Raw genomic sequence first — 144179 nt, 5'->3', positions numbered from 1 at the left:
CATTGGCCAGGGGAGAGCGAAGGCGGGATATGCACCCGCCTTTGGCCAATTGCATGCTGTCTTTCCTAGAAAGACGCATGCAAAGGCAAATAGCGGGTGATGAAAAAAAAAGCACACGCGTGAGCGTGCGTTCAGAGTTTAATGCCCTTACTAAAAGCCTCGCAGGCAGGACCTAAAAATGGCGTACAAACCAATATAAGTATAAAGAAGAGTTTTAATATACAAAACCATGCAGTGATCATATTAATCTTCATATAGAGTGGTGAATTCACTGGTGGTACCTAAAAGAATACATACATAGGAAATATAAGAATGGTTTGAAAAAATCTAGGTCAGACATTTGAACAACTGTGCTAGCGTTACATTGCAAAGCTATTCAGTCCAGGACATACAAAACCGTCCGAACGGGACACAACCATATACTGCATAGTCAATGTCTGTTATTCCGCCGGTCTCCTGCTGCCAATCTACAAGCCCCAGCATTCCAGTTGGCAGGTCGCCCTCACCTCTGCGCGCCAGGAGGCGCATAAAGCTGCACCTGGTCCCTCCTCCCACGAGGACGCGCGCGGGAAGCGCCGGGAGAAGCCCAGGACAAGGGCGGGGCCGTCAAGGGCCGAAAGAGGCAGGGCTGGGCCACCTAATTGACAGTCTTCCATCTGGACTTGCCATAGTTTTAAGGTATTTTAAAAAACAGAAAAACAATATAAAATTGAATTTCGGACATTGTTGTTGAAACCAAAACTTTCTGGCTATAGGATTCATACACCCAATAATCTACTCCCTCTAGTGTTTAGCGCTGCCTAAGTCTGCAGGGAGGAAACATTATAAATAGTGTGAGCTTCCTACCCTGCCTGTAAATATGAAAGGGAATGGTAAAAATAGTAAAAATCCTAAGTCTACTACATCCCGCCCCACGACCAGGCATCAGACAGCAATGACACAACCACTCCCAAGTCTTACAGCCATTGACAAAATGCTTCAGAAAACAATTGGGGTAGTGGCAACAGCTATAGAAAATACGGAGAGGCGATTATCAATCACCCCCGCTAACCCACCTCTCCAATCTGTGGAGGATTATTCAATTGCTATCACTAATCCCCCTGATTTTAATTCCTCTCTTATGTGTTCATTTGCTGAGTTGCCCTGTGCCCAGCCTGTTCTTAATGAAAAGAATGCTTCAGAGGCTGCTAAATCTCCACCACATCCTGTAGCCAAAAAGGTGTTTGTAACTCACCCCGCAAGCAGGAAATTTAGGATTGGGAAAAGAAAAGTAACAAAAAAAACTACGCCTCTAATTGATCCCACATCGGCTGATGGTGGCCCTTCTCCTTCGTCTTCTATGGGGGCACCTCTTTGGGCTACCCATCTGCTACTTGACTTCCAAGCTCATATGGAACAGTTACTTGGCTCACACTTCAAATCTTTGTCATCCAGGTTGGACAGACTAGTTTCTACTATTAACAACGTAGGTCTAGGGAGAGCCCAACTGACTAGCTCATTAGGGAACCCTAGTACTAGTTCTGTTTCCAATCACGAAAATCCCCCTGTTAGTAAAAATATTCCACATGTACCCCCCCAGCAAACCGTCAAGACTATCCCTGACATAACTACATCTTTGCCCAGGGATACAGGCATCGGTAATCCTATACCGCAGAGGGGGGCTACTGAAGTGGGGGTAAAACGTCTGGATAAGCAAATACAAGTGAGCAGAAATACTGTAAGGGAGGGGTCTCAAATTGTGCTGCCCTGCATAGATCTCCCACCAGAGTCCCTACCATACGCTGTGGTGATTGCCGGTGTCCCCCCTTAAACCAAGGAAAAAATAAGGACTATTCTGAACTAAAAAACAAATGTGTACATTGGCTTAACTCCAATAGGCCTCTTCCCTCCAACATCTCTGGTGAAATATTGGGTGTAAGAAGAGTAGACTGGATCGGGACCGCACCCAAAACCATCGCAGGAAATTGTGTTATTATCAACTTTAGGCACACACTTGCTGTAGATTATATCTGCAGCAGGGCACCAATCAGGTCTAATACTCAAATTATTCCACTACTCTTGTCGTACTTCTACCCGGCACCCCAGCTAAGAACAGGGCAGAATAGAGGTGTTTGGTGTGAGGGGGGCAAGAATATTTTGCAGGCCAGAGCACAACAGGGAATGACAACTCGGGAGGACTGCTGGCAAACTACCCCCCTACTCTCACTATTCCCCCAAAAGAACAGGTTTAGTATGTTGGAAGAGGTTGATTGACCATATGTGAGGCCGAGCCCTGTACTACATATTGATAACACTTCGAGTACCCAAATAGCGACAGTGGTGGGTAATGGTGGGAGTAGTACCCCTGAATATGCATTAATACCCCACTCTTTGAGTATGGACGGGGGAGGGATGGAAGCGAGAAAAACTACTGAATATGTGGGGGCTTCTCTTCCATCTGAGGTGCTGAGATGAGGTAAGGGAAATGATATTAGAACCTAATATTCGAATACGAAGAACCAGCCCTAACCAAAATGAGGGTGATCCACCGGCTAGTAATAGGGTAGAAGATGGGAAAATAAACATTTTGTCCTGGAATGTGGCCGGGATGAAGAATACATTTTCTATACTTGAGTGGGGCAATTTTATAGGCAGGCATGATATTTGTCTGATGAAGGAAACATGGGCATTAGAGGAGAATGTAAGGACTGGTTTCGCCACTTTTGACATCTTGGCAACCACAAGGGGCAGGGGGAGACCTTCGGGTGGTCTGACAACATGGGTGGGCACGCATTTGGGCGCCCAGGCAGTTCAAATACCAACTAGCTCGCCTGATGTCCAATGTGTACTCTTAACACTTAAAGATATGTCACAGGTTGCCATAATAAACATCTATTCTAGACCAGTTAAGAGCGGCCAAGAATCTGGCACCATTGATACACTAAAGCACTTTATATCGTCACTCGACCCCTCAGTTGCTCTATTAGTTGGAGGTGATTTTAATTGCCAATTTGAGCCCCTTGAGAGCTCAGATATGGGAGAGTTGGATGATGAGGACCAGTTCTGGCATGTTCTGGACCCTCAAATCCCTCCTGTTAGAGTTTGGACCCCTCTGGTCCTTCAAATTAAGTCCCTCTCCCTCGCAATGTCTTTAAGGGCCTGTAACAGGAGGTTGAATCCAGATCGCCCGGGGTCAGCCACGTTCAATAGACCAGGGCAAACTTCCATCATTGACTATATATTGATGGAAACCAGACACTGGGATAAGTTGTTGGAGTTTACGATATACCCCAGACAAGATAGCGATCACAACGCCCTTGTCTTAACTCTTAAACCGGGACGTTTTGGGTTAACAAACCCTGCCCCTGACCCCAATGGTCTATCGCTTCCCTTGCTGATATCTAACAATAGGCAGAGGGTCAAATGGCCCCATTTTCAGAACTCCCCTGTTAAACTTGCTAAATTATATCAGACAGTTATACCGTTTCTTTCTGATATGGGGGATATAAGCGAAGGTAACTTAGGTGCAGTTCCCCAGGGTACCCCCCTGGAAATAAGCAGCTGGTTGCCAAGCTGGTGGATGTGTTCAATCCCGTGGGAAAGGAAAAATGCCACCAGGATCGGACACATCCCTGGTATGATGCCTCCTGTAGAAAAGCAAAAAAGGATTTGCTTTCTGCAATAAAAGATGAAGATAGAGCCAACATTAAGAAATTCCGCCTAGAGTATAAAAAGGCCATCCTCAGGGGAAAGAAGGACTGGGAGGAATATAGATGGGAGGAACTTAGATCAGCTCTCTCTCGAAGGGATCCCTTGGCGTTTTGGGCTATTGTAAGTTTCGGTGTGAGTAGGGGAGGCTCAACGCCAACTGTAAACATAGCATCCCGAGTGTGGGAAGCGCATTTTGGAGCACTATATGGTGATTCGGGTGAAGATACCACATTCCTTTCTAATCCCGATTTACTTTTGGAGCATAGATCGGTGAGTGGGACTGACTCGGCCTTTGGTGAAACTACGATCCGCCCTTTGTTTCCCGTCTTTGAGCCCCAGCAGGAGTATCGATTGATGGGGTTTTCGGACGGAGTGAGGACTCCCTGGTGGATGGGGGAGAATTTTACTTGGATCAGCCCGAGGTCATTACCCTCAAGGAAGTAGAGTCTGCAATAGCAAGGCTACTACCTAATAAAGCTCCTGGAGTAGATAAGATGCCCGGGGACCTATTTCGGTCCCAACCTAAAATATGGGCACTGTACCTGGTGGTTTTATGTAACTCAATCCTTATGGGGGCTGATCCACCAGATACTTGGCTAGGAGCGGAGATTGTCCCCATTTTCAAGAAAGGCTGCCCGCTAACCCCAGCAAATTATAGGCCCATCAGCCTTATAGATACCTCCCAGAAACTAATGGGTAGAATTATTTTAGACAGAATTCAAGGGTGGATGGAAGAAAATGAAATACTGACCACACTACAGGCTGGGTTCAGGTCGGGCATTTCAACTATAGACCAAATTTTTCGGCTGCAGGTCCTATTTTGGAAAACGGTGAGAGTGGAGGGTGGTAGCCTCTACCTCATCTTTGTTGATCTGCGTGCCGCCTTTGACCTCGTCCCAAGGGAAAAATTGTGGAAAGTCTTAGCAGATTTGGGTCTTCCACCCTATCTACTGAAAATCTTAATTAGACTCCACAACGGTAATTACGCCCAAGTTAGGTGTGGGAGGCATGGCGATCTGTCTGCACGCTTCCCAGTTAGGAAGGGTGTACGTCAAGGGTGTGTTTTGGCCCCAACGTTGTTTAGTCTTTACATCAATGGTCTTGTGGACCATTTAGTCGATGTAATTGACAATGATGCCCCTAGGATGGCCACCGGCCGAGTGCCCGCTCTGATGTGCGGATGACACTTTGTTGTTATCCAAAACATCATCGGGCATTCAGCGTACTCTGGACGGCTTTGCAGCATTCTGCACTGCTCGAGGATTGGAGATAAACTTGGACAAGACCAAGTTTATGATTTTCAATCCCCAGAAGCAGACCCGTCCAAACCCCATTCTCAACGGTTCCGCGCTTGAGAGAGTAAAGACTTTTTTGCTTACCTTGGGATCAACTTGACGGAGAATTTTGACTGGGATTCTCAAATTTCGAAATCAATGCTCAGGTTGTCCCAAATTATGGGGGGGATTAGCAAAGTCCAGCGAACTTCGGACTTTAAACCGGCAGCTCCGGTTTTAGAAATATATCGACTACAAGCCAGAACGGCCTCATTGTATGGAGCTGAACTCTGGGGCCATAAAAACATATCTAAACTCCTCAGGGCTGAGCAGGGCTTTATGAGAAGCCTCTTGGGTTTGCCGCTAAGTACACCACTCATTTCTTTGCGATTTGATCTGGGGCTGGAATCAATCGAAGACTTAGCAGCTGTACGGCCCATGCTCTATTGGAAAAGACTCTGGTCAGTGCCTGAATTGGCACCATACAGAGAGGAATTCCTAGAGGTTTGGGCTCTTATAAAAAATAAGAATGTGGTTACATCACATCAAGAATCTCAGCATAAGGATTGGCCGGATTGAGCTCTGGGAGTCCCCGGAGGTGTCCTGTCCAGGGATACCTAAATTGGAACTCACAAGTCAGCTGAGGCAACAGAAATTACTTGCCCTACATCGATCAAACTCTTTGGGGAGACTTTCCAAAGAGTTCCTCTTAGTAAAAGCTGAATCGCGAGCAGAAGTCTTTTTAGACGTAATTTATCCACCCCTCGCGAGGAAGCTTTATATACAGCTAAGACATGGCAGTTTACCACTCAGGGCATTTACTCACAAATGGGCAAAATCAGAAAACATCGTTTGCCCGGCTTGTAATTATAACAGAGAAGATGTATGCCACGTTATGTTCTTCTGCCCTGCTTATTAATCGATAAGGAAACATTGGTTGATCCCATTATGTAGGAACCTTGGGTTTAGATATTGTACACAGGCATGTAGGGTTTTAACATAGGATACTCATCCCCCCATTGTTTTTGCTGTCTCCCGCTTTTTACTCGGTATGTGGCAAAGAAAGAAAAGTTTTGGCTAAATACTGCTGCCCTTTATTGATCTTACTCTCTGATAACTTCACAGTTTAATTTGTTTTTAATAGTATATTAACTTGCTGTTATTTATTGTTTTAACGATTCGTGCACTCTTGTATGTATTTTATTTGCACTTTTATGGTCTCTGACCGAAATAAAGTTATCTATTGATTGATTGATTATTCTTAGTATAGGTGAAAAATAAAATAATTTTTAGACAACAAGATTCACTACAATAACAATATACTGTAGAAGGGTTAATCCGCTGACGTTGGGAAATGTGCCTCAACTCACCGTGGCATGCGGCTATCCGCCCTATAAAAGAATTATAGGAAGGGGAGCATGGTAAGAAAATAAGTCTTCTGGAAGGTTGTAACAGTTCTAGGCATTTCACAAACAAATGTAAAGAAAAAGAGTGACCATGTAGGGGGAGACACGCCAAGACCGTGGAGGCAGTCGTGTGTCTGCCTTGAAGTTTGTGTATCAAAGCTTTTGATGGCTCGTGCCTCATAACAAGCGTGTGTTAAGTCAGTCAGTCAAGGCTTTATTTCGATAAAAAATATATCATAAAAGCATTACAATAAGAAAATTGTTCATCACAGCTTTAAAAATCATCATTATATTTACATTAAAAAGTGAGAAATGTCATAAATAGGTAAAAACGTATTAAACAGTTATTTTAAGCCTATTAATTCTGATACGCCATGCCCAAGATAAATATTTGGAAAGGACACAGGCGTAGAGTGGCCGAAAGTCAGACCTTAAAATACGTAGGGCCTCAGTGTGCTTCCGGGTGCCTAACAAGCGGCACAAATGTTTGAGCCATCTGTTTCTAGGGAGTACATAAACCTGACATTCAAATAGAAAATGTGCTACAGTTTCAGGTCTATTGATACAGAAAGGGCAAAATTCTGTGGTCTGTGCAGGGAAATTCCAGCCAGATGTAAAGGCATAGAGTGGGAGGGTCCCAGTTCTAAATTTAAAGTAAAGGGTCCTATCAAACGGTCTCTCTATAACATCTAGGTAAGGTTCCCGGAACGGCAGGTCTTTGAAGCTCAGAAAATCCTCCGTAAATCTGCCCAAGGCATGATTAGAATTCTGCTGGGATGCAATCCAGTTCCAGTACAGAGTTTTTAGCATAGCTTTCGGAGGGGAAGACCTGCTTTCCCATGCTGTACTTAGACCAAGATTGCAAAGGAGGGTTTTCATGTCTTTTAACCATTTGATCTTGTACCATCCGGGAAGTGACAAGACTTCAGAGAGGCCATTAGCGTATTTTACTAATTCCGGGACACGCCATAGTCGGGCCCATAGCAATAGGGGGCGAAATTTCGCCAGCTCATCAATTGGGCGGCAGCCCAGATCAAGCATCAGTGGGGTCGTAGGAGTACCCTGGGGGAGAGACATAATGGCCCTACAGAACTTTCTCTCCGATCTTGCCAACTCACTAGAGTTACATGAACCCCAGAGTTCAGACCCATAAAGGGCGGAGCTGACGCCCCTTGCTGCATAGATTTCCATAAGAGGGGCTATAGGTCTAATTGCGCAAGAGCGCTGCTCCTTTAGGAGTGCCCCTGTCACCCTCTTATGTGCTAACAGCATTTTACATAAATGGGGGGCCCAAAGCATGTTGTGTGAGAGGCGAATGCCTAAGTAATCAAACACATCCACCCTCTCTAAAGGTACATTATTCAGCCTTGGAGGACGTACAGGTTTCTTGGGTGGATTCATCACAAGGAATTTTGTCTTGTTCGTATTAATTACTAGACCCCTTTCTCCACAAAAGGACTGGAAGTTGTTTAATAACTTTTGGAGGCCCATAGGGGATTTAGAGAGTAGGAGTGTGTCATCCGCGAAGAGGAGTGTCGGAATACGATCCCCAGCCAGGGAGGGTTCGTCTGCAGGATCTTTCAGCAGATGCTCTACCACACCATTCACATACAAAGAGAACAGGGTGGGAGCCAACACACAACCCTGGCGAACCCCTCTCTCCACCGGAATTCTATCAGTTTTTTCTCCATCTCTGCCCCATCTGATCTGTGCATAGGTGTTTTCATGCATCCTGATGACAATGGATAAAAGGTAATACGGGACCCCTAAATCAGTGAGTACTCTCCACAGGGTCGCTCTCGGTACGAGGTCAAAGGCAGTCTTCAGGTCGATAAATGCGAGATAAAGACTGCCCTTGGCCAGGACCACGACCTTCCAGTACACTAGCAACAATCTAAAGGCCTGTTCGATTGTGCCAGTACCTGATCTGAAGCCTGCCTGGAGGTCGGAAAGGATGCTGTTTTCCTCAATCCAGTGGAGTAATCTTACCAACAGCACCTTACCGACGACCTTTTGCGTTACATCGAGGAGGCTTATAGGTCTGTAATTAGATGGATCATCCCTAGCCCCTTTCTTGAAAATGGGTACGACCTCTGCACCTTTCCATGAGGCGGGAATGGGTGCACCTCTGTTGATGGCATTAAGGAGAGTGTGGATCAATTTCCCCCATTTCTTGATGTCAAAGCGCAGCAGGTCCCCAGGAATGCCATCGGGGCCAGCGGCTTTTTGAGGCCTGATGGAGCTAGTTGCATGTTCAATTTCTTTAATGGAAAAAGCATGAAACACCAGCTCTGGCCCTCGGGCAATACAAGGAGTAGGCGGGGATAAATTGCCGGCGGGATGATCGAATCCCCTAGAAGGGGCAACAGAGTTGATACACTCCAACAACTGGACTTGTTCTCGATGAGACGGAGTTGAGGCAATATCACCATCATGGTTGGAATATAATTTGGCAAAATGAGTAGTCCAAGCCTGGCTAGTGATATTGCAAATTATAAGCTCGTTGTCTGGTCTGTTTCTGGTTCTAATTATTTCCCAAAAGCGTCTAGAATCCTTCCCGGAACTAGCCTCTTTTAACGTAGACCAATACTCTGAGTCCCATTCTTTTTTAGCGTGTGCCAGGAATGCATTATAATTTTTCCTGGCTGCCTGAACCTCTGCTTGAATTTTGCTTTTGACAGCCTGGATTAGAATAGTGTTGGCCTTTCTGCAGGCAGGTGTGAACCATTCCTGCTTACCCCTAGAATTTCGCACTACAGTTTTCTTCCCCACGCAGTTTTTTTAAAAAACGTTTCCAATAGTTTCCAGAGTTCCCTCAAAGATAGATGTTGTCCTCTCTATATGTGAAGGGGCTGGGTCAATAATGTCCAGTTCAATTTGAGAAGCCATAAGCATTGCATTAATAGAATTAAGCTTGGCTTCATCCCCTGCGACCATTTTCCACTTTAAGCGCCTCCCGCACGGCGCGACAGAGATAGTGTCTGACGACCTGGAGGATAATTTAGTCGCTTCATTAGGCCAGGGATTCTTAAGAGAAAGGGAAAGCGAATTATGGTCGCTTTCAATTGTGGGCAAAACTATCATGTCCCGTACAAAGCTCCATAGGGAGAAATCAAGCATAATATAATCAATTCTTGAGGTATGCTTGTCTCTGTTGTATGTGACCGCTCCCATGGAATCGGAGTTTGTGCGGCCATTAGCAGCTCTTAAACCGAACTCCAAAGTAAGAGCATTCAACTGGATTGCTGCTTGTGTCCATTTTCTAATCGGGGGGATAGATAGGGTTGGAATACCCCATCTAGCATCGTCTTCACCGGGGTCAGAAGAATCATCCGTTGTGAGAGGCTCATAAGTACAATTGAAGTCTCCCGCGACCAGGATTTGGGTTGCAGCTATGTTGTTCCTGAGTTCCCCTTCAAGGGAAGCCACTGTCGGGGACAATGCTCCATATTTAGTGCCTCTGGCATAGACATTATACAAATCAAGGCTGGGACCCAGATGGGGGCCTCTTAGAGAAATGCCTAGGATGTCTGATGAATTAATCTTTTTCCTGTCTATTCGACAATTCAGGGTGATGTTTACCCATATAAGCAAGCCACCAGATGGTCGGCCTTTGCCATTCCTGGGGAGATTCGCTGGGACAAAGTATGTAACGTAACCAACCCGATAGGTCGGTTCGAGAGTCCATGTCTCCTGGAACAGGCAGATCATGTGAGACTCCACAAAAGCACTCCAGTCGGGTAAACACAATTTCCTTTGAATGCCCGCTAAGTTCCAACTTAGGATCTTTATCGTATCCAAAGGATAAGAATTAATTTTAGGGAAGCTAGGACAATCATTGGAAAGTATAGGGACAACAGCTGTTGAAGTTGAACATGGACTTATGTGTTGTACCTGCGGAAGATCATAAATGGCGGGCTTCTGGATCGAGGGGATGAGATTAATATCTGTAAAAGTATTTTGAGGGCCATCAGTAGACAGCGAATGGCTGTGGGGGATATGGTCAGAAGCCACCATGCCCTGTCTTATAGATGGTGATGGTCAATCCACCAAATCCAGGCAACTATATCTATTGGTCAAAGGCAAGTCACTCCAGCCTAAGTTGGAGGGTACCATCCTACCCCTTTGATCCTGCCAGCCATCCCACGCCCTACTGCCAACCCTATTGGAGTCCTCAGGGCCATCCCTTCCTGAGTCAAGGTAGCGATTAGAGGGGGGATAAAAGAAGGAAAGCCTTCTTGTCTCAATTCCATCCTGCTTGGCACCTAAGCCACGGCGGCAGATAAATTCCGCCGTGTATGGGTTGTCAAAATTTACAACAACACAATCCCCACAGGTCCGTTTTTTTCCACTACCTACCCAGGACACCCTTCGTACCATTAAGATTTTACTTGCGCAAGAAGGCGGGAGCGGTCTGTTATGGGTAAGCCAGTGTTGGACCTTATTTTTTAGGGAGCCCAGGGGTTCCTCCGTATTAGACCTTAGGCCCGGGACACCTGTCATTATGACAACGTAGGGGTCAGCTTCAGGTGGTAAGTTTAAGTGCTGACCATTCAAATCCCTATCGTTGTCAGGATTATTCATTCCCCCAGGAGATTTAGATGGTAAGGAATTCAAGTGTACAATTGGGGGTTGGGGTTTGGCTGATTCGACAGCCTTCTTGCGTTCACCCACAAGTGGCTCAGATCTTTTATTCGAATTGTTAGGTGGTAGTAAACCCGTCCCAGTGGGTGGATTGATGGGTTCCCTAGATACAGTCATCTCGCCTCCTGACCCTGCATTAAGAGGGATAATCGACGAAGATATGTTCCTAGATGACAACAATTTTTCAATGTTCAGAAGTGACAGTTCTACAGGTCGTAAATAAGATTTAATAAGTTCATCTATTCTGGACAAAAGAAAGTTGTTGGCCTCACAAGTCTTACACCCCTCTCCCAATCTTGTAGATACCCCAGGTATGATTGAATTCAAGGGGGAAACTGGGGCATCCATCGGTCCTCCCTGTGTGAGAATACTATTTCTGTGTTGGCGAGTAGTAGGGGCTTTTTTGACAAGTTTGCGTTTACGCTTGTTTGCCTCCCTAGCCTTCTTGGTTTTAGGGATAGCACCTTCCCCATTGCCCCTTGATACATCGGTAGTCGGGGGCGCCTGGCCAGGGCTCCTAAGGAGGGCTGGCGTCCTCGCGAGGGTCATGCTAGATTGCGAGTCTAAGGATATCAAAGATGCCGAGAGATCGACGGTATTAGGAACTCCATGTGTCTCGGCCTGTACTAACATTAAGGGCCTAGACTCCCTAGGGTTTACAGGAGACTTGGATAGAGCTAATGCACCTAAAGAAGAGCGTCTTGCCATGGCCAGATCTTGGGACACCCTACGTTCTAGAAGTGATATGCCTTGGTTGATAGCCTCATTCGCTCTGGTGATATATTGGTCAATTGGACCTGTTACGTGTGTTAGACCATTTTTGCTACCCCTCGTCATCATTGTGCTGCTTTACTTGGATAAGCTGAGACAGATCTGACTCAGAGAAGGGATAACTAAACACCAAATAAGAAGTGGCAATCAGTAGAACAACAGTTGGAGGAATAGTACTTCCAAGTTAGAAGATTCAAAAAGGATTATCAAAAAGGAGTGTCCGAAAACAGTCTTACCCGAACTTCTGACGGGTTTAGGCAAGTCCACTAGAAGACAATACTTGATGGTTGATACGTCTGCAGGGCGCTCTCTTGCGTCGAGAGTCGTTGGCGCTTTTTGTAAGACAAGCTCCCTTAAGGAACCTGACTCAACCTCTGTGCCCACAGTGATGGCGTCGCTCAAGTCCCCTTTTGTGCACAAAAATCGTTGAGCCAACGTTAGAGGGATGGCCCAGCCCAGTCTGGTCCGGTCAGGGACGGGCAAGGACGGCCTAAGTAGTGATCCGGCACTGCCAGGTGTCGTCACCGCAAGCGCCGCTCGCAAGGGATGCCGGGATGGTTAGTTCCGAAGTGCCGTTCCCCTCACGGCGTCTCTGAAGGCGTCCGCCAGCACAGCGGAGGAAAGAGGCAAGGAGACACCTCGCTGGAGCAGCCGTTCCCCTCACGGCAGGTAAGTAACAATGGCAGCAGGCAGGTCCCACAAGGAAAAGCAACACAGGGTGAACAAAGGCAGAACCTAGTGCAGTAACTTCCATAGCAAACATGTGGTGTTATAGGGGGGAAAAAAGACTCTTAGAGCTAGTTGGCCTAACTTAGAAGTACAGCGTGCTTAGATTTCAGAAGCAACTGCCCCATCAAAATATGCAGCGATATGGCACATGATACCACTGCCTAGTTTAAACATAAATGCAGCATTCTTCAACTTGAAAACAGCGGACGTGTTTGATGTGCACTGCAATAACAAAGCTGCGATGCAATGGAGGAAATGTGCTTAAAATAGTTGACCTCAGCATGGGTGCAGCATGCTTTGTTTTCAAGACACAACACCTGACACATGTGCACTGAGAACTTTCCTATGGCATGAGAGAGTGTGCTTTGAAACTTCCATATTTTTAACACGAATGCAACATTCTTTACGTTTTCAAAACAAAACAAAAAAGAAAAGACGCGCTTAATGCACAAAAGATTCAAGTCAAACAAAAAGGTAGGTTCAGGGACCCATTCCTGTATACAAGGAACATGCTGCCTCGAAAAAATTTGAGATATAACAAACGTAGGGTCGGAGACCCATACCTGTATATGGGGAGCCAGCAATCCGTTATACTGCAGCAGATGGAGGACGGTGTCCAGAGCAATTGCTGTTGCTTGTATAGAGGACCCGGGGCTCTCTAAAGCCGAATTTGGTGTGTGTCTACTCACTCAGGTTGTATAATCGCATCACTCTGATGCAGTCACATGACCACGAGTACTTGGGAAATGTAGTCCCATGCCGGCAGCATGAACCTGAATGAACGCGCACTAAATGCTGAAGGCTTTCGTGCCTCTCTCACACACAGTCGCTTCTTCATGTGGAATAGAATCACTAAAGGCGGGCCTCCATCGAAGTTAAATGCAAATACCACGATGTATTGGCATGTGTTTTTAAAGGGTCAGAGGCGTATACCCAAGGGCAGAAGACCCATTAGGAAAATAGGCACACACCAGAAAACCAGATTGTAAACCATGTCCCTTGTACTACACATGTATCAAGTTGCAGGCGGTCAGCACCATATGTCTAAGGGTATAGATGTCAGTGCACCCAAATCAGAGTGCCCAATCTTGTATGGATAAGTGCAGGATGTTTGGACCATGTCCAACGGACAGTCTGTTACAGGTATCTGGTGGTGCTAATCTTCTTATGAGCTTATGATAGGACAATAAAAAAGAGATATATATTAAAATATAGAGAAGAACAGGCAGTGTAACTCGCACATATTCTAAGGCACCTGGTTATCAGGAGCCATAGTTCTATATGGTTAGCCATATGTATTCTCTTGTATGTTAGGTGACAGGTGGCACTTCACCACACACCCTGAAAAATCGCTCACGTGGAAAAGGTCAAGTCTAATGGGACCCCCTCCATCAGAGAAAGGACAACTCCCTTGTTCCTATTGCAACCAATGGAGATTTGGGACCATCCTACATGGACAAGGGAAAATGGTGTTCGGGCCCCGTCCTATCCCAATCACTGCTTTTGTTCCCATGGTTTGTCTGTGCCAATTGGGATTTTAGTTATATGTGTGTATCAACGACATTTTGGTCATCTGGCGAGGTGAAGATCAATCTATCACTACCTGCGATAAATCGATTTGCAAGTACTAAGAGTGTGGCATGCCAATGGCTGCTTCCACAACAACTTCAAGAAAATATTGTCCTACCTTATAGACCCTATTAATGGCCACAAACGTAATTCTCCTAAAGTAAACAATTGGTTTAATAAGAAACTCAGACTTTCATATAGATATCTAGGTAAGGCACTTTGCAAAAAGGACATCACATAAATCAGTTTGGGTGAAGAGAGGTACAAAAGGGCCCAGGCTTGGGCTAAGAAAGAATGGGAGGAAGAAAGATGGCAGGAACTCAAATTGGCTTGCTCTCTTAAGAACTTCACCAGGTTTTGGGCACTTGTAAAGTGTAGGGGAGAGAGGTCTCTGCTTCACCTCTGCAAAATAACATTTCTCCCCAGACCTGGGTTGATAATTTCTCCAATCTTTATTCGGTAACTCCTTTTAACCCCTTCAGCTTGGCGCGGATTACCGCGCCGTGCTGAAGGTTCCGTGCGCGGGCGGGGATTTGACGGAGCGGTTCCGTCATGCGCACAGCGCCCGCTCCGTCACTCGCATCGAAGGGGTTAATGAGCCGGACACTGTGCTGGGGACTGTGTAAACTGACAACTTTATAGCTGTACCTGGCCCTTTCCTTGACCTGGCCAACATCCTCAGCTCTGGATGCAATAACCAGAGGTAGAGCTTCAGGATTAGACAGCATTCCAGCTTATATCCTTCTGCTAGAAAGAGATAAATTGTCTTGGTATAACCTTATCTTAACTAATGCCATTATCAGTGGTGCCGCAGTACCCGGCTCTTGGAAGTGAGCGGAGGTCATCCCGATATATAAGAAGGGGGATAGATTCATTCCAGCCAATTACAGGCTGATCAGGTTGATCAACAGAGCGAAGAAAAATTCTGCCCAACTGGTCTTGATCAAGATTAAGGAATGGACTGCTGCTAAAGCCATCGTATCCCCCTTTCAGACAAGCTTTCGGAAGAAGATATCCACATTTTATCAGGTTTTCCGCTTTCTTTTTTTCTATTGCAAGATCTTTGTGGTCTTGTATGTTGCCTTCATCGATCCTAAATCTGCTTTTGACATGGTTCCACGAAGCAGGCTACGGCAGGTTTTGGGTGATATGGGCCATCCCAGGAGGCTCTTGAGCCTATTGATCCGTCTACATGAGGGTAATTATACCCAGGTTCGCAAGAGAACCCAGGGCCAGGTGACTGAACGATTTCCTATCAATTAAGGTGTTCGCCAAGTCTGTGCACTGGCACCCACCCAGTTTTCTTTATATCTTAATGTTGTTCATTATCTGCCCTCTTTCTCAATTGATGCACCAGCCCTGGCTGGCACAAAACAAACAAATTACTTATCTTCGGTAAGAGACATATATTAGTTATAGATTTCTTACCTTAGAATTACCACCAGGCGTCAGACTGGATCCCAAGAAATTTCGACTCTGCGTCTGTCATCGGCCTTGTGGTCGCCGGGATGACGCCGCTGTGTTTACTTAAACTCTGACCCTGCGCGCTAACGTCAGTTCTGACACGACGTTCCATGCCAGAAGCGCAGAGCCATGTAAGACACTGACCACTGGTGCACAAAACTAGGGCCCTGTAAGGGAGTCCCTATCCCTAGAAGTCAGCGTGCAGAATGGGGGGGATGTGTGGGGCGGTAAGGAATCTATAACTAATATATGTCTTTTACAGATACATCGTTACCGAAGGTTAGTAATTTGTTCATCTGAAAGAGACTATTAGTTATAGATTCCTTACCTTAGAATAGATACCCCAGCAATACCAACCCCGGAGGAGGGTCTGCGAACTAAGTTCACACCAGGAAGTCCCGAAGAACAGAACAGCCAAAAAAGCCATCTCTCCGGACTTGGCTGTCCAGGCAATAATGCTTAGTAAACATGTGCAGGGATGCCTATGTGGCTGTGTGACAGATGTCAACCAGCGGAACTCCACATCCCAAAGCAGTAGTGGCTGCAGTCGCCCTGGTAGAGTGGGTGTGCAGTCCTACTGGAGGTTCCTTTTTAGCCAAAGAATAACAGATCTTAATGCATAGGACAACCCATAGACAGATGGTACCTTTGTGCACTGCCCGACCTTTCTTGGTGCCCACATAATCCGCAAAGAGTTGATCGTCCACCCAGAAGTCTTTAGTGCGGTCAAGGTAGAAAGACAGCGCGCATTTTGGCTCCAGACAGTGGAATCTCCCCTCCTCTTTGGAAGGGTGCAGAGGCGGGAAGAAGGTGGGCAATGTGATGGCCTGACCGATGTGGAAAGAGGAACTCACTTTGGACACAAAAGAGGGCTTAGTACGGAGGAATTCTTTGTCCGGATGGACCGCAAGAAAGGGAGGTCTGGAAGATAAGCCTGAAGCTCACTCACCCTGCGAGCAAAGGTGATGGTAAGCAAAAAGCAGTCTTCAAAGGAGGCGAAGAGGACAATCATGTAGGGGCTCAAAGGGAGCACACATAAGATAGACAAGATTTAAGTCCCACTGGGGCATTACAAAAGGAGAAGGAGGAAAGAGAGGAGTAATGCACTTTAGAAATCTGTTAACAATAGGATCGATGGCCATGCTCAAGAGCTCGGGGAACCAGACTCTGTGTGCCCAGTCCGGAGCCACAAGAATGACTTGGGACCGGTCGCATTTGATCTTCTTCAGCAATCTTGGCAGAAGTGGTACAGGCGGAAAGGCGTACAGGAGGCCGCAACTCCACTCGTGACGAAACGCGCCGCCGAGCGAGAGGCGCCTTGGAAACTCTAACATGCAGAACTGCTTACATTGCGCGTTCTCTTCAAGGGTGAATAGATCTAACAAAGGCTCTTCCCACTGTTGAAAGAGACCTTGCACCACCTTCGAGTGAAGACGCCATTCGTGATCCATCATGCACCTGCGGCTGAGTTTGTCCGCCCTGGCGTTCAGGAAACCTGCTAGGTGTTGAACCACCAGAGATATGCCCTGATTTTCCAGCCATGTCCAAAGGAGAAGAGCCTCGTGACATAGCGGCAGTACCGTCTGGACTGTTCCCATGAGGCACAGTGTCAAGACTGATTTGCATATGGTGGGTCTGAACTGGGGTGGTGAAGAACGATGATGGACTCAACCCAGATCTGTGACTGGGGGTGAGTGTCTGAAAAGTTTCAGAGCTCCGTCCATCATCTCCTTGTGTTTGCTGGTAAAACTTATTTCAAAGAGCAACCAAGTCTGCTCTAAAGTAAGTGCAACGAAAAAAAATAAAAAGCAACAGAAATGAAATCACAATGGCAAACTTTACATTTTTTCAAATGAGGTTGCATAAACACAGATAAATGAAAAAAAGGGCAAGATCAACCACCTGCAAAGAAAGGGAAACCAAAAATGTTTAAAGCAAATTTGTACAAACCAAGTTTAAATATAGGTGCATAAACCATTGCAGACAGGAAAAAAACAGAAGATCAGGTGACAAGGGGAAGATGAATTTCAAATACAAAGTCTGCTGTACGGTAATCCAACGTGATTAGGAAAAAGTCAGAGTAAAAGTGTGCAAGGAAAGTCCGAATTCATACCAAAATCACCCTCAGAAAAAAAGGGAAATAAATACTGAAACCTATGCACTATGCAACACTGTTGGTGCCAAAGAATGAAAAAAAATTAACAGTTTGCAAAAAATCCACAAAGGAGGGTGAAAACATATCGACAGAGAAAAAAAATGAAACCTTGACAATTCACGTTCTTAGAAAAGGTTTTTAAAAACACCAAAAAAAGGAATACAGTGTAAACAGGAATACAGTGGACGCATAAGAATTCAAGATGTAAAAAGGATGAAACATGAATGTATAAATCACAACAGACCCCTCCCCCCAAAACAATAAAAACTTAAATATTTGGAATGGCGTTTGGCTGAATTTTATAAAATGTAAAGCAGGTGTCTCCAACCAGTCGATCCGAGCTACCAGTAGTTCCCAGACACAACTGGATTAACTCACAGCTTTGAGTTAATTTTTAAATAAGAACAAGGTCATGTTTTCCTTTTAATGTTAAGGGAAGGTTTTGTTTATTTTATATTATCATCATCAGGCTGCAGCTAGCAGAGTCTGTTAATGTTAATGTTTTTTTACCAAGCGCACGATTACCAAACAGGCATCTTGGAACTAGTTTCATTTTAAACCTGACAGTACGGGATATAAAATACCTAAAGATTTGCTAAGCAGTTAGATGAGAACATTAAACTATGGGCTGAAAAGAAAAGTCTTAAGTTCCTTCCTGAACTTCAATAGTTTAGGCTGACCTCAAATGATTGGATAGAGTTCCACCATCTGGAGGTGGAGTAGGAGAAACGTCTTCCTCCCCAATGGACGCTTTCTATTCTGGGTTCACATACCTGCCTAGTATTGCTGGACCATAGAGTACAAGAAGGGGCACATCATTTGAACATCTTGCAGGAAGCGAGGGCCAACCTGATGCAGTGCCTTATGGGCACAGCATAAGGCTTTGAATTTAATTCTTTCCCTAATAGGCAGCCGATGGAGGTCTTAAATGGCTTCAAAGGCTGAGCAGAATTTGGGGAGGTTCTTCAGCACTCTTGCTGCCACATTTTGGACTGTTTGCAACTTTTTGAGAAGACAACTGGGAGCCCATATAAAGATCAATAAAATAATCCATTTTAGATACGACAAGAGCCAGGATAACACTTTTCCTAAGCTCTATGGGAAGGAAGGGCAAGATTTTCTTTTAATGTTTTAACATAAGGAAACAGGAAGAGGTTAGCTGATTGGAGTGGTCAATAAAAGTGATTTTTGAGTCAAAGACGACTACCCAGCTCGAGGAGCCAAGATGGCGACCGGAGCAGACGCTTGAGCGCCCGGCTCCGCCGGCCCTTGGCCTCGGACTATCATCCTGATTCCTATCCTCGCCGATTTTCGAGGTGCAACGTGCGCGACGACGCGCTGACCGCGCCGCCGCTTCCCCGGAGTCTGAGCCCGCCCGGATGCCGGAGCTCTTGGTGCCTTGGTTCTCCGCGCTGGACCCCTGCTCCATTGTGGCCTTGGTCGGCCCCCTGGAAGCTCCGCAGTCACTGGACCCCCGGCGCAAATCAGAGCCCCGCGGCCCCGATCCCGCCTCACACCACGGACTGTCGCCAGACGAGCCGGGGGAGAGACGCCCGGACACCTCCTTCACCTTTCACCTGACGGGCTGGAGCTATAGGGTAAGCCCCGGTGTGGCGGGTCTCCTGCCCCGCTCTGTGGCCCGCGCTGTGGAAGGCTGCGGACCCCCTTCTTCTATTGCCTAGTCGGCTGCAAAGAGAGTCCGAGGGAGGGGAAGCGATTGTTGGCTTTCACCTGTTGCGGCGCAGACCTGCGTGGAATTGCCTCCTTGTTACGACCCCCCCCCTGGCCACTGTACCGTTCAGCGGTAAAACATGGCGTTGATTGCCTGCCCGCTGCTGGGGGGTGATGCTCCGGTCTCGCCCGCTGCCTGCTTCGCCCTCCCTCTACCAGACTCCAGCTCCACAGTGCCGTCCCGGATTGCTGCCGATGTGGGGGCGCAGCTTCCGCTGACATGCGGCTCCGTTCTGGCTGCCCTGCGGGACTTTCGTCTGCAATTGTGTGTTGGCTTGCAAACGCTGAGTGAGCGGTTCGACTCCATACTGTCGGCTGCGGGTCGTGAGCGCCCCGTTTGTTCTCAACAAGACGTGGGTCTGCCAGTGCTTCTGTCCTCTCGCGGGGACGCAACGACTGGGTATAACCGTGCTGCACTGGTGTCTGCATCTGGCTTTCCCGGCACCCAGGATCAATCGATCTCCTGCTCAATTGTGGACACTTTGTTTCCCCGTTCATTGCTGCCTGCTTTGTTGTTGCCTGCCTCACCGCGCCCGCAAGAGTATCCAGCTGAGCGACACCTGACGTCCTCGAGGAACTGTTCACGGTGGCCTACGGCTTCTTTTATGTGGAACTCCTGTACTTTACAGGCCAGGTCTGGATTTTATATGGTGCACAAGGGGACCTCAATAGATGATCGGCGGCCATTTTGTGACTCTACTTCTCCATCTTCTCCCAAGCGGCCATATTGTCTTTGTTTGCACGGGCTGCGGGGCCTTCATGTGGGGGCTAGTCTAATCTTACGCCCGCGATCGGGCCAGGGCTAGATTGCTTTCTATCACCATGGTTTCACGGATGGGCTGGACTGGGACTGGAACTGTCTGCATAGGTTGTGCGCACTCGTCGCGATTTGTCTGCCTTCCTTATATTGTTGTGACACGTTATCTTCACACGACCGCCTTTGGGTGTAGTGGGTTCTCAGTGTGTGGTGACGTAGTTGGCCGGTGGTTTCGGGCGCTCAGAGGTTACGTGGGCTCCTCCCCGCTTTCTTCTTTGTTTTCTTATTTTCTTTCCTTTATTCCTACTTTCTCTCTTGTCTATATTTCGGGTTCATTGGGCGACAGGCACTATGCTGGGGGGGGGGGCAGGCCGTAGCCTCCGCATTGGTGTAGGGTGGGGGGGTAATTAACTGTTTCTTTTTAGTTCTATGGGCCTTTTTCTTCTATGTCTCTGCGCTATCCTTGTTTCCGATTCGGGGTCCGGGTGTGGGGTGGATTGAGTGGGGGCGGCTTTGGAGGGGTGCGTATTTACTCATGTGACTATCCTGTTATATAACTGCAACGCCTCACTGTCTGAGATTTTCTGTGGCCGTTTCTAATGATGCTGCTGCTCTCCTGTGTGACGAAGCCATCTTGCGGACTCGAATCTCCTTGGTTCTATCCTCTACTGACTTTTTTACTCGATAAAATTTTTTTGAAAACCTTAAAATTAACCTTTACTTCTCCTTCCCCTGGTGTCAAGGATCTCTCCAGTGTATAACTCCTGAATCGTTGCTAATCTTGACCATTGATGCGCAGGGGATGTAATGTTTGTCTCAGTGCTTAACCGTTTTGTGGCCGGCCTGATGGTTGTAGGCCCGTATTTGTTCTTTTAATATGCACAAATAAAGGTTTTTAAAAAAAAAAAAAAAAGACGACTACCCAAATTTCTAGCCTTCTGGACTGGGAGTGGAAGGGGCTTGAGACTGTGTGGCCACCAAAAGGTGTTCCAGAAGGAGGAATCCTTGCGAAATAGCACTAACTCTGTTTTTTCTGCATCCAATTTTAAGAAATTCTTCTGCATCCAATTAGCGATGCTAGTCATACTCGTTCTAAAATCTTTTGCCTCTTTTTCAGGTTCTGCAGTAACCGATACCACTATTTGGGTATCATTGGCATAAAAGAATGCAGAGAAACAGCAGGATCGAGCTAGTTCAATTAACAGAGTGATGTATGCATTAGGCAAAGTCAGAGTTATTGAAGATCCCCAAAACCCCACAAGGAAGTGAAAATGGGGCAGATGTAAAATCTTCCAAAGACACTCTCTGTTTGACAAAAACAACCTGGTCAGTTTGAGAGCAGTACCGTTGATGCTTATACTTACTAAACGGCTTACCAAAGAGAAATGGTTAACCATATCAAATGTGGCCAAAAGATCCAATAGCATCAAGGCTGCATTAACCTCCTCTATCCACAATGGATCTGATCTCTTCAGTTACTGCAGATAAGGTCGACTCTGTACAGTAGTAAGGTCTAAATCTATGTTGATCAGGATCCAGACAGTCCGTATTTTCAAAGAAGGTGGTGATCTCCTGATTCATGGCCTTTTCTAAAATTTTAGCAGGAAGATGAAGGACCAATTTGGATCTGTAGTTCTTTACATCTGAGGGATCGAGGGAAGAAGTCTTTAGAAATTGCAAAGTAGATACCTTTTTCCAAGCATCTGGAAAAAAGCCGGACTTGAGCACCATTGTTATAACAAAGTGAGATGAGCAGAAATGGTAGCTGAAACCGGATGGAGGGCAAGAATCTGCAGGGCTCCACATTTCACAGTGTTGATAAGATTAGAGACTTTCTCTACAGAAAGTGGGGTGAATGTACTCATTACCAGGAAATGGTAAGTTAGTTTATTCACCGTTCGTTCCTCCACTGTATCTGTCCCTAAAGATTATCTGGTGTTATCTTAAAATACAGGAATATTTTATTTACTTTGGAATAAAGAATTCGGCTAGTTCATCACAGCTTTTTGGCTGGGAGTTGCTAAATTTTTATTACCAAAGAATGAAAGTGATTTAACTGTGTTGAACAATAGGCTGTAACTCTTCTTCCAAAATGATTATTTAAGCCTACATTTTCTTTGAGATTTCTTGAGTTCATAGGAGTATGATGGCGTGGAAGGCGCAGACAGATGGTTAGCCTTCAATCTAAAAGGCACTACTTGACAAACTGTCTGGTTACAATGTGCAAGATGATTAGCCTTAAGTAGCTCAAGACTTTCACTGATCAGAAGTAGCTCTCACTACAGAAAAGGTTGAAGACCCCTGTTGTAAACACTTAATGTCCCCAAAATCATATAATTTAAAAAATGCAACAAAAAAAAACAGAAATGTGCTACAAAACAAAGAGTCTCTATTGGGCCAGTTGTGAAAGGGGGCCTGTTTTGACACTTGAAACGATTGTCTAGAATAGGCATGATGCAAATTGTGAAAGGGAGATGGGCACACGTTACTTCCACCCTTTTCAAGTGGGAGTTCAGAAATATGGATCCAGCCCACAAGGTTCTGAGTTTCCCAGAAGTGAATCCCAGACCGACGGAGCCTTGAAGCAGCAAGAGTACATTGCAGTTACCAGACAGCCCAAGAGCTCTAGAACAAGCAGAATCTACCCTCCACGACTCTACACAAGAACAAAAAGGAGTTAGAATAGCCTAGCCCTTTTCCATGCCACCCTACCCCACAGCACTGCCACCAACCCCACCACACTAACCTTGAAAACCATAGGCCCTTTCCCAAAACACTGCCATCATCCGTTCCCACAAAACACTGGCCCTTTCTGCTTGCCCTAAAGCTACACCCCACACTGACACCTACCCTCAAAACACTACATGGCCACACTGTCTGCTTCTGCCATACACTGCCCTCTATCCTGCCACCCCCACCCAAACTGACCACTACACTACCATTGTACCTATTGCCAAACACTACCCTCTACACTCACCATTGTATCCTAAAACACTGGACCCCCACCACGAAAACACTAGTGAGGGAAAGCTGGATGAGAAGTGGTGAGTGGGAGCCACCAAAGAAAGGCCAGAGGGCTCAACCATTTTTTTTATTTTTTAAAGCAGTGGATGGGGCACTGGCGCGTTTGTTGGGCCTCTTTAGAAAAATATTGGTCCACTGGGCCCGGTGTTCCCCTGCATTAAAATCTTGCCGTGTCCCCGGTCCCACGACATCCCCCATGGGGGGTGGAACCCTGCATTAATATACTGCCCCCTCTCAGGGGCCACCACGCTGGTTTGCCCATGCCCCCTTCCATTTCCTTCCCAGGGCACCCACAGCCCTGGGCGAGGATAAGGAAGAACGGGCAAGCTGTAGGAGTGGAGGAGACAGTTGCACACTTGTCACGGGACAAGTGAACGCACGAGGCAGGGTTTATGCTGCAGGGGGTTTTATTCAGGTACTTTGCATACAAAAGGAAAATACGCCACAGTTCACAGGTTCTCCACTGGGGATTAGGCTCTTCGTCCCTCTGGGGGTCGCATTGATTCTCACGGACTCTCCCAAGCGGTATGAAACGACAAAAACAAAAGGAGAAGACAGCCTTAATATCAGGCGGTTTTGTGGCTACAGGGGAAGGGATAGTGAGGGAGCACCAGTACGACGGGCTGTGAAAGGGGGTGGGAGGGTAAACCACCCCTGAAATGTGGGCACGCGATGACATCCACAAGGCTATGGCTCCCGCCCGTTAACTGCCCTCCAGGAATGAAACATCCACCCGTCTCCCAGGCCCCCGGAATCGGTCACGCACCTGTTGGAGCCACGAACCTCCAGGTCCATGGCTGGGCGCTTGGCGGGAAGTGCCTCCTGGCTCCTTGCTGTCCTGTTCGGCGTCTAGGTCTTGCTCCGCAACAGTCGTCTTTCCCTCTCCGCGTTCTGCTCTTCCGGGCTACTCCTGCGCGTCCTCTCCGCTTCCTTTCTCCTCTGCTTCCTGGTTGAAAATCCCGCCTCTAAGAAGGGGCGAATCCTGTTCGTCGTTTCCCTTGGGGGCGGGGCCTTGCCGCTGATCGGCTCCGGTGTTAAAGGGCCAACAACCCAGGATATCCGGAATTCCAGGGTCGCCAATGGCAACTTCCGCACCCGGAAGCTGCAAACAAGAAGAGGGGCGTGTGACAGGTGAGTCCCTGGACTGTTTCCCGGGGGCGGGAAGGGGCGAGCCCTGACACATCCTCCCCCCAGAGGAGTCCCGGTCGGGGACACTCTGCACCTGGGAGAGAAAGTCCGCATTAGAGTTGGCCGTACCCTTCCTATGGCGTACATCAAAAGCAAAGGGCTGCAAGGAAAGGAACCAGCGCATAACGCGCAGGTTATTGCATTTGTACCGACTCATCCACACCAGGGGGGCATGGTCCGTATATAACAGAAACGTCTACCCTCCAGATAGTACCGTAGCTTCTCTCAGGCCCATTTCACTGCCAGACACTCCTTCTCGATAGTTGGATAATTCCGTTCTTGGGGGAGCAGTTTTCGACTAACGAAAAGGATGGGTTTCTCGACGCCATCAGGTGTCAGTTGGGATAGGACGGCACCGATACCGAGATTAGAGGCATCTGTTTGGAGTATGAAGGGTAGGTTTAAGTTAGGAGATGCAAGGACAGGCTCGCTGGTGATCGCCCCTTTCAGTTTTTCCACGGCAGTCAGGACACTAGGAGAGGGGTGCAGCAGGGCGTCCTTTGGGGTGGTCTGTTTTAGAAGATCTGTTAAGGGGACCGCTATCTCGGAGTATTGGGGAATGAAGCGTCTATAATATCCGAGGAGGCCCAAGAAAGCACGGACTTCTTTCTTACTGGTGGGAACCGGTGTTTCGGTAATGGCCTTGACCTTTTCTATTTCTGGTTCAATGCAACCATTCCCTAGCAGGTACCCAAGGTATCTTACACGGTGAAACCCCACACGTAACTTCCATGCGTTGATGTGTAGACCAGCGGCCTGTAACTCCTGCACCACCAGTCGACAGTGTTCAAGGTGGGCTTCCCAGGTGGGACTGAAGATCACTATGTCGTCTAGGTAGGCAGAGGAGTACGCCTGATGGGAACGCAAGACCTTGTTCATCAAACGCTGAAAGGTTGCTGGGGCACCGTGTAAGCCGAAGGGCAATACAGTAAACTCAAATAGGCCGTCAGGGGTGGAAAAGGCGGTTTTCTTGATCACTACCTCGCAAGTGTACCTGCCAGTATCCCTTGGTTAGATCCAGAGTGGTGATGTATCAGGCAGTCCCTAATTTCTCAATCAACTCGTCCACTTGGGGTAAGGGATACGCATAGAGTTTGAAGATGGCGTTAACTCTTCTAAAATCAATACAAAAACGGATGGAACCATCTGGTTTGGGCACCAGGACGATGGGGGATGTCCATTCACTCTGTGAGGGCTTAATCACGCCCATTTGTAACATTTTATACACTTCGTCTGAGACGGCCGCCCGACGGGCAGCTGGGATCCTATAGGGTTTTTGTTCTATCACTTCGCCGGGTTTTGTTTCTATATGGTGTTCCACTAGACTGGTTCTTCCTGGATTGTCTGAAAAAAGGTTTTTATGGGGTATGAAAAGGTCTAATAAGTCAGCAAGTTTCTCTTTGGAAAGGTCCTCATTCACCACTAGGTTTTCCAGAGTGCAGGGCGGTTCTTTCTTGGGGAGAGATACCTGGATGTTTTGTGGAGGGGGCCCTAACCACTTTTTAAGGAGGTTAATATGGTAAGACTGGGTCTTATGCTGGTTCACTTGCAGACGATAGGTGGTCCGCCCTATGGTCCCCACCACTTTATAGGGGCCATTCCACCCGTGTTTCACTTTGGGCAAAGAGGATGGTAAGAGAACCAAGGCCCAGTCACCCACCTGTAAGGAACGCCATCTTTTCCCTTTGTCGTATTGGTATTTCTGCTTTGCCTGGCTTTTTTCCAGGTTTTTGTGAGCCAGTTCTCGTAGCTTGCCGATTCTAGATTTTAAATGGAGGGAGAATTCCAGGAGGCTCCAGGAGTTGTTTTCCTCCTTTTCCCAGGTCTCCTTCGTCATTTCCAGCAGAGTCCGTGGTTGCCGCCCATAGAGGAGTTCAAATGAAGAACACCCCAGACTGCTCTGCGTCTGCCCTCGGATGACGAAGAGAGCCAAGGGAAGGAGGCGGTCCCAGTCCTTCCCTTCGCTCACCAACATTTTCTTGAGGGTCAATTTTAGGGTGCCATTGTACCTTTCGACTAGGCCGTCTGTCTGCGGATGATGATGTGTTTGACATCCAATAATTTGCATACTTGGGACATCAATTTGGAGACAAACGGGGTGCCTTGGTCTGTTAGGATTTGTTGGGGAAAACCGACTCTGGAGAAATATTCCAGCAGTTTGTCTGCAATGACGGAGGTCGTAGGGGTCCCGAGAGGAAATGCCTCGGGGAAGCGGGTACAATAATCCACTAACACCAAAACGTATTGGTGTCCTTTTGAGGACAGGGGTAGGGGGCCTATGAGGTCCATGCCTATACGCTCAAAAGGTTGTCCTATGACGGGTAGTGGTTGTAAAGGAACCGGTGGGGGTCGATAGGGGTTTTTCAATTGGCAGACAGAACACTCGTGGCAATACTTGCTTATCTGGGCATATATACCGGGCCAATAGAAGTACCTCAGGATGTTCTCTGTTGTTTTCTGGGAGCCCACATGACCGGCTAACAGGTGGGAATGGGCAAAGAATAGGACCTGTTCCCTAAACTCTCTGGGCACTAGGAGTTGAGGGGATGCGGTAGGGCTGGCGGTTCTATAGAGGAGACCGTTCTGCACCGTGAAGGCGGGATAGGTCAGGATGTGGTCTGGGAGGGTGTTCCGGGCCTCTTGCCAGGCATGAGAAAGGGTGGCATCGTTTACTTGGGCCCAGTGGAAGTTTTTGTCTATTCTCCAGGGTTCCAAAAGGGCAGGAACACTATCCCTATTGGTTGAGGTACGCACGGTGTGTAGGAAAAGGGAAAGAAAATTGGGATTGTCGGTCCCCAGTATGACATCCTCAGGAAGATCAGACATGAGCCCCACAGTAACTTCGGATGGACACCCTTTTTCCTGGCACTGAATGGGCACCCTAGCTGTGGGATAGGTACGAACGTCTCCGTGGACGCAACGTATTGCTACCTGTTCCGCGGGAATCCTTTGTTCTGGTCTGACAAAGTGGCCCCTGATCATCGACTGTCGACATCCTGAGTCTAACAGGGCGGTGACAGAGTAGGTGTTGATGGTGACACTTACGTAGAAGCAGGTCCCCGTTTCAGCGGTGTACATGAGGTTGCGTGGTACGTAGCTAACGTCCATGGGTTCCTCCGTTTTTCTTTGGGGACAGACCCGGGCGATGTGGCCCCAGTCGCCACACTCGAAGCATTGGGGTTGTCGCGGGATGAGCGGCTCTGGTTTGGTAGCTCGGACCTTCTCTGGTTCTCTAATAGGTCTGAGTGGTCTCCTGGGTAGGGGGGTTGGCCCTTGTCCCCTTCTCTGGCTCCCAGGGAGTGGTGCGGGGTTGGGCCCTGACAAAGGATGTCGCCATCTCGACCGCCTTTTCCATGGTCAGTCCGGCGTGTTGTCTAAGCCATCTCTGTGTGGCATACGGGAGGGCTTCCAGAAACTGTTCCAAGATAATGGAACTCATGATGTCCTCTCTTGTTTGTTCTCCAGGCTTCAACCATTTTTCGGCGGCTACCTTTAATTTGAAGTACAGGGTCTTGGGACTGTCGCTGGGAGCCCCCTTTTCCCGGCGGAATCTCAGTCGATAGGCTTCCGCATCCATGCCCAGGTGATCAAGAATTACTGCCTTTACTTCTTTGTAGGGAGTCACCCCGTTCGCGTTGGCCACCTGATAGGCAGCTTGGGCTTCCCCGCTTAAGAGAGGGGCTAAGAAGAAAGGCCATTTCGATACCGGCCAACCCGAGGCGCGGGCACGTCACTCAAAGTTTAGTAGGAAGGCATCCGGGTCTTCACCCGGGAGATACTTCTGTAGGGACACGGTAGGAATGGACCCAGAGGATCTTGTTAGCCTAGGCATAACCCCGGATGCCGTTCATTCTTCGGCCACACGTAGGAGGGTGTCCAGCTGGGCCTTCATTTGGTCCTTGAAGGTGTCCCTGTCTGCTTGGGCGCTGGTGAGCTGGCATTCTACGGACCATTCCAGCTTCTTTTGTCCTTCCACCAAATGCTTTAGTATATGTATTAGTGCCTCCATTAGTGTGCCTTAATGGAGCCCAGTGCCCGCATTCTCCACCACGTGTCGTGGGACAAGTGAACGCACGAGGCAGGGTTTATGCTGCAGGGGGTTTTATTCAGGTACTTTGCACACAAAAGGAAAATACGCCACAGTTCACAGGTTCTCCACTGGGGATTGGGCTCTTCGTCACGGACTCTCCCAAGCAGTATGAAACGACAAAAACAAAAGGAGAAGACCGCCTTAATATCAGGCGGTTTTGTGGCTACGGGGAGGGGATAGTGAGGGAGCACCAGTACGACGGGTTGTGAAGGGGGTTGGGGGAGACAGGACACCACCACCGAAATGCGGGCACCCCATGACACCCACAAGGCTATGGCTCCCGCCCGTTACCTGCCCTCCAGGAATGAAACACCCGCCCGTCTCCCAGGCCCCCGGAATCGGTCACGCACCTGTTGGAGCCACGAACCTCCAGGTCCATGGCTGGGCGCTTGGCGGGAAGTGCCTCCTGGCTCCTTGCTGTCCTGTTCGGCGTCGAGGTCTTGCTCCGAAACAGTCGTCTTTTGCTCTCCGCGTTCTGCTCCTACGGGCTTCTCCTGCGCGTCCTCTCTGCTTCCTTTCTCCTCTGCTTCCTGGTTGAAAATCCCGCCTCTAAGAAGGGGCGAATCCTGTTCGTCGTTTCCCTTGGGGGCGGGGCCTTGCCGCAGATCGGCTCCGGCGTTAAAGGGCCAATAGCCTGGGATATCCGGAATTCCAGGGTCGCCAATGGCAACCTCCGCTCCCGGAAGCTGCAAACAAGAAGAGGGGCGTGTGACAGGTGAGTCCCTGGACTGTTCCCCGGGGGCGGGAAGGGGCGAGTCCTGACAATACTGCTGCAGCATGCCAGTATAACCTACCTGATCTTCTTTTTGGTGCCCCGTTCTCCGACGTACAGTCTGTTCTCTCCTCTGGCTGCAGAAGAGTCCAGGCTGCAGCCAGGAAGGTCCTCCGGTCCGGCGGCAGGTGGTGGAGTCCGAAGCCCTTCAGATGAATGCAAAACAGCAGGCAGGCCAGTGAGGAGTAAATAAACAAAGAACACATCACTTGCCTGCTGCTGAGACTCCTCCTTTTATTGGCCCATTGGCGAGCGCTGGATCAATGCAAGGACGAGGTAGCATTCACTGGCATTTTTATGAGAAAGTGCAGGTTTGTTATAAAACTGGCGATTTTTTTGCACATCGCAAAATCCTGTAGGGTCTGAATGACACAATGCTCCCAAATATAATCATGCCCTGTGGGAAACAGTGGCCCAAACTCTGCAGGCGAACACAAGCTATTCAGGATAGATGTGTTGCAGCAAAGTTTGTAATATGTTGTGACTTGGACACAGCCAATTGCTTGGGGCAGGTGATTGCCACGAGTGTGGACCTTCGGTGCATTGCCTGGATTAGGTCTATACGCTTCTCTAAAGATACCCAAGCATCGTTAATGGACAAGCTATTCGATGGCTCTCACCTTTTAAGCAAGAAAGTGGACTAGGCCCCAGACAGATTCCTTGGGTCTGTCTGCCACCGCCACGCAATTTCATCACAAATCTCGTCCCCTTTTGGCTACAGTAGGGTTTTTCAACACTGCCAGCGCCAGACCCTGCTGCAAACCCAGCAGGTCTCCCAGTTCTTTCATGGCCATGGCACACAAAGGCAACGTCCAGGACATTATGCCACTGAGTGACCTGCTGCTACAGCTGGCACAGCCGCAAAACCTCTTTGTGTCCTTCCAGACACTGACTCACCCTATTGTAGGCAGTACCCAACATTTTCTCCAGTGAATTAGATCATGCCAGTAGCAGAGCCCTCTCCCTATTCCACCCAGACGTAACAGTTGCAACGGATGTACCACTTCTGGGATGAGAAGGCCATATGGGAGACAGAGACCAGGAAACCCTCGTCACCGGCAGAGACCCAACTCCACATCAAGCTGTTGGAGTTGCGAGCATTTCACTTGGCGGTGAAGGTCTTCCTGCCCACCATCACAGGAGGGCTGGTGCAGCTTCTCACAAACAAGACAGTCAATGACGATGATCTCATCAGGAAGTGTCACACTTGAACTTGTTTGACAGCGAGCCGAGGATTCACTGGCTGCAGCTGTTTGGGCCGACGAACGAGCGCTGGAACCGCTTAGTTGAATTTGACTTCCTCCCAGGTACGCTGCCACGAGATACAGAAGAATCCTTACTGGGTTGTATTGAATATAGTGTGAGAAGCATACAAGAGAGGCGGCGATCTACCGTCCTGATGAGACCATGGTAATTAACTGGAACGGTTGAAACATTGACTATACAGGGACTTTTTCATATAAATTATGTCTTCTAAGAATCGCCTTTGCTTAACTTGTATTGTACGAAAGTAATTTACAGCCCTGTTTCTGTGTACAACATGTGGATCGGACTGTTTTATCATCGTATCACTTACATCTTGAGCACTGCGCAGTCATCACTCAACAATTTATATATACACTTGCTGCTGAGAATACAATTAGAAATTTTGGAAATGAAAAGGCCTCATCTGAATTCTAATCATGATAAAAATGGTGAATTAATATCTTCCTAGGGCCTGCATATGTGATACAAACCTGTGAGATAATGAACTCATAGACTCCTATATTTGTTCACAGTGCACATGGGAAGTGCTTCTATGCGTCTCCGCTTGTCACTTCTGGGGCAGAATGACGTCGACACTGAGGTGCATGATGTCTCCTACTCTGCTTTAAAGTTGGAGGCCCCAGTCTGGCGTGTGGGGAATATTCACAAGGTGAGGAATCTGCAGGTAAAGGAGTATCCACCAGAAAGAGCGTTACCGAAGGCAAGTAATTGGTTTGTTATGTTTTCCTGCTGTTGTATATTATCTAATTCTGGATGGTGAACTCCGCTCGCTGAGTTTTCCGTACTCCGCGGAGCTTGCTGAGTTCCTAAAAACTACACCCTGTGGAGCGTGGCAAGGTTTTTTTCAACGCTCGCGCTCTTCAACATCATGTGCTGGAGTGAGGAAAATCCACATCCTGATGAGATTTTTCCTTGCTCGCGCTCGCCAAGGTCTAGTTGGCGAGCAAAATCAACCTCCTGGCGGGATTTCTCAAAGCGGGTCGTCGGATTTCTCAATGCAAGTGGTCACGGCAGATCACAACCACTCGCGTTGAGAAACCTTCCTTTGTATTGACAAAGCTGCCGCTCGAGTAGAAGCAGCTGCACCCTCTTGCGCTGCACATGGTGTCTTTCGCGATTATTTTTACAGGGCGGGACAAACACCCCTGGATCAAAATCACCATGAACGGCATGACCCTAACGCACTCCGCTGCTCACGGAACTCTGAGTAGAGCGCCGGAGTTTTTTGGTCACTTCTCGGAGTTCTTCATTGAGGAACTCCAATTAGGCTTAATCTTATCATGAAAATATAGATATCCGTCATATGTTAAGAAACAAGGGTGAGTAGAAACCTTTTGGGTGGAGTAAAATTTAAGACATTAATATTGTGAATTTTTGGGTAATTAGTTGATTTTTGCAAGCACTAACACTTCTCTGTGTAAAGTAAAGACCTTGAGAGATTTGTAACTTTCTCTCAAATTGTGGATTTTGTTGCAATACATTTTTTTTCAAGGCCTGAAATTTCTTTGGAGGTTGCATGCGGGCAGCCTAAGTTATCCGTCAAGAGTTTCGTGATGAATCCCATTGCAACTACAATATGTGCTCTCTCATGTAAAGTCAGGTTGTTAGAAGCTTTTCTGCAACTCAAGATACGCCTTACTTTTCACCTGGTGTGGATGCATTTCTCATGTTTAGTGAGATCTCCTTTCTGAGCAAAACGTTCCTGGCTTTCCCCTCCTGTATTAGGCTTTAGTCCAGTGTGAATTCTCTCATGTGAAGTGACATTGTATTCAAGACTAAACCTTATCTGACATTCAGAACACATAAGGCTTTTTTCCCCTGTGTGAGTTCGCTCATGTCAAGTGAGAAGTAATTTGTAACCAAATCTTTGCTTGAATTTCGAGCACTCATAAGGCTTTTATGGCATAAGGATTTTCTCCAGTGTGGAGTTTCTCATGGTGAGATAGCGTTTTTCGGTGCAGCTTTTCTGGCATTCAGAACACTCATAAGGTTTTTCATCAGTATGGAGTCGCTTATGGTTAGTGAGGCTGTGCCTATCAAACAGGAACTTCTGGCATTCACAGCATTGGTGATGTTTTTTCCCTGTGTGCTTCTGCTCATGTAGAGCGAGATTGCGTTTACAATTGATGCTTTTCTGGTATTCGGAGCACTGAATTATTTTGATGGTGTATTTTCTTATGGCGCTTGTAACCATCTCTACCTCTGAATCTTTTCTGACATTTAGAGCACTGATAATTTTTTTCTCCAGTGTGAATTTTCACATGTTCAGTGAGAGAAGATTTACGGCTGAAACATTTTTGGCATTCGGAGCACTGAAAAGGTTTTTCCCCAGTGTGGGTTCTTATATGATGAGTGAGACTGTTTTTTCCACTGAAACATTTGTGGCATTCAGAGCACTGAAAAGGTTTTTCCCCAGTGTGGGTTCTTACATGCTGAGCGAGACTGCTTTTTTCACTGAAACATTTGTAGCATTCAGAGCACTGATAAGGTTTTTCCCCAGTGTGGGTTCTTATATGCTGAGTGAGATGGCTTTTTTCACTGAAACATTTGTGGCATTCAGAGCATTGATAACGTTTTACCCCAGTGTGGGTCCTTGTATGTTTAGTGAGTCTTATTTTGTCACTGAAACATTTCTGGCATTCAGAGCACTGATACGGTTTTTCCCCAGTGTGGAATCTCACATGTGCAGTTAGAAGTGATTTAAGTTTGAAATCTTTTGGGCATTCAGAGCACTGATAAGGTTTTTCCCCAGTGTGGGTTCTTATATGCTGAGTGAGACTGAGTTTGTTTCTGAAACATCTCTGACATTCAGAGCATGGATAAGGTTTTTCCCCAGTGTGGGTTATTGTATGTTGAGAAAGACTTCCTTTGTCTCGGAAATTTTTCTGGCATTCAGAGCACTGAAAAGGTTTTTCCCCAGTGTGGGTTTTTATATGCAGCGTGAGATGGCTTTTTTCACTGAAACATTTCTGGCATTCAGAGCACTGATAAGGTTTTTCCCCAGTGTGGGTTCTTGTATGCCGATTGAGACAGCTTTTTTCACTGAAACATTTGTGGCATTCAGTGCACTGATAACGTTTTTCCCCTGCGTGGATCTTTGTATGCCGTGTGAGACTACTTTTTACACTGAAACATATCTGGCATTCAGAGCACTGATAAGGTTGTTCCACAGAATGGGTTATTGCATGTCGAGAAAGACTTTGTTTGTTACAAAACCTTTCCTGGCATTCAGAGCACTGATAAGGTTTTTCCCCAGTGTGGAATCTCAAATGTGCAGTTAGAAGTGATTTAATTTTGAAATGTTTTGGGCATTCAGAGCACTGATAAGGGTTTTCCCCAGAGTGGATTCTTGCATGTTCAGTGAGTCTGCTTTTGTAACTGAAACATTTCTGGCATTCAGAGCACTGAAAAGGTTTATCCCCAGTGTGGGTTCTTGTATGCCGAGTGAGACTGTTTTTGTCAATGAAACATTTCTGGCAATCCGTGCACTGATGAGGTTTTTCCCCTGTGTGGGTTCTTGTATGCCGAGTGAGAGTGCTTTGGTCACAGAAACATTTCTGGCATTCAGAGCACTGATAAGGTTTTTCCACAGAGTGGGTTATTACATGTCGAGAAAGACTTTGATTGTTAAAAAACCTTTCCTGGCATTCAGAGCACTGATAAGGTTTTTCCCCAGAGTGGATTCTCATATGTTCAGTGAAATAAGATTTACGGCTGAAACTTTTTGGGCATTCAGCGCACTGGTAAGGTTTTTCCACAGAGTGGGTTAATGCATGTCGATATAGACTCGGTTTGATACTAAACCTTTTCTGGCATTCAGAGCACTGATAAGGTTTTTCCCCAGTGTGGATTCTCATATGCTCAGTGAGATAAGATTTACGGCGGAAACTTTTATGGCATACTAAGCACTGAGAGAGGTTTTTCCCAGAGTGCATTCTGTCAAATTCTGTGAGATGAGATTTATGGCTCTATCTTTTTTTGCACAGGTAACTTTTTTCCCTAACTCGAGTTATTTTGCCTTGATTGAGGCGAGCTTGAACACAATTTGTTCTCACAGCCCGTGTTTTTATAAGGTGTATTCCTAGAGTTAATATCGCTACGTTTAGTTTTCTCTTGCTTATATGCCACGGTAAGAGTGAACCCGATTTTAGAGTCGGGCTTGTTTAGATAATGTTCAGCATTTATCTCTAAAAGAAATTGTGTGTAATCTTCTTAACACTTGAATTGAGCAAAATATGTCTGGAAGCAGCCCTGTAACCCCTGTCGAAATGTTTCCAGCAGATAATAGTCTTTAGGTTATAGCCTCTCCGGCAGCAACTTATTTTCTGACTGAAGTTTTTCTCAAATCTGTTTGTATAGGTTCTTAGCAATGCAGTGATAAGGTGCTAGTCTGATTTTTAATGATTAAACTGATAAGTTCCTTTTTGCACTGACGTAATGGCAGTAACTGAGGACATTAGAACGTGCGCAGTACTATTGTGGATTATTAGTCGCAGAGCATCAGTTCCTTTTACCCTTTCTATGTTTGGTGTAAGGTTAAGGTTTGTAGTTCTGAAGACGAGGATTTATTTACATTCGCTATAGCGCAATGGTGCTCATTTAATCAGTTTTTGTATTGAACAGTTTTACATATCACTCCTGCACAACAGATAATGTTGAGGCGATTTACATAGAATTACAGAACAGTACACAATAAAAAGGAAACAATCTGAGATGGTCATGAACACAATAAAGTGGTGAATTTTTAAGGTTTTCGCAAGAGTGAGCAGAGTGGGTCGTGCTGTTCTATCCAGAGGCAGATAGTCTCAAACTTGTGTAACTGGTTAAAAACGGTTGTTGAACAAAGGTGATTTTGCAATCTTTTGGTTGTTAACGTGTCAGCTTCGGAGTCTTCTTTCAGCGTCTTTTCTTTGATGGTATGCAGAAGAAACCTGTTGCTATAACTTTCTTTAATGCAGTGTGTGCTTCCTCTCTGGAATTACATGATGCTTTAGATGAACGTTATTCTGTGCACAGATATGGCTTTGCTCTGGGTTAATGAAATGCAAAATTAGAGACTTCACTTACAGGTATAGTACTTTCCTCAGCTCCCACTTCCTCGCCACACCTAGATTTTGGAAATTGTTTAAACTTAGAATGCTGGATGTCCTTCAGTTTTTCAGAATAATCCTTCTTATGGAACTGACATTCAGTTGCCTGGTGCTAAATCTTGCTTTCTTCGTCCGTAATTTCAATCACCTATAGTATTAAAATTAAATAGTTAATACATGTAAATTTCCAAAAATATAATTTACAAGCCAAATCAATGCAGAATTCTGAAAATGTTGAGCTGTTCTTCAGACAGAGCAGAGTGTAGAATGGTAGCCTGAGAGTACTTGGATATAGGAGTGAGGATTTGTAGAATTTTCAACATTTTATTAAGCTCACAAAAGATACATGTACCCTATGAAGTTGTAACATAGAATCCCAAAGGCAGAAATTAAAGTCACATGGACTGGCACCAAACAAACAGATATTTAAAAAAGAATACTATTAATTAATTTTTAATGTAGATTTGTGGGATGGGAATTTCTCCTCCACGGACAACAGGCGTTTTCCCCTGCCCTGAGTTAGCACCTACTTGTATCTGGTATCCTGACTTTGGAGTTCTGGCCTCTGCATCATGCAAATCTATTGTGTGCTGCGAGGACTATGCCTAGACCTATCCCTCAACTATGGTCCAGAGTATGAATCAAGGGCAATGAAATTAAGGCATACTTTCATGTGTTCATTTTATTCCACCTGATTATCAGTTGTTAGGTTTTTCTGCACCTGGATTTACCGGGTGAAGAAAAACAGGACACAATTTTTTTCCAGACAGGAAAATTAGACTGAAAAGACGCACAAGACTCTGGGTGCAGCAGAAGCAGCCAAGACTTATGCTGTTTGGTTTTTTTACTACCTGGGGGAAACACACAATTCTTCCCTCTGTTAGAAAATTATTTCCCCTTTCCTCCCCTGCTTCACCCATCTCCCCCCAACCAACCACATGTATATATCTACCACCTGCTTAAAACAAGTGGTAAATAAAAGCAGAAACACAGTATGAAATAGTGAAGGGAATGTGGTTTGACAGGCAGAAGAATCTGTTCCTCATGGCAACTCCCCAGTCCATGGCGTCAAACTTGTGACTGCACGTTACTGGGGTAAATGTACCACAAAGTTAAAAAAAAAACAATTACATGAGATTTTTCTGCCACCCCAGTACTGTGCAACTTCTAACAAGGGACTATGAGAGGTCTTGGACCGCTCCTGTGACCTGGAGGGTCACACCAAGTGTGCCCTTATTTAAGACAGAGGACTGTTATCGGTTTAACAGATAGAGCAGTGGTGGCAATGCACCCTGTTGTAAGGATCAATAGTCTGATGAGATCTTTGCATCATGGTCAGTGGAGTGCTGCATTCTTGAGGCCCAGTTGGACGATTGTGTGCTGCCAACCGGCCCTTTCAAGGTTGCAGTTGCCAAATTCCTAACACAACAGGGTCTGAATCTGCTGGCTTCCTGGAAAGCCTGTGTTGGGCTTTTAGCTGCTGAATTTCTGATTACTCTGTGTCAGAGGCCCATGAGGGACTACAACTACTCCAGTGTCGAACACCCTGTCTGAGCTTACGCCTGTTGTCTAGCCGGCCACAGTGTGGGCTCAATTGCTGACGGTCAGGCCTCCAGATGGGCTGCACTTACCGCCAGGCCAGGTGTGACTGCTACCTTGGGACTGCTGATCTTCAGGCAACTGCTAAGAAAAGACAGAGTGGTTGCCCTACTGAATGCAGCATTACATCCAGGCCAAAAACGCTCCACAAAAGCCTGCTGGTGGGTCACTGCTCGCTCGAGTGTTCAGGCGTGCCATTCAAGTGCCGGGAAACAGGAAAGAGACCCAGACAAGACTGACTCATCCTGTGAAAGGGTAAGACGCTTACGACAGAGCATATACGCATTGGGGTGACTGGAGTGACAGAACTGCACCTATACTATATTCATGATACTCCTAAATGCCCCTAGAGGGGAAGAGGGGATCAGAACCTGACGCACCTGTCTGCAGCACATGATAGTCTGGTATGCCTGCACTATCTTTTCACCCAGACTGTCCATAAAGTTGATTTTAGAGCCGCTACGCACATAGCAGGGGGAATCTCAGACCATTCGCTGGTGGAGGTGCAACTCGATGGTCCGGTTGTGGACTTCATGCTACCCCCCAAGGGTTGATCCATGATATTTAAAAGACAAGACATTCAAAGCTCGTATGAGAGATGGAGCAGACTTCTATTTTAAGGAGAATGGACGGCCTGTTGAATCAGCTTGCGTGTTATAGGATGAATTCGAGGCCAGACACAAGCCTTGATTGGGGGAATGCCGAAGGAACGTAAATTGAAGTGCGAGGCTCAGGACAGCAAATGTGCTTTCCTGGAGGCTCACTTGGCAAGTGGGGAATCAGTTTTTCTCCCATCACACCATCAACTGAAGCAGCACACATTTAGAGCACGAATGGAAAATAGCGGGCACTCATGCGCTGGCTACCCAGAATTGTCTCTATGATGTCGGTGATAAAGCCAATGGGTTGCTTGCATGGGTAGAGAGACAAGAAAAAGGACGGGACTGGATCCTTGAGGACACTGACAACAAGGGGACGGAAAAACGGGGAGAGACTTCCTGAAAGACCTGACCCTGCCAATGCTAACGAATGAGGACCGAGACGCACTAGACCAAGACCTGACAGTAGACTAAATAAATAAGACAATAGGAACCTTGCAAACAGGGCATGCGACGGGGCCTAATGATCCTTTGAATTATATAAAAGCATGATGGATAAAATCAGGGAGTACCTCCAGAGTAGGTTTCAGACTGCCTTAAAATAAGGGTGTCTCCCAGAGGACCAAAGAACGTCTGAGGTGGTGGTCATCCCAAAAAAGGACCTGAGTGTGGATCTTATAGACCTATCTCCCTACTTAATTTTGAGACGAAGGTCTTGCGTACGCCGTGGCGATCTGCCAGCGGACAGTAATTGCAAAAGTGCTTCATCCTGATCAATCGGGCTTCATGCCACACCAGGGAACGCGCTTAAATCTCCAACACCTTAATGGAGTACCACATGCAACAGGGGATTCCTTTGCTGAACCAGTGGAGTTGCTGTCAAGCTCTTGTATTTGGCCCCTCTAGCGCGCATGCGCGTCAATAATACAGTCTCCCGAATCTTTTCTCTCCGACAGGGATGTTCCTTGTCTCCTATGCTCTTCTCACGTGCGTGGGTTCGCCAGGACCTCTCATATGGGGTAATCCAGTTGATTAAGGGTGGGATGAGAAAATCTCCCTCTACGCTGACGTTTTGCTATATGACACGTAACCAGCCTTCTCGAGTGAACGAATCCTACAAATTTTTCACATATTTGGAGATCATTCAGGATATAAGATCAATTGGAAGAAGTCCTTAATTTTCCGGCTGGTGGCAGGGACCCTGCTGCTGCACTCTAGGTGCACAGTTCGGGCGGCACTACATGGCTTTAAATATGTGGGCGTGTTCATTACAAGAGAGCCACAGGCAGGAACATACTCCCGAAATTAGACCGGCTTCGCAGGGATGCCCGACACTTGCGGGCGCTCCCGCTCTACTTACTGGTGGCCCTATTTAAAGTGATGACCCTCCAGGGCCTCCTATACATCGTACAAAAAACGTCCTTTAAGATCCCACCAGACATTTTTTTTCAAAAGCTAGACTGAGAACTTTGGCTCCTGTTGTGGGATGGTGGCACTTCACGCTGAGTAAGTTGCAGAGGGGAGTTTATTAAGGTGGACTGGCGGTCCGGAGCATTCTCAAGTATTACTGGGCCACGCAGCTGGTGGCAGTCAACAACTGGGTTTTTGCGGACCGTGAGTATCCTACTTACCGGGTAGATGGATTGGCCATGGGCAAGGGAGGTTACCCCACCCTAGTGCTGTATCGAAGAAAGTATGAGTGCACCCTACCTACTCATACCCAGACATTGGTAAGGGTGTGGAGAGAGGCTACCAAGTATTGAGGCTGAGAAGGTAAGCCGACTGAAATTACTCTGTATGATGGTGATCTCTGAAGTGCAGCGGGAGGATTGCAGGGCTTCACAAAATGGGGATTGATTAGCTTAGAACGGCCGGGCGATGTGTGGAGGGGACAGGCGCTTGTGTCCTTCAATTTCCTACAACAAAAGTATGAAATAGGTGACTAAAAACGGTTCTGACATTTGCAGGTGGGTCACGCTCTGCAAAGTCACATGTGGGAAGGGGGGCAGTTGCCTGATGCATCCCCACTGGAGGACCAGCTGCTAACTGATCCCCTGACCGAAAAGGCAATCTCAACCATCTAAAGGAAGTTGATCTACAATTCCCTGGATCCCTTGGGGATGCGGAGGGCTGTGTGGGAGAGGGATCTAGGCACGCTTGGCGATGGCGATTGGGTTGAGGCCATTCAGGGTGCCAGGGAGGTGGCAATTAGAACTCGTTTTGGTCTAATTTAACTACAGATCTTACTTAGGACCTACTACTCCAGAACTTTGTTGCACCGAATAGGGTGAGCTGCCACCTCTCTGCGTAAGGGAATGTGAGGAGGGGGGGGCTTTTTTTAATGTGGTGTGTTTTTTTCCGGTAATTCAATGCTAATGGGTAGAGATCATGAGAATAATGTCCCAGGTCATGGGACTAGCGATCCCCATGGGGGCCAAATGGCACCTCCTGAATATCACGAGTGAGGTAACATGGCATAGTTTTCACAGAATATGACTGGCCCAGGCTTCAGCGGTGGTTGGCAAGCGTAATATTGCACGGGATAGGGGAGCCAGCTCACCCCCAGGGTGGAGGATTGGGAAGCAGATCGTGATTGGTGTCAACGGGTGGAGCACAGGGTGTATCGCAGCAGGGGCTGCCCTTGTAAATGGGAAAAGATATGGGAGGGATGGTAGAGCTACCAGGCCATGTGACAGGCCATGAAGTAGAGAGAGTTAAATATGTACCATCCTTGCGTTCGAGTTTTATGTAGTGGGATTTGGCCAGGGAATGTCAGGACAAGCCAAGGTATGTTACTCAGTCTATATTTGCTGACTTTGTGTTTCTGGTCTAATTAGTCTCACTAATGTGCAACCTATTTTCGGTGTCAACACTATCGATTGAGCACTAGTTTTAAAAAGTACCTGTGTCTTGGCAAGATAAGCAGTGTGCTGGTCATTTATTCAATCGAGTCTGTTGATCTATTGTTAAGCTCTGAGTTCAAGCAGTCGACATTACAAAGCTGAGAATATTGTGACTGCTAGCCCTCGCTAACTTGAGAGTCAAGTACAAAAAAGGGTTTACTTGGTCAGTTTGCACAGCCTTACTAGGACAGGTCTTGTGACATCAAAGGAAAATGACCTCAACCCAGTAGCCCCTGCCTGTCCCGTGGCCCCGGAACTGGATTGAACACAGAGGCGGGACTGAAAGTCTCTTGCTTTGTCAAGCTGAAGCGTTTGGTCCTTGTATGTTTTCTAGACAACAAATTGTTTATTAAGCATTATATATCTTTTTCCAGTATGACATAATTTAACATAACCAGTAACTTGTTCAGCTGACATTGCAGAGATAAACCAATGCAACATATATAGCAGTTTTTTTTATTTTTAAAGGCAGCGTTAAGGTAAGGAATACAGCAGAGTCTTGTCATTTACTTATTCACATACAAGAAACCACATATAGGCAGCATTCTAATTAACTCTCTCTTTTCTCCACTTCTCTATTTGTCAATTATCAAGACTATGGGTTTGATTTAAAGTCCAACGGTCACCCGACTTGTTAGAGATCTCCACTGGCCCTGTGGCGCTCTGTCCCTTTCAGAGGAGCATTAACCATGGTGGCCCTCTGAAAGCACTGCAGGGGTGGTGAGCGGCTGCCATGTTTCAGGCGCCCATTCACCAACGTTTGTGTTTTTCAAAAACAAGCTTCCAAAGCTGGAGTTTGTTTTTAAAAACCAATAACTAATCACCCTCACACCCTTGGAACTTTCTCCCTGATTCTCTCCCAGGAAGTGGGGTTGATTTAAAAAAAAACATTCAAATCACAATTGCCAGGTATTACCTGGTGGTCCTGAATAAGAGAAAAATACATCAGACTGCCTGATCTAAAAAGGATGGCACTCAAGTAAGGCTGGACATGTAACAATCCACCTGACTTGCACTAGGTCAGGCAGACCATCCGTTTGTCGGACAGAATACTCCACCACGCTTGTGAAGGAGTACCCTGCTCACCAAACTCTAAATCAAGACCGTTATCTTTTCTGTGCTATGCATGTATCTCTAGGTCCGCTTTATTATGTCCATCAGTCTTTGTATTATCTACCTGTTATTAAGGCTTGTGTGTTCAGTACAGGTTTAATCTTACGGTGTGTGTGTGTGGGTTTATTTGAACCCTGTGGTTTAATCTGCACTTGTTGTTTATGTGGTGTTATGCGGTAATGTCACACCCTTGTAATTATAAAAAGTATGTTACAGGCGACCAGGTGTCTCTTGCCCGTGACTTCTGAGGAAGTAATGGTGCTCAGTTAACAGCAGCAACATTGCAAAGTGTCAAGAGCCTGATTTAGAGTTCGCTGGCCGGGTTACTCAGACACAAACGTGACGGATATCCTGGCCGCCGTACAAGCACCACTGAATATAATATGGGAGCCTCGTTTCTTTCTTTCGTACTTTCTATTTCTCTTGTTTTTATTATCTTTATTTTACTCTTTTTTTTCTCTTTCTTGTTGCTTTTTCTGTTGCTTTCTATGCTTAGCTTGGCCTCCTAAAGCATTTTATTCATTCATTTGTATTTCCTTTTTCCGTCATGGGGATGACTGCAAAGATATCCTTACGAGTAGGATCTTTTGAATTCTGCATGAACCTATTTACTAATGGTCCTAGTTGAAGGTGTCAATTTGAAGTTAAACATATGTTTCTGATGTGAGGTAGGGTGGGTATGTGTGAGAATGTGTGTGAGAGAGACAGAGAGAGAGTGTGTGTGTCTGTGTCTGTCTGTCTGTGTCTGAGTGTGTGTAAGTACTTGAGCGTAGGAGGCCGGCTCTCACTATACTATACCATAGTGTGCAGAGTCCAGTGGATCCCCAGAGGTTTTAGAGAGGCTAAAGTAGATAATACTAATGCTCTTTTGTGGTAGTGTGGGGGAGCAGTTAGACGTATCCAAGGGTAGTGTTAAGCATTTGTTGTACACACAGTGGCAATAAATGACATATACTGTTGTACACACAGGGGCAATAAATGACACACATTCAATGAATAAATATGAGACCAATTTATAAAATGACACTTGGTTAGATTTACTTTGTGGAACCACAGAATTTCATCTTGAGTAAATACCTCTTGCAATAGAAATACTGTCCAATATAAAAAGTGGACAATTAGTGCAATTTTCAGACTTTGCAATGTTAACCTATGGGATGAAGAAAACATTCAACATACGTATAGGCAATATCTACTTACAAGACCATTCTTCGGAAGTTAAGGTCAGTATTGGACAAGGTTCAGTTCAGAACCAACAGTGCACCACCAGAGGCACAGGGGCGCCCAGGTGCAGGTGCAAGTTCAAGGTTGGAAACCCAAAACAAATTAAGGGGGACTGGGGCAATCAGACAGAGGTTGCTTACAGGTAAGTAACAGCGGCTTGGGGGAATTAGTCTCTGGAGGTTGAGGCCAACACTGGACATGGCCCAAGGCAGCACCATAACTACACCACAACACCAGCAGCACAGGGACGCCCAGGTGCAGGATGCCAACACAGCATCAAAGACAGACCAAATTGGAAAAGGTCTGCAGACTCAGGCCAGGAGGCCGGTCGAAGCAAATCAAAAGCTATCATGGTAAGTTTCGATTCTCGGGGATGTAGCAACACCTTTTGTCCTCTTCACCAAAGCCCAGACGGATGGTTGCAGGGGGTGCATTTTGGTGTCAGAAAAGGCATACCACAGCAGGTCACGGTTGAGGGGGTCTCCTTGCAGAGGCTTCAGGTAACGTCGAGGAGTCCAAAAGAGGTCAGCTCATGGTGGACTCTCGCTCTAGACTGACTGGGAGTGATCCTCTAGAAAGCAGCTAATCCAGCTAAGGACTGAGCCCTGAATGCCGGCCTCCTTGACACGGTCCACCAAGATACCATGGTCGACCGTGTCAAAGGCGGCCGAGAAATCCAACAGCACCAGAGTCTGAGGAGTACCCCTGTCAGCCTTCTCTCTCAGGGAGTCCAATATGCCAGTATTACCGTCTCCGTTGAGTGGGCAGCAGAAACCCAGCTTGGTGCGAGTCGAGATAGTTGGATTGTTCAATAAAATTGGACAGGCACTTCACCACATGAGCCTCCCGTACCTTTGCCAGGTACAGGAGCAAGGAGATTGGGCGGTAATTCAACAGGATCTGGGGGTCTGCCCCTGATTTCTTCAGAAGGGGAACCACAATTGCCTCTTTAAAGGCCTTAGGGACACTAGCCTGGAATAGGGACTCATTCAGAAGAGAGAGGGCTGGACCCGGGAGGCCGGTGAAGGCTTCTTTTAGGACGTGTGGTGGGCAGCAGTGTGTAGAGGATCCAGATTTTACTTTAGACAAAAGGTACTGGAACACCTGTGTACAGTAGTTCTCTGAAATCTTCTCTGCTGGTGCAGATCGGTAGTGCCCGGCTCTTCTTAGGCCGTCAGGAACTGAAGTTCAGGGACTGGGGATGCCACCTAAAAACTAGATTTAAGGGCGTTACGAGGGAGTGACAGGTAGCGTCCAATGGGCGCTTTGCCTGAGGTGTCTACGCCCTCCAACATGCCCACCTTCTGTGAGAGGAGGACACAGTCCTAGCCGGATAAGTCCCATCATCTTCAAGATGGTGGGCACTGAAAAGTGTACTTGACCTAGCCTTCAGCACCCGAGGGGTGGAGTTGGCAGAGGGGGGCACATCTCCTCTTCTATCAAAAGTTTCCCACCTGTCCTGCCGCCAAAAAGGGGGTGAGGACAGGATGGAGGCCAGCTCCTTCGAACAGGAGAGGCTGGGGTTGCATTACAAAGGAGGCAAGACCTTTGAAGCTCCCCACCACGGATGGCTCTTCCTGTCCAGGGGGGAGACGTGAGCACCTCCACCCAGGAAAGGCATTGTTCTCAGCTTCAGAGTGCGCAGGCACTCTCCCCTGAGGTCAGAACACACTCTGGTGGTAGCAGGCTGGCTCAGGCCAGTCAATGACCACACTAAGGATTGGTAGGTTTCAGGGGACCCCACTAAGGCAATTTTTAATAAAATCTACACTGGAATCAGTGCAGGTTTATTATGTTGAGATGCTTGGTGCCAAACATCACATATTTCAGGGAAGCCATCTTGGAGCTGGCGAACTCATAATGACGAGTGTCCAGCCTATGTACTTACAATGACTTTCCTGGTCACTTACAATATCCAGGAATCGACTAGGATATTGCAGAGTTATCAGGGGCATTTCATGCAGATATGCCCTCACAGGGGGGAGAGGATGTGGTGCAGCAGCCAGAGCTGCCGACTCGGGAACTGGGGATCCGGGTTCAAGTCTCTGCTTCAGCGCAACATCCTGTGATTCTGGGCAAATCACTGTATCTTCCCGTGCCCAGAGACAGCGTCTGGAAACCCTCACAGGTGATAAGCCGCACTATATATATCTGCAAACCTTAACTTTAACTCACTGCCTGAGATATGTGTAAGACACGCCTCTAGCAGTGTTCATGGGTTTGGTACACAGGGATGTGTGCCAGGTCGGCTCTTCAGTTTTTTTCTGCACCAAGACACTCAGGCTGCTGTGGCAGTGTGCATGTGCTAGGTGAGGGGTCCCTTAGGGTGGCATAATGTGTGCCTCAGCCCTTAGGGACCCTCTTTAACCACAAGGCACTTGGTACCAGGGTTACCTTTTACTAGGAACTTATATGTGAGCTACAGGGGTGCCAATTGTAGAAATGACGGGTACAGTTTAGGGAAGGAGATCTGGCACAGGGGGCCTGGTTGGTAGGGACTCTGTGCACTTCCAGTCGAAACCACAATATTTTCCAGGTAAAAAGTGGGGGCTAACTATGTCCAAAAGAGGCACGTGTATTCATGACGCCCTCCCCACACAAATGAAAGAGGATGAGACTAACCTTCCTCTACAGAGTCGTCATCGTTCTCTTGGTGGACCTGGCCCTTAAGTTGCTTACGTCTTTCCAAGAGGATCGCACTCAAGCTGTGCGCTTTGCCCAATTCTCTACCTCTAAAGTAAATTGACTTGTGGGGTGCCGCAGGGCTCCTCCCTGTCACCGCACCTTTTTAATCTGTACCTGTATTCTCTAATTCAATCCTTAAGCAAAAGGAAGGTATGCACTTTCAACTACGCTGACGATCATCAACTGACCTTGGAAATCGACAAGTCTGCAGCCTCTGTTAGTAACTTTCAAACTCTCATGTGACATATTGGTAGCTGGATGAACAGTAACCACCTGAATTTAAACCCAGACTAAACTGAAATGATCCTAATTGGTGGGTCCTGGAACTATAATTTTTGGCCGGCTGAGTTGGTAAACCCACCCCTACCATCTAGATCAACTAAAAGCCTTGGCATCACAACTGACTGCGATCGGTCTATGAAAACCCAGATTGGGACGGTGGTCTCTACCTGCTTTTCTCAGCTCCGGAAGATCAGGAAGATGAACATAAGTTACTTACCTGAAAACTGTGGGTCTCCAGCATTGGTATCTTTCATAGATTCACATGCTTGAACCATTCCCCGTCGTCGAGGTGGGAGTCCCACGGTACATAGAATAGCAATAGCATGGCGAAAGCATAGCTTAAAGAGCTATAGGAAGTATTGTAACAGAGAAGTTCATAGGAAAAAACTTGTCACTTTAATAACTTGTCCAAGTCATTACATATGGTCCAAACTCCAGCCAATCAGGCGACAGTACCCTCTGGAACCTTCTACTCCGAGGCTCAGGCTCTCAGATTTTCGAGCACAAGTGTGGCATAAGAGCCAAGGAGAAGAGGGGAGCCTCTGAGGGGAGGTGGGTGGGTCGCATGTCAATCTGTGAAAGATACCAATACTGGAGAACCACAGTTTTCTAAGTAACTCATGTTCTTCTCCAGTATTGGGGTATCTTTCATAGATTCAGATGCTTGAATCAGAGTAGATAGAAGTAATTCGAGAATTGTGCATGGTAAACCATAAGTAAATCGCAAACAGAGTACGAGAGAATACATATACATATATTACAGTATAGCATTAAACATGGGCACATTTGCAAAAGCAGAAATATATACATTGTGTGCAGGAGGCGGTAAGAAACAGAGGCTCACCTTACTTAAAAAGATTACGTAGCACTGCTTGCCCCACAGCTGTGTCAGCATTGTTGGCACCTTCCAGACAGTAGTGCTTGGTAAAGGTGTGCCTGCTGGACCATGTCGCAGCTCTGCAAATCGGATGAAGAGGCACACCAGCAAAGAGAGCAGTAGAAGAGGAGACTGCTCTAGTAGAGTGCGCTTTAATCGTTGCATGAAGTGTCTTGAACTGCTTGCTGATGGCAAAAGGAAATTGCTCTAGATATCCAACGTGCAATAGTCTGTTTAGCAACTGGATGTCCTTTACGCATCCTGCCGTAGGCTATGAAGAGCTGATCAGTTTTACGGATACTGGTTGTTCTTTGAGGGATAATTTGCCCTTCGGGCAATTCTTACGCATTAGACGCAATTGCACTAGGGTATCTGATTACAACACAGAGGCTAGGATACTATCAACTAACCTGATGGCCAGGGGCTATCCCACTAGATGTGTCCACAACTCTATGAAAAGGGCTAAGAATAACCCACGTGAGGCACTCCTAGAGACACACACCAAACCTGAAACCGACATCTTGACCTGTGTCACTTCCTTCACATCTGATTCCACTAGGATTAGAAAGATCATCTTGAGTAACTGGGGGATCCTAGACACGGGCAATCTCAACATACCCAAACCTAGATTTGCCTACAAACGCACACAGAATATCAAGGACCTACTGGTTCACACTAGACCTAGATTGAATACCATCGGTTCACAAAGGACAATGTGGGAGTTACCCCCAGTCAGAGGCCACTTCCCTTGTGGCTCCTGTGTAGTGTGCAAATTGACTATCACCTGTAAGGACATCACTTTCAAGAATGATTTCCACTGGACACTGACCAGACATACCAATTGCAACACTAAAAACTGCATCTATATGATCAGATGTCCCTGTGAGTTGGTTTACATAGGCATGACTACCCGCATGGTCAAGACTAGGATAACGGAACACAAGAGCAGCATACGTTGTCAGAGAGTGACTACTAAACTCTACACTCACTTCAAAGAAATGCAACATCATACTGACGCTATCAGCTGGGTGGTTTTAGAAGCACACCCTCAGATCTCTCAGAATGCATTGTTCAAACTAGAACAAAGATGGGTCCTCAGGTTATCTTCACATTTGACTGGCTTGAATGATGATATCCCATGGTCTGCACTAATTGGATGAGATCCTCCCTGATACTGCTTGAGCCTTCTCTATAACTGTATGTGATTGATATCCCACACAATCGTCCAGCTAGGTCATGTGACCTTTGCCCCTGACCACTCCCCCTTGGTTCTCGTGACATTGGTGCACCTCTTAGAAGCAGACCAGATCCTATATAGATTCTTCTGGTGCTTCTATCCGCCTGTATTGCACAGGTATGTTCACTTGCACCCCCTGCTGTAACAACTGAATTTTTTTATTTTAATTTGTTCTTTTTATTCTTCGTTTTTTGGTTGTTTCCCCCAAGCGGATCATTACCGTTTTGGTTTCTCACTTCCATTCACGGGTGATATCCCCTTAGGTTACACTTTACCTTCACACTGCATCATGGCCCCCGTGACTGCTCCTTTTACCCCAGTCTCCATCTCGATCCCACCCGGGTTGTTGGTTGTAATTCACCACTTCCCTGATACTTTCACTCCTATTCCCCGTTCTATCATGGCTACCCGTTCCGTTAACACCTCCACCTATGGGGAACTGCTCCCGCGGTCACGGGTTGGACCCGGATATTGATAGTTGGATTCCCTGCCTGTTCCAAAATGGCCACACGGAGGACAATTCCTCCGCCAATGGGGATGGGCACCCGTGGTCACGTGACGCTACCCTCGACTTCCGGGGTCCTTATCTGGCCCACATTTGTTCACTCCGTTACCCATCCCAGGTCCGGCGGCAGGGGTAGGTCTTTGAGCACAAGCGTCAACCGACGCAGGTGAGTGGAGCATGTTCTTTACTTTCCCGACATCCGGATACCTCCCGAGGTGAGTCTCCTTCTACGGAGGGGTCTTTTGGCGCCTCTCTAACTTCTATGACACCATGGGCGCCACCGTCCTTGCACTGACCCATCCACTGCCAGGGGCTACGGCAGTCCCCGCGATGTCTATGAGGATTCCATTATGTTATGGAAATTTTTCCCTCTAACCATTTGGGCGATGACACGCCTGAGCCCCTGGGCATGAGGGCCACCATGGCTGCACACCAGACCGCCCATGGGAGTACATTACGAGGTATTAGGCTGCCTTTACCTTCCGGAACTTTACTCACCCCTTTGGGGTCATGGGATGACTACGTCACGCACGGGTTTTGAGTTTCATGACTTTTAAATATCCCCCTCCCCGGTTTTTACCTCAGGACCCACGTTGGAGTCCTTTTATCCGCCGGTCTCTGCTGCAAGATTGCCTAGTCAGTACAATAGGTGAGTTCTTCACCTTTTTTTCTCCCTATCTCTACCCACAGTCTTGTTTCTGGTTTTGCCTCCTCACAAGTGACTATTCACTACCCATTTGGGAGTATGTCCCCACCAGTCTCTTGATGATCTTAGCTTACTTTGTCTTGTGTGTACAATTTATTATGTGCTATATTGTCATGTGTTCTTCTTTTTTCCATTCTTTTTATCTTAGGTTACTTCTGAGCACCTATTAGGTATGTAGAATCCACACACCTTTGCTGTAGATAGTTCTTATATTTTTTTTGATCCTGATGAATTGCCGTGACCATTTGTTGGCTATTTAGGCATGAAACATGTTGATCTTCTTGAGCGTAGGGCATACATAACTAGCAACATAACCACTAGTGGCTATACCCACCTCATTTTTCACTTATTTTAATTAGGCTGTTTACCACTTTAATAAATATTTTTCCATGGACAAACAGTACCTATTTTAATTCTTTCACCACATCTACACATTCTAGGGCCCCTTACCCCCACAGCACCCTTCGGCAGGAACAGAAGATCCCCGCTAAAGAGCCCCATTATTGGGAGCCCGTCAGGAATTGCAGCGCCGACCTGACGAGGGGCAGGCTCAAATGATGAAGCATGACACCTAGCTTGCTGGGTGTGTGAGAGCCCTAGTTCCAACAAAGGGTTTCCCCCCCTCCGTAACACATGACAATCCTATTGACAATATAACCTTCCCCACCTTTATATTTTTCTCCGGCCAGAGGAACTTTGTACTCTTTTTGTATTACTGTTCTTTGCAAATAAAATTTCAAACATCTCTTAACATCTAGAGAATGTAAAGTCTTTTCCGTTGGCGACTGTGGATTAGGGAAAAAAGTCTTGAAGATGACCGGCTCATTCAGGTGGATATCAGGTGGAACTTTAGGAATAAAGGCCGGATTAGTGCATCTTTGGTGAATTGAAGAAAGGGTGGTTTGATAGTAAAAGCCTGTATCTCGCTGACTCGCCGAGCCGAAGTAAGAGGTAAAAGCAGCGATGTCTTCCAGGAGATGAATTTAATTGGGGACTTCATGAGTTTTGCCCACACAATGTTCAGATGCCAAGGAGGAGGCGGGCGTCGAATTGGGGGCAACATTCGAAATAAGCCTTTGAAAAATTGTTGAATAATTCTTGAAGAATGAAGAGAATTGGAGCCATTCTGCCGGAATCTGAAAATTGCGGCCAGAAAAACCTTCAGGGTAGAGTAAGAGGCTGGATTTAGCGAATTGTAAGAAAAAAGGCAGAAGCTGCTCTGGCGTAGAGTGAGCAGGGTGAACATTTGAAGCTTCACACCAAAGACGGAACCGTTTCCACTTGAGTTAGTAGGTTATGATAGTGGAGGGTGCTCCAGCGTTAGTGTGGACCTCCCTGCAGTCCGGATGAATAATCAAATTGGCAAACTCATAGTGTTCAGGTGCCAGGCTGCCAATCTCAGAGAAGTTGGATCCGGATGGCAAATCAGGCCGTGGTTCATAGTAAGAAGATTCGAAATTGGGCGCAGCCAAATTGGATTGCACTCCGACAGAAGCAGGAGCTCCGTAAACCTGAACTGTCAAGGCCATCTGGGGGCTATGAGAAGAATGTGGCAGGGTTCTTTCTGCATTTTCCAAAGTACCCTTGAGACTAGAGGAATCGGTGGAAAAGCGTAAGCATACATTTTTGACCAGTTCATCAAACACGCATTCCCACACGATTCTGGGTGGGGAAGCCAACTTGCATAGAATGTGCATTTGCGGTTCAGGTTGGTCGCAAATAAATCCAGATTGGGGCATCCGCAAAGCTGAAAGATGCGGTCCAGCGTCAGCTGATGAAGTTCCCACTCGTGGTTTGACGAGACCGACCTGCTCAGGGAGTCCGCTAGAAGGTTAGACACTCCCAGAATATGGACTGTTGTTAAACTGATCTGATGTTGAATCGCCCAATCCCAAATTTGCTGAGCGTGTAGGCATAGCAAAGTGGATCTCGTGCCCCCTTGTTTGTTCACATAATGCATGCGTGTTGTGTTGTCCGTTCGGATCAACACTGAAGCTCCCTGAATAAGGGTGCGAAAGGACTTCAGAGCCAGGAATATCGCCAGTAACTCCAAAAGGTTCATGTGCCATGTTCGATGGTGGGGGTCCCATTTCCCCTTGACTGTGAGGGCTAGAAGATGCACTCCCCACCCTTCGAGGGAGGCGTCTGTCTTGAGGATGAAACTTGGAGAGTCCACTACAAACAAACGTGAATTGATGACATCGTCGAAGGACCCTGCGACTTGTTGCCACTGGTTGTCGAGTTCCTCCTGTAAGGGTCTCATTTTGAGGTGACAGTTGGGAATTAGGGAAATAAAGGAAGACAGCATCCCCAGAAGCGATTTAAACTGTCGAACAGAAACTGACTTTTTTGTGCACAGAAGAGTTGCCAGTTTGGAAATCTGCTATTGTCTTTCGTTTGAGACAAAAGCCCTTGTTTGCCGTGTGTATATGATGGCACCCAAGAAGGTCCTCACTTGAGAGGGGGTGAACTGAGACTTCTCCAGATTGATGGAAAGACCCAGAGACTGGAACAGAGACAGGCATGATTGAGTGTGTCTGGTTGCGACTGCAAACGACTGAGCCTTTATACGGCAGTCGTCGAGTTAGGGAAATATTTGGACACCAGCTTGACCAAGATGTGCTGCCACCGGTGCCAAGACTTTGGTGAAAACTCGGGGTGCAGAGCGAAGGCCAAATGGAAGGACTTTGAATTGGAAATCTCTGCCAGCCACTCTGAAGCGCAGGAATTTTCGGTGTCTGGGTAGGATAGGGACATGAAAATAGGCATCTAGAAGGTCCAGTGTTGTCATGTAATCCCCTTGAGACAGTAATTAAAGCACTTCTAGGAGTGACAATATCCGGAAAGTTTGCTTCTTGAGGAACTTGTTGAGGGAACGAAGGTCCAGAATGGGGCACCACTCCCCCGATTTTTTCTTGATTAGGAAGAATCTTGAATAGAAGCCTGCACCCCTTTAAAGATTCTGTACACTTCGATCGCTCCTTTCTTTAACATGAGATTGATTTGGCCTAAAAGTTCCTTCAGATGGGCAGGAGGAGGACCTCTGGGGGGAGAATTTGTAGGGAATTTCACAAATTCCAGAGTGTGGCCTCTGGACACCATGTCCAAAACCCATCGATCTGTAGTTATTGCGGACCAATTGGAGAAGAAATGGGAGATCTGCCCTCCAACTTTGGTCGGATTGATGGGAAGAGCGGTTGGCAGTGGTCACAGTTTTTTTGAGGAATCTCAACTTCTGCAGGAGGATTTCCCTCTGTACTGCTTGTAAGAGGCAGCCTGCGGTTGTCGAAACGACTGCTGTTGCAGGGAGGAGGAGTAACGCAGTTGGCCCGGATAGGGTTGGTACTGCTGGTATTGGCTGTAACCTCCCCAAAAGGAAGAGGAGGAGCCATGACCCCTCGCAACACCTAAGGGCTGCTTTTTAATGTGTAGAGGGCCGAGAGCACGTGCTGTGTCAGTGTCTTTCTTTATGGCCTGGAGGGCGTCATCAATGTGCTGGCCAAAAAGTGATCTGCCGTCATAAGGCATGTTGATAATCTTTGTTTATACTTTGTTGTGTGTAGATTTAGATTCCGTATATAGGTTTCCCAATTTATGCCCTTATATAGGTACAATTAATATTGCCCTTATTTAGGCATAGAAAATCCAGCCCTTATTTAGGCATTGTCTATGCAAACCAAATACAGGCATGGTCTCCTACATACGTTCATCCACGTCACAACGAGTTCTTGGAAAACCAGACTCTTAAGCCTTTAGGAATTTCCCTTGCTTGGATATTGATTTCTCCAAGAACTCATTTATTATGCGTGAACATCTATTCCTCAGGGGTTCATTCATGATGTTCCGATGCCCGACTTTTATGTTAATACAGGCATTCCTAAACACCTTCAAGGTATAAATATACCTGCACTTGCCCTGGCAAACCACGGTTCAGGTACGGTCCAGTTTGACTCCCTACTTGCGGTTCGCCATGCCAAGTTCGGAAGGAGATAGAGTTCTCGCCTGATGCACTGACCAGACGCCGTCATCATCCTCGCAGAGAATCCAGCTCCAGTGTTTCTGACTCCCCTTGTGGGGTGTTAGATATCGAGTCCCGGAAAGAGATTCCAACCTCGCACATTCTAAGGTATGGAGCAGACTAGAACTTAGAGAAACCTTTGGCAACTCTTGGCAAAACTAAACTATAGCTAGCTATACTTTAGAAAACAGCACCTACTTCTTACCTCGTACTACACTTAGGTTAGGTACACTGGGTTAGAACTATTTAGAAGCATCAGATGAGTATTCACATTTCAGCCTGTGTTATGTATGTATTCTATGAATATATGCCATAGCTACAAACCATGCTATTGCAGTATTATTTTATCTTACTGCTAACCCTGTATGTATTGTACTTCGCATCCTGTCTTACGATTGTAGCAGTTCATATCTCTTGCATGAGAAAGAAGACTGTTCAATAAACCCTTTTTATTGAAACGCCCGTCTCTCTATTTCTGTGCAACTCTGTAGAAACAAAGCATGCACGATTGACTGAGTGAAACTGTTATCTATTGTTTCCAAGGTTCTGCGATTGTTCCGATTCTAAGGGAAACAAAGTTGTCATGTTTATGCGGTTGTCAGAAACTAATCCCTTCTTGTATATTTGAGAAGTTTCTAGTGACCTATGAGTTAGCTGGCACACACAAGTAATTAAGTTTAATGTATTCGATAGAGACATACTGACCTCAGTCCTATGTCAAAACTATAGTGTATATTATTCCAATGTGCAAAGCCTATCAGGGATATAGGAACTACACTACAACTTCTTGCCGAAAAGAAGTACCTTTAACCAGCCTTGATGCAAGAGGACTGCTGACCCCACTAGTTGGCGAAAGCCCGTGGAGGACACTGCACAATCCATAATCTCTGCGGTGATCCGTTCTCCCTCCTGAAGGATCTTCAATGCCTCCGCTTTAGAGGCCTCGGGCAACATATCAATAAAGGGGGAAATGTCAGACCACATTTGCCTGCCATATCGGCCTAGAATAGCAAGAGAATTGGCCACCCGGAAAGTAGTTGCCGCCATGGTGGAAAACTTCTTTCCAATGGAATCAAGGCGTCTGCCATCTTGATCAGGAGGAGCCGATAACAGAGACGAGGGATTCCTGGCACGACATTGTACCGCCTGGGCGATAACCGAATCCGGCTTTGGTTGACCAATAAGACAGGCTAGTGAATCATCCAGGGCCTTGTACTTCATATCCAGGCGTGGCAGGACTGCAGGAATGGAAGCAGGGGTTTTCATGACCTTCAAACCGTTCTGCCAGATGAAGTCAATGATCGGGATAGCCCGGACCTGTTTCCGTGGCTGGTCTTTGAATTCATACTAGAAACAGTCGTCGTCCTTGGTGACTATAGGAAGTTGGAATCTCTTGGCCGCCCTGTCCATGAGAACATGAAACCCACCTATGTTAGCTGGCAGAGAGTCAACAGGAATTGGAGTGGTAGCCTACTCCGAGGGAGGAAATAGGCAGTAGTAGTCATCAAGCATATGTTGCAAATTAGAGAGGAGAGACATGGGCATCTGCACAGTTGAATTCTCAAGTGGTGGTTGAGTATTAGGCTCAGGGTAATAATCATATCCTTGGTCATCATCAATATCTTGGCATTTGATGAGAAGCTCGGAAGGAGTACGAGCAACACAGAACCTGTCATCCTCTTCCGAATCCTCCTCATCAGCCCCATAGTCAAAACGCTCCACAGGAAGATTTGGAGATGGTCGAATTGGCAATAGATCCAAAGAAGAGTTCCTACGTTGAAGTAGAGAAACATCCATTGTTCCTGAAGGCGGCAAAGGTGTTGCTGAAGATTTCAAGGGGACTAGCGACATCAAAGCTGAAGGTTGAACCAAGGATGCCGCAGACGACTCCGCGATCGACGACGGAGAGCGTGGTTGAAGTTCCGTAAGGGAAGGCTTCTGTGCTGTCCACGAGGCAACCGTCGACGAGGCAACTGTCAACGAAGCACCCGTCGATGACGAGGCAACCTTCGACGACGAGGCATCCATCGACGAAACAGGTAGAGCCTTGAGAGCCATCAACCGTCTCGTCGGCGAGGAGGCATCCGTCGACGACCGACCGGAGACGGTCCTCTTTTTCATCAGCGACGAAGTAAGGGAGGTGGCAGACGAGCGAGGCTTCACCGACACCATGACAAACATCGACGGAGAGGACGCCGATGACATTATCATTGTAGGTTGAGGAGAAGAGAAGGTGGAAGTCGTCGTCGTAGCAGTGGCGACGGAAGTCTTCGTCGACGAGGGACCCATTTTTTTAGGCAAATTTGTCTCAGGAAGAGACTTAGACGCCTGCGACTTAGAGGCAGATCTCGGAGGCGTAGAGGACATAGGTAGTCTCTTAGAAGGAGCAGGAGCCCTTTTTGAGGAAGAAGTCTGGCCTTCATGAGTAGAGGTGTGGTCTTTCTTGAGCACCTTAGCCTTAGCAGATACCATCTCCGCCTCACTAGCCCTCTTCTTAGAGATGACTGAGAGGAATCACTCTCAACATCTGATAAGGGATTATCCTTGGTCTTGAGTTTCTGTAACCACAGATGTAGATGTCCCTCTCTGTCTCAAAGTCTTTTGAGGAAAAGTCCTGCAGATTTTACAATCTCTCACCTGATGTTCAGGGTGGAGGCAGTAGATACACTTTTTGTGGGGGTCTTCGGAATGAAGCCAGAGTTTCCCACAAGACTCACAGTGTCTGATGAGTGACCTCTTTGTAGGAGAAAAAGCAGTGAAGATATTCTGAAGAGTTTCTGAAGAGAAAAGGTAGAGGTACTGAGCAGAGCTCAGGGAGACTCCCTTCACACGACGTGCGGTAGAAAATCTGAGAGCCTGAGCTCGGAGGAGAAGGATCCAGAGGGTGCTGTTGCCTGATTGGCTGGCGTTTGGACCATATCTAATGACTTGGACAAGTTATTAAAGTGACAAGTTTTTTCCTATTAACGTCTATGTTACAATACTTCCTATTGCTCTTTTAGCTATGCTTTCGCTATGCTATTGCTATTCTATGTACCGTGGGACTCCCACTTCGACACCGGGGAATGATTCAATCATGTGAATCTATGAAAGATACCCCATTACTGGAGAACAGCAGATTTCTCCCTACTGAAGCTCTTACCCAAGTTGCTTTAGCCTTAGTCATCTCTCACATTGACTACGCTAACTCTCTTTACTTTGGCATTCCGGGATATCAATCTAAAAGACTGCAAGTAGTGCTAAACCAGGCTGCTAGATTAATCTGTTGCCAGCCAAGAATGCAGTATCTCACCCCTCTTATGAAAAAGTTACATTGGCTTCAGGTAGTCTAACGCCGTGCATTCAAGTTGGGATGCCTCCTCTTTAAAGCGCTCCATGGCAACTACCCAGTGTCTGTATCTACTCGGTACTAGAGATATATCCACATTCGGGATCTTAGGTCTTCCCATTTGAATCCCCTAGCTACTCTGTCCTTTCAATGCTAGAAATTGGGAGGGGACACTAAGATTTATGTTCCTGGGCCCTCACTTTTGGAATTCTCTCCCTCAGGACTTTGTAATGTAATGTAATGTAATGTAAATTGGAACTTATAAAGTGCTAAACTGTCACTCCGCAAGGAGTATCCTGGCGCTAAGGGACTTTAGATCGATGATATCATATCCTCAATTTTGGAAACTCTTAAAGACCTGGCTCTTTCGCCAGGCTTATGAATTAATCCCTTAGCGGCAGGACCCCCTTGTCCGCAGCGCCATGAAACCTTGTGGTGTACGCGCGCTTTATAAGTATTTTTAACATAACATTTAACATCGTCTAAATGGGACAACCTGGAAAGTCCATCTGCATAGGCAGTCCCAGATATGTGTTGTACTTCAAAGCCTATTCCCTGTAGGGAGATGGACTACTTTAGCCGTTTGGGATTTTCACCTTTCATTTGCATTAACCATTGGAGAAGCCTGTGGTCGGTTTGAAATAGGAAGTGAGAACCAAACAGGTTTGACCTAAACTTCTCAAAGGACCAAACCACAGCAAAGGCATCCATCTAAATGGCACTTCAACACTGTTCTCTGGGGATTAGCCTTCTGCTGATGAAAGCCAGTGGCTGATCTTGACCTTCGTCATGTTTTTGGGATAGCACTGCTCCTATACCACGTTCAGAGGCATCAGTCTGCACAATGAATTGCTTGACATAATCTGCAGCTTTCAGAACAGGTGCAGAGCACATTGCTTCCTTCAGCGTGTCAAAAGCCTTTAGACAGCTCACAGTCCAGTTAATTATTTTTGGGCATTCTTTTGGAAGTCAGTTCTGTGAGGGGTGCCACAATGGTGCCATAATCCCTCACCAACCTCCTATAGTTCCAAGGAAGCCAAGGAAGGCCCTGACTTGAGTCCGGGTAGTTGGAGCCACCCAATCCAGAATGGTCTAGATCTTGGGTTGTAAGGGTTGAACATGGCTTCCACCAACAAGGCGACCCAAGTATGCAACCTTTCCCTGCCCTATCTGGCACTTGCATGCCTTAATATTGAGGCCTGCACTTCTCAGAGCCTCCAGTACTTTCCTAAGGTGGATCAGGCGATCCTGCCAAGTGGAGTTAAAGACAGCAATATTGTGTAGATATGCTGCACTCAAGGATTCCAATCCAGCAAGGGCTTAGTTCACCAACCTTTGAAAAGTGGCAGGTGCATGTTTCAAACCAAAGGGCATTACAGTGAACTGATAATACCCATCTGGGGTTGAAAATGCAGATATTTCTTTTGCTCCTGGAGCCAGACTTATCTGCCAGTACTCTGATGGGGATTAAGACAACTGGGCAGGTCCAGGGGCTCTCAGAAGGCTTTAGAACTCCCAATTCCAGCATCATGCTTACTTCAGCTTTGATGCTCTCTTTCACATGTTCAGTCGGCCTGTATATTTTATTCTCAACAGGTAGGCTGTCATCAGCGTCTACATCATGGATACACCAGCTAGTCTGGCGAGAGGTCAAAAAGAAGAGCGAATATGCTACTTACCAGTATGCATCTGTTCTTGGCATGTAGGGCTGCTGACATTCATATCTGTGCATAGATTGCCGCCTAGTGTTGGGTCCGGATGATTGCACATTGTTGTCCTGGAAGAGTCTTCGAAGTATCACGAGATAGGTGGCTCCTCCCCTGGACTACAGTGCGCATGGGCATCCTCTCCATCCTCAGATTGTTTTTCGCCATTGTGGCAGTGATGGAGTAGATACAGTAAGTGATGACCATGCTATACAGTAATTCTGAGTGCTGCAGCCGCTACAGGCGCCGGGGAGGAGGGTGGGCGATATGAATGTCAGCAGCCCTACATGCCAAGAACAGATGCATACTGGTAAGTAGCATATTCGGTTCGAGGCATGTGGGCTGCTGAATTCATATCTGTGCATAGAATATATAGCAGTCCCTCCATTAGCGGCGGCCGCCCGTGCCAGCTGCAGCAGTCTGAAAAAGAGTTTTGAGAACAACCTGTCCTACAGCTGCCTGCTGTTTTGAGTGTACATCTACACAGTAGTGTTTGGTAAATGTATGTATAGTGGACCATGAGGCTGCTCTACATATTGCTTCTAAAGGAATGTTCCCCAGGAAAGCCATGGACGCCCCTAACTTTCGTGTTGAGTGGGCTCTAGGAGGAATAGTTAATTTGCGTTTAGCTTTCTCATAGCAGATTTGTATACATTTAACTATCCATCTGGCTATCCCTGCTTTGGAAATTGCGTTGCCCTTGTGTTGTGGAGAAAATGCAACGAACAGTTGTTTTGTTTTCCTAAAATCCTTTGTCCTGTCTATATAGTACATGAGAGCCCTCTTCACGTCTAGTGTATGGAGCATTCTCTCTGCGACATTTTGTGGATTAGGAAAAAAAACTGGCAGTTCAATAGTTTGATTCATGTGGAACTGTGATATGACTTTAGGCATGAACGTGGGGTTGGTACGTAGTTTGCGTGAACCTGTATGAATGGCTCTTGAATGGTTAGTGCCTGGAGTTCACTAACTCTTCTCAACGAAGTGATCGCTACTAGGAAAGCTACCTTCCAGGTGAGGAATTGAATCTCACATGAATGTAGAGGTTCAAAAGGTGGACCCATTAATCTGGTGAGGACCACATTTAGGTTCCACACTGGAGCCGGTGGGTGCCTTGGAGGAATCACTCTTTTGAGTCCCTCTAAAAAGGCTTTGGTGGCGGGCACTCTGAATAAAGAGAGGTGCTGCCTGTTTTGAAGATAGGCGGCTAACGCGGTGAGGTGTATACGAATGGAGCTATACGCCAGATTGCATCTGTATAAGTGTAACAGATAACAGATGATGTTCTGAATGGATGCATCCAGCGGATTAATGTCATTGTGAGTACAGTAAATGACAAACCTTTTCCATTTAGCCGCATAGCAAGCCCTGGTTGTGGGTCTCCTGGCCTCCTTGATGATATCCATACATTCAGGTGGCAGGTTGAGGTAGCCAAACTCTAAGACTTCAGGAGCCAGATCGCCAGGTTTAGCTGCTGCGGATCTGGGTGCTGAATTGCGCCAAGGTTCTGTGTTAAAAGTTGGGGTGTTAGCCGCAGTCTTTGGTGCGGTACCACTGAAAGTTCTAGAAACGTGGTGTACCATGGCTGGCGTGCCCACGTGGGAGCAACTAGGATGAGTGTTAGGGAGTGTTTCCGCAGTTTGTGTGCTACCAGCGGTATTAGGGGCGCTGGGGGAAAAGCGTACGCAAATCTGCCGGACCAGTTCATCCATATCGCATTGCCCTGTGACTGCGGATGTGGGAACCTGGCGGCAAAGCTTCGGCATTTTGCGTTTTCGTTTGTGGCGAATAGGTCTATCTCTGGATGACCCCACTGTTGGAAGTACGGTTGGAGTACTGACGGATGCAGCTCCCACTCATGCATTTGGTGGCTGTGTCTGCTGAGCAGATCCGCCATCTGGTTGTCCTTGCCCGGGAGGTGTTCCGCCATGAGGAATATGTTCCTCTGAATGGCCCACTTCCACATGCTCTGAGCCAGATGAGACAACTGTGGAGAGTGTGTTCCTCCCTGTTTCTGTATGTAGTACACGGCAGTCATGTTGTCCGTCCGGATCAATACGACTTTGTTGCACAGGTGTACCTTGAATGCCTTCATTGATAGGAAGATTGCCATCAGTTCCAGAAGGTTGATGTGCATCTTCTTTTGCTGTGTCGTCCATAGTCCCTGCACTGTGTAATTGAGTACATGAGCTCCCCATCCCTGGAGAGACGCGTCCGCCGTCAGTGTTATTTGTGGAACAGGCTCTTGGAACGGTCGGCCCTTGCAAAGGTTTTGTGGATTCCACCAATGCAGAGAGTTGTATGCCCGACTGCTCACCAACACTAGGTCTTTCAACTGTCCTTGAGTCTGATTCCATTGACGTGCTAAGCACTCCCGGAGCGGACGCATATGTAATCTCGCGTGCGGGACTATGAATATGCAGGAGGCCATCATGCCTATTAACTGCATGAACACTCGAGCTGGAAGGGAGTGATGAGGTCTGAACTTCTTCATCAGCAGTTGCATGCTGTTGATCCTCACTAAATTTGGCTGAGCTGTGGCTGCCAAAGTGTCTATGGTTGCGCCAAGATACTGTCGTACGTGGGCGGGTTGAAGATGTGACTTTGGATAATTTAGTGAGAATCCCAGACTGTGAAGAGGGTGAATGGTGTGGGATACGTGGCTGGCACACTGCTGGGCTGACTTTGCCTGAATAAGCCAGTCGTCTAGGTAAGGGAAGACGTGAACGTGCTGTCTCCTTAAGTATGCGGCCACTGTTGCCAGGCACTTGGTAAAGACCCTGGGCGCTGTTGTTACTCCGAAAGGGAGGACTTTGAACTGATAATGTTGATCCTGAATAGTGAACCTGAGATATTTCTTGTGTGATGGGTGTATGGGTATGTGGAAATACGCATCTTTTAAATCTAGTGTTGCCAGGAAGTCTCCCTGACTGAGTAATGGCAGAACCTGCTGTAGGGTGAGCATATGAAAATGCTCCGACAGAATGTATTGGTTGAGAGGTCTTAGGTCCAGTATAGGCCTCAGAGATCCGTCCTTTTTTGGGATTAAGAAGTACAGAGAGTACACCCCTGTCCCTCGTTGTTCTACAGGTACGAGCTCTATGGCTCCTTTTTGCAGCATTTTTAGTATTTCTTGCTGCAATAATGTCAAGTGCTCTGCGGACATAGGACGGTGTCTTGCTGGTATGTTGGGTGGATTGGATGTTAATTCGAGACAGTAACCGTACTGGATAAGTTCCCTGACCCACCTGTCTGTGGTGATGGACTTCCAGACTGACAGGAACTGTTGGAGTCTCCCCCCGACTGGTGTTATGTGGTCGGGGGGCAGGGAGAAGGCGTCACTGTTTGTTTTTGGGGGAGGACCTGGTGTTGCCATACCCACGTCCTCTGCCTTTGGTGCTGGATCCACGGTATCCACCTCTATTGTTTTTATCATAGGTACTTTGTGTACCCGCCTTATTGTACTGCTGCTGGGACCCCTGACCTCTAGCTGCTCCTCTATTCCCGGGGCGACGAAAGGAGCCACTTCGAAACTGCTGCGACTGCAGAGCCCCCATAGATTTTGCAGTTTCTGTGTCTTTTTTAATTTTCTCGAGGGTAGTGTCAACCTCGGGGCCAAATAAAAAGTCTGGGTTGACTGGTTGATTTAAGATATTGTTCTGAATTTCAGGTTTGAAGCCTGAGATTCTCAACCATGCGTGCCTCCTCAACATTACACTAGTGTTGATCGCCCTCGCTGCAGTGTCGGCTGCATCTATTGCGCATTTGATGGACGCATTTGTGAGGAGTTGGCCCTCTCTGATAAGGAGCTCTGCTGCCTCTTTGTATTCATCTGGCAAGTGTTGTAGCAGCGTTTCAAGTGTGTCATAGTGTGACCTATCATATCGGGCTAGGAGTGCCTATGTGTTGGCAATGCGCCAGATGTTTGCTGCTTGCGCTGCTATCCTTTTGCCTGATGTCTCCAGCACTTTGGACTCCTTGTCGGGGGGAGGAGCATCACCTGTTGTTTGTGAATGTGCTAGTTTGCGAGCATTAGAAACAACCATGGAGTCTAATGGTAACTGACCCTTAATGTACATAGGGTCTCCAGGTGCTGGCCTGTATTTTTTCTCGATCCTCGGGTTCAACACCCGTGCCCTGGTTGTTTCTTTAAAAATGTCTTTTGCAGGTTTTAGAACCCCCTTTAACATTGGCAGAGTTTTGATGGTTTTCTCAGAGGAAGCGAACGTGTCCAGTAAGAAATCCTCCTCTACAGTGTCAGAATGGAGGTCCACTCCATGATTGGCAGCAGCCCGTTCAATGAGGGCATTGAAGGCAGCAGTATCCTCTGTGGGAGATGTCTTTATATTATAAAGTTGTGTGTCAGGAGCATCTGGTGCGTTACCCTGGTCGGTGGGGTCTCCCCATGCTTGATCTGGGTCTTGCAGGTGCTCATCGGGATCGATATCCACCTGATAAGTGGTATCATCCCCTATATAGTCTTCTCCGGGATCCGCCTCCGAATGCGTAGGAGAAAAAGACGATTGGTCCTGAGGACAGGGTTGAAAGGTTTCTTGAAGCACTGGTGTGGAACCGGATGGCAGTTTTTGTTTTAAATGAATCTTATATGAGTCCAAACCCTTCTCTGGTGTGATTTTCCGCTTGCGAATGAGAAGCCTACCAGTGTTGGTGTCGATAAAGCGTTCCTGTGAAGGCTCGATATCGATTTGTTCAACGGATAGTGTCTGCGTTTGGTGGACACGTGTCCGAATTTCGAACATCTTCGGTGCCCTGGGCGGCGGCAATCCAAATGTGATGTTTGCCGGCGTCGAGTGTGGTTTTGCGACCTTGTGCTTTTCGGGACCCGTGTTCGGTCCGAGGGTTGCTTTGTCCCTGATGCGTTGCAACGAAGCCGCGACCTGTTGCTATGTGAACGCAGATGGCTCTTTGGAACCGATAGGCACTTTAGGGGTAGGCGTCGACGCGGTGTCCTTGTTTTTCCCAATCTTTGGTTGGCCGAGCCGAAGGTTGGTATCGACGCTCTTTGGAGCCGATAATTTGGTGGGCGCCGCACTCTTTGATGTCGACGCCGAAGGATCAACCACCATGACCTTGGTGGGTTGGGCCGCAATCTTCGGTGCCATAGGCGGAGGCGCTTTGTGGGGACCGAGGGCCTTCTTTCTTGACTCGGTGTCGGAACCCCTCTTGGTGAGCTCGGCACCGAAGTCCTTTTTGGTATGTTCGGTGCCGATGACCTGCGCCGGCGCCGAAGGAGTGGAGGGCTTCGAGGTCTTCGATCCGACCTGCACCAGTTGCACTTTCGGTTTCGATGGAACCTGTGCGACGGATGGTTTCGGTTTCACTGAATGAAATCCAGCCGTTTTCGAGATTAATGGCTCCTGTGAGATGTTCGAGGCCGGGCCTTGAGGCGGGGCCGAAGAACTTAGTGACTGGTCTTGGGTAAGGCCCGCAGGCGATCCCTCGACCTGAGCCTTCTGAGGACTTTGTCTCTCGGCCTCCGTATCGACGGATTGGCCTAGCTCTTCGCTGGAGCTATCTTCCTCGGCCCCAAGGGCCTCATCGAGGTCTCCTACCTCGTCGACGACGTCTTCGTCCTCGAAGATCATCTCATCATCGTCTTCCGATCGGGATTCACGTTCGGAAGCATGGCTGGAGTCTATGTCTTCTACACTCTCGACTTCCTCATCCTCGGTGCTGAAGATGTTGACCGGTGCAGGCGGCGATTGCTGTGCCTCCAATCTCGCCACCCGTCGATTCCGCAGAGTCTTCTTCGAGCGGAACCGGGCGCAGGCCATACATTTCGACTCATCATGATCCGGTGAGAGACATTTGTTGCACACCGGATGGACATCGACGTGTGGGTATTTCGCATGGCATAAAGGACATCTTTTGAAAGGGATCCTCGATTCCATCGTCGAGCGTTGATCGATGTTCGGACCGAATCGGATCCGAAGAGCGTAAAGAAGTTACTAAGAAAACTGGTCGATACCGAACGTGAACAATACCGACGAAACCTAAAGGCCTTTTGGCCTTAAACTAAAGTTTCCGAACTTGAGCTAAGATAAGCACATCCGAACCCAATGGCGGAAAAAAACAATCTGAGGATGGAGAGGATGCCCATGTGCACTGTAGTCCAGGGGAGGAGCCACCTATCTCGTGATACTTCGAAGACTCTTCCAGGACAACAATGTGCAATCATCCGGACCCAACACTAGGCGGCGATCTATGCACAGATATGAATTCAGCAGCCCACATGCCTCGAACCTCAGCAAACTGATTTAGGACTTGCATGCAATCAGTCTCCTGATGGGCAGGTAGGGTGTCTTTCAAGACCACACCTTCCACTGACCCATATTTTGGATTGTTGGACAGGTCAGGGACAGGTTCACTCTTTGCTTCCTGATCTTCATCTGTAACCATGAGCATGATCACATCTGCCATGTCATAGTAGGGTGTAAGGCGGTTGACATGGACGACCCTCTTGGGATTCCTGTCAGAGCCATGGTCTACCAGGTAGGTGACCGCCCCTTTTCTTTCTAGGATAGGGTAGGGTCCACTCCACTTACCTTGGAGAGCCCTAGGAGCCACAGGCCCCAAAACCCACACCACCTGCCCTGGCTGGAACTCAACCATAGCAGCCTTTTGGCATTACCAGAGCTTCTGGCGCTCTAGGCTGGCCTCAACGTTTTTGCTTGCTTTTTCCATGTACTCATACTTCCTGGAGCAAAAGCCAAGCACATAGTCCACTATATCTTGCTACGGTTCAACAAGAGGTTTCTCCAATCCTCCCTCACAAGGCACAGTGGTCCCGACAGGAACCCCAAACAGAAGCTAAAATAAGGAGGACCCCACTACCTTCTGTGACCCTTCCCAATAGGCAAAAAGCAGGCATGGAAGTAAGACATCCCATCTTCTTTTGAGTTTTTCAGGAAGTCCACCAATCATGCCCTTCATGGTCTTGTTAAATCTTTCAACAAGGCCATTACACATAGCAAAGTGGCTTTGGCCACACTGACCAGGACTTATGCAGAGGGGGTTGGAGGTCCCACATCTGGACCCCTAATATTATGCCGTTCAATTGCAACACGCAGCTCGATGGCTCAACACAGTCCCTAGTTGGGAAATGCATCTCTTGGCGGGAATGGTGGACGCTGGTTGTCTTCCAGAGCTGTTAATGGAGGAATCAGGTACACCAAGAGATACTCCATATATTGTGCGACAGACGGCCAGAGTAAGGCAATGGTTTGTAGTGAAAGTACTTAAGCATGCACCATTCCATAGGGAGCTCCCAATCTGGATATTAAAACCAATCAGGCAGATGGTACTCAGTATGTCCTTCCAGGCATGGAGTGAGGGGGATGTGAGCAATAGGGTGAATTGTACCCAGATGAGACTTATCGACTTTAAACATGCCCGCAAAGCGTTTGGTCTAAGCCAGGGGCAATTTTTACAACATGAGGGCTTGGCAGACACAACTAAGCATACCTGGCCATGCTATCCGACAGCTTCGCCGCATACTCATTCTCATTCTCAAAAAAAAACTTTATTCGATTCAAAAAATGAATCATAAAAGTATACATTCTTATATTGAAAGGAACATGCATTTAGGGAAATAAAAAACACATAATTTAATACATTCGACAAATCATTTGTCATTATAATAGGACATACTTGGCATCCTAAACCAGAGAGTATAAATAAAAGCACAAGGCAATTTAGTGGCCATCATGCAACAACAATTTCTAATACGGTTTCCCACAACAATGTAGAGGCCTAACACCAGACTAACTATACCGTTTCCTAATCTGGAGTGAAAGTCGTATGAAATTTATCATGGCACAACATACTCCAGGAGATGATAGTGATAATAAGTAGTCATAACCTTCTTTATAATTACAAGGTTGCCGCCCTTTAAGGATAGGCTTAATAAACCTAATCCTAGGCTCCTGGTATAAAGAGCAAAAGAGGACAACATGAATGGTACTCTGACTAACTTTGTTATTACAAGGGCAAGGGGGCAGCCTCTCACACCAACCCCCTTGTTTTAGAAAGGCAAAAAGAAAATGAAGAATGTTTAATCTAAACCTGGTAAGATAAAACCGCCATTGTACATGGGTTGTAAAAGTTAAATAAAACTGATGCTGCAGTTTATCCATACAGCTTGTTGACCTAACCGGACACAATGTATTTGAGTATTTCCGGTAACTCGTTTTAATTAAAATTTTAATATCTCCCCGGATATTTTCAGGATTATCATAAAGATGACCCAAACCTATTTTATATAACGTATCACTGACATATGACAACCAAGGGATCTGCATTGCGTGATCAAGACTTTTACAATCTTGAAGAATTTCTTTGGAAAACTTAAGATCTTCAGATAACCATATTTTACCCCAAAGTAATAAAGGAGAGATGCGAATGGCATCAGTCACATAGTCCATTCCCATCTCAACATGGCAAAAACTGTTTGACGAACCCGAAGGGATTGATAATAAGCGTTTTAAAAATTTATTTTTCATGACCTGTATCGCTGCCGGGTTTTCAATTCCCCATACCCTCGCCCCATAAGTGGCCACAGATAAGCATTTTGATCTGTACAAAGTTTTTAGGTGTGCGGCCGGTTTTTGACCCAGCTTACTGCAAAAACGGAACAGGCCCTCTATGGATCGACTAGCACTCTGCACTCGGGCTTTCATCAAAGGGGCCCAGCTCAGTTTATTATTAAAGAGATTTCCCAGGTAATTAAAATTATCCACCTTTTCAATGGTGAAGTTTTTTACCATAAGCTTCCTAGATTTTGACCCTTTTGGGCCACAGACCATCGCAAAGGATTTTGCAAAATTTACCTTCAGGTCCAGGTCCAGCATGAAGGTATTAAAAGCATCAAGACAAATCTGCATGCTATTTCCTGTAAGGGTCATTAATACCGTGTCGTCGGCGTAAGAAAGCATGGGGATACTTCTACCATTTACCTTTGGGAAATCACAGCAGTGATCCAGCAAATACTTCTCCAGGCCATTTGTATATACTAAGAACAAAAAAGGCGCTAAAATGCAACCTTGTCGCACACCCTCAGTTCAGGGAATAGATTTTGTTTTTCCCCCCCTGGTCCAAATCTTATAACCACGGTTGTTGCTGCATGCAATCTGCGCAGCAACGTAACCAAGGGTTCCTCGAAACCCATGTCATCCATCATTTGCCACAACTTGTCTCTACAAACAGTGTCAAAAGCACTTGACAAGTCCATGAAGGCAAGGTGAATAGAGGAATTCCTTGCCCTCATATACTTGCCTATAATTAATGCCAAGTTCAGACACTGTTCGATCGTTCCCTTTCCTCTTCTAAAACCATATTGGGAATTTATAATAAGACCCACAGAGTCTGCCCATGTTTCCAACCTGGCGAGAATTATTCTACCCAGTAATTTGCATGATGCATCGATTAATGATATAGGGCGATAGCATCGAGGATCACCCCTATCACCCTTCTTAAAAATCGGCACCACCACTGCCTCCTTCCATGATGCAGGGATACGGCCAGTAATAACCGCCTTGAATACATTCAAAAGCAAAGGTGCCCATACATTGATGTTATGCCGAAAAAAGTCCAATGGCACAGCGTCAGGAGCCTTTAGTGGTATACCTTTCCTCAAAGCTTCTTCCACCTCTTGCAACGTGATCGAGGAACTAAGAGACGAGGCTGTAAGTGAAGCCTCCAGATTCATAGTGTCATCCAGCAGACCCGAGAGTATTTTTGCTTTTGGGTTAAAAATTTTCCCAAAATGGGCTTCCCATGATTCACCAGTAATCTGCATTACTATGTTATCTCTACCATCATTCGTAAAAAGGGGGCGATTCACTACTTCCCAAAAAAGCCTACTGTCTTTTAACTCTGAGGCCTTCTCTAGATCTTCCCAAGCAAGGTTTTTTAGATCCTGCTTCCTTTTTCTAGTGGCCTCCTTATAGGCAATTCTGGCAGTTTTTACCAGCTCCTTATTCCTTGGTTTTTGTTGCAAAGCCACTTTTAGAGTTTTGTGGGATGCAGAACACACAGAATCAAACCATCTAAAACCCTTGGATTTATTTTTCCCAAATGTTTTTTTAAGATGCTCAGCCACATGCCCACACAAGATTGCAAAGTTCCTAATGACCTTTTCAGGATCGGATGTTGGCAATAAACATAACTCAACTTCAGAGCTATGAGCGCTTCAAATCTCTGCCTCTAAACCGGCAGCATCTATTTTGCCCCACTTCAAGATAACACCTTGATTCCTGGTATACTTTATGGGTTGCTCCCAAATTGGGTGTTTTATACTAGCAGGAGGACACAAAGTTAACATTAAGGGGTTGTGATCACTTGCCGCATTTGCGAGTATTTCAAGCTTATCTACATAATGGGAGTAGCTACTAGACACAATGGCAAAATCAATGACACTCATCGAGCCTCTAGTTCCCTGAAAGGTTGGTACTGGTAATATATTTGGGGCTACCCAAGGCTCCACTATGCATAAATCATTTAAAACAATGATATTATTTAATGCGTCCCCCTTGAGTGTGTGCTTAAAGTGTGTCAAAGGTTGTTTGTTTACATCCTCCAAACCACACACATTTGAGTCACCAAATTTACATAGTGAACAGTTAAAATCACCAACCCAAATGATAAATAATAGAGGCCGGTTACTACGTGCCTTACAAATTGCTTCCTGCAAACTCATAATTACAGATGTCTCATTATCAGAAAAAACATTATGGTACCAGTTAATCAATAACAGTGGCACAGGAAACAAATATTCCAGCAAAAGCAGTTGGTACCATGAGGTATCCACTATCTTGGAGGTTACTAAATTCTTCAATTTAAGGGAGATTGCAGTCATTATCCCACCCTTTGCCCTTCCTGCTAATGATGGCACAGCTGGAACATTAAACGGCTAAAAGCCATCAATCTCCTTATCAGTTCGACTCCATGTCTCCTGAAAGCACAGGATATCTTGGCCACCCACAAAATCCAACCATATTTCGTCTTCTAATCTAGTGGAAAGTCCTGCAATGTTCCATGAGATTAGGCGGAGCTTTGATTCCCCTAAATTATCACCTACAGGGTCCAATCGGATTGGCAAGTCTAACCGAGGGGCAGACAAATTCAATTCACAGCCTGTGTTAACATGAGACTCTAGATTTAAAGGATTAACAATATATACATCACTAGCTGTAACATCCTCCACAGAGGTAACCTTTAATCTTTTACCCTTATTCTCACGCAAATTTGACTGTACTGTAGAAAATACATTTTCCAATCCGCTAGATGATGGTCAATCTAACCCCTCCATTCCCACTAATGGATCAAAGCGGTTTCTTAGCGGAATATTATTGTTATTATTCGGTATCCACCCTAAATATTCCTCTCCTTGAAATCTCATTCTTGGGTAATTATAGGGTGGTCGCATAGGATTGTTACTCAAAGGCCCCCTAAAGAAACCATCACCCCGGTGGTTCATACCAGGGTTATTATAGGGCGGTCGTACAGCAGCATTACTCATTGTCCACCTGGGATGTGTTTCACTCTGTAATTTTACCCTGGAATAATTATGGCATAGATTAGGGGAAGCATATTTCAAGTTTGGGTAAAAGTATTCCAAACCTATGCATTGAATATCCCCCGATCTGACGGAGGAGCCTAGCGCGCAACCAAGATGGCCGCGTAGGTGCGAGGCTCCCGAGGACCTCCGCGACCTCCTGAATTAATCCTGGCTATATCCTGTCCTTTTTGAGGGGACTGTGTCGGTGAACCCGAGCTGAGGCGCCACCCGTTTTCCGTGTTCGAATCGGACCCCGAACACCGGCGGGAGCGCCGATCGAAGGTTGCGGCCTTCCCCGCGCCGGCCCCCCGGATTGGAGTAGTGGGGCGATCCGGGGACAAAGTGAACAACAGCGGCGGGCACGGCTGGGCGACTCGCGTACCCCGCGCTTTCACTTTCACTTTTGCGCCCTCCCCGCCTCCAGCGAGGTAGGGTCGCGAAGCGGGGTGCGGCGGTGTGGTCTTGTCCAGGTGCCCGGCTGACCCGCCAGCTGTGGATCGTCCTGCGGTGCGGTGGCCGCCCTCCCCCCCCCGGACCCAGTGAACGGGTCTATCGGCCCTTTTGAGGAGATTGGCACGACGGTGGGAGAGCAAGCATGTCCACCAAACAAGATGGCGACCGGGCGAAGGTGAAGTCAACCCGCCGTGGCCCGGCGCACCAATCCAACAGTATGGACCGCTACACTCTCCAGAAGGGATCTCCGGAGACATCGCGCACGTCCCCGGCGGGCCTGACGGAGACGCCCGCCCAGCCGGTGGACGTGACCCTCCGGGACGTCATGGGCGCCATCGCGGAGATGAAGGCCTCGGTGGACCAGCGCTTCGACACCCTAGCGCAAAAAATAGACTCGGTCCTTGTGGATGTGAGCCTGGTGCGGGCAGACCTGTCTAAGACGAATGACCGGGTCGATTCCCTGACCCACACCACAACGGGCCTCGAGACAGATGTGGCGGCCCTCCAAAAGGAGGTGCGCCGGCTTGGCCAGGCGAGCGCCCTGATGGACCGGCGACTGGAGGATTCCGAGGGTCGGGCCAGGAGGAATAATGTTCGGATTGTGGGGGTGCCGGAGGGACGAGAGGCGGAGGCCGCCGACCTTTTTGTGGAAGATCTAATCCTCACCCGTCTGCAGCCCCGGGGCCTGAGTAAGCTTTTTGCGGTGGAGCGTGCTCACCGGGTCCCTGGGGGCAGGCCGAAGACCGGTGCCCCGCCGCGGCCTATCATTGCCCGGGTTTTTAACTTTCGGGACAGGGACGCTATCCTGCAGACCTCCAGGCAACAGGGACCGGTCAAGCTCGACAACATGGATGTGCGTTTCTACCCAGACTTTACTCCGGCGGTCCAAAAGCAGAGACTGAGTTTTCTCGGTGTTAAACGTCGCCTGCGGGACCTGAACCTAAAGTACTCAATGCTCTTTCCAGCTAAGCTAAGGGTGGAGGTGGAAGGTCACACGCACTTCTTTGATCGCCCCGAGGCGGCTGGGGACTGGTTGGACACTCTGCCTGATGATCGGGGCCGGGGGGGTGGGGGGGGTGCGGGCGGTGGAGAGGGCCTGCCGGATCAGAATTAAGGGGTGAATAATAGGCCCTGCTCGGGACAATATTCTTTACCATTTCTCGATCGTGTATGTTCCCCTCCTATGGAGGTCGTACGGGGTCTGTTGGGGGCTTCCCTCCTCCTCTGGGGTACTAGTTAGTCTTTCTCTATGGGGCGACAGGCACACTGCACTTTGGGGGGGCTGACTGGGCTCATGCAGGGGTGCAGGGAGGGGGGAGTTCTGTTGGGATGGGGGGGTGGGGGGGGTGTGTTGTTTGTTCACACCGCAAGGCAAACCCTTTACTGTATAGCTGTACTCGAAATGCTCTGTGGGGGACGACTGATTGCTACTAGGTATGATGGGGGGTAGGGACTTGGCTGTGTTGTCCTGGAATGTTAACGGCCTGGGGGATCGGATTAAGCGTGGTGTGGTCCTGCAGTTCCTGAAACGCATATCGCCAGATGTTGTCTTTTTGCAGGAGACACACCTTATAGGTAACTCCTTCCATGCCATGAATCGGCGAGGCTATCGTTTGGTGGCCCACTCGGGCTTCACTTCGGGGTCGCGGGGGGTGGGTATCATGATCAAGAACTCGCTCCCGCTGGAGATTGATGAGGTGCGCCATGACGAGAGGGGACGCTACACTGTCCTGGTGGGTAGAATGGAGGGTAGAGTGATTGTTTTCATGTCAGTGTACGTCCCGCCTGGGTTACAAGCTACTACATTTGCGGACCTGGGGCGCCTCCTCTTGGACCTCCCGGGTGGCCTGCTGGTGGTTGGGGGGGACTTCAATGCGGTAGTTTCTGGGTCTATGGATCGTCACCCCCCTAGGGACCTCCCCCGGGCACAGGCGTGGCTGTCCGGCCTCTTAGACACACTGGGCCTGGTGGATTGCTGGCGACTAAAGCACCCTACGCAGCTGCAATACACTTTCCACTCGGGTGCCCATGGTAGCCTCTCGCGACTTGACTACATCCTGGTCCCGGCGGCCCACGCTGGGAGGGTAGGAGAGGTGTGCCATCTGGCGCGGGGTATTTCGGATCACTCCCCATTACTGTTACATTTTGATGTCTTCCCGAGGGGGGAGGGCAGGGTGGCCCCAATCAATGCATGGTACTTGCGAGACCCCACTATTCGTGCCGACTTGATCAAATCCTTACAGCGATATTTTGACGAGAATGTGGGGTCTGTCTCTTCGGCCATCTCCCTGTGGGAGGCCTTTAAGGTAGTCCTCAGAGGGGAGGCCCTCTCCTCTATCTCCCATGCCCGGAGGCGTGAGCGGGAGGAGGTGACCCGGGTGGAGGCCGAGATTGTGGAACTGGAGGGTGACCTGGGGAGCGGGGTAACGGATGCCAAGTTGCATGTTTTGCACCTCAAGCAGGCGGCCTATAGGGCCCTCATCACGGAGGCGGCCAGGGGCCTCAGTAGAGAGCAACAGGGACGATTGTATGATGTGGGCGATAAGGCGGGTAAACTGATTGCGTGGTTGGATAAGAGGGAGAGAGCGAGTCGTGTGGTTCCTTTGATTGAGAGGATGGATGGTACGCGTGTCACCGAGCCGGAAGCCATCGTCTCCTGCTTCGCGGATTACTTCCGCGAAGTGTACTCCCCGGTTTCCCCCTGCTCGGAGGAGGATTCCCATTCCCTGCTTCGGGACATAGCGCTGCCCTCCCTTTCGGTGGAGGACAGGGATTCGCTGGACGCTCCTCCCACCTCGGACGAAATTGCCCTGGCTATTCGCTCGGTCGCGTCCGGCAAGGCCATGGGCCCTAATGGTCTCCCCATCGAGCTTTACAAGCTGCGCCCGGACGTACTAGCGCCCCACCTGCGCGCGATGTTCCTGGCGGCCCACTCGCAGGGTTCCCTCCCGCCGGACCAGCGCCTGGCCACGATCGTGGTGATACACAAGGAGGGGAGGCCCCGTGAGCGGGTCACATCCTACAGGCCAATTTCGCTCTTGAACGCGGAACCCAAAATCCTCGCCAAGGTGTTGGCCAACCGGTTGGTCGGTGTGGTGGGCGATTTGGTCCACCAAGACCAATCGGGATTTATACCCCATCGCAACACGGCTCTTAATCTGCGACGCTTGCACGGGGTGCTCGCGCGTGTCCCGTTTGTGCGGGAGCCGGCCATCTTGGCATCCTTAGACGCCACCATGGCGTTTGACACGCTTGAATGGCCATACATCTGGGCGATGCTGGCGAAATTCGGATTTGGCCCGGGGTTCATTAGCTGGGTCAAATTGTTGTATTCGGGCCCATTGGCGCAGGTGGTGGTGAATGGGCGAGTCTCGGCCCCATTCGAGCTGGGGCGGGGCACGCGCCAGGGTTGCCCCTTGTCGCCGCTCCTGTTTGCACTGGCCTTGGAGCCCTTGGCGGAGTGGCTACAGTGGCACCCTTCTATCCGTGGTCTCCGCTGGACCCCTGAGTATGAGGACCGCGTGTCCCTCTACGCCGATGATATCCTTTTGTATCTGGCCTCCCCGCGCAAATCGCTGATTGTCCTGGTTGATGTTTTGCGCTCCTTCGGGCGTAACTCAGGCCTTGTCATCAACTGGGCGAAATCCTGCGTATATGTGCTTTCCGGGGAGGCTCCGGCCCTACCGCGTGACTGCCCGATCCAGATTGCCTCCCAGGGGTTCCGGTACCTGGGTATATATATCACTCTAGACCCGGAGGCCCGCTATGAGCGGAACTTGTTGCCCCCCCTCCAGCGCTTGCGAGAGGATGTGGCACGTTGGCGGCGTCTTCCGCTCTCGCCACTCGGCCGAGCGGCCTTGTTTAAGATGATGTCCTTGCCGCGCTTTCTGTACGCCCTCCAGAACACTATGGACTTGGTACCAGCGCGCTACTTCCGCGAGGTGGAGGGCCTGCAGCGGCGCCTGTTCTGGGACGGGAGGCCGCGTATTGCTCTGGCCAAATTGACGCTCCCGTGGTACGATGGGGGGGTCGCCCTCCCGGACATTAAACGGTATTACTGGGCCTCCCAGCTAGCTGCAATCAATCATGGCCTTTACGGGCCCGCCTTGAACCCGGCATTTGAAATGGACAGGGTGCTCCTGCCCGGTGGCGATTATAATCGAGCGCTCTACTCTGGCACGCCCGACTCCCGTCTGACGGGACCGACGCGTGTCATGGTGCGTGTCTGGCACGCGGCTAATGCAGCTATGGGGTGGAAGGACCGTTTGACCCGGGCGTCACCGCTATATGCGTCCGAGAGGTTGGGCTCCCTGTGGACATCGAAGGGCTTCGAGAAGTGGGACACGATCGGAATCAGCACGGTGGGAGATCTCTGGACGAGGGGGGGTTTCAAGACTTTTGAGACGCTGCAGACGGAGTTTCAGCTGCGAGGCAGTGAGTACTTTCAATACTTGCAGGTCCGCCACGCGCTGGCCTCCGTCTTCCCGGATGTTGCGTCCATTCCGGAGTCTTCCCCCCTGGAGGACAGGGTGCTAGATGGCCATGTACCAGACAGCACGATCTCCCTTATATATAAAAAACTGATCAATGACAGATCGTGCCTGCTGAATGGCCTCCGCGAGGCCTGGGTTGCCGATGGGCTGGAGCTGGACGACGAGGACTGGATCTCCGCGGTGGCCTCTCCGAAGGAGGTGGCCATCCCGGCTCGCCTTCGTTTCGTCCAGCTTAAGATCCTTCACCGGGTTTACGTCACGGGGCCGAGGCTTCTACGTATGGGCTTTGCTGGTGACGGATTGTGTAAGCGCGGCTGTGGTGCTTTGGCAACTTTCATGCATATACTGTGGGAATGCCCGAAGGTGGAGCGATTCTGGCGTGATGTGCATGAGGTTTTGCGTGTGGTTACGCGTGTCGCATTGCTGCCTGAAGCGAGGAGATGCTTGCTGAATGTGTGGGAACCAAATGATTATTCGGTCCCGCAGACGCGGTGGGTGACTCTGGGATACATGATAGCGAAGCGTGACATTGCCCAATTGTGGGGATCCCAGAGGCCCCCGGCGGTGTTGGCCTGTAAAGAACATATGGATTGGTGTATGTTTCGTGAAAAAGTAGTGTATGTGGCGAGGGGTAAGCCTGGGGCGTGGGTGAAAATCTGGAGCCCCTGGAACGCCTACCGTGGGGGTATTTGTGAGCCGCCACTGCTACCGGTAGCCTCGCCGGCCCCATCTCCTTAGCCGACCCCCTCCCTCAGCCGTGGGCACGTGGCTCCCCAGTCCCTGCTATACTCCCATTCCCCTCTTCAGAGTTTTGCTGCTGGTTAGGATCCCCCATTTGCGGAGCACGTGCTGTCACTTGGTTCGCGGGTTGCCTTGCGGGTGTGTTTTTTTTTTGTGTTGTTCTGTTTGACAAAAGGAAACCGTATTGTGGGCTAGGAGTTATGCGGCCTACGCCATTGATTTTACCTGCTTTGCCAATCTGCTCCGCCGAGAGACTCTCACTGTATGTATGCTATATGCCTTTTGCTACTCTAGTGGCCGGCCAGATGGTTGTAGGCCCATGCCTGTAACTTTTTCATCGTGCAATAAACGGTTTAAAAAAAAAAAAAAAAGAATATCCCCCGATCTGCCAAACCTTGGTTCACGGCAGATCAAGTCTTTAACCCAACTATCCATAAAATTTATAAGGATACAATCCCCCTCTAGATCTTTCACACTTGGCCCCACCCAGGGGATCCTTCGCACACTTAATATTTTTGTTTTAGCAGCTGGGGGGAGTGGCCTGTTTTTATTAAGCCAAAAAGTTACTTTATTTTCAAGATCCTGATTTGATTCCAAACGATTTGGCGCTAGTACTGGGACACCTGTCAAAATTGCCATGAATGGGGCAGAATCAGGGGGTAGGTTTACACGAATCTGTTTGTTTAGAGGAACTTTTTCTCTAGGGGTAAATGACTTAGATGTTGATGCTATAGCTGCTACAGTCTTCAACTGAGAACCCACAGTAACCACCAATGTAGGCTCAGTTAGAGCTGTTTGTGAGGGGGCTTCCTGGGGGTCCGCAACTACAGGTGTTTGTGGCGCTTTAGTTTGATTTTTCTGACCCACCTTCTTAGTTGTAAAGTGGGTATTAGCTGATATGAGATATTCTAATTGATCCAATTTTAAATTGACGATTTGCGTTCTCTCTAGGAGGGGCATCAAAAGGCTTTTTACCCGCTTTTCAATAGTTACCAAAAGTTCGTCATTATTATGTAAACAGCAAAAAGTTGTATCACCAACATCCCCAAGAGGAATACCCCTTTGTTTAACTGGGTTCACTGCAACTTTTACGGCATTTGTCATTGCTGATTTAACTCTACTTCCCTTTTTTTGACCTCCTCCTCTTTTCCGTTTGCTAGTAATTACTACTACTGGGTCAGAATCCAGGACCTGGAGTTGCATTGGAGTGGGCCCTGTATTAATCGGGTTACAAAGTTGGATACTATCCCCAGTAGTATTTGACGGAATGCGGCCTTCATTTGGGCAGACCACCATATCATTCATCGAAATTGGTTGGGGATCAGAAATTACTACAAGAATTGGGCTAGCTTCCAAGTTATTGGTCACACTTTTATCAGGAGTAGTTACAGAACCAATCCGTCCCATAGAGGAGCGTTTCCCAGTTACTAAATCTAATGACAAGCGCTTTTCTGTAAGGGCAATTTCTTATTCCAATATCCCTGTTGCCCGTATAATGAAATCATCTAAAGGTCCAGTTGCTTTAACACGACTCGATTTTACTGTTACCTGCCTACCCTTCCCAGAACGTAGAGCCATCATACAAACAATTAGATAAAGTTAAAAATAAAATAATAAGGCCAAAACCTAAACAAAACTACCTGTAAAAGTAAACCTAATAACAATAATGAATATAATTTAAAAAGTACTTTGAGTCCTTAAGGCAAGATAATGAGCCCGGCCCGTCCTTATACGTCCTTGGACGGCCTTAGACGGCCCGCCCTTTGCCCGGGCTTTGCCCCGGGCGCTCCCGCGCAGCGGAGGCAAGTGCCACACGTATATAGTCAGTGTGACGCACAGGGGGGCGGGGCTAGCAGGGAGAGCGGGCCAGGTGATACAAGTTGGCCAGGCAGGGACTCCTGGGCAATGGAGTCCCTGCGATTACGCTTGCAGCCCTGCAGGTATGCCCCAGGCTCCCCAGTCGATACAGGCACCAACCACCAGTCCTCCACAAGCTATTGCCACGAAGCGGGACCCGCAAAGCGGGTCCGGCGAGCAGGGAGCAGCAGTCAGGAACAGCCCACACAGGAGATCAAAAGAGAGAGGGCCGTAGGTCCAAGCAACAAGAATCCCGCTGAAACAAGGTGAGGAAGGGTTTTTAAGTCCGACCTGTGCGCAGGGGGCGGGGCTAGCAGGGAGAGCGGGCCAGGTGATACAAGTTGGCCAGGCAGGGACTCCTGGGCAACGGGTAGAGTCCTCTTGGACCGAAACGACTTGCAAGCGTCGCAATCTTCCTCCGTGTGCTCCAGAGAGAGGCACAAGTTACAAATTTGAAGTAGGTCGGTGCGAGGGTATTTGGCGTGGCACCCATGACAGAAATGGAATGGAGTCCGTTCCATTTGTAGATGGCTGGCCCTACGCAGCAAAGCCCGACGGTTGCCCATGAGGTTTTCTATCAAAAATGGAGAGTTTGTCGATCGATTTGAAACGCAGAGAGCAGGGAAACGCGTACCGAAACAATACCGTTGAGGGTAGAGTGGACTACGCACTGAGGGGAACCCGAAGAACGGTTTCGGAGCGCAGCAATACACGTCCTAACCCGTTTGGGATAAAAAAACAATCTAACAATGGAGTCGATGCCCATGCGCACTATCACCGGAAGGAGGAGTCACCTTACCTCGTGACTGAAAAGACTTCTTCGAAGAAAAACAACTTGCAAACATCCGGACCCAACAGAAGATGGCAGGAGTATGCAAAGCATGTGCATCTACAGCACACATGCCTCGAACAGAGGATTAATCGCCCCGAATCCCTGCCGTGGTATCTTGTCATGTTGTGGCTGAGTGTGCCATGTGATGTGGCAGGCTGTAGTGCTTGGTGTGATTTGGTCATTTTTAAGAAGGTGGAGTGCTGAATGGTTAGGCAATTTTTGATTTTCTATGTTTTTGGGATCGTGTGATATAGTGTGGTACCTACCGTATGATGTAAGTAAATAAATTACATTGCTAATATACCATAAGGATGTGGGGGTGAGTGTTATTAGGGCTGAAGCCTTGCTGATTATATGCAGAATAACAGGTCTGGGAGGTAACTACTGACTAGAGAAGGTTAGCAGCTACACAGGCCTTGGGCATTGAGCCTATTGAGTATAATATGTAACGGGCCACTGGTGACTGGAGCTGGCTAGCAACAACGCTTGCCTCTGGTATTCATTACAAGCAGGGTAACAGTACATGTCAATATTGACTGCAACTGGTTGGCAGTAGAGTTGACCTCTGGTTTTGAATATTTGCAGGATTTAAGGTAAAGGGGTCACTACTGACTGGAGTTACTTAGCAGGATAATAGGTCTCAGGGGGCCAATACTGACTGAAGCTGGTTAGTATGATCACTAGTCCCAAGGTGCTAGTAATGGCTCAAGTTGGCTAGAATGATAACAGGTCCCAGGGGCCAGTACTAACAGGAGCTGGCGAGTAGGCTTACATACAGGTCCAAGGGGCCACCACCGACTGGAGCTGGCTAATAGAATAACAGGCCCAAGGGTGGTGGGGGTGCGAGTGGCACCAGTGACCGGAGTCGGCTAGGAGCATTGACGACCTTTGGTACTGATTAAATGCTTTCAGGTCACAAGAAGCACTGCTGAAAACAGCTGGATAGCAGCAGTGGTGGCCTCTAGGAAGAAGGAATTGAGAAAGCATAACTGGATACACTGGTTTCTTTAATACCGATAATTGGTTACACATGAATGCCATAACGTGCACCGATATATTACATTACCAAATTACAATATTCTTATATTAATTTGATGTGTCGGTTCGCCTTAATATGCCTGCAAAGTTACATGATTCTATTAGGGCTCAGAACCATTTTATTTAGTGATGTTCATCTGAAATGAAATGAAATGAAAACCAATTTGTAATGCGCAACTAAGCACAATGGGCGTCAAGGCGCCTAACCAAAGAATGCTAGTTAGATCAAATAAACTTGCTTACTGGTAGGCCTTGATGAAACACCACGTTTTGAGCGCTTTTTTAAAAAGGGCTAGTGAGGGTTGGGCCTTAATCTCCGAGGGGAGGGCATTCCATAATCGAGGGGCCACGTTGGAAAAGGCCCTGCTGCCCCATCTGACTTTCTTGGAACGGGGAACTACAAGAAGATTCATCTCGGAGGAGCGAAGACACCTGATTGGGATATAGCAGGTTAGCAGGGAACCTAAGGCATCAGAGGATCCGGCCAATAGGGCTCCATACACCAAGCACAGAAGTTTGAACGAGATCCTATGCTGGATTGGAAGCCAGTGCAAGCTCTTCCTGGCTAATGTAGCCGAGGAAGCATTAGGTACAGCCAGAACAAATCTTGCTGCAGCGTTCTGCACAGCCTGAAGGCATTGAATGAGACCCTTGTTGATATCTGCATATAGTGCATTGCATTAGTCCAACCTTGAACCCACTAGCGCAACCACAATCTGCTGACGGGCCGGGGGGGGGGGGAAAGATAGTGAACGATGCTCCTAAGAATCTTGAAAACCGCCCAGCAGGTGGCCACCGTTCTATTGACCTGGAGAGTCATAGTCAGCGAGGTGTCAAATATAACGCCAAGGTTCCTGGCAGAGTGGGATGGAATAGGGCAGGTTCCCAAAGATGGGGGCCACCACTCACTGGACCAAATATCCTGATTCTTAACAAAGATCAGGACCTCGGTTTTGATCGCCGTTCAACTTTAGGGAGTTTTGAATCATCCATTCGGAGACTGCTTGCATGCAGTTCCTAAAGTTGAATGCGGATGTACTAACCGAGTGAGCCAGGGACACCATAATTTGGGTGTCATCGGCGTATGACACCACCTTCACCCCCTGCGATTTCACAAGCCTAGCAAGTGGGGCCACGTAAATGTTAAACAGGGTCGGGCTCAAGGCCGACCCCTGTGGAACCCCACATTGCAAGGATTTGGCAGGGGAGAGGAACTCTCCAAGCTTGACCCTCTGCTCTCTTAGATCTAAAAAAGAGGACAAAAGGCTCAGGGCCGGACCCGCCACTCCTACGTCCCTCAGACGTGATGTTAAAGTCGAGGGAGACAGGGGATCAAATGCTGCCGTTTGATCAAGTAGGACCAAAAGAGTGGTCTGACCTTGATCCACCTTCGTTCGAATATTATTCACCACCATAGTGTAACGCCCTGAACGTCTCAGGATCGTTTAACAGACACGATAATGAGGACGCAACCACTTGTGAAGGGTTAGTTATTTTAATGAAGGCAAAAACAATACAACGAATAAACAAAAGTTATAGTCACTGGAATCCTCCAGGCTAAGTACGTTACCAGCCCACAGCACGGATGGTCCTAACCGTCCTCTGCATATACGCCGATCCCGGCGTATGCCAACAGAGGGCAGAAATGAAATGGCCGACAATGCCAATCGGTAGGCTGTGAGGGGCACGACGAGTGTTGGGGAGAATCGAGGAGTCAGGGAAACACCCAGCCGGGGTCTCTACCTGAAGGGAGCAGCCGCTCAACCTCTTCCTCAGACTGCACCGGGACGCGGAGTCACCTCCTGGTGATGCGTCACCGATACCCCAATCAAAAGCAAGAAGACTGAACCGAGAGCAGCCGCTCGATCGATCCTGTGGACTTCCGAGTCTGTAGCGCGGCAAACACCTCCTGGTGTGCGTTACAGCTGGCAGTCCCTGTATCTCTGGTCGGGCTGGGAGTTACGACTCCAACCAGCAAAAGCGCCACTGCGCTTTGACTCAGCCGAGTCAAAAAGCGAAGCTCAATGGTTGACCGGTAGAGCTTCCGGGTCCTTCACAGGTGACGATGGGGCAAGACACGGCCCAGGGAGTAACGACTCGACCTACCTCCGTTCTTGCCTTACTGGAGCACCACTCCGGAACACTGCTCTTCACGAAGCAGGTACGTCGGTGTAAACACAATATCCGACAGCCTTGTACCTCCCGGTTCCTCCCTTTATAGGGCGTGTTTTCCTTGAGTTATGTAACAGCTCTCCTGTTTACATAAGGGCGTGTTTTCCCTTGAGTTATGTAACAGCTCTCCTGTTTACATAAGGGCGTGTTTTCCCTTGAGTTATGTAACAGCTCTCCTGTTTACATAAGGGCGTGTTTTCCTTGAGTTATGTAACAGCTCTCCTGTTTACATAACCTCTCAACCGCTAAGCATCCTGGGAGATGTAGTCCGTTTACGCTGGTTACCGTTTTCCTCCCCTCGCATGACAGGAATTCTTGACAGTACATCCTCCCTCTCAGCGGCTCCCCACGGGTCCAGCGCTGGCAGGAAAACGCCGATGGAACAAGGAGACCAAGCGCGGAGCATGAACCCCTTCAGCCGGTTCCCATGATTGCTCCTCCGGGCCATAGCCTTTCCACGCAACCAGGTACCACAGCTTCCCCCTGCGCCATTTGGACGCCCGTATGCCCGACACTTCATACTCCACCTCCGACTCCACGCATACCGGCCTAGGTGTCCCAGACGGCTTGGAGGGTGCTGGTTTGAGCAATGATACATGAAAGACAGGGTGTATCCGCAATGACTGGGGCAAGCACACCTTCACGTTCACGGGACCCATACACTTGGTAATGCGATAGGGGCCCATGTACTTGGGATGGAACACACTGTTCTTTCGAAACCTCATGTTTCTTGTGGATATCCAGACGTAGTCTCCAGTGCGGTACAGTGGCCCGGGCCTTCTCTTCCTGTCAGCCGCAGCCTTGTATCGTCTCTTGGCCTCTATTAGGACAGCCCTTGAGCGCATCAACGTGTCTTTTATGTGTGCCACCCTGTCCGCTGTGGCGGGAATCCTGTCCTCTCTGAACGGATGTAGAAATGGCAAGAACCTGGGATGTTGGCCATAGTTGCTATAGAACGGAGATGACTGTGTGGAGCTGTGAGTGGCGTTGTTATAGGCTATCTCTGCAACCCATAGCAAGTCGACCCATTCTTCCCTGCCCTGGTCCACAAAACATCGCAGATACTGTTTGAGCGTTTGGTTCAGGCGCTCGGTTTGGCCGTCCGTTTGAGGGTGGTAGCTGGTGGACAGGGCGGTCTTAACATGCAGCGCAGTGCACCAAGTCTTCCAGAATTGCGCAGTAAACTGCGACCCCCGGTCCGACACGATCACCCCAGGTAATCCATGCAGTCGTACCACATTCTTTAGGAGTAGTGACGCCAATTCCCCGGCCGTAGGGACTCTCTTGCAGGGGATGAAGTGCCCCATTTTCGTCAAGTAATCCACCACCACCAGAATTGCCGTCATCCCCTGGTCTACCGGTAGGCCCACCACGAAGTCCAGTGATATGCTATCCCATGGTCTATCCGGGGTCGGAAGTGGATGTAAGAGCCCTTGGGTTCGGCCATGGTCGGCCTTCATGGTAGCACACGTAGGACACTCCTGTCCCCACCTCCTAACATCCACTCTCATGGTTGGCCACCAGAAATGCCGTCCCATGCTAGCCACCGTTTTTTCAAAGCCCAAATGACCTGCGCATGGAGAGTCATGGCACCAGATGAATGCTTGTTTCCTTAGCCTAGGCGTGGGTATCAACAGGCACCTGCCCTTCAGGGGTATCCCGTCCTTCAGCTGCCATTCTCTGTGACTGAGGAGCCACCTCCGCCATGCGAATGACCTGATCCCTCTCTTTATTCCCCTCAGGAAAGTATCCGGTTGGATAACCCCCAATACCATCCTCGGGGAAATGATGGAATGCTCGGTCGCAGGCAATGGTTCCTTAACTGCAGATTGACGGGACAGGGCGTCCGCCTTCCGGTTTTCCGTCCCCGGCCGATATGTGATGCGGAAGTTGAACCCCGCAAAGAAGATCATCCACCGCAGCTGCCTGGGAGAAAGGTGTCTTGTGGCCGTCATGAACTGTAGATTCCGATGGTCCGTGTACACCGATACCACATGTCTTGCCCCCATCAACCAATGCCTCCATTCGGTGAAGGCGTCCTTGATTGCGAGAAGCTCCTTCTCCGCAATATGGTAGTTGCGTTCGGCGTCGTTGAGTTTGCGGGACATGTACGCAACGGGATGAAGCACCCCTGTGTCGTGGTTGCGTTGGGACAAGATAGCCCCCAGCGCCACATCCGAAGCGTCCGCTTCCACCACGTAGGGGAGATCCGGATCGGGGTGAGCCAACACCGGCGCCTTACCAAAGGCGCTTTTCAGGGCCTCAAAGGCTGTGTTCGCTTCAGGGGACCAGACAAACTCCTTGGACTTCCTCAGTAGCTGTGTGATTGGGGCCACCAATCCTGAAAATCCATCTATAAACCGCCTGTAAAAGTTGGCGAAGCCAATGAAACTTTGGACGTCCTTCACGCTTTGGGGCACCGGCCATTCTTTCACCGCCTTGATCTTTCGTTCTGCCATCTCCTGTCCCTCTGGACTCAGCATCACTCCGAGGAATTCCACGGACGTGACGTGGAAGTCACACTTGCTGAGTTTACAAAACAGCTTGTTTTCCCTCAGCTTTTGGAGCACAGCTTTGACGTGGTGTACGTGCTCCTCCACACTGGACGAGTAGATGAGGATGTCGTCGATATATACGACCACGTAGATATCCAACTCCTCTCTGAATACCTCATTCAAAAAGTACTGAAAGGCTGCCGGGGCGTTGCACAGACCGAACGGCATGACGAGGTACTCTTAAAGGCCGAACCTGGTCTTAAAGGCGGTCTTCCACTCGTCTCCGTCCCTCATGCGCACCAGATGGTATGCCCCTTTCAAATCCAACTTAGTGTAGATACGAGCTTTCTTGACCTGTTCCAGCAGTACACTGATGAGAGGCAAGGGGTACCGATTCTTTATGGTTATCGCATTCAATGCCCTAAAGTCCACACAGGCTCTCAGCTCCCCATTAGCTTTCGGGATGAAGAAGAGTGGCGAGGCGGCCGGAGACTTGGACGGGCGGATGAATCCTAGCTTGAGGAGTTTATCCAGGTACCCCCGGAGATGCACGTTTTCAGGCTCCGTCAGGGCATACAGCCTGCCGCTGGGAACGCTGGCCCCTGGCACCAGGTCGATCTGGCAGTCAAACTGTCTATGTGGTGGTAGCACTTCCGCCTTCACCTCATCAAATACATCCTCAAAACTGTGATAAGCCTGGGGGAGAGCCACATCTTTTTCTGCCGCTGTAGCCACCGTCTGACTCCCGCTCTCATCTGCGTCAAGGGATTCCGTTCTTTTTCCACAATGCAGGATGCAATACGGTGACGTCATTTCGACGCGATGTGTTGGCCAATCCACAGAGGGGTTGTGTTTCTGTAGCCACGGCAATCCCAATATGACGCCATATTGGGGCGCTCGGATGATGTTAAAATCGATTTGTTCCAAATGGTTCCTCCCATATCTCATCGGAAGGACCCCCGTGTGCTGCCCGATGGGCCCCGTCACCAGTCGCCTTCCGTCTACAGCATAGACGTCTTCGGGTACAGCTTTGGGAAGAAGCATTAGCCCTAGCCTGCATGCCTCGTTGTGGTCCATAAACATGCCAGTGGCCCCTGAATCCACCATGGCCACAACGGGTATCCACTGGTCATGCACTCCCACGTGCACCGTGAGAAACAGGTGTCGGTGTCCCTTAGTGACCGAGTTGGAGAGTGAAGGGATGGATGAGTGACTCCGAGATGCCCCTTCTTTGGTCTGGGAGTCCTCTAGTTTTCCGCCGGTATGTCCACCACGGCTGTTACCGACCGGTTGGCCCGATAACGTGACGTCTTCGGTTTGGCAGGGCATTCACGTACGTAGTGGCCTTTTTTGCCACAATATAGGCACAATCCTTGTTTACGGCGTGACTCTTTCTCCGTGGCTGTGAGGCTCGCTCGTATTGCGCCGATGTCCATGGGTTCTCCCTTGGATGCGGTGGAAGTTTCAGGACTTCCCACCGTCACATAGGATGGAAGGGATTTTCCTTTTCTCCCATGATCCCCCTTTCTTTCACTTAGCCTATGTTCCAGCCGTAATACCAGGTTGATAAGGCCCTCACATGTCTTGGGTTGAGGGTCAATATGAGCCACGGCGTCTTTGAGCTCATCGCACAGCCCGTGATGGAAGAGCGCCGTCTGTTTAGCAACAGGCCACTTGGTTTCTGCAACTAGCCGTCGGAACGCGTTGAGATACTGCACCAGGTCGTTGGATCCCTGTCTCAACTCAAGCATTTCACGGTCCGCCGTGTACGAGTCAGCCCTTCTGTCAAAGACCTTCAGGAATTCCTCGCGAAAAGCACCCCAATCACATAAGATGGGGTCGTCCCTGCTCACCAGAGGTACGGCCCATTGTGCCGCGTTTCCAGCCAAATAGGAAATAAGGAAAGCCACACGAGCCTGACTCGTGGGGAACGCCTTTGGTTTGCACGATAAATGTAGCGCCACTTGTGTGAGGAATACCTGCACTGTGTTAGGATCCCCACTGTACCTCTCTGGTGTTGCCAAGGGGATGGCTACCGGCATTTCCACTACTACCGCAGGGGTCTGGTTCGTGAGGGAGGTGCTGGGCGTGAGCGGGTCCACTTGGATAGCATCCAGTCTGGCTTTTACATCGGCTGTTTCTTGCCTAGAGGCAGCCACTTCAACTTGCACGGTCGCTAAAGCAGCCAGCACATCATCAAGTGTTGCCATGTCTGTTATCGACCGGGAGACAGTTAGTGTTATTACGGTCGGATATTTTGTAACGCCCTGAACGTCTCAGGATCGTTTAACAGACACGATAATGAGGACGCAACCACTTGTGAAGGGTTAGTTATTTTAATGAAGGCAAAAACAATACAACGAATAAACAAAAGTTATAGTCACTGGAATCCTCCAGGCTAAGTACGTTACCAGCCCACAGCACGGATGGTCCTAACCGTCCTCTGCATATACGCCGATCCCGGCGTATGCCAACAGAGGGCAGAAATGAAATGGCCGACAATGCCAATCGGTAGGCTGTGAGGGGCACGACGAGTGTTGGGGAGAATCGAGGAGTCAGGGAAACACCCAGCCAGGGTCTCTACCTGAAGGGAGCAGCCGCTCAACCTCTTCCTCAGACTGCACCGGGACGCGGAGTCACCTCCTGGTGATGCGTCACCGATACCCCAATCAAAAGCAAGAAGACTGAACCGAGAGCAGCCGCTCGATCGATCCTGTGGACTTCCGAGTCTGTAGCGCGGCAAACACCTCCTGGTGTGCGTTACAGCTGGCAGTCCCTGTATCTCTGGTCGGGCTGGGAGTTACGACTCCAACCAGCAAAAGCGCCACTGCGTTTTGACTCAGCCGAGTCAAAAAGCGAAGCTCAATGGTTGACCGGTAGAGCTTCCGGGTCCTTCACAGGTGACGATGGGGCAAGATACGGCCCAGGGAGTAACGACTCGACCTACCTCCGTTCTTGCCTTACTGGAGCACCACTCCGGAACACTGCTCTTCACGAAGCAGGTACGTCGGTGTAAACACAATATCCGACAGCCTTGTACCTCCCGGTTCCTCCCTTTATAGGGCGTGTTTTCCTTGAGTTATGTAACAGCTCTCCTGTTTACATAAGGGCGTGTTTTCCCTTGAGTTATGTAACAGCTCTCCTGTTTACATAAGGGCGTGTTTTCCCTTGAGCTATGTAACAGCTCTCCTGTTTACATAAGGGCGTGTTTTCCTTGAGTTATGTAACAGCTCTCCTGTTTACATAACCTCTCAACCGCTAAGCATCCTGGGAGATGTAGTCCGTTTACGCTGGTTACCGTTTTCCTCCCCTCGCATGACAGGAATTCTTGACACATAGTGAGTACAGATTCCGTACTATGAGATTTCCTGAATCCATACTGGGAGTTGTCCAGAAACCCAGAGGAATCCAGGAAAGCAGACAGATGAAAATTAAGGTGGGATTCAAGCATTTTGGCTGGGGCAGGAAGCAGAGATATGGGTCTGAAGTTTTTAAGCATTTCTGGGTCCAGGGTAGGCTTTTTAAGCAGGGGCTTCACTATCGCCTTTTTCCAGGCTGCCGGGAAAGTACCCTGTGCCATAGCACCATTCATCACCTCCATCAGAGGCAGTTGTAGGGTGTCCCTAAATGCTTTCAGCACTTTCAGGGGACAAGGGTCCGAAGGAGAGTCCGACTTTGTCCTGTCAAACAGAAGATCAAGCTCCTCCAGGGAAAGCGTCGGGAAATGGGTGAGGGTCTTAGTGGGATCTCTGGTCCAGGACTCCAATTTTGCGAAGGCCAAGGGAGAGTGAGCCCCCAGGGTACTCCTCTGTGTTTCCAGAGCAAGATAGATATCCTCAATTTTCTAATGGAAAAACTCTGAGATTTTATTACACAACTCCTGTGAGCCCACACTGGATCAGGCACTTGTAGGGAACATAGGGAGTCCACAATCTTAAAAAGTTCCTTAGATGATGTGAGGGATGTGGTAAGGTTGGAGAAAAACTCCTGCTTTTCCTTTATCACCCTGACCTTGTATTCTCACAGCAGACGTTTGTGTGCCTCTCCTTCAATGGGGTTCCAGGATTTTCGCCATCTTCTCTCCTGTCTGCACACTTTCCTGCATCTTGTAGTAAATTGAATATTGACAAACAGAAGTGTTATTTCCAGAAACAGTGAATTCTGCAGCTTGTCTGTGTATCTTTTATCTGCACCTCAAGGACTCCTCACATTCCTCTCCAGAGAAGATCCTGCCTCCTACTCAGTAGTGTTATTTCAGTAACTGTTTCTATCACGTGTTCATGTTTCGTTGACTTGTATTAGGAGAAGAGTGTATAAAAATACATTAGCATTATATACTCCAAATTGCTTGAGGGTGGATGGTCTCGTCCATTGCAAAGACAATTGTCACTTGTTAGTTTGTTTGGCCTTTTGCTATTTTTGCATTAAATGTATGATAGATTTGTTGGTTTCCCGGTGTGTTGTGTTTTATTTTACATATCACAAGAGATAACGAGGAAAATGACAGTCCAGTATACACATTCTTCATATAAATCAACTCACAGTATACTGTTCTGGAGGTTCAGTCTCACAGACATTATCTCTAACTGAATGCAGGCACCCTAGGAAGCATGTGCTTTTCAAACCAGTTGCCCTCTGATGCGGCGTCCTCGCTATTGGATAAGTCAAAATGTCCTGATATTTAGGAGGGTTACCGTCTCTAGTGCACTCTGTTAGGCAGTGCTCACCTGTGGTAGTAAGATGTTAATAGGCACCTTATCACCTATGCACGGTGCAGGGATTTGAGTTACAGAGCTCCTCACGCTGTGGAGAAGATTAGGTCACATTTACCAGTTTTGCCATATTTGGTCCTGATGAAATGCCAACAGATTGCTCCATTACTACACAAGGCATGGAAAAAGTTGACCTGAGGTATAGACCCCAGCTTACCAGCAGGTCCATAGGTGACTGACACTTTCACACAGTGATAGGGGCCATTAGTTCCTCAATTTCTCTGCCACTGTTTTTAATCTCAACATGGACCAGGAAGATCACATTAACTATATTGCGTCAACTGGTCGATAGTTGATCTTATATTCAGACTTTCACCATTCTCACATCTTATGACACAACATCCTCTGTCCTACTATGCTCATCCGGCGTATTTATTAAAAGATCTCCGACAACGTGCCCTCTTGTTGTGCCCACCAGGCATTGTAGTGACGGCCTGATGAGGAGTATAGCCCAATGATGAATCATGTCACCTTCAGGTGAGTGAACGCAACTTGTCTTAAAAGCACATGCTTCCTAGGGTGACTGTGTTCAGTTACAGATAATGTCTCTGGGACTGAACCTCCGGAACAGAATACTGTGATTTGATTGTGTTTTATTTTAACAAATGTACATAGCAGATATTGGCGCTTGCTTGTTTCACAAAAAGGATCGGATACCTACCTCAGAGCGCACTTCTTACAGATGAGTATCGGGTTATCATGTTGCTGCTACAAGGTCCTTACCTGTGCGAGTTATCGGGATCGATGCAGGGGGCAGACCCAAACCAGCCACACGTGGAGATCAATGACAAATACTGAAGAATTAACAGAGCTTCCAAGCTGGTGACCATTACTTAATTGACCTTGAAAATAAAAGACACGTTTTTAGTATTCTGGTGACTCGCGACCATAAAAACCAAAGGTTATAAATTCAATATTGTGCCAAATACTTAAAAAATGGAACTGGATGTGCCGAATCGGGTATTGTCCCAGGTCATGCGTGACACCTTCCACCACTATTGCTTATGGGACTTGTAGTTTTGTTTTTCTCATTAAAAGGATGGGCTCTAAAGTCAAAGTGTTCTGAACGATGTTGGTCAAAATCAGAGGCCTGACTGAGGGTGAAGCATGACACTGCTCTGCTTAGCAGTGAGATGACTGACAGTTCCCCAGCCCTTCCATTCTTTGACAGATAGAGGCTCGTCGGCCATTCATATTTTTTTGCAATGACAAAGAAACCTTTATTGCAGCTTGTGTCATCTAAAGAGATAAAACGCCTGGGCATGTTTAATCAACTATAGACAAACATGAACAATCAATTACATGAGTTTCTGGTAAACCATCAAGCACCCAATCAGAATCAGCCAACCTTCCCACCCAGGAATTCTTGAGGCTTTGGAGAGGATGAATTGCACGTGGTATAAGAGGAACACTACAGGACTCAAAGCTCACTTCTCAGCGATGGACTGAAATGCCAGCCTCATGGCACACTTAGCCAGCTCTTCACCTCCTCCTCCTCAAACTGTTGACCAGCTATCAGGGCAAAAGAGCCAGCAGCAAAGCATCGCTGGCTTGGTTCCACAACTAACCTGGCAAGGCGGTCAACTCCATACTCCTCCAAGTCAGCAAGCACTCTGGTCGAGCCAGTCCTAGCCCCACATGAATGTTCCCCATCACAACTATTTTAATGGTCCAAAGTTATGTTTGTGCAAAATGTATGAGTCAAAAGGTGAAAGGGTTTACTTTGAAGTGCTGAAAGAGAAATCATGACGTTTTTCAATATTTCTGAGTCTGCCACAGTACACAGGAGCATTATTTCTCTACAGCAGCAAATCATGTATGTGCCCTGTAGAAAGCATGTTTGAATGAAACATGGAATGCATTGCAGCCAACAATCTATGCAACATCATAGCAGAGTGCAAGATAACTTGTGTTATTATTCCAGCAGAACAAAAGGCCATTCCTAATTTGTACGTCATTTTAAAGACAGTGCCAGGAAAACGTATGGTCAGTGTTGTTCTTCTGCCACTTAAAAGACTATCACCATTAATGTGTCAGGAAATTAATACTATGAGAAATCCTACTTGTTGGCAGGGTGCTGCCTGCCACTATATTGCAGATTACTTCCAACATAATCTGATGTATACATACATACTCCAGTGTGCTGCCAGCTACGGGGTCTGCACACAGCAGTCTTGAGCCACTCAGGAAGGAGGTAAGCTCTTCCTTTCATCTTAAGCCCTTAGGTTACAGTCACAGCCTGATAGATCCGGAGACCTGTATCCTCGCTCTAACTGCGCCGAGCAGACAGACGTAGCCATCATAGACTGTGTTGTGTGCTGGGTGATGCCTGGCATCTTATTATCGTTGGCGGGAGGATGAAGCTCCGATAGGAGCTACTACAAGAAGAGCAGAGAAACAAGCCCACAGATCGCCACAGAGCGACAACTGCCCAGAAGCTGAAGAAAGAATTTTGGAACAGCAAACCTCCTACACCCTGGAGATTCTCCAGGATAAGCAAATGATGGTAATGAAATGCAAACTGTAGCATTAAGGTCACACACTACAACATCTTTCCCTTTAAACCAAAGGTAAAAGCCTACAAGAAAAAACTAAAGAAAAAGCAACAAAACTAGAAAATGCATTTCCAAATTCTGCAAAAGAGGAATAGTTAATACAAATGAAAAATATTAAACTTTGTTGGTACCTTAGTAATGTGCTTACTTCTTGGCTTCATTCCATCTGCAGCAATAACGCTCTGAAAGGAGAAATTACTGCTGTGAGTCTCAGGGTCTTCAGTGTTACTAGTCTCAGTCACGAAGTCTGCGGTGTCGGAAGATAACTTTTTCATGTTTGGCTTTACAGTTCCACCAGTCGCGCCATCGCTTTTAGCAGACACGCCACTGTCAGCAGCATCATAACTTCAGGCAGACCAGCAATGCGGATATCAACACTCACAATGGGCGAATACTTAACAAGCACGGTCTCGGCTTACCAAGTAGAGCAAAATAATCAGGTCTCATAACCATACCCAGAGCCACAGTTAGCTCTGCCGCCACTTGAGCACACACAAACATCTCCGCACTTAAGCACCAGTCCCAGGGGAGACCATCTGTGATGTCCTTGTTAACTTGCACCACTACTGGGTCAGCACAAGCAGCATCATGGACACCGTCTAACACCGCTACCACAAACATTCATGAACATCCAAATCCTCGTCACCCAAACTACCCAAAAATGGGTTTCTAGATAAGCAACCAGCCCTGTAGTTTCTGTCTCTGTGTACTAATTTGATATCAAAGTTGTAATTTAAAAAACAGCCTTAGCAACATTACAGGGGCCTTTCTGACACCATTAGCATTAAGGTTTCAAAGCAAAGGGCTGTGGTATGTGAACTTTAAAAGATGAATGCCCCATATCTTTTCTGGACAATAAAAACTGGTGAAACCATTCAGAGGAATTGGTGACATCATCAATCATGTAAGAGGGTAGTAAGCTCATTCCGTACCCTCAGAAAAACAGAGCGCACTCTATGAATGAGAGGTATTGCCTGAGCTTTAAGTTTGATACAATGCTCAAACCATTCACTGCTCCCACTCGGTAAATATCAGGAGAATGTAGTAAAGTTGTCTTAATGTCATTGGCCTCAAAATCTACATTAGATACAGGCATGTCACTCAACATCGCTGGATTATCAGGACCAGACCTCATAGCGAAGCCCAACTTAGTCGGATTCTGCCATCCCATCCCTTCCATTGATAGTTACATAAATTTTTGAGGTAATCATTTTACCCACGCATTCCAGTGGACTCAAAGTAATCCAGTCTATATCAATATCCTGCTCACCTAAGGCTTTGGGATTTATATTGGAGCTGGTCAGCTATTTCTCACATCTCTACTTTTCTCAAAGTCTACATCACACAAACTCTTGATGGGTAGTCCTGAATCCGCCATTCCATTTAACGACACCATACCAGCATGAACCATACACAAGGGACACATTACCTGTCGCATGAAGGTGGAACGAACTATGGAATCAATTGCTAAAGCTAAGTTATTCCCTCTGGGGACATTCTTCCTCATTAACATCAATTATGCCCACTTTTACAGTAGTGCATACACTCACACTGCTTGAAAATGCCCCAATACTGCAACATTTTCCTTGATCCGGGCATTTCCCATTACTTCTCAAGTGTGCCTTAAACCCACACCTGTAGCAACTGCCATGATGAGCTTTCTGAGCCCAATTCCCATTTGTTCTGTCTCTGGAGTTCACATAACGACCCAGAGCAGTCCCAAGAATGCGACTCACTGGTGATGCGACCCCCTCAGAGGTCAGTGTCTTAGATGAAAGCGTGGAGAGCTCTATGCTTTTAGGAATATTCACCTCTTGGGGAGAGTTGGGTTCCTGCAGCTCAGTAATCTCTCCTGCAACTTCTTAGAGAAACAGTTAAACACAGGCTCGTCTCTGCTATATACATCCACTCTGTTCTCAAATTTGCTTGGGGCTGTCAAAATGCAAAGAGCTGCAATATATTCCACCACACTTTCCTGACTATCTTGTTTTAAAAAGTTGTGACATTCAAGCGTGATGCTTGGTTCATCTCCAAACTGAATTTCTTAGAGGTTCTGTTGCCGCACGATACACGTCCCATATTCCACTTTGTCCACAGGGTGCTTCAACCCTGGTAGGTTATCAACTGCCTATTTGCAGATAATTTCTAAAAACTCTCCGCTAGTTTCTGTAAGAAATTGAATTATTATTTGTGGTGAAAGAGGAAAAATCACAACCCCTGTCAGAGTGAATTTTCAACGCCATTAAAAGTAACCTGGAGTCAACCCCCTGGTACCTAAGGTACGGAACAGGCAGGCTTAACTTAGGGTAATATGTAAAATATTTATGTAGAAACAAAAACAGTAAAAGTCAAAATGCAAAACAATAAAAAACCCAAACCGAAATAGAAAAATAAAGTAAAATGTAATGAAAAAAAAGACACTAAAATGACAAAACCCATGTAACGCTTTAAGTAGCGATAGTGCCAAGAATCACAAGGTGCCAATGATACTCCATTGTTGCGGAAGACCTAGGGGTAAATTGATGGGGACTGCGATGGAAGTCAGGTCGGATACACCAACCAGGTTTGTGCTGGTCAAAGATTTTACCTTTTGACTTTAGTCCTTTAAGTCTTCTTCCATAATAGGAATGCACTTCTATAGCCACCCAGGACCTCCGGGGAAGCACTTGGAGCCTCATATGGTGTCAGTCAAGGACCAACAGTCGGGAACAGTCACGTACATGCCACTGGTCAGCTGGACAGTTGCAGCAAAGGCCTTTTTAGTGTTCTGTATCCTTTTAGGTTGAACAAGAGGTCAGCCTTATGACCCTACGAGTCTACTACTTTGTCCAGAGTACAAGAGGGAGCAAATCCAGTCCTTCAGGGCTTTTTTCAGATCACAGACAGGAGGTCCTGTCCTCTTCTGCTCTTCCTCAGGTCTAGGAGTGTTCTGAAGTGGGTGCCTGCACATGCCACATTTATGCCGGCACAGGCTATTATGTGGGAATGACTCTAAACCTGGCCTTTGAGAGATAAGGGTGTCCATGGGGCATGTACTATGGCAGTGCTGTGCTAGTGTCCTTCCACATCTAACCCTAAAATACTGTTTGAGGCAGACACTGTACCCCCAATAAATCCGGACACAGATGTCCGATAGGACAAAAGCAGGTGCCTTTTGAGGTTAGGAGGTTGGGGGATGGCTGAACAGCTCCAACCTCCATTTTCAACAATTTCGGCCGCTCGGGTGGGCTTTCCGGGGCCTCTGATGGTTCGGAGGGTCGGCCGCACATACGCCTTCCCTTTATGAACACTGCTCCGGGGGAGGGATCCCCAGGGCTTATAGTAAATAAATGCGACCCAGCTACCATTTGTTTTTAAAAACTCTTTTTATTAAACAAAAGCTCAGAACAAGTCTTGCACACATAGGACAACGATTATACATGTTCCAATACTGAAATCTCTTACTTCTCAAGTAGATTTCCTTCTCATGCATCCTGGAGATCCCAGAGCTGCCGGGATCCAAGGCTACTCATAATCCACTATCCTACCACGCCTTCCCACACCCCTTTCAGTAACACCTATATGTCTTCCAGAAACCCCAGATTTTCCCCCATTTATGTGGACACCCTCTGGCATTATTTATCACCTTCTCAGCACCAGTCCAAGTCATTTTCCCATTCCAATAAATCTGGTGTTCGTCTCACTCCCCACTTCCTGGCTATATTCTGTTTTACCACCATCACAGCTACTTCCAACCATATAGCCGCATATTTGGGACATTTTTCCTCCACAGAAACACAAAATAGCAGCCATCTTGGCTCGGTTGGAATTTCAATCACAGTGACCTCAGACATAACTCTCATCACCGCCTTCCAAAAGTCATTGATGCATTTACATTCCCAAATGATATAAAAGAAGGAGCCAATTTCACCACATTCCCTAGCACAATATTTGGACAAACCCTGCCCCAGTCGATGCAGTAGTGTTCTAGAGGCATATGACCTGTGGAGTATACGTAGTTGAATCAAACAGAATCTGGCCCTTATGGCTACCTCCCGTGGGCTCTGTGCTGCCTCTTCCCAGTCGTCATCTCTAATAGGCCTGCTTTTCCTTCCCAGGCCGCCCTCAAGGGGTCTACCGGGTTAGGAGAGATGCACATTATTTTCTTGTATGTCAATGAGGTGGTCTTTACCACCATTGGGTCCATCAATTGTCTATCTGTAATCAGGTAGGGTCTCCCCCACTCTAAGATATTGGCGTAGGGCGTGACTTAGTTGCATATGTTTATATCCTTTAGTGTCAACCATTTCATATTCACTTTTTAGCTCTTCGAAAGTGAGCGGTTTCTGTCCTCTCCATTTGTCTTCCGACCTTTCGTTTCCCAGCAATTCCCATTTTTTGAAGGTCTCGCTCAGGGCCCTCACCTCTGCCAACTGATCGCTATCCCACAGTGGAGATCTTTCTGTCAATTTCCATTCCCAACCAGTGTGTTTTGACGCTTCCCTCCAAACTCGAACCACCGTCTATGTTTGTGGGGGAAGCGGTTTTTCCCTACTTCTGCAGTACAGCACCGCTAGATATCCCCTTTCCCCCACAGCCCAGTGGTCTGCCCTGAAGGCCGGGTCTCCATGATCAGTAAATGCCCAGTCATTCACCACCGTCAACTGTGAGGCCCAGTAGTATTTGCCTCCTTCATAAACTCCCCTTTGGATCTTACAGAGAGCTATTCCAGAACTGCCTCCATCCCAGAGGAGTTTTTGCAGCTCACTATTTATATCTTGCAACAACTTCTTGGGTATCTTGTATGGGGTATTCTGTAAAACATATAGTAACCTGGGCAGTGACATCATTTTGAAAATGACCGCCCTACCCATCAGGGACACCGGTAATTTCCTCCAGCATTCCACGCCGTTGCACAGCCGCTGTTATTTGGGGATATAAATTGTCTGATAGGAAATCTTCCTCTGTGGATATCTGAATACCCAAGTATGTGAACCTTGTTTTAACTATTAGTGGGGTAGTGTCTACCAATCGCTGAGGGACCGTACCCGCCAATTTGAAGATGAGGGACTTAGTCCAATTTATTGTGTATCCCGAATAACTACCGAATAATTAGAATATATGGAGCACCCTATGCACTGACCTATATGGGTGGACCAGGTAGACAAGGTGGACAAGGCCAGGCCCCGGGGGATGGGGTCCCCGGGGCCAATATTGGCCCAGGAAAGGGGGCCAACCGGCCCCCTTCCTGTGTTTTTTTTTTTTAAATGCTCAGGCCCTGGGGGATGGGGTCCCCAGGGCCCCAAAAATGTTAAGAGAAGGGGGGCCACACAGCTCCCCTCCTAAAAAACAAAAAAGAAAACCGAAGCTGGCATCTCGTCGAAGGCCCTGCCCGCTCCCTGCACCACTCTGAAAACTCGCCTCCTGGCACGTTTTGGGTTGGGGGATGAAGTCCACTAGGATCTTATGGGTACTTAGGGGCCAACTAGCCCACCAGGTTCCTCCAGTAAGCCCCACACAGTGGGATTGCTGAGAGTGTTCAAAGGCCACACCACCACCGAGTGGCGTGGGCTGTGTCCACCTCTCAGCAATCCCACTATGTGGGGCTTACTGGAGGTAAGAGGTAGGTTAGTTGCCCCCTAAGGAACCCCAGCAGCAAAGGGGACTTCAATCCCCATCCAAGAGCGCGCCAGGGAGCGCGTTTGCAGAGTAGTGGGCAAAGGGGGCATGGCCTGCTATGAGAACTTAGCAATCCTGCTGTATGGGACTTACTGGCGGTAATAGGAGGGGGGTAGTTGGCCCCCAAGGTTGTACTTGGGGGGCAACTGCCCCTCCTGTTACCTCCAGTAAGTCACACACAGTGGGATTGTTAAAATGTCTTTGGAGGCTACGACCCCCTTTCTCCACCACTCTGCATATGCGTCTCCTAGCAGACTACGGGATGGGGGATGAAGTCCACTTTACTCCTGAGGGACTTTGGGGGCCAAGAACCCCTCCTGGTACCTCCTGTAAGTCACACGCAGCGGGATTCCTGAGCGCTGGTCGGAGGCCCAGCACCCTTTCTCCACTACTCTACAAACGCATCTACTAGTTAAAGAAGTGAAAAACCAAACCACAATGCTAGCGGTAGCCCTCTAGAGCAGCACCAGATTTAAGGTAACTCAGTGTAATCGTTGGTGATACAGTCTATTCACCTTAAGTGTGCAATTGTGGTTGACACCCGCCAGCACAATGCTGTTGCCGCTCGACAGGACAGGTGTATTTTGACCTCATCCCTGAGATACGGACTCGGGTATCTCTGACCATGTTATAGCTGCCCTCACAATTTGAATGAATTTTGATACTGACCACCACTATTTCTGTCAAGCCTCATTTGGGCCAATCAACAGACAACTTCGTTACTCCGACTATCCAGTTCTTTATTCGACAATAAAAACATTGACTTCTAACTCCTACAATTTTGATAACTGAAGCTATGAGGGAACTGAAACAAGAAACTTAGAACCCGAAGACGTCATTAATCCCTCTCAAGTTTCCTTGCCCTGAAGAAGTCCAGAGGTGGACGAAACGCGTCGGCTGCTTTGGCTGTGTTGGAAAATTGTTTTTTAATTGCAATATTCACTGCATAATAAAGAAGAGCTTTTTTGAAAAACGAAAAATACCTTAAGAACTTGGACTCTATTTGAATTACATTGTTTAAGTGGTGCATTTGGTGTTGTTTTTGTACTAGTTAAAGAAGTGTTTGCAATGTAATAGGTTTCGCATTTGCGAGAGTTAGAGCTACTGTCAAAATGTTAAAGTTTTTTACTAATGTTTTTTGGAGTGGAGTGGATGTACTTAGTGTGTAGTGGAATTAAGTGGATAAGTTGTGCAGTGAAATTTTGTGGATAGAAAGTATGTTGTATTTAGTGTGTAGGAATTATATAGAGTGAGATTATGTGTTATGGAGAGTAATTATGTGGTATGGTAGTCTTTGTTGTGGAGTGGTACCCTCAGGTTTAGTCTTCCTCGTTTCCATAGAAGTTCAACTAGGAACTCAGTGAGACAAAAAAAGAAGGAATCACTGAGGAGCGCTTGAGGACCTAGTCAGAGGTATGAGCAGGGAAGTGCAATTATGCGACTGTTTGGCTGCACCAACTTTCGCACAATTATACATTTTCCGCATTAGCCACATAATCCATCATCTGCTCCCTAATCTGCAGATTTGAACAAAAAAAGCCTTGTTTCCTAGCTTAAACGTTACCAAAAATGCAGCGACAAGTGTTACAGCGCCCTTTGCAAACCTAGAACAAATTGCTAAATGTGGGTGTTAAATTGGTACTAATGGTGTGCATTCCACTCTTGCTTCCTTCTGCACCTGTCTTGGATCTTTCTGTATTTCTGTTGCCTCTTTCTGCACATTTCTTTCGTTTTCTGCACTTCTCTTGCCTCTATCTGCAAATCTCTTCTACTTTCTGTATCTCTGATGCTTCTTTCAGCATGTCTGTTGCTTCTTTCTGCACTTCTCTTACTTCTTTCTGCACCCCTCTTGCCTCTTTCTGTACCCCTCTTGCCTCTTTGTGCACCTCTCCTACCTCTTTGTGCACCCGCTTGCCTCTTTCTGCACCTCTGATGGTTCTTTCTGCACTACTCTTGCTTCGTTCTGCACCTCTTTTGCAAATTTCTGTATCCCTCTTGCCTCTTTCTGAATCTTTCCTACCTGTTTCTGCACCTCTCTTGCCTCTTTCTGCACATCTGTTGCTTCTTTCTACACTTCTCTTGCCTCTTTCTGTACCCCTCTTGCCTCTTTCAGCACCTGTTGCTTCTTTCTGCACTTCTCTTGCCTCTTTCTGCACCTCGTTACTTCTTTCAGCAATTCTCTTGCCTCTTTCTGCACTTCTCTTGGTTGTTTCTGCACCTCTTGCGTGTTTCTGCACCTCAAGTGCCTCTTTCTGCACTTCTCTTGCCTCGTTCTGCACTGCTCTTGCCTGTTTGTGCACCTCTCTTGGTACCTCTGTTGCTTCTTTCTGCACTTCTCTTGCCTCTTTTTATACCCCTATTGCCTCTTTAAGCACCTTTGTTGCTTCTTTCTGTACTTCTCTTGCTTCTTTCTGCACCCCTCCAGCCCCTTTGTGCAGCTCCCCTGACTCTTTCTGCACCGCTCTTGCCTCTTTCTGCACCTCTTTTGCTTCCTTCTGTTGGTTCTTTCTGCACTGCTCCTGCTTCTTTTTGCACCTGTTGCAAATTTCTGTACCCCTCTTGCCTCCTTCTGTACCCCTCTTCCCTCTCTCTGCACCTCTCTAGCCTCTGTCTGCAAACCGGTTTCTTCCTTCTGCACCCCTTTTGCCCGTATCTGCATCTCTTGCCTCTTTCTGTTGGTCTCTTGCCTCCTTCTGCACCTCACTTGCCTCTTTCTGTACCTCTTTTGCTTCTTTCTGTACTTCTCTCTCCTCTTTCTGCACCCCTCTTGCCTCTTTCTGCATCTCTGTTGCTTCTTTCTGCACTTCTACTGCCTCTTTCTACACCTCTCTTGCTTCTTTCTGCACCCCTGTTGTCTCTTTCTGCACTCGTCTTCCCTCTTTCTGCACCTCTCTTGCTTCTTTCTACACCCTTCTTCCCTTTTTGCATCCCTCTTGCCTCTTTCTGCTGTTCTCTTGCCTCTTTCTGCACCTCCCTTGCCCCTTTCTGTATTTCTCTTGCTTCTTTTCACACCTCTGTTGCTTTTTTCTGCACTTCTCTTTCTTTCTGCAACCCTCCTGCCTCTTTCTGTACCTCTCGCCTCTTTGTGCACCTCTGCTTCCTTTTTCTGCACCCCTCTTGCCTCTTTTCGTACCTCGGTTGGTTCTTTCTGCACTGATCTTGCTTCTCTCTGTACCCCACTTGCCTCTTTCTGCACTTCTCTTGCTTCTTTCTCCACCCTTGTTGCTTCTTTCAGCAATTCTCTTGCCTCTTTCTACACTTCCCTTCCTTCTTTCTGCACCCCTCCTGACTCTTTCTGTAACTCTCTTGCCTCTTTGTGCACCTCTCCTACCTCTTTCTGCACCCCTCTTGCTTCTTTCAGCACCTCACTTGCTTCTTTCTGCACTTCTTTGCAAATGCTCTTGTAAAGTTGTGTTTTTTTTAATGGTGCTGTTTCCTCCGAGTGGGGCGGATGCGCTCACTGCGGCGGGAGAAGATGCACCAAGCAGGGGTGCACAGAGGGAGCTCGAAGGGACCCGCCAGCAGCTGGAGCACTCAGACGGGCTGTCACTGCTCGGTGTGACTCCGCCCCCAACAACGCTCGGAAGTGAGAGGGGCCTGAAGCCCCCGGGGTACTGGCTTTCCTTAATAATAGTGCTTATAGAGCCAATCGGGTAACCAAGGTCTCCAAGTCGGCCGGATTCCTCGAAATGAGTAGCAATGACGCAAGTTTCAAGCAAGCTGGAGGGTAATTCGAGATGACAGGATCCGCCACCTACTTCCCAAGGGGAGGCAGACAGCAGGAGTGTACCATTCCAACTCAATGACAGGGCTGCAGGGAGGCTGCAACTCTCCCAGGGAGAAATCAAATCCAGACAGGCGAGGGGAGCCATTAGCAACAAGCGCAGTCCCGAAAGTGAAAGGAGAACCGCGCTGCAGACCAATGAGACAGCTGACTGGCACATGCTCCAGGCGTGAAGACAGCATGGCTGCAGGACACCTGGTGCATGCTCCTTCACGGCTCTCGTGAAAACATTTCTTCAGAAGTAATGTTAGATTAGTTTCTCTGAAGCTACTTTGTTTGCACATTCAGCTTCACAACATTATCATGATGCCTTGATCATCAAGTACTAGTCCTTTCTAGGCACTAGGTACAAAAGTCGTCCTATCTTCATTAATGGGGTGACAGCGCTATCTACATATCCATAACCACTAATCTAACGCGCACATCGCAAAGGATGCTTTTATTATAAATAATAGGCATCCAGATAGATTGGTAGAAATCTGCTGACACTGAATGAGTGTCAGCAGAAGTGTGATTGGTAGAAGAGGTACTTCTGCTGACACGCAACGGTCTGACATTCCATGAGGGGTGTCCAACTCGAGACCAAGACAGGGTCCTTCCCACTATTCGATCAGGTAATGGGGCTGGATCGTTCCATGGGGGAATTCTTAGCTTTACACCCATACACACTCTAGGTACACATCATAGTATGTTAGATTACCATATTTTGCATACATGCCTGCAAATATTCATTGCTTCAGCACCAGGGTAGAAATGTATCTAATGTTCATTCTTTCAGTGGTTGTAATCTACTTTATTTGCTTCTGTCTCCTAATCATTGCAGTACATGTATTTCAACGGTTGTTGGAAATGGCCCTTTTTGCAGGGTTGTCCCCAAACATTTTGCTTCTTCCGCCTTTGTTTTTCCTGACCTGTGGTTGTTGGCTATAGGACTCTGGGCACTTTACCACTGCTGATCAGTACTAACGTGCATATGCTCTCTGTGTAAATTGCTATTGTGATTGGTTATCCATGATTGGCATATTTGTTTTACCAGTAGGTCCCTAGTAAAGTGCACTGAGTGTGCCAGGGCTGGTAATTCAAATGCTACTAGTGGGCTTGCAGCACTGATGGTGCCACCCACATGAGTAGCCCTAAAAGGGGTCTCAGGCCTGCCAACACAGTGCCTGTGCACAGTTTGTTAACTGCCATGTTGACCTGGCGAGTGTACCCACTTGCCAGGCCTTACCCTTCCCTTTCCTTACACATAGGACACCCCTATGGTAGGCCCGAGGTAACCCCCTGGGCAGGGTGCAGTGTATGTGAAAGGTAGGACATGTACTGGTGTGTGTGTAACATGTTTTGATAATGAAATACTGCCAATTTCGTTTTTCACTATTGAAAAGCTATCTTGCCCATAGGACAGAATGGGGAATGCTGTGTAACATGTGTACCTGCATATCTTCCCATAGGAGTGAGATAGAAACTTAGAGTCTGGTATCCCTGAACTCAGAATTTAATAACATCTTTTAGGAAGGATGGTTTTTAAATTCTGTGTTTGAAGATAGCACTTTTAGAAAGTGGCTATTTTCGACCTTTCTGTGTGCCTCTGCCTGTTTGTGGATTGACTGTCTGGTTTGAGAGTGACAGGGGCTGCGGTGGCTCCAGGAGTCTGGGTGAGTCAGCACTAGGTTGAATAGGCCGATCTGCATTTGGAGTGGTGGGAGGAGGAGCACCTGGGCCTGAATAGGGCTGGGCGTGCCTTCCTCAATGCTGACTCCACCTCCTGCGGTGTGTCTGATGACCCTGGCCCACACTAACAAAGGAAGAAGTTGTGCACTGGCAGAGTGCACCCAGAACTGGTCCAGCACCCCTCACACATAGAGAACAAAGACTTTTGGGGTATAAATACTAGAGCTGAAACCCTCGAAAGTTAGACTACTTCGTGATCAAGAGGAACCTGTTGCCAAAGAGGACAGCTGAAGAGACTGAGGAGAAGTACTGCCCATGCTGTGTGCCTGGGGTTGGCCTACATTTTGCGGTTTCTGCTGAGGAAAGGACCAAGGGACTTTGCTGTGTGCTGTGCCCCCCTGCTTGAGGAAGGACACTGCTGTGTCCATCTGAAGGAAAGTATCCAAGGGCCTGAGAAGAGCTGGCCTCCTGTTTTTTAAGTCCCAGGAACAAAAGGACTTCACCCCCCAACTTCCCTGAACTTCCTTGCTGGGAGTTCTGACCTGCCAGAAGGGGCCTGTAACTGTGTGTGAGGCCTTTGATGTTGGGAGCTGGAAGAGCGACGCAACGAGGGAAAAGCGCGTCGCCGCTGCAGCAGCCGCTGTCGCATCACCGAGGAAGCGTGTCACTGCTGCTGCATCACCGGAGAAGCATGTCGCAGGGCCCGTCGCATCGCTGAGGAAGCGTGCCGCCGCTGATCGCCATCGCATCACCGGAGAAGCGTGCCGCTGCCACCGAGGGTGCCGTCGCATCACCGGAGAAGCGTGTCGCAGGGCCTATCGCGGCTCAGGAAACCACCGATTTCGCCACACGACCGTCGCACCAGATCGTCGCAACGCATCGAGGCACCATCTTGTCACATCGGAACCGGAGTGCAGGAAGAATCGACGCATCGCCTTCTCTGCGACCCTTTTGTTTGTTTTGTGTTACGCATCCCAGGTAGTTTGAGACTAAGTGTCGCATTTATCATCTACAAGTTTATTTTTGCAACAAGCTTTTGAAAGACATTCTACTAAGTAACTGTATGTTGGATTTTTTTCGTTTTTGTCTTGTTTAGTTTAGATAAAGATATTTTATTCTTCTAAACTGGTGTGGTGTCCATTTGTGGTGTTTTCACTGCGTTACTGTGAGTGTTGGTACAAATACACATTGCCTTTGGGATAAGCCTGTCTGCTCGTGCCAAGCTACCAAGGGGGTGAGCACTGAGCAGGGGCTATCTAAAGTGTCTATCCCCCTTACCCTGACTAGAGGCAAGGGTCCCTATTTGATCAAAGGTACCTACCTCTGCCAACTAGAGACCCCCAGTTCTAACAACGTTGGTTCAATAAATATACTGAAAACGTCTCACTGTGTATTCTGTATACTGCTCAGAGAGAAAATAAGCACAAGTGAATGAGCGAAAGATTCTGTACTGTTTCTATGATCCCCGAGTGATCAGGGTTCTCATGTTCAGTGGTTGTCAGACTCAGTTCGCTCCCTGGTATGGTTAGGGGGGCTTATGGTGGCACTGTGAGCTAGCTAGTCTATAGGCCAACATATCCTGTGGGGGTGTACGGAACCAGTCTTGACACCAAGTCCTTAGTTTATGGTGTCCAAACAATGCGCAGATCCTACCGAATAGTAGGAACTACAAGACAATATTTGAAGCAACTCGGTAATTGCAGGTTCCATAAGATAAAGCAGCCAATTACCTAACATACAATGTGCATGGAGCAACACAGGATATCTGGACACAAGGTGAGGAGATTTGTTGGTGTTTGAAGCAAAGCTGTGTATGAGTTCCGGAAGGCCTTAAAATCCTGCCTCATGATCATACATAAATGTGACTTTCAACACTTACCTATAAGAAAACCATCAATGCAAGAAAGTAGGAGAGTAGCATGTGTCAAGCAGAACGTTCCCTGCCGTGCTGAAAATTCTATGAAAGTTTGGTGTTTAGTGGCTAGCAATGCACATGTAATACTTTTGAGTCACAACTTGACATAGTTATATCTCTGGAGAGAATACATTTCAAAAGTATAAGGTTCTACAAGCCTGACACAGAAGTAACAGTGACAATGAACACTGACAGAAGAAAGTCCTCTTTTTTCAGGAAACATTAATCACTATAAAGAACAGCACAGCAAATACGAGTTTAGTATAAGTCCTGGATGGTGTCCAACTGCACATTAAAATACAATTTAGACCAATGGGGTCTCCTCCGGGAAGTGTATTACACACCATTTGAAGTTCATTGAAGTTTCCCCAGTAATAGGGCCTGTCCTACATCTTTCCAATTTTTAAAACAAGCAGTTAGGATGCTCCACATCGCTGAAGTCCAATTTAACAGCTGGATTATACAGTTAAATTGGTAGGCTGATTCCTACTGGAGATGTTGCAAGAATGGGCTACGAAACAGTTAATAATTGATGTCCAGCTAGGCGTTTGGGCCCTTGCCTGTCGTGGGTACTTGGGCCTCCCACACGAGTGAGGCACTATTTTTATCGGAAGACCTGGGAGAACGCTGGGTGGTAGGAAATTTGTGCCTGCCCTGTGATGCCACAACATTCCCACACAAAAATGTGTGAAAAAAGTGATTTTTTCAGCTACAATTGTGGTTTACAGGGGATTCTGGGTAAGGAAACGTTGGGGGAGCCACGCAAGCCATACCTCCCTGGAATCCCCTGGGTGTCTAGTTTTCAGAAATGTGTGGGTTCGGTAGGTTTCCCTAGATGGCCACCGAGCACGGGACCAAAAACCCAGGTGACCCCCTTGCAAAACCAAGTTGTTTTGTGATAGGCAATTTTGATGTCACCTCAATGCATTTTGGGCCCTTGCCTGTCGCGGGTACTTGACCCACCCATGCGAGTGAGGTACCATTTTTATCGGAAGACCAGGGGGAATGCTGTGTAGAAGGAAATTTGTGGATCCAAGCAGATTCCAGAACTTTCCCACAACAGAATTGTGAGCCCCCACCCTAACAAAAATTGTGCAAAAAAAATGCCTGGCATTTAGTGCTACTGCCATCTGCCCCCCGGGTGCAGAAAGGCTGTAATGATTGTGCGGGCAGCACCCACCCATATTTTTATATGGTAAAAAAAATCCCTGATGTCTAGTGGGCTTTTTGCCCCGGGGTGGGGGGGGGGGGGGGGAGGGGGAACAAGACTAAATTGTGTCAAATTTAATTGGGGGGAGCAGAGGCCCTTGCAGGGATCCACTGGGGAGGGGTACCATTGGAAAGGGAAGATTCATCCCTTTCCAGCGATACCTCTCCCGTCTTTCTACGTGCTCAGGGGGCTATCTCAGCCCCCTGAGCACGTAGAAAGAACAACTGTAATGAGCCTCTTGGCTCATTTCACTTTCGGTTTCACTGAAATGACGTCAGCACGACATGCGCACCAATTGTCATTTCGGGGAAACCATGGAGGGGCCTTGGGAGCCGGGGAAGCTCTTCCCCAGCTCCCGAGGCTCTTAGGGTGTAAAGGGAATCCATCTGGTGTCACTTCATAACCTTTGTATCTCCTTTGCTGTTTCTCATTGTTTTTCTACAACATTCACTCTTTTTTATACCTCCTTTTTAGGTCTCGCTGAGACAGCGAAAGCTGTCTCTTTGAGACATTTTGTAAGTGGGTTTTTAAAGTGCTTCCCCTGGCATAGAGCTACAGTGCACGAGGCGTGCACGCGCGCAAAGCAGCCATGTCTTTACCTCGCTCTCCCTCGTAGCCCCTCTCCGCCCCCTTCCCTGCTGCTATTTCACACCATTTTCATTAGAACTCCCGCTTCTCTCCCCCACCCCCACGTCTCGCGCGTCCAATGCTTGTCTTTCCTATGTCCTTTCGTTTCTTACATGCAGTACCAACTTTGCTTTCACGCTCCTCCGCCCCTCCCCGTCAGTCGCGCTGCTTTCACTTTCGCGCGTGGCCAATGCTTGTTTTAAACCCCTTCAGCCCCGTCGCCAGTTGCATAAATCTAAAAACCGGAAAGATATGGTGAGCCAGTGGTGATGTTATCAGCTGCAGGGTGTTTCATCCGGTTTGTGAAACGGGCTCTCCATGAGTCCACACTTGTTACACCGTGGCCAATGCTTGTTTTAAACCCCTTCGGCCCCGTCGCCAGTTGCGTAAATCTAAAAACCGGAAGGATATGGTGAATCAGTGGTGATGTTATCAGCTGCAGGGTGTTTCATCCGGATTGTGAAACGGGCTCTCCATGAGTCCACACTTGTTACATTGAAGCTCCCATCCTGCTTATCACAGCAGAGGGATGTAAAGTGAAATACAGACTCGGGTGCTATTTCAAAACAGAGGCCCTACTAATGCGGTCACGCAATAATGGCGCACTCCGCAGTTGGTGCAGGCGTGGGGAGTTGATCGTGCACCCAATTACTTGAAACACACCAACAAATTCCGCTGTTCTCCGTAAGCCTTTTCAAATTCCAAGGTGTATTTTAAAGCCTCAGAATCGCACTGCCGCTTTTCGACCTCAAAAAGGTATTTGTCACGGTAAGTGAGGCCTTTCTCTCTCACTTCTTATATACATTGTTACAATCAACTCTTCCTGCCAATAACGAGGCATTCTGGGCTATCTAGCAAAATTTAAACAGTATAAAAACAATGTAACGCGTGGCCAATGCTTGTTTTAAACCCCTTCAACCCCGTCGCCAGTTGCGTAAATCTAAAAACCGGAAGGATATGGTGAGTCAGTGGTGATGTTATCAGCTGCAGGGTGTTTCATCCGGATTGTGAAACGGGCTCTCCATGAGTCCACACTTGTTACACTGAAGCTCCCATCCTGCTTATCACAGCAGAGGGATGTAAAGTGAAATACAGACTCGGGTGCTATTTCAAAACAGAGGCCCTACTAATGCGGTCACGCAATAATGGCGCACTCCGCAGTTGGTGCAGGCGTGGGGAGTTGATCGTGCACCCAATTACTTGAAACACACCAACAAATTCCGCTGTTGGGGGAGGAGCCAAGATGGCGACCGGAGCAGTCGCTTGAGCGCCCGGCTCCGTCGGCCCTTGGCCTCGGACTATCATCCTGATTCCTATCCTTGCCGATTTTCGAGGTGCAACGCGTGCGACGACGTGCTGACTGCGCCGCCGCTTTCCCGAAGTCTTAGCCCGCCCGGATGCCGGAGTTTTTGGTGCCTTTGTTCCCCGCCCTGGACCCTTGCTCTACTGTGGCCTCGGCCGGCCCCCTGGAATCGTTGCAGTCACCGGACCCGCTGGTGCAAATCTGAGCCCGAGGTCCCGATCCCGCCTCACGCCACGTACGGTCGCCAGAAGAGCCGGGAGAGAGACGCCCGGACACCTCCTGTACCCTGCATCTGATGGGCTGGAGCCTGAGGGTAAGCCCCGGTGTGGCGGGTCTCCTACCCCGCTCTGTGGACCACGCTGTGGAAGGCTGCAGACCCCCTTCTTCTATGGTCTAGTCGGCTGCAAAGAGAGCCTGAGGGAGGGGAAGAGACTGCTGGCTTTCACCTGTTGCGGCGCAGACCTGTTGGGAATTGCCTCCTTGTCACGATCCCCCCCCTGGCCACGGTACCGTTCAACGGTAAAACATGGCGCTGATTGCCTGCTCGCTGCTGGGGGGTGATGCTCCGGTCTCGCCCGCTGCCCGCTTCGCCCTCCCTCTACCAGACTCCAGCTCCCCAGTGCCGTCCCGGATTGCTGCCGTTGGGGGGACGCAGTTTCCGCTGACATACGGCTCCGTTCTGGCTGCCCTGCGGGACTTTCGTCTGCAATTGTGTGTCGGCTTGCAAACGCTGAGTGAGCGGTTCGACTCTACACTGTCTGCTGCGGGCCGTGAGCGCCCCGTTTGTGATCAACAAGACGTGAGTCTGCCAGTGCTGTGGTCCTCCTGCGGGGAAGCAACGACTGGGTATAACGGTGCTACACTGGTGTCTGCATTTGGCTTTCCCGGCGCTCAGGATCAATCGCTCTCCTGCTCAATGGCAGATACTTTGTTTCCCCGGTCATTGCTGCCTGCTTTGTTGTTGCCTGCCTCACCGTGCCCGCAGGAGTTTCCAGCTGAACTACACCTGGCGACCTCGAGGAACTGTTCACGGTGGCCTACGACTCCTTTTATGTGGAACTCATGTACTTTACAAGCCAGGTCTGGATTTTATATGGTGTGCAAGGGGACCTCAATAGATGATCGGCGGCCATTTTGTGACTCTACTTCTCCATCTTCTCCCAAGTGGCCATATTGTCTTTGTCTGTTCGGGATGCGGGGCATTCACGAGGGGGCGGGTCTAATCGTACGCCCGCGATCGGGCCAGGGCTAGATTACTTTCTAACATCATGACTTCACGGCCGGGCTGGACTGGGACTGGAATTGTCTACTTATGTTGTGCGCACTCGTCGCGATCTGTCTGCCTTCATTTCCGTGGTGTTACATGCTATCTTCCCACGACCGCCTTCGGGTGTAGTGGGGTTTCAGTGTGTGGAGGCTTGGTTGGCCGGTGGTGTCGGGCGCTCCTGAGGATACGTGGGCTCCTCCCCGCCTCCTTTCTTCTTTCTTCTCTTAGTTTCTTTACTCTATTCCTACTTTCTCTCTCGTCTATATTTCGGGTTCATTGGGCGACAGGCACTATGCTGGGGGGGGGGTAGGCCATAGCCTCCGCATTGGTGTAGGATGGGGGGGTAATTTACTGTTTCTTTTTTAGTTCTATGGGCCTCTTTCTTTCATGTCTCTGCGCTATACTTGTTTCGATTCGGGGTCCGGGTGTGGGGTGGATTGAGTGGGGGCGGCTTTTAGGGGGTGCGTATTTACTACTGTGATGATCCTGTTATCTAATTGCATCGCCTTACTGTATGAGATTTTCTATGGCTGTTTTAATGATGCTGCTGCTCTCCAGTGTCTGAAGCCGACTTGCGGACTCGAATCTCCTTGTTTCTATCCTTTACTGACTTTTTTCTCGATAAAATTTTTTTGAAAACCTTAAAATTAACCTTCACTTCTCCTTCCCCCGGTGTCAAGGATCCCTCCAGTGTATGAATCCTGAATCGTTGCTAATCTTGACCTTGACGCACAGGGGATGTATTGTTTGTCTCTGTGCTCAACCGTATTGTGGCCGGCCTGATGGTTGTAGGCCCGTATTTGTTCTTTTACTATGCACAAATAAAGGTTTTTAAAAAAAAAAAAAAAAAAAAACCAAATTCCGCTGTTCTGCGTAAGCCTTTTCAAATTCCAAGGAGTATTTTAAAGCCTCATAATCTTTCGACCTCAAAAAGGTATTTGTCACAGTAAGTGAGGCCTTTCTCTCTCACTTCTTATATACATTGTTACAATCAACTCGTCCTGCCAATAACGAGGCATTCTGGGCTATCTAGCAAAATTTAAACAGTATAAAAACAATGTAAAATTGTGACTATTTTTTAAACATGTATGAGCTATTCACACAGACATCCTAACATTTTGATATGTCATATCAGAATGGGAGATGATACCTCCTTCGCATAGAATCACAATTACCATTGCCCCCTGCATTCTGTAGAGAGAACTGACAGGCACATGCATCAACCATTTTTGAGAGCGCAAAAGGTGCAATTCGCAAAATTCGGCCATTTGCGCCCGCAAAAGGGCTTCTGCGATGCATCAACCTGTCACCCCCTCGCAATTTAAGAAATCGCAAATTATTGAGATTTCCTAGATTGCAATTGCATTTAAGTAATTGCAATGCAATAGGGAGCGTAAATTACCATCAATTTATACTTGATGGTAATTTGCAAAAACTTTGTAAAAATGCACTAAAGTGCATTTTTTCAAGTTGTAGGTTACACACACATGCCCCTGGGGCATGTGTGTGCGAACATGTGCACACAGATCAATTTCAGGGGTGCAACAGGGTGTCCTTTTGACACCCTTGCACCCTTGAAATTGCATGAGCAATTTGCGAGTACCTATTGGTACTCGCAAATTGCGCATGCAATCTCCCATTCATTCCTATGGGTCTGTAAGCCTATAGGAATGAATGGGAAGGCATTCCTTAATTGCAACTTGCAATTCGCGAGTCGCAATTAAGGAATGTTTGGGAATCGCTAATTAGATATCGATTCCTACATGCATAGGCTTTTGCAATTCCTTAATTGCGATTCCTTAATAATCGCAATTAAGGAATTGCAAAAGCCTACATTGATGCATGTACCAGTGAATGAACAAGTATTCTGAAAATGTGTTAATTAGCAAAACAGAAAAATAAAAGGCATTGTCATTTACAAGATCAATAGCTTAAACTCTCGCAAATGCGAGACCTATTGCATTGCAAATGCTTGTTCTCTCTTGCTTTGTTTTCTTATATCTATTCTCTGCATATCAGGTTTCAGAAAGGCCCTTTTGGATCGCAGAGTTGAAAGGGTATTATCTAATGCAGGGGTACTCACAAACTTTCTCTCGGGCCAAATTGACAGTGTGGTTTGTGGCCGAGGGCCGCACCGGTAGGGGCGGGCTCAGTGGGGGAGGGGGGCGGGGCTAAATAAAAAAAAAACTGTGTCCATGAGGTTGAACACAGGCGCCTGCAGTGGACGCCTTCGTCCACTGAGCCACCAGACCCGGCATACACACATCTCTCTCTCTCTGTCTGTCTGCTGTCTGTCTCTCCCTGCCTGTCTTCCTCTCTCCCTCCCTCTCCCTCCGTCTCCCTCCATCTCTCCTTCCCTCCCTCCCTCTGTCTGTCTCCCCGTCTCCCTCCCTCTTCCTGCCTCTCCCTCCCTGTCTCCCTCCCTGTCTCCCTCCCTACGTCTCCCTCCCTCCCTCCGTCCCCCTCCCTCTGTCTGTCCCCCTCTGTCCCCCTCTCTCCCTCCCTCAGTCTCTCTCCGTCTCTCTCCCTCCCTCCCCCTCCCTCCCTCTCTGTCTCTCTCTCTCCCTCCCTCCATCTCTCTCCCTCTCTCCCTGCCTTCCTCTCTTCCTCCCTCTCCCTCCGTCTCCCTCTGTCTCCCCGTCTTCCTCCCTCCATCTCCCTCCCTCCGTCTCCCTCTCCCTCCCTCCGTCTCCCTCTCTCCCTCCCTCCGTTTCCCTCTCTTCCTCCCTCCCTCCGTCTCCCGCCCTCCGTCTCCCTCTCCCTCCGTCTCCCTCTCCCTCCGTCTCCCTCCCTCTGCTTCCCTCCCTCTCTCCGTCCGTCTCCCTCCCTCTGTCCCCCTCTCTCCATCCCTCTCCCTCTCCCTCTCCCCGTCGCCCTCCCTCCCTCCGTCTCCCTCCCTCTCTTCCACCCTCCCTCCGTCTCCCCGCATCCCTCCCTCTGCCTCCGTCTTCCTCCCTCTGTCTTCCTCCCTCCCTGTTTTCCCCCTCCCTCCCCCTCCCCCTGTCTAACTCCCTCTGTCTCCCTCCCTCCCATCTCCCTCCCTCCTGACGTCTCCCTCGACGTCTCCCTCTCCCTCTCTCCCTCCCTCCCTGTCCCTCTCCCTCCCTCTCCGTCTCTCCCTCCCTCGCCGTCTTCCTCCCTCCCTCTCGCTCCCTCTCTTCGTCTGTCTCCCTCTCTCCAACTGCCTCTCTCCGTGCCGGTCTCTGCCTCTACCTGCCTCAAGCCTCTGCCTGTCTCTGCCTCTATCTGTCAGTCTGTCCCTGTCTATCTCTCTCTGTGTCTATCTCTCTCTGTCTCTGTGCCTAGGGCAGTGCACACTACTGTGTCTACACGTCCCCGACACCAGCCCATAAACAGCCCCCCACTCCCTCCTCTCCCTGTGTAATGTAAAAGCCAGCTCTTAGTCCCTGCTGCCCTCCGTCACCACACCTGGCTCTCACTCCCTGCTGCCCCCTGTCACCCTCTGCCATTTCACCGGGCTCTCACTCCCTGCTGCCCTCTGTCACCTCACCCCGCATGTGTCGCAGCCCGGGCTGAGAAAGCCTCCCGGGCTGTGACACACAGCCTCACCGGAGTACTTCCCAGGTCTTTAAAAGAACATTTACTTGCTAATGATGCTTTGTTGTATTTCACCTCTTCCTGGCGCCCCTGCATCTCCACTCTATCCTGGAATCTCCCGGCCCCCATAGAGCAGTCTCTCTCCGAGTCCGGCGGTGTTTGCTGTCACACTTTAAACAAAAAAAGACCCAGGTATGATGTCTGCATGGTCCAAAGGCCACCAAGTAAGGCTTGCCGGGCCGCTGGCGGCCCCCGGGCTGTACTATGAGTACTCGTGATCTAATGTATGGTTCATATGAGGGGTGCAGTCCAGCAGATGGAGTCACATCAGGGCACATGAATGTACACAGCCCAGTGCAACCAACTCCCAGGGCACCGAAGGTTAAGGATCAAAGTGCAAAATGCTCCTAGGACAGAGCACATGGGCACATTTATTGTTAGATCAGCAGACACAGTGGCACCAGGGCTGAAGAAGGGGTAAGAGCTCACTGAAGCCTACCCTATGCCCACACATACATGAGCAGCTATCATTAGTGAAGCAGGTGCAGGGAAGCTCACCAAGGTGCTATTTCTGTAATCAGATGTAGGATAGATATGTAGGTAATCGCCGTAGCATGCAAGGCCGTCTGTCTATCCGATCGGATAGACGGCTTTGCATACCCGTCGGGACTACACGCTAGTACTTATCAAAGGCAATAATCCTTTCAAGATTTTAACTGAGTGGATGCAACGGTGATTACCAGTTTATTGATATTGCATCTCTTAATAAGAATAAGCGACTTGGTGTTCTTCAATAAGACTATTTCAATATGGATCGAAGGCATTAAATTCATTATAAATGTACCGAACTGATGCTACGGTGATTGCCTATATATCTATACTACATCTGATTACAGAAATAGCACCTTCTTGAGCTTCTATAAAAGACTATTCCAACCCTGATGAAGTCCATGTTGGACGAAAGACGTTGGCTGGCCGATGCACTTGACTACAAATTAAGAATACATAGAAAACAAGAAATCTCAAGACTCTGCGCAGTATTTTCTGATTTGGTGGATCTTATAATATTTTGTATAGTTTACAAATGAAATGAGGTTTAATTACATGCTTGAGCATAATTGATGAAGGAATCTAGTTATAACTGTATGCTCCTTTTCAGAATTTGACAATCCTAGTCAGGATAAGGCACAAGCAAACCCCAAATTAAACTGTGGTCAACCCCCTGGTTGTCAGGAGTTGACGAGCGGTACGCCTGCATACGGACCCCAACCCCCAGGGAGCCTTTCGGCAACAAGGGGAGGAGCTATGTCCTTATATCGGGACGACGCACGCCGGACGGGCGTGCGTTATTCTCGTATGCGACCCCGTCGCCTTTTTGGAAGGAACCTTCGTTTTGATCCTGAACAGACGCGAGGAAGCGTCTGCACCTTCTCTCTCAGCCCGACTATAAACACGGAGCCGAGATCGGTAGTTTGCGCGGCTACATTCCGCACCAGACTAGGAACGGACGCCCGACTTCTCCTCGCGACAGGGGACACGCTGGGCGCTGCGAAGTACTGGATGGCTGCCTGCATCGCCGTAAACTAGAGCCCGTGATGCCGTTCAACGTTCTGAGGTAAGAGCGAGATCCTTGGACATAGACAGTGCGGGCAGGAACTGCCTTCCCCCAAAGAGTAAGAGACTTGGCCTCTCAGCGCTGGCAGATAAAGGTTCATACTTAGAAGCACGAGACTTTGCTTACATTGAGCTGGGAGAACTGGCAAACAGCTGTATCTATTTCGTTGGAGGTGTCTACCTCATCCCTTTTGTTTTTTCCCTCCTCATAGGGAGTTGGCTCCACATAGTTCTAGGGAATTACCTCCTGGAAGTGGCTTCAAGTGGGAGCGTGGTAGTACCTTTTTTCTGGAACCCAAAACTTACCTGTCGCAGAGGAAGAGGAGTCACTCGTGACTTACAACGAGGGCTCTCTCCTTAGGGCTATTGGACTCGGGACTCTGAGTTGGGACTCAAAGTGTCACATTTGTCTCCCTATTGGTCCCAGATAAGGTGTGCTAAGGACATTTGGTATAGAGCTCTCAGGGGGTATGCTGAAATACCGCACTTCGGAGCTTTAGAGAGCATTGGTGGTTGTGTGTGAGACAGGTCAGCATTGATTCCTACTAGCGAGACTCATATGAGAGTAGTGTTGCATGCTCGTGTCATTTCACCGTTCTGTTCTTTGTTGTTACAGGGCCTACTCCCTGCTGTTCCCTTCCCATTCCCTTCCCTTACTTGATCGCCCTAATACTCTGTGCCTTCAGTGTAGGAGTTGGGGATGTCAAGGAGTGGAACCCCAATTGCCTCGTACAAACCCTGAGGAGTGCCAGTCTTGGGACAATATCGTTACAGAATAACGCACCCACGAATATTGCTCCTCCTGATTTGTGCGCGGTAGTATAGGGTGAGATGGAGGAGGTGTTGGGGGCCTTGGCGTTGGTTCAGCAGGAGTTGGCTGCCTCTAGAGCGGAGACCGCGGCCCTGCGTGATAGGGTAGAAAGGCTCACCAGAAACCCATTTGACGTTGCATCAGGGAGTCTTCAGATCCACGTGTCCGTCCCTCCTCCCATTCCGCTAGCCAGTCCCGAGAGGTATGTCGGAGATCCCAGGAAAATACAGGTATTCCTGACCCAGATTATGATGCATTCTTCATGCAAACCATCCTCGTTTCCTACTCAGCACTCTAGGGTGGCCTTCGCAATATCATACTTGATAGGGGATGCCGCCAATTGGGCAGTACCACTGGTCCGAAATAACGACCCAGTGTTGTCCAATTGGGAGGCGTTTCGGGCAGCTCTGGAAGGGGTGTTCGACAGACAAACCACTACCTTCAGCGCCGACAAAGAACTTTTGAAATTAAAACAGGGGAGACGAGACCTGGTGTCTTACCTAACCACTTTCAACCGACTGGTAGCGGAAGCCGCCTGCCCTGAGGAAAAAAGAATGTCTCTTTTTTATCAAGGCCTTTGTGACGAGCTGAAGGACGTCATAGCCAGAATAGATCCTCAGCCTCGGTCTTGTACAGACCTAGTCAGTCTGGCGTTAAGGCTGGACGGGCGTATAGCTGACAGAGGGGGAGACAGACCTAAGGGCGATAAAACCAGGTACTCGCTGGAGAGAAGTGCCAGGAGGGACCTACCTGGAGGCGAGGTCCCCCCAGAACCCATGGAAGTCGGAGCCCTACGGGCACCGCTCTCGCGGAGTGAGCGGGAAAGCAGACGCACTCAGGGCTTGTGTATGTATTGCGGGAAGAAAGGACACTACGCCCGGGAGTGCCCCGCTAGACCGAAAACAGCAGGAGGTGCTTACAGAAGCCAAAAGGCAGTTGCCACGACCGCAAACAGTGACCTTAGTGTTGTTACTGCTGTATCACCAGGGTCGGGAATTGATAAGGAATGGAGGATACCGTCCTTAGTTACCACTCGGGTTATGCCAACAGAATCCCATATTGTACTTCTGATGGGTCTGGAGTATAACCATACTTCTTTCCAGGTGAAGGCCATGTTGGACTCTGGGGCCACAGGGAACTTCATGGACAATGGGCTAGTTCACGCCCTCCACATCAATAGGAAGCTCCTGGAGACCCCTGAGGAGGTGTTGGCCGTGGATGGTAAACCTCTGAATTCGCGTCTTATCATGGAAAAAACAGATACTGTTCATTCGTCAGTAGGGGTAAAAGGGGGTCCTCACAGGGAAGACTTGGCTTTCAACATCATAGACGCCCCTCAGTACGAGGTGATACTGGGGATGCCATGGTTCTGTCACCACAACCCCACTATAGATTGGAGTACCAAGACCATACAGTTCCTGTTGGGAGCCTGCAAGGATCATATATCCCTTGAGTCTCTCTCTTGTGCGACGGCTCTGGCGCACCCGTTCCTGTTGGCCACAGCCGTCGAGAAAGAAACTGTTTTGCCAAACACATATGCTGCCTACGCAGACGTGTTCAGCAAGTCCCAAGCAGAGCATCTTCCGCCTCATAGGCGGTACGACTGCCAGATCGATCTGGTCGATGAAACCGTCCTACCAGCCTGTCGAGTATACGCCCTTTCTGACCCTGAAACCCGACACGGGAATACTTGGATCATTATACGAGCATAGGGTTTATCAGGCCGTCGCGGTCCCCCGCAGCCTCTCCTTTGTTTTTTATAGCTAAAGCCAGGGGGAGCTAAGGGCGTGCTGCGATTATCGCATGTTAAACAAGAACACCGTCCGTAACCGCTACCCGCTACCCCTTATTCCGGTGTTGTTGGACCAGGTTAGTGAGGCTAAGATTTATACTAGGCTAGATTTAATGGGGGCATACCATTTGGTACGCATGAGGGAGGGAGACGAGTGGAAAACGGCCTTCAAAACTCGTTATGGCCTGTTCGAATACACTGTAATGCCGTTCGGGCTGTGCAACGCCCCAGCAGCATTCCAGTACTTTTTGAACGACGTACTAAAAGAATATATAGACAATACCGTGGCCGTCTACATCAACGACATCCTTATCTACTCTAAGGTGGAGGAGGAACACCAGGGTCATGTTATACAGGTTTTAGGGGCTCTTAGAAAGCATCAGTTATAGTGTAAGCTAAGCAAATGTGAGTTTGGGGTGTCTGAGGTGGGGTTCTTGGGGGTTATGCTCCGTCCTGATGGTTTGGGTATGGCTGAGAGAAAAGTACAGGCGGTACAGGAATGGCCGGTACCCATTAACGTCAAAGGTGTGCAGAGCTTCTTGGGCTTCGCCAATTATTACCGCAGGTTTATTCAGGACTTATCAGCGAAGGCGATTCCGATCACTCGGCTTCTCAGAAAAAGTTATGCCGTTCAAATGGACCCCCGAAGCCGCAGAAGCTTTCACATACCTAAAAAAGGCTTTTACCTCTGCACCGATTCTTAGGCATCCCCAGCTGGACGCCCCATTTATAGTAGAAACCGATGCTTCGGATGAGGCTATAGAGGCAATCCTCTCTCAAAGAGACAAAGATACCGGGCATCTACATCTACACCCGGTGGCTTATCTCTCCAGGAAACTAACTTCTTCCCCAGACAAAAGTGCAGCAGGCCAGTACAGCAGGGCGCAGTTCTTTATAGAGCAGCAGTCCAGCAAAGTGGCACTCCTTGTAGCAGCACAGTAGTCCTCCTTCCTGGCAGTGTCCCCAGGTCTAGAAGAGTACTGAAGTGGTGCTGTCCAATGTCCTTCTTTCATACACATTTGTGCCTTTGAAGTGGGCAGAAACTTCTAGGGGCATACCTTTGAAGTGTACAGATGCCCTACCTTCCCTCCCCTTATTCTGTACTAACTACAGGGGGTGTGCAGTTCTTTGTGTTGAGACACTACAGAGCATATTCAGGCCCTCCCTCCTATCCTGCCAGTGATGTCTCGTGCAGTGGCAGGCTGGAGACATGTTTAAAGGGCTACTTAAGTGGGTGCCACAAGCAGTACTGCAGCCCATCAGTGGCATTTAGTTTACAGGCCATGGGCACATGTAGGGCTACTTAACTAGGGCCTTACAAGTAGATTAAATATGCTAAATGGGCAGAAGTATATGTGACCATGTTTAAGAAGAGAACACAAGCACTTTAGCACGGATTAGCAGTGGTAAAGTGCACAGAGTCCCAAGGCCAACAAAACAAATGATCAGAAAGTAGTAGGAGGAAGGCATTAAGTGTGTGGATGACCCTGTAAAAGGGCCAGGTTTAACACAACCTCCTCCAGCCTAACGACAGGGGAATTTAATCAATACTTTGCTAGACTTTCCTGCTAAGGCGATAGAACGTGGACAGTGGCCATCTACTTCAGAGGCACTCATCAGTCCTATGCCCCTTTGAACTCTGTAGGATGCCTCTATCTATACTCTCCTGAGCCACTGAACTGACCCCCGAGGCACTCTTCTCCTCATCTGTGCAGCACCTAACCATAACTTGTTCACAGATACATCCCAGTTGGCAGACAGTACCACCATGGCAAACAAAAGTGATCTGGCTCAGTACACCCCTTGGATTAGACTTTTGTCCCCAACCCAATGAAAACTCTGCGAATAAAGACAGCAAACAACAGACAAAAACATTAAAAGACAAACTGGTACTAGCCAATACACAGGTGAAGAGACCAAAAGTTTCCATACAGACCATGCTAGCACTACCTCCCATTAAAGGACACCACCGATGTGGAAATTGCATCTCATGCTCGAGTACCATTGAAGGAGATAAATTTGAATACAGAGGCAAAAGTATCATACATGATGAATTCACAAATTACAATACTACCAACGTAATATATTGTGTAATATGCCCATGCCAGCTTGCATACGTAGGTAAAACAACTCAGGCAGTAAAAAAAGAGGATCACTCAACACAGATCAAGAATTAAATGCAAAGTCCAGAATGCACCCATGGTACAACATTGCAAAGAAAGAAGACATGGGACGCAAGACATAAAATGGACGGTCCTATAACATGTAAAAGGAAGTTGCACTTATTCCATACTATCGAGCTTCAAAGCAAAAACTATCCTATGTCTGGGCCCAACCGACAATGGACTCAACAAGAAAAGCGAAATAATGCATTGCTTAGGAGGAGCCAACTACATAACACACAGCACAATATGCATGCAACATACGAACTGATAGTTTTTCACCAGGTCCTGATGAATTGCCACTGATCCTCCAGACTATTAGGCAACAAACATGTCGACCCCTTAAGAGTAGAGCGCAGTTATCCTGAACCATTAATTCAGAGAGTCGCCACTCTTCCTTTTAACCAGGTGGGGAGCCAACCTGAATAAAAGTCATTCTTTGGACTACCCAACCTGTTTTAATCCCTTTCCATTACACCAGATCTACACTTTCTAGGTCCCTTGCCTCCACTGCACCAAACAGCAAGGAACAAAAGATCTCCGCCAAACCTCTTTGGGTTCTGGTTGGGTCTTGCAGCGCCGACCCGATGAGGAGCAGGCCCAAATGATGAAGCATGACACCCAGCTGGCTGTGTGTGTGAGGGCCCTAGTTCCGATTGGGGGAATTCCCCTCCCGCCGATTATTTTAGGACTGCCATTTGTCTTTGTGACAATACACATTGTTGATCTCTCTTTACTTTTCTTGACCCACCTAAGGAACTGCATACCCTCTTCTCTAGTGTTGGCTTTGGCATGTATGCTGGACCTTCCAAGAGCCCTTCTGTCCCCCTCTTGTTGATTAACATAAGGGGATTGCTAGCATTCAAACACTACTATGGTATGAGCCCTGGCATAATCAAAGAGGCTCTATCAGAGGTCTTATATTATGAGATTGCTGCCATAATTAAAAGTAGATTTATGAAGCAACCTGCCCCATGGACAAGTAGATATTTTATTAAATTCCACACCCCTGTAACTGACATTGTTAGAATTGCAGTTAGTATGACTCTTCTGTATCTAAGGAGTTCTTAGATAAGATAATTTGCAGTGGACTTCCTGGTAAAAGGGCAGAATGCGTACTGGCCACCAGGGTAGTGACCCGTAATCCTGGGAAGATTCTACAAGGCATTTTGGGAGGTGGTGACAGTTCTTAGTGATCTAGTGGGTACCAGTAAGTTTCTTAAGCTGGTGTTTTGCTTAAATGAGAACAGAGGTTTGTCAAAACTATGTTTGTTGCATGTAAGGATACACCAGTTTCTTCCTTCGGCACACTGCTATGCTTGGTTACACAAATAAGTTATTTTCGGTCTTTTCTGTTTTGAGCCATTAGGAATGATTCTTTGTGATTATGTGCCCTTTTATTTGCTCCCCGAGTCAAATGTTCCAGAGATTGCTCATCTAAAAGCTTATTGGTAAGTATGAAAGCTTCTTGTTTGTAATCGTCAAATTGGAGCATTTTCTTCTTATGCGGAGAAACTGTCCAACTGGTTAATTTTCCAAAGTGCATGTGGGTGTGTACTTTGAAAGTGGAGGAGGCTATTTTTATCTGTAGCTTTTGTATAAAGTTTGATAACCAATCTGCTTTGCTCATCTTTGATAAAGACATCAAGAAATGGTAATTCATCATTGCTTGTAGTCATGGCGAATCTCAATTTGTTTCTGCTGTTAAGCTAATCTAAGAAGCGGGTTGCATTCTCCAAGGTGCCATGCCAGATGATTAAGACATCATCTATGAATCTGCACCACAGACGCAGCTCCTGTTTAAAGGAGTTTATTATTCCATTTGATCTGTTGTTCGAATCTGTGTACATAGAGACAGGCTATGCTAGGCGTGAAAGTGCTTCCCATTGAAGTTCCATGTAATTGAGTAGATGGTATCTTCAAATTGAAAGAAGTTCCTTGTTAGGGCGAAGCACACTAGTTGTACAGTCCACTTGACTGGTGCATTAAAGGCCACTCCCTTTCATTTAGGATGTCTTCAATGACTCAAAGGCTTTCTTCTCAGTCAATGTGTATAAGACTTCCACATCAAGGCACATCATAAGTTCGAAAGTTACATCAAACTCTTGATCCAAGATGATATTCAACAGGTTTTTTGTGTCTTTAACGTAGGACAACATTTATGAGACAAGTGGCCATAAAAACCAATCCACAAATTTGGAAAATGGCTCGAGAACGGAACCTATGCCAGAGACGATAGTGCGCCCATGTGGGGGAGTTCTCTGTTTATGTATTCTAGGAATATAAAAATAGGGTATCTTAGCTTTCACTGTAATCAAAAAAACTGTTTCCTTTCCAGTGATCCATCCTTCATTCTTTGCCTCTTCCACCAAAACATTAATCTCTTTTTGAAGTGATTCAGTTGGATTAGTTTTCTACACTTTGTATTTTCTGGTGTCTCCTAAAAGGGTAAGGTACGCCTCTCTGTAGTTATCTGCTAACTGAATCACAACGGAGCCTCCTTTATCCACCTGTTTTATGACTAGGTGAGGCTTCTTCTCAAAATCTTCCCAGGGCTTTTCTTTCAATCTTTGTAAGATTATTGTAATTGGCTTTCCTTAAGTCTATATTCTATGTGCTTTATCACAGCATCTTCAGGCCAAAACTTCAGGGGGGATACAACCTGGTTGGGAATTAAAAGATAATTCCAATTTCAAATCTGTGTACCCTTGACTAAAGTACAAGCTAAGGTTTATTCTTGAAAAAAGCTTTTAGTCTTATCTTGCGGAAATTAAAAAATACTTGCCCAGGACCACATGATTTGAAACCAATTTAGGGGTCAAGAGCATTATAATTAGGTTGAGTAGATTATTTGAGTCACTAGACCTGCAAGTCTTCTAACATTTTCAGGATTTTTCGAGGCCTGTTTGGGACCCGACTGTACCAAACAGGATGTGACAGGCACCAACGCGGATAATCTCAGCTGCCTGCTAATAAATTATCATAACTACTTAAAGTAACTACAGTCTGCTAACTCAAAAGGCTTCAGCTTAGCTGCTAGCTCCCCAAAATAATTTAAATCAATTTTACTGTAGGCAATATGCCTGATCTGTTTATTAAGAAATGCTATGCAAAAACATACGGTCGGATGTATTTATTGTGAAGAGCATATGTTAAAAGTGCCTAGGGATATTATAGGGGAATTCCAATTACACTGCATTAAAGCCTGCAGAGAGGTATTTGTTACCACAATCTCATATATTACCACAGAAGACTCGTATTTGCTCTAGTGATCGGCTTTTGTAATAACAATGGTTTCAATGAAATAGGCTGTAATTGGTGTGGCTTTACTCAAGCCAGTTTTAACTACAGCTTTTATAATACAAGTGACTTACGATTAAAAGTTATATATTTGTCCAAAACAAAAACATGTCACTTAAATTGTTGTACATAGATTGTATATGATGGAAATCAAATTTTGATCTTGTATTTTTAGCATTGTATGAATTCAGAAGCGCCATGTAGACAGAAGTGTTCATTTTAAAACAAGAGCTAGCGAAAGAGACGGTAAATATGTCTGTCTTTTGGTGCTTGAGAAGAAGTGATTGTAAAGGGCTGCAGGGTGTGCAAGTAGAAGCTTGTGTGTGGGATAAAACTTTGAAGGCAGCTACATCGGGCCTGTGCACTGAAGCACGATAAGAGAGTAGGTGTAATCTGTATCCACAAACAGGCACTTCCACATACCGAATGGGAGGTCAGGAACAGCACAAGCCCTCACTGCACAAGCTTCTGCTTATTCTAAACACAAGAGCATGGCTTTAAAAAACAAGCATTTCCACTGCAATAGGTCTCGCATTTACGCGAGTTTAAGCTATTGGCATTGTAAATTACAATGCCTTTTATTTGTGTTTTAAAAACGAAAACAAAAATAAAAGGCATGGTTTTCAGCAATGTCAATAGCTAAAACTCGCGTAAACGCAAGACCTATTGCATTGCAAATGCTTGTTTTCTCATCTTGTCACATTTGCTGTGCATTTAAAGACAGCCTGACATTTGACCTCTGGGGTGAGAGGATTTATGTGGCAATCATGCTGGATACTAGGGTGAGTTGGAGAAAGGCTGTACTAAGTTATTTTTTCCAAGCACACAACATAACGTAACTTCTGAAATATTTGCGCAGTTCATTTACAGAATATATCAATTGGCAAACCACAAATGAAGCACATTTTTTTTTGTAATTCTGAAGTGTGCTGGAAACAAATACATAATCAATACAATAGGTCACACCATTCCCACACACTGTTTTTGCACTGTATAGTTTGATCAGTAAAACCGGATGTCTGTACAAATGTAACTGTCATTTCAACTGAAAATGTGCCGTCTGTAACGGCAGTGCACTACCATACCATGAATACTCTGCGGCACGCCACTCCACGGCACTAACTTTTAGCCATGCTGAGCAGCAGCCACACTAACAGACAACATATCTAAAACGCACTGGCAAAGCCAACAGCTCTTGCATAGAAGAGACCTATTGGCTTTGCCAATGCCAGTTAGTTTAAGGGTCAGCTAGTAAGCCAAGACTAGTTCAGCCATTACGTTAAGCAATGTTAGCTTCAGGGGTGTGTAATCCCTATAGTCTGGTACACAGAACATATTGTTTGGGGTCAAGGACACGACGTTTTCAGGATTAGTTTGTTCTTTGGACAAGTAGGCCCAACCCCATGCAGCACCAACCCTTTGACCGCCAGATTACACTACCACATTATGGATCAGGGAAGGGCATTGTCTGCAGTTAAAGAATAGTTGTGCCCATACGTTAACAATGTTTGAACTTGTATTTACGGCTCAGCAATACACAGCCTTTATTATTAAGGTGAACGCTATAAAGAAATGTTCTTAGTTCAGACTGCACTACTGACAGTGGCTCCAGTATAAAAATGTGTACACGTTTGCAAAATTTAACATTATAAGGGTACGTTGAATGCTTCCAGGATGCTCTCCGATTAGATGCAAATATATGCAAAAGCGTAACCAGTTGCAACAATCTTATAGGGACATAAAAGTAAGCAAGCTAATAGGTATGACTTTGGTGGTCAGCCTGGTTATGTCAATGCTTGCCTTATTTTTTGTAGGGTTTTTTATATAGCGCAAACTAGACCCGAGACATCGGGTATCAGAGTGCTTTACATGAACACCAGTTTCGTTACACAAGGACACATTCATTTTTGTTAGGCACGGGGAGATTAAGGGATTTGCCCAGAATCACAGGATGGTGAGCGTAGTTGCCGAGACTCGAACCTGGTTCCCCAGCTTCGAGGTCAACCGCTCTAGCCCCAAAAGGGCAGCTTTGGAGATTCATGATTGCTATTACATCCTCAGTGCGAACAGAAGGTAGAAATTTGGGAGCTATTGTGTAGTCTATATTAGCACATCAGTCGGGGTAGGGGGCAGCAAAGGGCGAAAAAAATAAACGACGACTGAAGCAAATGAATTAGCCTCTTCTGCATACATCTACAAAAGAAAATAGACTGGATGCTAGAGCACGAGATGAAGACTTAAGACAGGTTTTCAAGTTAACAACTAAATACAACGATAATATATTCAAAACTCCACGAGGAGCAATGAAACGTAGGGCATGACTGTATGCCCCAGACACACAGGTTACGCTAAAATCCGGGTCACACAGCTTGCATCACATCTCCTAGGAAAACGATAACAGCTGTGTAATTATCCTGGTGGGTGTCCGCGGATGCTTAACCGCTTCGCTGCGGCGGACATTCTACTGCGGTGCGTAAAAAAATTACGAGTGCGCAGTTTGGCCGGTCACCGGACGTCCTCTGCACACGCCCACTGTGAAGCCGGTAGAAAAGGTTAAGAGAAAACAAAATACTTGTTAGCAACTCCCCAAACCCACTTAGCTTCCTGTATTCCACAAAAGGTCTTGCACACAAGATAGTCAATGATCGTAAAAGCTTAACTTATTCGTAGGTGATTATGTGGAGTTTTTGGAAAGTCCGGCCGTCAGAATGATACGGCCCCCTCTCCAAAAGGCTGAAGTGCATACCTTAGAGAGCATCTTGTACTTACGCTCCGGAATAACACGCTGCCTCCAGATGTTATTAGCGCACGTCTGAAGGAGGAGGGGTCATCGGAGCAGTGTCATCCAGGGCATCATCCTAACTGAATGCCCGGCGCTGCATTCCCAGAGGCAGGGACATCTTGCCTAGAAGGTCCCTTGTGCCGTGTTCAATGGCTGAGAACAGAGAGCCCCATGGTCACTAAAGCATATATACAACTTGGAGCTCCAAGGTCAAGCAGAAGATCGGCAAAATGCACAAACAAGGTGGGAGGATAAGGCCACAGACATAGGAATGTGGAACAAGTAAAGGTTCAAAGCAGTGAACACAAGGGAGGATACAAAACAAGCATTGGCAGAGCCAATAGGTCTCGCTTTTGGGACCTTATAAGTATTTAGTTATGCAGCACAATATCCTTGGTGCAACAACAACTGTTGCATGGCAAAACACTTATAAGGTCCCAAAGGCGAGACCTATTGGCTATGCCAATGCTTGTTTTTGTTACGATGGGTGAATACTGTGCGCGATCAACGGAGTAGCTCATTTAGAAAGAACTGCGGAGAGAGAGAGAGTATGACTCGGACTAATGAAGATCACCGGTAAGACGGGTAAGTTACCAATTCATTTCGTTAAACTATGGCATTCAAATTAGATTTGAAACAGAAGAAGTTAGGGCTGCTTGCTGCCTCTTACTCACTGATGTATGTAATACGATCCTTTCAAAATATGGTGCAAAGCCATAGAGGAAGATTATGTTGCATTATTTAGCATTTCTACAGTGCCACATGCTCAGTGCTAGTGAACTGAACGTGATTGAAGTTTGAAGAAGGTTTATGAAGGCCTGGTTGTGAAGTTTATGGCAGGTGAACAGATCTAAAAGTTTTAGTAAAAGAAACATACCTAGAGCTCGCGCGACGGCAAGCACGCGAGTGGTAGTGGCGCAGTAAAAGTAATCGCGCTAAAAGCTGGCGGTGCGCGACGGCAAGCACGCGAGTGGTAGTGGTGCGGCAAAAGTGAAAGCAATCGCGCTAAAAGCTGGCGGCTGCGCACGTGCACGCAAGCGCTAGGCCAGCAAAACGGTGTGGTAGCACTTTGAAAATCCCGCTTACTATATGTCTCGCCAGAGCAGCGCCAAGATCTCTCACTTATGCATTAGTTAAAGAAACTAATTAATGGCAGTATAGATTAAGACCACACGCCTTGCGTATAAATAAAACCGGGCAAGACAGAGGCACAGTCACCTTGTTCCTATGACGTAGTCCTCTAAATCGAAACATACTCTCCAGTCAGTTCAAGGACCGCACCCCATTATGGCAAAGAAGATGGAGCAGGGCAGACTTATAACCTGATTATTTTCAAAGCCAAAAATACCCCAACTTTTGGCTCTTTTTGAAGCGCATAGGCACTTTGAAAACATACTTTAAAGATCAAGTACATGAAAACATCTTATGCCAGGTTGTTAGCACATAACTCAAACGACAGTGATTAGTGGTGTAACAATCTGAACGAATGCCAGGCTTGCAATTAGATAAAAGTCGACTGGCCATAAAATTGAGGTTATTTGTTTTTCTAGGGGAAAGAGGTGCTCTTTTTTAAAACGGGTTCTCTTTCTTTGAAGGCTATAACTGGGAAACAAGAAAGAGTGGGGGGGGACTAGAGGCACAGGAACCACACCAAGCCGGAGAGGGAAGAGTGGAATGAATCCTAGATAGGAGATTACCAGGAATATCAGGCTGTGGTGATGTCATGATATGATAGCGCAAAGATCCAGCCCCTCGCCGGAATACCAGAAAAAGAGAAAGAAAAGGGAAGAAACATAGTTTAGCTAAAGCACATGAACAAGTAAAAACGACCCAACCACACGCAAACCATTCAAGCAACGAGGCACGACAAGCAGATTTGACCAGCCTGCCAAGCGAACTGCCAATAATGAAATGTACTGCGGTTATCAATTAAGGACACGCACAACTAAAAGCAAAGGCAAAAGAGATAAATAGGGCCGCCATGTGGAACAAAGCACACAGATAAGGTTTCAAACAGGGACCAGACACGCACAGCATTTCCCTTGCGGGAGCGAGCAGAGTTGCCATCTATTTCGAAAGCGCGAGCAAGATAATTTAAAACAGATGGCGCCGCTGCTCGCTCCCGCAAGAGAATCGTCAAACGTGCACGAGTGCCAATAGAGAACAGTGCAAATCACGCACGAGTTTAATCAAGTCATGAGCGATTCCAAGGGGTCCCTCCTATGCAGCGCTTGCGCACTGCATAGGCGAGACGCCTGCGCGCTGCATAGGCGTGCTTGCGCTCTGCATAGGCGAGACCTAAAAATATTTGCAGCAAGTCCCAGGTCACGTCCCAGATCATAACAACAAAGGACCTGCTCATGAATGTATAGAGTGAAAAGCTTTTATCAGTACCCCTTCCAAATTCAAAACGACTTTGTTTCAAATGATCATGAGGCGGCCATCTTTTATGCCGTCCACAAATGGGGTCTGGGATCACTCAAATCTTTATAAAACAATTTGTGTCTGTATGAAGTGCCTCCCCCACTTTCTCTCTACCTATTGTGTATGAGAAAGAAAGACCGTGTGCAAACAATATTTAATGAAAAAGGATGGCAGTGCCACCATGGAGGTTCAGCAGACAGGTACTCGCCTGCTACCTCAAGTTCTCATCATTAGCAACTGCCACTCGGAAAACAATGTCAAAAAATACTTAAAGTAGAAACAACGTGTGGTGCTATGTGTGAACACTAAGCTACGGTGTGTATATCCGAGCTCAAAACAATATTAACCGTCAAAGGAGAGACGGGGTCTGATCAGAACCCTCGCCAATCCACGTTAAAACCGAGCTAAACAACGCTAGCTATCTAATATTTATTTCATGCTGTGTGTTTGCCAACATGTTTCATTGCCTCAGAGAACTTGCGGCAATTTCATCAGGGCTAAGGTCGACTGGCCACACTGCACCTTTTATTGAGCCAATTTGCTTTTTATCAGCACCACGTGGTCGCTCTCCTTTTGCGTACCTTTACCCCTCTAACTGGTGGATATCTGTTGTGTCAGAGTGTACCCGTCCACTCTGTTACTTGCCGCCCGGTAGCTGCGAGTGTATAAATCTCGTCAGCCTGTAACCACGGTCTTCATTCAGCCTCGCCCACGTCCCAGATCAGCGAAATTAAAAGATGCTCATGTGGACACACTTGTGTCATAAACATCATTTATAGATGCGGTCAGCAAATGGGTAAAGTCCATGGTTGCAGTGGCCCCGGAGAAAGGTAAGAATGTGCAACTTGAGATTCGCCGAATACGGCGGCATTCAGAATCATGCCTGAAGCCTCCAAAAGCAGCCCACCTGAGGAATTGAACAGCTCTGAGTTGCAAGCTGCAACAGTCTTTAGTATACAGACCTGAGGACGTGGGACTGGGAGCCACAAGGCCACGACGAGTCTCCAACAGCCTGGTTGCAAAGCATTGGATTTATTTAGCCATTTTTTTTATAGCGCATACTTTAACCAGATGTGTCAGAGCGCTTTACAATAGAGCGAAGTATATAGGATTAGATATTATGGTAACATATTTACAGAGTATAAATCTGCTAAAAATGACACAATGCAAACTAAAGTTGGAGCGATTAGGGTTAAAAAAAAACACATTCCACAATTGAAGCGTAAGAACAAACTAGTTCTCCAGTGAGGAACATGAAACAGTTAGAGCCAGAGAATTATTGTTAGCAGTGTCTTTGAAAGAGAAGAGTTTTAAGGTCCCTTTCGGAAGATGCGGAAAGAAGTGGCAGTGCGAAGGTATGGAGGAAGTGAGTTCCAAATTCTGGTCGCACAGGCGGCGTGCACACAGAACCATACGGCCGCTCGCTCACAACCTAAGTTCTGTCTAGGGTGGTAAGAATGCCGCCATGGTGCTGCAGCCAGCGAGAGCGCAGTTGGCCCAGCTGGGCCGGACCCTCCTCCTGGCCGATGAGGGTGCATTCATGTGCACTTGCGAAATAATAATTCAATGCCTCCAGTCTGTGCAGGTTTATTTTTTTAGCAACACTTTTGACCCCACCCTTACATTCACAGACCCCGCCCCCACCCCCACATTCACTGACCCCGCCCTCCACAGACCCCGCCCCCACTGCAGTTCCCAACCTAAGTTCTGCCTTGGGTGGTAAGAATGCTGCCGCAGTGCTGCAGCCACGAGAGCACAGCTGGGCCCAGCATTGCCGGACCCGCCTCCTGGCAAAGGAGGGTGCATTCATGTGCACTTTCGAAATAATGAGTGATGCACTATTCAAAGGTGAGTAGTGTCCCCCTTATAGCACAGCCAAAAATGGCAAACAAGGTTGCCAAAATTTAAACAAAAAATTGCCAGAAAGGTTCCAACACAAATATTTATTGTGGATAATTCTTCTGTCTTCGTTAAGGTCACGAGATTGAAATTGGTTAGAAAAAATAATAATTCATTGAAGCCAAGGACATATGGATTAATCCTCAATGCATTTCGGGTAAGAATTACCCTTCTTCAGGAGGAGTCCTATGAATGATGAAAAGGGAGAGATGTGTCGATCCGTTTTGCAAGTATAACGTAAACGACAAAAAAATAAGTATTAGCGAGAAACTCTGTGAAGTACCGAGCGTGAGATAGGAACAGAACCGCTGTGATTCGAAATAATAATTCAACGCCTCCAGTCTGTGCAGGTTTATTTTTTAGCAACACTTTTGACCCCACCCTCACATTCACAGGCCCGCCCCACATTCACTGACCCCGCCCTCTACAGACCTCGCCCCCAAACCCACAGACTCCGCCCCAAACCCACAGGCCCCACCCCCACTGCAGTTCCCAACCTAAGTTCGGTCTTGGCCGGACCCGCCTCCTGGCAGAGGAGGGTACATTCATGTGCACTTTCGAAAAAATCATTCAATGTCTCCATTCTGTGCAGCTTTTTGTCATTCAGCTCCCACAGGCTGCGCTGTGCAACTGGTCCATCGGCTCCAAGTGCAGCAGGCATCACTCTGTGCCACCCTCGCACATCGCCCTTACCCTGGAGGGGTGCAGGGATGTGCCGATTAACGACCCAGCAAGAGGTGGTTCCCCCGCCCTCGGTGGAAGCAGCCGGTGTTGTGTAATATTTGTGGACTCCCAGGAAGTAGCGACGGAGGGACGGTGAGTGTTGGTAGGGCCCCTTCCTTGTCCAGGTGAGTGCCTGCAATTGGCAAGAGCACTGTTGCAGCCGGCGACATAGCGTCGCATGGGGATGGCCCGCTCGGACCATAGGAGCGTGACGATGGCGGACTGTGAGTGAGAAGCGCACCCAGCGATAATGCGATCTCCCAAACCAGCGTGACCGATTCCTGCCCTGATTACTATAATTATGAAGTTGTGTCCACAACGCGTGAAAGGCGCCAGTTTTTGAACGGGCGTGATCTTCTAGACGACTGTTTACAAACAATACGGCCACATGTGGAGGGCCCCGCTTCTGGATGCTTGATGTCGGACACGCTTCCTGGCACAGCCATCAATGTGTAGCAGAAGGGTGTCCCGGGACTCCGCCGATCCTCTAAATCGCATGGGGTATGGGAATGATGAAGGATTAATGGAGGATTTTTCAAGGAGAGGACGAGGGAAGCAGCGGGCATTGTGTGTATGCCGATTTCCCACCGAATGGAACCTCTGCTTGTAAATTTGCTGAGACACTGAGGCTATCGTGTGAGAGCGATGGCCCTGGGAGCTGAGTTACCGAGGCCTCCGCCGCCCCCCTGTGGGGTATGCAGAGAAGGAGCCCGGAGGGCATAGATCGCTCACGGCAGGTCCAAAGGATCGTGAGTTCCCGCAGTGCACAGCAGTGGGGCCATGGTGATTGTACTGCGGTGATCCCTCGCCCTTGAAGCAGCCCGGAGCGCGTACAACGCTTATGGCAGGAGTTCCTGACCGCGAGCTACCGCTGCGCTCAGCTGTGGGGTCAGGGTGGTTGTCCTGCGGCGAGCCCCTCAGCTTTGAGAACATGACTGGAGAGTGATCGACAGCGTATGTGCTGGGGACGGTGCAGGCTTCCTAGCAAACCCGACGATCGAAAGGAAACGGGAAAATCTGGGAACACCCAACGGACGGAGCAGTAGGATCCAATGCGGCGAAGGCAAGCTCGACGGCCTCCCATGAAACGGGATAGACCTGGATTGCCTGATTGACATGACGCGATGCAGACGCTCGCACTGATCGGCAAACAGGGGAGTCAAGCATTCAGAAGGTACAGCACCTACCCTTCCCCTCCCGCCTCAAATTTATCCCTAGAACTTCAAGTTCATCACGCTCACCCTTCAGTTTCCATGCCATCTACCACCCGCCCGGTAACTGCTCTTCCTTCATGGAGGAACTCACCGACTTCATCAGCGACCAATATTCACAAAGCGACAGGCAGATCTTCCTAGGTGACTTCAATCTCCACTGGGGCTCCATGGAAGACTCGGCTGCCAACAAGCTTCCAACCTTTCTCTCAGCGAACGATCTTGTCCAACACTGCTCAGAAATTACACACGCCAAGGGCTCAATTCTGGACCTTGTTATTTCTAAACCAGACCAGCTTACCATTGCTCCCCCTATCCACATAGACTGGTCAGACCATTTCCTCATTCCCTTCCGTTTTCACCTCTCGCACATTATAACTCTCGGCCAACCTAAAAGGGCTTCTACCTGGTTCCACAACACTAAAAACATTGATCTTGAGACTCTGTGTGCTTCTGTTATGCGTTCACTTCCTAGTCTAGACCCTAACGCGGATGTCAACGATCTCACTCCCCATTGCCTCTCAATCCTTGCAGTCGAAATCAACAATTTCGCTCCACTCCAAAGCAAAAGGAAAAGACCCACCCCCTCAGCACCTTGGTTCAATAAAGCTCTCTATGACGAAAGGAAAAACCTTAGAATCTTGTAGAAACATTGGAGACAATCTCCATCCACCTCCAATCTCTCTCTTTTACGTTCAGCAAGATCCGAATACCACAAGCACATCTTCCATGAAAAAGCATCAAATTTCAGATCCCTCCTCGACTCAGCTAAAAACAGACCCAAAAAACTTTTCGACCTCATCAAAAACCCAAACTGTTCTCCACAAACCATCAAACCTGAGGATGCTTCAAAGAAAGCAACTGAATTCGCTATATTCTTTGATGAAAAGGTCAAATCACTGGTAGATCAGGTCACCCACCCCCATTGAGGAGCGACAATCCTTAGTCACTTGGCAGAACTTTGCCGCCATCTCGGAAGATGACCTCCTCAAATGCATCCTCGAAACCAAACCCTCCAACCATTCTTCTGACCCCATACCTAGTGTCATCGCCATTGATTTCTATACCAATACTCTCTCTTATTGGACCAGGCTAGTTAATCTCTTCCTCAGTCAAGGATCCCTCCCAGCTGTCCTCAAAATAGGACAGGTTACCCCCCTTCAAAAAAAAACATCCACAGATGTGAACAACCTCAATAACTTCCGCCCCACCACCAATCTCCCTTTTCTTCCTAAGATCACAGAAAAATGTGTTGCAAAACAACTTTCCCAACACATTATGGATAATAATCTCCTTGACGTGTTCCAATCTGGCTTTATTCAAAATTGCAGCACTGAATCAGCCCTGCTGCGAGTGATCGATGATGCGCTGCATATACTCGATTCGGGGGAATCGTGCCTTCTGATTCTTCTTGACCTGTCTGCAGCCTTTGACACTGTTAATCACAACACCCTCCTTAACACTCTTCAACAGAGAATGGGCGTGGAAGGCACAGTGCTTAAATGGTTTGCCTCATTCCTCTCGGACAGATCCCAAATGATCAAGATTGCGAACAGTCTCTCGTCTCCACTGGTGATTGGTCAAGGCGTCCCTCAAGGTTGCATCCTTGCACCCACTCTGTTTAATCTCTATCTGGAACCATTAGGGAACCTCCTAAGCAGATCTGGAATCCTCTACCATCTCTATGCAGATGACACCCAAATCTACCTCAAGGTGTCTTCCTCTCAAGATCTCTCACTACTCAACTCTACTCTCAACTCTATTCACAACTGGATGTTAGTTCACCAACTCATTCTCAATCCCTCCAAAACTCAATTCCTCCTTCTTTCTACCTCTCTCTCCCCGCCTCCTGTTCAATCCTGGATGGATCAGCAGAATTTACTCAACAGTAAACCCATCATTGGCGACTGCGCTAAATCCCTAGGTGTCATACATGACAAAAGACTCAACCTAATCTCACACATCAACTCCATTGCCAAGAACGCATGTTATCAGCTGCGCATTCTGTGGGGGATTCGTCGGTTCTTCCCGGAGAAAGACCTAAAAACCTTGGTCCAATCGCTAGTTCTCTCTAGACTGGATTATTGTAATTCTCTTCTGACTGGCCTTCCCAAATCTCACCTCTCCCCCCTTAAATCCATCCTGCATTCAGCAGCTCGTTTCATTTCAGGATCCAAACGAAGTGACCACATCACTCCTATCCTGCCTTCTCTCCGATGGCTTCCCATTGAGGCTAGAGCTATTTACAAAACGGCTTGCGTCACCCACAAAGCCTTGCACTCTTCCTCCCCTCGCTATCTGGCGAATAAACTGAAATTGTACGGAGGCTTGAGACCTTCTCGGAATGCGGAAAAGTTCCTGCTTGAGTCCCCCTCCTTCAAAAGGGAAAAATTGATGGCTTAATCGTTCTCAGGTAATGCGGTGAGAATCTGGAACTCGCTTCCTCCTTTGCTCCGTGCCACCACCTTCATCCGGATCTTCAAATCTCTTCTATTCCAAAGACACTTTCAGAACTAATTCCTTCATTCTCAGACCCCGCCAGGAAGTTCGTTATTCATTGTAAATTTGTTATATTTATTTATTTTTGTACATTCCTTGCTGTGTTTGATATTGTGTCCCTCTTGCCTGCTGTGTTTGATTCTGTGTCCTGCTATTTTTGTACGTTCTATTTTGTAACCTTTCTCTCATGTAACATAACTGGTTCTATTGTACAGTACTCTGACACCTTAGGGTAAAGTCCGCTTTATAAAAATGCATAAATAAATAATAAAATTCAAAGCCCCCCCCCTCACATTCACAGACCCCGCCCCCACTGACCCAGACTCCGCCCCCACTGATTCCGTCCCCACATTCAATGCCCGTCCCATTTACAGGCCCCGCCCCCACAGTAGTTCCCATGCTTTAATGCTGCCTCGAGGCCATTTCTTACCTTAACTACTGTTATGCGTTCGGTCTGTGAGAGGCGGCGAGGGAGGGCAGCCCACGTGAGTCCGGCTAGGAAGGCACCGCCAGGACAACAAACCGCGCGCGGGAAAAGAGCCACTATGATGATCCACCGCTGCGCACGCGCAGGACACACGGCTTGTCACAAGTACGCTTGCGTCGGATTTCTTTCTAGTTGTTATTACGCATGCCCTGAGAATACACAGCACATGAAACTGTAAAATGGTGGCCCTCAGTATTGCGCAGCCTCGCAGGGACAGCACAGCCTGTACAGAGTCTAACCGAGAGGGGATACAACCTGCACCGTCAACTCCGAGAAAGGACCCAACCTGGACCGTCTACACTGCGTGGATTCCAGAGAGCCTGTTGGATTATGCGCATGCGCTGAGGACAGACACGGCCTCCCCTGGCCTTGGATTAACAACTGCGCATGGGTCAAGAGACACTACCTCCAGCAAGGACGCGCGGGTTGACAAGGGCTCGTGGATTAACAACTGCGCATGCGCTGACAGACACTACCTACAGCAGTGGAGCGCGTGATGGACAAGGGCTTTGTATTAACAACTGCGCATGCGCTGAGAACAGACACTGCCTCCTGCTGCGGAGCGCGGATTAAAGAGGGCAGTGGATTAACAACTGCGCATGCGCTGAGGACATACACTCCCTCCCGCAGTGGAGCATGAGGCGCCTCGCGCGGCAGCAAACAGTCCTTTTGCACCCGTTCCATTCAACACTAAGTTTTCAGCTTATATATAAAACCAAAACCTTTATTGCAGTCTAGTACTACTACTCTTATTATGTATAATGCTGCTAGAAGGACAGGGGCACTGTCTGCCCCACTCATATCACGTGACTGGCTCTCTCTTAGTTTGCTCCCGGGCGGGCCCAAAGAAGCCGACATGTTTGCTGGGCTGACAACCTCACAGAAGCCCTGCAGGCTGTGACGTCATCAGCTCAGCAAAGACCTAGCTGCGAGGCGCAGTCTCCACCCCTTGATGGCGTGGAGGTAAAGTTAGCCCCGGGCGTTTCTTATACAAGCCCGGGATCTCCAACCCTCCACGTCAATCAGAGGGTGGAGAGCTTGTCACCCACCCTTTCCCAACTCGCCTGTGACGAGATGGGAAAGGGTGTGGCAGGCGGGAAGCCAAGGAATCAAGTCTGCACAGACTCGATTTCAGACTGCTTCCCGCGTGCGTGAATATGCAGTGGTGGAAGCGGCAGCCATTTTACTCGAGACGGACTGCTTTTAGAGCCGAGGCATCGCAGGCAGTCTGTCATCTGAATCATCATTTCTGCAGTGCCCGCAGCAGCTAGTCCAATGGTTGCTTGCCGCTGCCACAGTACTGCAGGTTGCTGTACGGAGCAGGGCAGTTCACAAGGTAAGGCCCAGGCAGGCATTTTTAAACTTTATATAGGCCCGTTTGTGGCCTTGTCGTCGCATGGAAGGAAGTCGAGGTGGGGAGAGGGATCAGACATACAGTGCAAAGTTTAAGCGTTTGCGCTATTTGATGGAAGAAACAGCTTTACTGCAGTTGGTGTTCTACATTAGTGTGCATCGTTCCTTATTTCTAGGGTGTGGGGGGAATCCAAACCATGTCCATTCTGATCTCGGGCTTTCAGCTGTGGTTGCTAAGGAGTAATGCTACAATGGCAATGAAAGGGTAGCAGCGTGCCTAAAAGGGCCTCTCCTGCCCCGATGAAAGCTGCTTTCCTTTTTCCATATATAGTATAGGAGACCTACTGTATGGCTCTCTTACAGTGCATTAAATCCACAGCCATCCTGAGGCAAAACACTAGTGGTGTAATATTAGTGTTCTGGGCCTACAGAGATGCACTGTTGTGCAGTGTTGGCTGGTGACATTTGAAAGTGGTGAGGCTTAAAATAATTGTGGTACTGCACTCTGGCGAGCAAGCGTAGCGAGCGAGCCCGAACAACCTGAGGAGGGTTTGGGGGGGTTGTTTTAAGAATGCAATCTGTCTTTGTGGCAAGCATAACCCTTCTTTCAGAAACTTCATGTAAGCTTGGAAAATGCCCAGCCGTATCTTCTTGCTGATCCTCGGCTATCGCCAGTATCCAGCTGTAGCGACGAGCAGGGAGGAGGACTCTGTGAGGCTGTACAGCTGCCAGTGGCTTCCCGTGGCTCCTGCGGCTCCCGCCAGCCCTGCCGCCGACCTCGCAACGTGTCACCCCCGTGCTCTGTGCCCCAGCGCTCCTCCTGCTCACGGAGTGGCGAAAGTTAGTGCGAGTGAGACACGGAGGCTCCGGTAGTTCCAGTTGGGGGTGCCTAAGACCTCCGAGATCTCCCCGCAGACCTCGCCGGGGGAACGCGGATCATGGACCACACACCGAGCTGCAAAATTCCCCTGTCACTAATCCTACCCACGGCTTGACATCAGCTAGCGCTGACGAGGTGTTTCAGGCTGGGGCGAGGCGGGACGCCAGCTGATCACCAGCCGTCACCAGCCTCATAATTGTGGAGAGATGCGTCACGACTGTGGAAAGGCGGTTGAGGGGCAGGTGGAGGCATTGAGGAGTGGTCTGCATAACCTTGCCTGACCTCGCGTCTATCGCTGGGGAGGTCCTCCACAGCTTCCGGCACTCTCGAGGTACCGGCTGTCGGTCTCTCCCGCTTTGCTGCCTTGCTACTCTTGCTGCCCTGCTGCTCTCCACTTCGCCCCACTGCCCCCATAGCAAGCAGCCGGGTGGTTGGAGTGGAGGCGTGTGAGAGCAGGCATCACCCCTCATCTTCTGCCCTCTCCGCCCATCGTCCTGGCAGTAGCAGAAGGAGCAGCAAGAATTACTGGAGCTAATGGTGACAGGACACACAGCCTTGAAAAAGCAGACAAACACAATTTCGAAGACTAGACCGAATTGAATTGAACTGATTAACTGCCCTTCCATTGCACTGCCATTCCATCGGCAGTTGACAACCTGTCAGACCTGCCCTGACCTGCCCTGCTTCAAAAGAGCTCTCTAGCAACACAACGCAACGCAAATGGGCAAGTGTGAGAAAGCAGGGCGTACAGCAGGGCTTCTTCAGAGGACCAAGAGTATTTCAACTATTTCAACCATGAGTTCGGGCAGGAAAAAGAGGCAGCCCGTGGTCACTGTGCGCAAAGCCAAACAAAACCAAGCACAAAAACTTTGGTAGCGGCCACTGAAGAAGGGGAGGAAGTAGAAGTCCCCAGCAACCTAGCACAGAACCCTGGAAGTCACCAACCTCACTTATACCAAGCCAAAATATCGTCAAAATTTCAATTTCTAAAGGACCCAGCATCATCCATATTCTCTTCCAGTGGCAAAATTCTGGGCTTTCAAGATCCACTCCTCCCCCTATTATCCCCACAACCACCGACCACACCAGTCACAGAACAAGCTACAGTGGGAATTCTAGTGGCCCAATCGGTGGTCCCTCTGCTAACACCAGAAATAATCTGGAAACATAAAACTAACAGCCCATCTGACTCTCAAGAGGGGGTGGTGGAGGTGGAAACACGAGCTGAAGAGTACGTCATTCGTCGATCCTTGCCGACCCCTTCCCCAACCTGTAACGCTATAACAGCCTCAGCCAACCCCAAAAAGCAGAAGGAAGTACAAAACTCACAAGAATCTATAACAATGAACAGCAAGGCCATAAACTTAGGCCAGGAGGACTCTATTCAACACAAATTGAATTATTCTCCTGAACCCGAGCACCACTCCAAAGTCTAGCCTCCGAATGAACTCCACAAACCCCCTCACGATTCGCCACAACATCGAGAGGCCATCAAATCGGCCCAATCTTCTTTAGCAGCAGAAACAGGGGGCGACCGCGATATCCTCAGAGTCTTCTGAAACTTCATCGGACTCCCCGGTTTCCAGGGGAGGTGAGCAGGACCCCCTCTCCTACCTAGGATCACAGGAGTGGGCGGACCTAATAGCATCCTACGCATTGAACACTCCTGGAAAACAGCTTCCACCTACAGCCTGTACCAGTATATATCAAGGTGTGAAACAAGGTAACGACCCAGAAACAGCGATTAACAACTCAATTTCACGAAAAAGCCCAACAACTCCTTCTTTGACCTCAGGTTCATCAATTCAAACTGGGAAACAGGCATTGAATACATAGGACATCCTATTAAATACAATGCAACGAACGGTTGACGTACTACATTACCAGTCAGATAAAATGGACCTGCAGTTGACACTATTAGATACTCTTGCCCTCTTCGTGGGGGGAATAGACGACAAACTAGGCCAACTAAACCTTTTAATCAGCAGAGCTCAGAAGGAAGCAAAATTAACTGCAGTTGTGGTCCTATTATTGACAAATTATCGGCACTCCCCTCAATTGTTTCTACTCTTATACAAGGCCTGCCAAGGGGCCCAAATCAAGAGAAATCAAGGGCAAACTCAAACAAAGCAGTGCCCAATGAGTCAATAAATAGTGATCCTGTTGCCCAAAAAAACTCTAGCAACAATCTTCCGATCAGTAACGAGGGCAGCCCGTCAACTAGGACCCCTCCGTTATCCAAGGAGCAAACACCAAAGCAGAACGCAAAGCGACATCGTCAACTCAGGAGGAAAGGTCGGAATAAAATACCATCTCCCAGCCTCACAAAATGTTACCCTCTATTTACAACAAAAACATCACAGCAGCAAGCGCAAGTACAATCAGCTATCGCACATGTCCCCGAAGTTGAGGGAAGGTCCAATCAGCCAAAGGAAACCTACACTATGGAAATCAAGGATGTAATACAAGTGGAAACACCACCTTTGAGGACTGCCCGGATATCACCCAGTGGTCAAACCGACATCCAAGGCAAAAGCAAAACAAAATCTAAATCGAAACAGTACGATAGCACTAATAACCGAACATCACAATCAATTGAGTTGAGGGAGCCCTCTATTATCCACGGTCCAAACCAGGAGTTGGCCTCAACCTCAACCTTACATGTGCCCCTTCTACTGGGCATCAATCCCAATACACCAACCATGCAGATTGAGCTGCCAGCTCACAGGATCTTTCAGGATTCAACTAAGGCATCAGGGGAAGTAAATTGCGATTCTCCTATTAACATGTCCAGAGAATCTGGATTTCATTAAAGACACAGAGGCTATCTTCACCCCAGAATACAAATTGAAAGGTCACTTCGATATCTTGAACAGAGGGAATATTCTTCAACTCCTAGGCACAATACCAACACTAAAAGGTATACATTCTACTGATCTTCTTTCAATAGAATTCGTAAAGCCGGACAAAACCCAAGGAATGGAATCCACCAAAGCCACCTAGAGGACCATCCAAATCGCAAACAAAGTCCTGGAAGAAAAGGATACCTTTAAAGCCTGGGGGATACAATCCACTGTGTTTTACAATACAGGATACCCATTCCCTTTACTTGATATAGCAAGAGAAGGAATTGTACTTAGGGGGGCCCGAGGACAGTCACCACAAAAAGAACAGATATCAAACATACAAACGAGTATAGTAGCCAACACCGCAGTTGCCCCTGTCCACCTTCGGATCACTAGAACCATTAATACATCTGGTCACCCACAGTGACTGAGAAACGCAATGAGGCATCGTGGAAATTCAGGTATATTACCCCTGAGGATATGCTCATGGAATATCAACGGGTAAAACAACAGGGCCACAGACGCTGAATTTCTTGACTGCTTAAAAACCTTCGACATCATTTTATTGCAGGAAACATGTCAAGAGGAGCCTCTGTAAGTTGAGGGATATACTTGTTTCCACACTCCCGCCCAAAGGAAAAGCAAATATGGCCGTCTATCAGGCGGCCTGGCTACTTAGATCAAAATAACAAATTCATAGGTAACAGGAATTACCGCTTCTACTCCCAGCTGTAAACACCACAAAGGTTCAATTAAATCTTAGTGGAAAAAAGGAGGAGGTATTAATAATTAACATATACATAAATCCGAAACAGAAAAAACAGGACTCAAAAACATTGATTGAACACCTTTATCAATTGATGAGTACACACACTACTGAAAACTTCATTTTGGCCGGTTGACTTTAATCTACATATATTAGGTACCACCTCAAATGAAGACATTCAAGCCCAGTCTTTTTATTGGAACATTTCAACTCAATCACATAGCACCCACCTAAAAACATCTAAGACCGTCTCAAAGCTGCTAGAAGATCTGGAGAACATCGGCCTAAGGGTGCTAAATGGCAGATTTGTTGATGACTCCCCACCAGCCGCCTCATTCCACTCAAGCCATGTAACCTATACAATTGATACACCTTAGTGTCTCTTTCATTCTTCCAACACATAACAGGTTATTGTCTAGGAGACAAAGGGGGCAGTGATCACCGGCCGCAGGAAATCTCAATTTATGCACTACCAGATAAATCAATCCCTAATCCAGTTGGAATGCATGCATGCCACACAATAAGCCTTAAAAGAACCAAGTCATCCATATAGCAAACTCCAGGGCGGTGCTCCTGGCAGCAAAACAACAGCTAAATTAGCTTAACCACCCCACGGGAAATCACACTCGTATATGGGAAACCTTTACGGCCATGTTTTCAAATTCCTACTTATCCGTTGTTCGACACTTCCTGCTCAACGATCCAACAATTGCAGGGAAGGCTACGAGTAACAAAGGTCAACCTTGAAAAGCATTAAAAAAGTCATAAACAAATCATTAAGGACATTGAGGTTACCCCCGGGGGACAGGGACATACACCAGCAGCTCCGCAAGAGCAAGGCCGAACTTAGGAAACTTAAATGGGACATAAGAAAAACACAAGAAAATGAACTCTTTGCCAAACTCCATTATGACTCCAAAGGAAATAATAGTGCCCGTTTCTGGGCAACGATAAACAAATTCCTACAACCGGCACATGACGGTTTCACAAAATACATAACAGAAAGCAACTGGACATCCTTTTTAGAACATCACTTTAATCATCAGGTATCTGGATTTAATATTAGCAAGGATGACCAACCAGCACTCCAATTTCAAACTGTGATGACTGATGAGGCCGAGGCAATCAAAATCAATGCCGTCATGATCAGGGAACAAATATGTAAAGGGAGGAAAGAAGGAGCACCCGCGCCAAACGGGATTCCACCAGCTCTTTTTAAACAAGACCCAGAATACTGGTCAGAAACCCAACTCCTATCTTTAGCTCTGTTAGGCAGTCTGGGTGTATGCCCGCATCATGGAAGGGCTCCATCATCTCATCAATATACAAAGCGGGGGACAAAACCCTACCAAAAAACGACAGTTTAATTACTTTGTGGGGAACCTACTTACAGAGCTACAAGAATGGGCAACAGAGCCAAACATAATCCCCCCTAGCCAAACGGGGTTCTGTAGAGAGACAGGAACAACAACCAATCTTTTAGCAATGTCATTGCTCATCGATAAAGCAATTTTAACTAAACAAACTCTTCATTTTTGCTTTGTGAATTTCAAGGCGGCATTTGACAACGTCAACCGAGCTAACCTTTGGAGGAAATTAGCGCTCTGGGGGGTTCCTTCGTCCCTCCTGAATCTCCTAATAGAATTACACTCCAATAGGTGGATACACGTCAAGCTCGGCAATGGGTCCCACCTGTCGAGGCGCATACAAACAACTAAAGGCCTCAAGCAGGGGTGCGTTCTTGCACCCTTTCTTTTTAACCTTTATACAGCAGACTTGACAACAGCACTCACTGCTTGCAATGCACTCGCCCCTCAAATAGGAGGAAAATCCCTCTCCAGCATGTCCTATGCGGACGATGTTGTTCTAACTAGCCATACTCATGTAGGTCTACAACGGCAACTTAACACAGTGCATGGGTACGCTGATGAAAACTATCTAGAAGTTAACATTGACAAAACTAAAACTTTGACAATAAATGGAAAATAGCAGTCCCATGTTTGGTTGCTTGGGAAAACCGCAATTACGAACTGCTGTGTGTATAAGTACCTAGGTGTCATGATTAACAAGGGGGGCCAATTCGCAAATCAGCTTAAGGCCATCAAGAGGAAAGGAATGGCGATTGCGACAACGCTATGGCAACTTAAAACAAAATTGACAGGACCAACATTTGCCCCACTTCTCCTTGTTGCGCAAGCAAAAATTCCATCATCAGTTACATACGGCAGCGAGGTACTGAGAGGTAGGGACGCTTCACTGCTGGATACCACCTTGGCAAAAGCATACAGAGTAATGCTAAACCTCCCGCCATATACCTGGCCAGCACAGATTCGCCTCGAGCTTGGTCTAATGAAGCAACTCCTCACAAGGTGAGGCTCGTACATCAAGTGCTGGCACAAAATTAAGAACTCCGCCAGGGATACACTGAACCACCAGCTCTGCAGCACATCCACCTCGCCGGCTAAAGCATACTTGGAGGAATCATTGGCTGTCATAGGACTAGCTGAACTATGGGAAATCCCAACAACGCACTTGTATTTTAAGCACATCGTAAATAAGGTTTTGCACACAGGAGCCATGCATATATCACTCTGTGCAGTTACAAATCATTTGGGTCACAGGCATACTTTGAACTGGGGTACTCTAGGAAGTCTAAAGAAGCCTTTCTAAAGCACAGGTTAGGGATCCTGCCAGCCATACCTCATCTTCTACCATGGCCGAGAAAGAATCATGGGAACTTGTGCCAGCTATGCGGAGTTGGGAATGAGGACATTGAACACATAATGTGCTCCTGCATCAAACTAAAAGAAGAAAGGGTAGGCCCCCCAAAAACTCTCTTTAATAAACGAGGCATGCATAACGAACTATGGGCACTCTGCACTTTCATATTATTCATGCATGTCTTGATACATAACATTTTTAACAGAGTATTGATCGGAAAGGAATTTAACCAAAATGTTTTATCAGAATGTATTTTTGTAATGGTTTTAACTAATCAAAAACAATACATTTTTTTACTTACTTACTACCCAGCCACATCGCCTACTGTATAAGTGGCTCAACAGCTAATAGTGATTGTTACATCTACAAATGTTGCCGGATGACTGCACTAGTTCATTTATATATATTCACCTGGTGTGTACTGGCACAAATGCAAATCTAATTGTGCGGAGTCAATGTTGCTCAGCAACTGGCATCTGGCTGCAGACCCTCAGTACACTTTAGCGATTTTTCTGTGTTTGTCACCAAGAAAAAACAAGATGGCCGCGTGTAGCGTCTGAGGTCACACCTAATGTACTACATCACACGAACCGACCCTAGACGATGTGAAGAGCATTGCTTCGACAGTGACCTCCTGTATCCAGGCTGAACACTGTAGATCGGTGATAGATGGTCCCTGGGAATGAAGGTCATCCTTAAAGAGGATATGAAGAGCGTTGCTTCAACAACACATCCTTCTGGCCGAATGCTGCAGATTGTGAATCAGTGCCTCCAGCAGTAACACTCTGGCAACAGCCAAACCTACAACTGAACTCCGCTGAACATGAAGGCAGTGTTTATGTATTAATGCACCACGGGGAGCGTGAAGGAGATATATTACACTGCTCACCTTTACAGCTGGAGCACGGTCAGCGTAGTTAGTCCCATGTGGTGATGTTTTGAATGCTGAAAGGAAAGAAGTGCAAGCAGCGAGGTTTTAAACGTGCGACCTAAACATGTGTATGGTAGGAATAGTGAACACTCACTAAAAATGAAAGAAAGAAAAACTAGTTATGCAGACCGGGTCACGGTGCCATAATGTCTGATGCGCGCTTGTACATATTACTAAGACGTGCACTTTTTTCCACTTACTCAAATCTGTATTTTCCCCTCGAAATCCCATCTCCGTGCACAGACTCCCATCACTGTTCTACTCTGGAGCCGGAGACCATCTGCTCCCACCCTTTTCAAAACCTCGGACCGTCATCTCAGGTGATTAAACAGTGGCACCTGTGGTTCCGCAAATTAGCTGCCAAGAGCCAGTTAAGAGACGTGAGAGCATGTCCAACCACAGGCCTGCATTCCATTCAGGCCTGCACAATCAGAATAAGAGCCAACGGCCGGGCATGGCTGTAGCCATGAAAATGTTTAGCATAGAAATCATGCGCAAACATCATCATGTCCAGATAGGAAGGAGGTGATTGATCTCATTCTGATTGGTAATTATGCAATTAAGAATAGAGAAGCAAAGATCCTCACCCCTTGCTAA

General features: G+C 47.8%; 1 protein-coding gene across 1 annotated transcript; it reads right to left on the bottom strand.

Annotated features, from left to right (window-relative positions):
- Window positions 1-32647: 32647 nt before the first annotated feature.
- On the bottom strand, window positions 32648-134416 carry LOC146839030 (uncharacterized). Its single transcript, XM_085600000.1, has 5 exons — window positions 134029-134416; window positions 91520-91570; window positions 89557-89675; window positions 35598-35768; window positions 32648-35502 (listed from the first exon to the last, which is right to left on the bottom strand). Exon 5 carries the CDS (start codon window positions 34463-34465, stop codon window positions 32648-32650), a length of 1818 nt encoding a protein of 605 aa, XP_085456126.1. The 5' UTR covers window positions 34466-35502; window positions 35598-35768; window positions 89557-89675; window positions 91520-91570; window positions 134029-134416.
- Between the last annotated feature and the right edge of the window lie 9763 nt (window positions 134417-144179).

This window comes from Triturus cristatus, chromosome 4_2 (genome assembly GCF_964204655.1).
Source record: "Triturus cristatus chromosome 4_2, aTriCri1.1, whole genome shotgun sequence".
Classification (NCBI taxonomy): Eukaryota; Metazoa; Chordata; class Amphibia; order Caudata; family Salamandridae; genus Triturus; species Triturus cristatus.
Note: the sequence above shows the minus strand (reverse complement) of the source record. Positions and strands in the feature narration are given on the sequence as shown.

Bases quoted from the DNA above. Each gene is read 5' to 3' on its own strand.
- LOC146839030 (XM_085600000.1), bottom strand. From the start codon at position 34,465: ATGCACTCTGGGAAAAACCTCTCTCAGTGCTTAGTATGCCATAAAAGT.